The 108,413-nt window shown below is 46.7% G+C and overlaps 4 protein-coding genes, 1 long non-coding RNA gene and 1 other non-coding gene across 18 annotated transcripts; 4 read left to right on the forward strand and 2 right to left on the reverse strand.

Moving 5' to 3' along the window:
- The first annotated feature begins 10,113 nt into the window (after positions 1-10,113).
- Positions 10,114-20,180, forward strand: Psmd4 (proteasome 26S subunit ubiquitin receptor, non-ATPase 4). 2 transcript variants are annotated; one of them, XM_021158389.3, is made up of 10 exons: positions 10,114-10,256; positions 16,153-16,293; positions 16,973-17,087; positions 17,581-17,667; positions 17,882-17,950; positions 18,110-18,325; positions 18,849-18,966; positions 19,106-19,237; positions 19,324-19,388; positions 19,883-20,180. In XM_021158389.3, exons 1-10 carry the CDS (start codon positions 10,231-10,233, stop codon positions 20,051-20,053), a joined length of 1,140 nt encoding a protein of 379 aa, XP_021014048.1. In that variant the 5' UTR covers positions 10,114-10,230; the 3' UTR covers positions 20,054-20,180. The 2 variants fall into 2 exon arrangements, with proteins under 2 accessions (XP_021014048.1, XP_021014049.1); XM_021158390.3 differs by having other exon boundaries at positions 18,849-18,957.
- Positions 20,181-26,077: 5,897 nt separating this feature from the next.
- LOC115030837 (U6 spliceosomal RNA) lies at positions 26,078-26,186 on the forward strand. Its single transcript, XR_003836397.1, has one exon. It is a non-coding gene; the product is annotated as a U6 spliceosomal RNA (small nuclear RNA).
- A 13,258-nt stretch (positions 26,187-39,444) lies between these two features.
- Znf687 (zinc finger protein 687) lies at positions 39,445-48,115 on the forward strand. 4 transcript variants are annotated; one of them, XM_021158573.3, is made up of 10 exons: positions 39,445-39,624; positions 41,010-41,105; positions 42,469-44,600; positions 44,725-44,903; positions 45,429-45,605; positions 45,710-45,872; positions 46,030-46,362; positions 46,455-46,567; positions 46,734-46,875; positions 46,981-48,115. In XM_021158573.3, the coding sequence occupies exons 3-10, from the start codon at positions 42,486-42,488 to the stop codon at positions 47,470-47,472; spliced, it is 3,714 nt and encodes a 1,237-aa protein (XP_021014232.1). In that variant the 5' UTR covers positions 39,445-39,624; positions 41,010-41,105; positions 42,469-42,485; the 3' UTR covers positions 47,473-48,115. The 4 variants fall into 4 exon arrangements, with proteins under 4 accessions (XP_021014232.1, XP_021014236.1, XP_021014233.1 ...); XM_021158574.3 differs by lacking the exon at positions 39,445-39,624 and adding an exon at positions 39,665-39,835; XM_021158577.3 differs by lacking the exon at positions 41,010-41,105.
- A 208-nt stretch (positions 48,116-48,323) lies between these two features.
- Pi4kb (phosphatidylinositol 4-kinase beta) lies at positions 48,324-80,836 on the reverse strand. Of its 4 annotated transcripts, none has more exons than XM_021158580.3 (12): positions 80,583-80,836; positions 70,738-71,674; positions 66,212-66,256; positions 62,154-62,381; positions 61,122-61,349; positions 59,375-59,484; positions 58,634-58,738; positions 58,342-58,465; positions 56,218-56,483; positions 50,565-50,697; positions 50,177-50,297; positions 48,324-49,177 (listed from the first exon to the last, which is right to left on the reverse strand). In XM_021158580.3, exons 2-12 carry the CDS (start codon positions 71,644-71,646, stop codon positions 48,996-48,998), a joined length of 2,451 nt encoding a protein of 816 aa, XP_021014239.1. In that variant the 5' UTR covers positions 71,647-71,674; positions 80,583-80,836; the 3' UTR covers positions 48,324-48,995. The 4 variants fall into 4 exon arrangements, with proteins under 4 accessions (XP_021014239.1, XP_085691806.1, XP_021014240.1 ...); XM_085835680.1 differs by lacking the exon at positions 80,583-80,836 and adding an exon at positions 73,540-74,441; XM_021158581.3 differs by lacking the exon at positions 66,212-66,256.
- Positions 80,631-85,264, forward strand: LOC147005520 (uncharacterized). Its single transcript, XR_015046697.1, has 3 exons — positions 80,631-80,831; positions 81,391-81,551; positions 84,974-85,264. It is a non-coding gene; the product is annotated as an uncharacterized LOC147005520 (long non-coding RNA).
- Positions 85,265-94,721: 9,457 nt separating this feature from the next.
- Positions 94,722-101,901, reverse strand: Rfx5 (regulatory factor X5). 6 transcript variants are annotated; one of them, XM_021159045.3, is made up of 10 exons: positions 101,828-101,901; positions 100,891-101,022; positions 100,656-100,689; positions 100,213-100,295; positions 99,650-99,769; positions 99,435-99,554; positions 99,239-99,320; positions 98,744-98,945; positions 98,151-98,254; positions 94,722-97,786 (listed from the first exon to the last, which is right to left on the reverse strand). In XM_021159045.3, exons 2-10 carry the CDS (start codon positions 101,001-101,003, stop codon positions 96,713-96,715), a joined length of 1,932 nt encoding a protein of 643 aa, XP_021014704.1. In that variant the 5' UTR covers positions 101,004-101,022; positions 101,828-101,901; the 3' UTR covers positions 94,722-96,712. The 6 variants fall into 6 exon arrangements, with proteins under 6 accessions (XP_021014704.1, XP_029331370.1, XP_029331371.1 ...); XM_029475510.2 differs by having other exon boundaries at positions 101,769-101,901; XM_029475511.2 differs by having other exon boundaries at positions 101,839-101,889.
- Between the last annotated feature and the right edge of the window lie 6,512 nt (positions 101,902-108,413).

Consider the following 108,413-nt stretch of genomic DNA (forward strand, 5'->3'; position numbering starts at 1 on the left):
TCTACAAAGTGAGTCCCAGGACAGCCAGGGCTACACAGAGAAACCGTGTCTCAAAAAAAATTAAAAAAGAAAAAATAAATAAAAACAAAAACAAACCCAGGACCATCAGAGCTGGCCCATCACTCCCTAGATAAGCAAGCATCCCACAGGCTTGCTCCCAGTCTGATTATTATGGAGGTGTTTTCTTAATTAAGGCTCCCTCCTCTCTGCCGACACTAGCTTGTGTAGAGTTGACATCAAACTAGCCAGGACGGGTTTTATTCTTTAAAAAGTATGTATTTTTATTATTTTAAATTGTGTGTGTGTGTGTGTGTGTGTGTGTGTGTGAGAGAGAGAGATCTGGGTGTGTGCACATGAGCGCACGTGCCCCCAGAGGCCAGAAGCATCCGATCTCCCTCGATCTGGAGCTACAGCAGCTTGTGAGTGCTGATGTGGGTGCTTGAAACTGAGCTCTGGTCCTCTTAGGCAGCAGTACCCACACCTAACCATCTGTCTTAGCCAGTGTAGTATTGCTGGGAAGAGACCACGTGACTTTGCAACTGTTAGAAAGACTCTAATTGGGTCTGGCTTACAGTATCAGAGGTTTAGTCCATTGTCATTATGGTGGGGAGCAGAATGGCATGCAGGTATTCCATCATGGCATTGGAGAGGTATCTGAGAGTTCAGTATCTGAACCCACAGGCAGCAGAGGGAGCGAGCCACTGGGCTTGGGTTTTTGAAAACCTTAAAGGCCACACTAATCTTTTCAAATAGCACCACTCCCTGATGACTGAGTATTCAAATCTATGAGAGGGGGGGGGCATTCTCATTCAAACCGCCATACCATCTCTCCAGCCCCCCCCCACACTTTTGTTTGTTTGTTTGTTTGTTTTTTGTTTTTCGAGACAGGGTTTCTCTGTGTAGCCCTGACTGTCCTGGAACTCACTCTGTAGACCAGGCTGCCCTAGAACTCAGAAACCCACCTGCCTCTGCCTCACAAGTGTTGGGATTAAAGATAGCACCACCACTCTTAACTTTCACAAAGCCTTGTTTTGTGGCAGCTTTGTCTGTGCTGTCACATTCCTTAATAGATGACCCATGGTGTTGGCACCTCCAAGATTCTGAAGTCTCCACTGTAGCTCAGGCTTCACTTTCATAATTTCATGGACTTGAAGAGACCCCCAACCCTGTCATGGGTTGCCTGACCTCAGAGACTCTGTGTGTGTGTGTGTGTGTGTGTGTAGCACTTGAGTGGATGTTGGGACACAACTTGGGAGAGTCATTTTATCCTTTTACCTTGTGGGTCCCGGGGATTGAATTTACTTAGGTCGTTGGGCTGGACAGCATATACTTTTACCTGCTAAACTATTTTGCCAGCCCAATTTTACATCCTCCATCCTTTCAAAAACGGTATCAGAAAAGCCAGGTGTGCTGTTACACGCCTTCAATCCCAGCATTGGGGAAGCAGACCCTTTCCTAATGTCCTAGGGCAGGGCAGGAGGCTTCCCCTTAGTAACTACAGTTTCTTTCCAGCACTAGCTTTGCCTGCATGTTTGAGCTATTCTTCTTAACAAAAAGCCCTGTCACAGATTGAATGTCTTTCCTCTGTGATGGTGCCTGTTAACTGTCATTCTGGAGGAATCTCGAGTCACAGGGATCGGGCTGTTCCAGTCGGGGTTTCTATTGCTATGATGAAACACCAGGACCAGAGCAGTTTGAGGAGAAACGGGTTTATATTTGGCTTACACTTCCACCCCACTGTTCATCATTGAAGGAAGTTAGGACAGGAACCTGGAGGCATGACGCAGAGGCCATGGAGGGGTGTTGCTTACTGGCTTGCTCCTCATGGCTTTCTCAGTCTCCCTTTTTATAGACCCCAGGACCATCAGCCCAGGGATGGCACCACCCATAATGAGCTGGAGCTCTCTCCCATCAATCACTAATAAGAAAATGCCCTATAGTGGGAATGTATGGAAACATTTTCTCAATTAAGCGTTCCTCCTTTCAGAGGACTCTAGCTTGTGTCAAGATGACATAGGCTCTGAGCATGGCTGGAGGGGATGGGAGATGTGTGTAGAGGTCAGAGGAGTTGAGAGTAGCTTCTCTCCTAAGACCTTATTTTGAGGCATGGTTCTTCTTGCTGTTCCTGCTACACTGTGTACTCAGGCTAGCTGGCCCACAGATTTCCAGGCGATTCTTCTCTTAGTCTGCCATTTCACCATGGAAGTGCTGGGATTACAGATGCATGCTGGGATTATAGATCCATCTGGTCTACAGAGTAAGTTCAGGACAGCCAGAGCTACATAGTGAGACCCTGTCTGGAAGCATCGACAATGGCTAACATGAACCCTTCATTGAGTTGCTTCTGTATTTTAGCACAGCAACAAGGAAGAAACTAAGACACCTGCCAGGACATCTCCCCTACCAAACTCAATAGTTTAAAACTTAGTCCCTCTCTCAGGACACAGCAGAATGCATCGAGATTACATCACATAATTACATAGATTACACAGCGGAAACCCAACCTAAACAGCCCTGCTTTCCTATGTACCTGCTTGAGCCAGCCCTCCACAGTCCACACTTCTCTCAGCCTTCTGATGTTCCCAGTCTCCTGCCAGTGTGTCTCACTAAGCTCTGCTTCCAGCATGGAAAGGTTTCCCTTAGCCCAGTGCTCCAAATTCTTCTGCGGTTTTTCCAAACAGCAGCTCTGTGGTAAACCTGACCACGTGGTGAATGTAGAAGAGTTTGGAACGCTGGGCTAGGGAAGCTGTTGAGTGTTTTGGGGAGAGCATAAATGGACCATCCTTTGGGGGAATTTGGAAGGTAAGAAAGCAGATAGAAATAGATAGTGCATTCTTTTAATCCCAACACTTGGAGGCAGAGGCATACAGATTTCTGAGTTCCAGGACAGCCAGGGCTACACAGAGAAACCCTGTCTTGAATCCCCCCCCCAAAAAAAAGAAAACAGATAGTGCATTCCAGGCTATGAAGTTGCAAAGGATTAGGAACAAGGGTAGGGCCATTCCTGTGGTGTTTTGGTCGTAGTCTGGCTTCACTCTGCCTGTGTTGTGACAAACTGAAGGTGGATGGGAAGATGTGACTGGTTTGTGTGGCATGGGAGGTTTCAGGGCAGGAGAGGGTTCACACTGGTGCTGAGGAAGTAGGTCTCCCATGCTGCCTCGGGATCCTGGGAAGCCTTCTGAAGACCAAACCCAACTCATGAGAGACTCCATCTGTGGGTCCTTCCTAATGTATTTAAAGGAAGACTCTTGGGTCTGGAGGTGATCAGTGGGTGAGAGCACTTGCTTTCTTACGGAAGACCTGAGTTTTGTTCTCAGCACACACACCCACTTGTAACGCCAACTCTCCTGACCCTGGAGGCGCCTGCACACATGCGGCGAGCACACACATAAATAAAAATAAATCTTCTTCAAAATCTGGAGCCGAATGCGATTCATTGCCTCTTGACAGCAGCTGCATAAGGAAGTGTTTCCCAAGGTCAGGATCCTGCTGTAATTAAGGGGCAGGCACAAGGGCTGACGTCAGCATGGGTGATGTCATCTGCTCGGTACTGACTGGTTCACAAGGTAGGGCTTAGGTAGACATAAAGAGCAGTCCAGGCAGAATCCCTGCAGAGAAGCTCTGAGGGGCTGTTATGTCGTCCTGTGAGGAGGGTAAAGCTCCAGGTGTAAGGGGAAGCCCAGTATACTGGGAATGGCCATGTGTGAAGTCTGTCAAGGAGGGCTGGAGCTCTGGAGTGAAACAGTCTAAAGAGAAGCTGCGTTGATGCAGGTGGAGAGGTGGAAAGATGGGGCTGCCAAGCCTCTGGAGCCCAGCTGATGACATCACAAGCTCCAGATGCCCCACTTGGGGCTGTAGCATTTGGTGGTTTTCCTGCTGGAATTAGGAGATGTGAGCCTTTTTGTTGTTTCAAAACAGGGTCTTTGTTTGTTTGTTTGTTTGTTTTGAGACAGGATCTCTCTACATAGTCCTGGCTGTTGGGGAATTCACTGTGTAGATCAAGCCAGTCTTGAATTTACGGAAATCCACCTTCCTCTGCCTCCCAAGTCATAGGATTCACCTGGCCTGAGACAAAGTCTTTTTATGTATCCCTGGCTGGCCTGGTTTCAAACTCAGGAGATCCACCTTCCTTTAACTCCTGTGTGCATTAGAGACATGTACTACTATGTCTGGCCTGAGACTTTTAATTTTTTAATTTTTGAGACAGGGTTTTCTGTGTAGCCCTGGCTGTCCTGAATCTCACTCTATACACAAGGCTGGCCTCCAAGTGCTAGGATCAAAGGCATGCACTACCACTTTTACTGAGACTTAACTTTTTTTTTTTAGATTTATTTATTATTATATCTAAGTACACTGTAGCTGTCTTCAGATATACCAGAAGAAGGAATCAGATCTCATTACAGTTGGTTGTGAGCCACCACGTGATTGATGGGATTTGAACTCAGGACCTTTGAAAGAGCAGTCAATGCTCTTAACCACTGAGTCACCTCTCCAGCCCGAGACTTAACTTTTAAAGTGTTGAAACCTGTTAATGACAATGGGAACTTTTAAAATTGGACCAAAGCCGGGCGTGGTGGCGCAGGCCTTTAATCCCAGCACTCGGGAGGCAGAGGCAGGCGGATTTCTGAGTTCGAGGCCAGCCTGGTCTACAAAGTGAGTGCCAGGACAGCCAGGGCTACACAGAGAAACCCTGTCTCAAAAAACAAAAATAAATAAATAAATAAATAAATAAATAAATAAAATTGGACCAAGTGTTTTTTTTGTTTGGTTGGTTGGTTGGTTGGTTGGTTTTTCGAGACAGGGTTTTTCTGTGTATCGCTGGCTGTCCTGGAACTTATTTTGTAGACCAGGCTGGCCTCGAACTCAGAAATCCGCCTGCCTCTTCCACCCAAGTGCTGGGATCAAAGGCGTGTGCCACCACCGCCCGGCCCAAGTGTACTTTTTAATGATAAGGTGCCCAGGAGCTTGCGGAGACAATTAGATATGGTTTTACTTAATGTACTTTTATGTGTCAGGCTGACAATGGGTGGAGTTGTGATGTGTGGGGAGCCAGATGGATTTAGAACCTTCCCAGAGGCCCTGATGAAAGGACAAAGGACTCGCTACTTCGGTGTCCTTGTCCAGGAACTGACTTGGCAAGTACAGTTTAGGGCTGGAGCCAGTGTCTCATAGGAGTCAAGGTTGTGGTTTCTGGAGACAAGGAGAGATGCCAGTCTTCTCCTTGGGCTGGGACTCGGGCAGCTGTGTCGGAGGTATCCTGTGTTATTTTCCAACTTTGTTGCAATTTGTTCTCTGCTGACCTTGGCTGTTTCCCCTCCCCACCCCGTTCCCCTCAACCAATCTATGATGCTCATTCTTTATTCTTCTTTACAGGGTTTCACTGTGTGGCTCTGACTGCCCCGGAACTCACTCTGTAGACCAGGCTGGCCTCGAACTCAGAAATCCACCTGCCTCTGCCTCCTGGTGATGCTGTGCTTCTTAGTAAACTTGCTTCCCATCAGCCCTCAGTGTGCGTGGGCAAGACCTCCTGGTCCCAGCCACTGCTTTGTTGTCTTTACTTCTTGTCTTATTTCTCATCCTGACCTCCCACTTCACACCTCACCATTTGGGACCCTTATTCCTTTAACGATCCTCTTGGGATCCTTTTAATTGTCAGCTTGACATAACCTAGAACTCCGCGGGAGAAGGATCTCTGAAAATGTCTGAGTGTGAGGAATTATCTTTTTTTCTGTTTGTTTGTTTTGTTTTTCAAGACAGGGTTTCTATGTATTGCCATGGCTGTCCTGGAACTTGCTCTGTAGACCAGGCTGGTCTCAAACTCAGAGATTCACCTGCATCTGCCCACCCCGCCAAGTGCTAGGATTAGATGTGGAGTCACCACTATACAGCAAGGGATTATTTTAATTACATTGATTGATGTTGGGGGACCCACCCACTGTGGGTAGGACCATTCCCTGGGCTTGGGGTCCTGAACTGTATAAGTATGCAAGTATATAAACATGTAAGGTGCGAGCAGAACTGGCATGTGAGTTAAGTTAACTTACTGCTCTTTTCACTTGACTATGATGGATTTGGCATAACTAGCTGCTTCAAGCTCCTAGTACCTTAATGGCCTGGAACCTAGAACTGTGAGTCAAATAAACCCTTCTCCATTAAGGTCCTTCTGTCAGGGTATTTTATCACAGAAAAAGCGCCAATCTAATCATTACAACGTTACTGAAAGGCTAGCAAGAGAGCTCGGGAGGTGAAGCCACTTGCCACCACAATTGAAACCTGGTGGAAGGGAACTTCACACAAGTTGTCTTTTGGGGGCTGGAGAGAGGGCTCGGTGGTTAAGAGCACCTATTGCTGTTCCAGAGGTCCCGAGTTCAATTCCCAGCAACCACATGGTGGCTCACAACCATCTGTAATGGGATCTGATGCCCTCTTCTGGTGTGTCTGAAGACAGCTATGTACTCACATAAAATAAATAAATAAATCTTTAAAAAAACAAAAAAGGTTGTCTTTTGACCTCCACAACATATGTACTTGGACAGCTGCATGGATATGGTACACACATCTATACCCAAGCGCATGTGTGTGCACATACACACACACACACACACAAAATAAATACATCTTCACAAATAAATAGGGGCTGGACAAATGGCTCCATGGTTCAGAGTACTTGCTGCTCACGTAGAAGACCCAGGCTTGGTCCCCAGCACTCTATGGAACCCGAGAAGCGCCTGTAACTCCAGCTCCAAGGGAGCTGACACTGGTGTCTGAGGGTGCCTGGACCCACACGTGCATACTCTCACACAGCCAATACAGATAATTAAAGAAAATTAAAAGTTATTAAGGGCTGGGGAGATGGCTCAGTGGTTAGGAACACTGACTGTTCTTCTTAAAAGTCCTGAGTTCAGATCCCAGCAACCACATGGTGGCTCACAACCATCCGTAATGGGATCTGATGCCCTCTTCTGGTGTGTCTGAGGAATAAATAAATATTTTTTTAAAAAAGAAGTTATTAAAAAAAATACCTAAGGTTCTTGAGAATTGGCTCAAGATTAAGAGCACCTGTTGCTCTTGCAGAGAACCCAGGTTCTGTCCCCAGCATCCGTGTGGCTGTTCACAAGGGTCTGTAACTCCAGTCCCAGAGAATCTGATTCCCTCTGGACCTCTGCAGACACTGCATGCATGTAGTACATATAAGAAGGCAAAATACACATACATGTAAAATTATAAAATAAGCAAAGCCTTTAAAGACAGAAAAACTATACTCCTAAAAGTAGAACAAATAAAATCTATAAAGCATTAAAACCCTGGTCCTGGTTTCTAGTTCTTGCATAGATCTTGCAGCAAACTCAGAGATCGGCCTGCCTCTGTCTCTGAGTAATGGGATTAAAGGCCTTCACCACCATTGCCTGGCAGAACTTTGTGGGTTTTTTGGTAGTGTTGGGGTTTGTTTATTTTTACTAACGGTTGAAATTGGGGCCTTGGCTATGCTCAGCAAGCACTGACCACTGAGGCTCTCCTGAGGTACTCGTTCATTTTTTAAGTTCTTATTTTTTAAGGTGTCTGTGTGTACTGTGTATGTGTATGTTTCTCTCTATGTGTATATTGTATGTGTATATGTTTTTCTCTCTCTCTTTCTCTCTGTGTGTATGTGTAGGTGATTGTATGTGTAGATGTGTGTAGGTGTGTGTGTGTGTGTTTACTTGCATAACCAAGAGCTGGAATTGTAAGCAGCTGTTAGCCACCCCATGTGGATGGTGGGAACAGAATGCTGGTCCTCTACTAAAACAGGATGGACTCTTAACTATGAGACATCTTTTAAGCCCTTCTCAATCAGGTCAATGTCCACCCAAGTCAAGGTTAAAGGCCCACTCATCTATGGATGAAAAGAATCATTTGATCACCTCTGTTAAGCATTGCCTATTTAAACTTAATTAATAGGGGGGAGAGAGGTTGGAGACCTTGCTGTCGTAAGGGCAGGCCCTTCACTGCCTCCCACCCAAATAAAAAAGCCAACTGGCCTTGTACTAAAGAGCTGGTCTTACTCCCTTCTCACTGTTTCCCCTGCCTGTCACCCAAAATTGCGGAGGATTATCAGCTCAGTGTTATTCTAAATTTGTTTAGTTAAACTCAGCCAGGGGTCCAACGCCCTACTTAAAATGCAAACAGGTAGCTACCTATTCAGCACTAATTAGCATTATAAAGTCAGAGCCTATTCTGTTAAGTGGTTTACTAGGATAATAAAGACAGTCTTAGCCAAATACAGTTTACCATTAGAAAAGTTAGGGAATCCCACGGAAACAGGTTTTTTCTTTAGCCCTAAGAACTCATTGAACATAGATAATTTTTCTGCCTCAGGCCACCCCCTTTTTTTATTTTTGTTTTGTTAACTAATGGGAGGAAATGTGGCCTCCCTTCCCCCAGCCTGGAACCTGCCTGCTCAAGGGTGGAGCTACCGGCTCATTCGTCCTGCCACGCCTACTGTTGGAACCTGCCTTTGCTGCCTGGAGGCACACACGTGTTCGTCCTGCTACTGGACCCTGAGTTACTTGGCGGGAAGTTGGGTTCCCTCCCCCTTCCTTTATAACTGAGTGTCTGGAAATAGTAAAATTGAGCTTTGATCAAGATGTTGTCTTAGCTCCATTGTTTCTTCCGCCCCGTCTAGATTCCTCTCTTTTCAGCGAACTGCCATTCTCAGTTGAACCGTTCGTGCTGTGGACTGCGGGCAGGCCGCAACACCTTTTTATTTTTGAGACTTCTCTCACTAAATTTCCAAAATGACCGTGAATTTGTAATCATTCCATTATATAGGTGGGATCACAGGCAAGTGCCAACAGGTCTTCTTTTCTTTGACCCCCAGAAAAGGTCTTATTGCGTATAACCCTGGCTGCCCTGGAACTCATTATATAGATCAGGCTGGTCTAAAACCCACAGATGCCTGCCTCTGCCTCCCAGGGGTTGGTGTTAAAGGTTAATTAACAAACCAAAATAACTTTCTGGCTATCCTTTGTTCCTTGGGTGATTACATGGTGTTTACTACGGGCTGGAGAAATGACTCAGTGCTTACCAGTGCTCACTGTTCTTCCTAGAGGACCAGAGTTCGGTTCCCAGCACTCAAGACAGGCAGCTCACAGCTGCCTGGAACTCCAGTTCCAGATTTGATATTCTTTTCCAGCCTCTGCAGGGCCTGAATACACAAACACTTAAATTAAAAAAAAAAAAAGGGCTGGTGAGATGGCTCAGTGGGTAAGAGCACCCGACTGCTCTTCCGAAGGTCCAGAGTTCAAATCCCAGCAACCACATGGTGGCTCACAACCATCCGTAACAAGATCTGGCGCCCTCTTCTGGAGTGTCTGAAGACAGCTACAGTGTACTTACATATAATAAGTAAATAAATCTTTAAAAAACAAACAAACAAAAAAAAACAAAACAAAAAAAAAAGTTGGGTTTTTTTGTTTGTTTGTTTATTAATTGGTCAAAACTTTTCTGGATTCCTTCATCCTGTCAGACTCAATACTGGAGTTAGGAATTGCATAATTTTTATTTATTTATTTATTTTGTAGGCAGTAGATAGGTAAATCAAATTTGAGGATACAAGTGTTTGTAGCAGTTGCATAAACAGTGCAATGGAAAACAGGGAGTTAAAATGTGTTTAACGATGCTGACACACTTTTTAAGTGATTATGCTTGAACTGACATATCCACAGTAGTGTATGCACACATGAGTGTCATGTGTTCGAGGCAGTCTCACTATGTAGCTATGTTGCCCACGTTGGCCTGGAAATTGCAGTTTAGATCTTAGCATGAGTGTGCTCCTTGTAAACAGCACTGGGAGGTGAAGCAATAGAGTTTATTAGCCTGAGCTCCACAGCGAATTGCTGTCATCCTTTTTCAAACCGTAACAACAAAAACAAATCAAAAACCCAAATATGCAAAAGAAAGAGAGCAGAAGAGGGGGTAAATCACAGCTCTCCTGCCTCACACTGGAGTGTTGCTGCCTGGCGAGTGCAGAGAGCTTACAGCTGTTCCGGAAGCGGCTGCGAAGGTAGCCAACTCTATTGGATAAATAACCTTTCCATTTCTGTGGTGCCTACAAGTCCCAGAACACACCGCGGGGCGCGGAGGCGGGGCAGCATGAAGACTGAGTTCTTTGATTGGTGATGAGCACCAGGCCAATCGGAGGTGCTGTTGTTTGTCAGTCCCGGAGCCGGTCCGCAGAGGGAAGGAGGCAAGATGGTGTTGGAGAGCACTATGGTTTGGTGAGGAGCTTCGGACGTGGCTGGGGGGCGCGTCTGGGTTGTTGGTGCGCGTGGCGCCGAAACCCGAGGGCCTGGGGTGGGGACAGGGTCGCCGGGCGAGATGTGGCTTCGGGGCCCGCGGGAGACTGGCAGACGACTCCCTGAGTCATCCCGGCCCAGGAACGCAGGCCCGGGAACTCCGGTTCCCGTCCCTGAATTTCAGGTCTCCCATAAAGCAGAGGCCAACTGCCCCCTCCTCTCGCCTCCACGTTTTCCTTTTCTCTGTACTTTATCGCATGTAAACCTCACAACCGTATTCATGGAAAATAGTCCTTGTCTCATAATGAGTCGGAAGGGCTTTAGGGGATCCGCTGTAGTCACACAGCAAATTAAGTGGTCGTGATAAGCAGGATGAACTAGGTCTTACCAGGTTTATACTTGGGATGAGTACCTGTTAAGAGTTAGATTAGAAACTGAGGACAAGAAAAATAAATAGAAAGCTGAGAACATATTTTTTTTCTGGGCTACAAGAGGACTTTGTTTTTGTGTTTTCTGGGAATTGAATCCAGAGCATTGTGAGCGCTGGGAACATGCTCTACCAATGAGCTTCACCACACACCTGGATTGCATTTATTATTTGTCATCATTATTGTTTTAGATGGAGCTTTGACACTGTAGCTCAGACTGGCTTTGAAGTCTTTATTTGAGAAGATGCACAGGCTGGCCTTGAACTTGGAATGAGTATGTAGGATTATAAACTTGAGTCACTAGGCCCATGTTTTCATTTGGAGATTGGCTAGCACTGCCACCTAAATGCAGGATGGCTTAAGCTTGGTTTCCTGGACTTGGCGGGTGAGGCAGGGAGTTTTCATGATCAGGACTCCCTAGCAAGGTTCTCTCTCAAAATAAGACAACCAGGATGCCCAGTTAAATTTGAATTTCAAGCAAATCATGAGTGATTTTTAGTATGAAAGGGAATTTTAGGTGCAACCCAAATATTGCTCTTACAAGTTACTTGTTGGGGCCAGGTGTGGTGGCACACACCTGTAATCCCAGTACTTGGGCAGCAGAGGCAGGTGATCTCTTAGGGGTTGAGGCCAGCCTGGTCTACAGAGCAAGTTCTAGGACATGCAGAGAAGCCCTGTCTCAAAAGGTGGCAAAATAAAACCAAAACAACAACAAAATAGTTACTTGTTGAGGGTGGCGAGATGGTTGGGTGGGTAAGAGCACAGAGGTTGGTTCCAAGCACCGATGTTTGCTGCTGCCTTCTTGACAGGACCAGAAGATCAGTGACTTTGATCTCTGTAGGTGCGCACGCGCACAGCTAAAAACAATAAATATAAATCTCGAAAGTTACTCATTATTCACCTGAAATTAAAATTTAACTTTTAAGTCCTATATTTTTGTTTTCTAAGTTTGTTTTCACTTCCAGGATAGAGTATGTTAAAATAGAAGATGGATTTAGAATCCAAACAGTTCTCTGGCTCTCACTTACATTTTGCATATTGTTGGAGAATTGTAGTAACTTCTCTGTGTCTCAAAGTACAAGTAGGTAAGCCATATGTGATGGTGCTCTGTAAAGTATAGAGCTCTGTAGCGGCATGGTGTTTGGGGAGTCCTCAGAATTTAAGAGCTGTAAAGAGACATGTTGAGGAGAGGTCATTACAAAGTTGCTGAAGTAAGATCCCCGTGTTTGGGAAATAGACCAGAGTGAACCTTAACATAGATTGTTGTTATAAGGTGGGAGGAGTCACTGTAGAAAGAAATGACTGAAGAGCTTGAACTCTGTTCTGTACCCCAGTGAGAAGATTCTGAGGGTGATGACCTTTGTACAGACTGACACTGATTTAAGAATATTGATCTGGCCAGATGTGGTACACACCTGTTGAGAACACTGGATGGTTGAGACAGAAGGATCATGAGTTCAAGGCCAACTTGGAATGCATATTGAGATCCTGTTTCAAAAAAAAAAAAAAGCCAGCCATGGTGGTGCACGCCTTTAATCCCAGCACTCAAGATGCAGAGGCAGGCCTGGTCTACAGAGTGAGTTCCAGGACAGCCAGAGCTATACAGAGAAACCCTGCCTCGAAAAAACCAAAAACAACAACAAAAAACAAAAAAATTAGATAGATAGGACCTGAAACCTTAGCCGTCAGTGTAATTGCCACAGAATGAGACCCTCCTGTTTTCTTTTTGGTTTTTCGAGGCAGGGTTTCTCTGTGTAGCCCTGGCTGTCCTGGCACTCACTTTGTAGACCAGGTTGGCCTCGAACTCAGAAATCCGCCTGCCTCTGCCTCCCGAGTGCTGGGATCAAAGGCGTGCGCCACCACGCCCGGCTCCTGTTTTCTATCTATGAGGTGTCCTGGGTTTCCAGGCAACAGAGTTTTCTGTAGGGGCCTATTCTAAAATGCAAGTGTTTTGACTTTAGTTTTAATCTGCTGAGCCGGATTCTCTTGTTAGTTTTTTATGCATGGCATTGCATTTGGCCAGTAGGTAGGGAGTTCTAGAACTCGAGAACTCTGTGATTGTTATAAATAGATGTCAGCTAGCTTCTGATGTGCTGGTCCCTACCTGTAATCACAGCACTGAAGAGGTCGACTCAGGAAGATCAGTTCAGTGTGGTCTTCAGAAAGCTGTCTCTTTTCTTTTCTTTCTTTTTTTTCTTTTTTGGTTTTTTGGTCTTTCTTTCTTTCTTTCTTTCTTTCTTTCTTTCTTTCTTTCTTTCTTTCTTTCTTTCTTTCTTTCTTTCTTTCTTTCTTTCTTTCTTTCTTTCTTTTTTCTCGAGACAGGGTTTCTCTGTATAGCCCTGGCTGTCCTGGAACTCACTCGGTAGACTAGGCTGGCCTTGAACTCAGAAATCCGCCTGCCTCTACCTCCCAAGTGCTGGGATTAAAGGTGTGCACCACCACGCCCAGCTTAGAAAGCTGTTTCTAAGGGAGACTGAGTTTGAGGGCGAGGTTGGGAGGAGACAGAGTGACAGGATCTCAGTTTGTTGCCCTTAAATCCTGGTTTCAAGAAATCCTCTTTTGACTTCCCAAGTAGCTGAGCCACAGGTATGCCCTGTTGCCTGTCCTGTGTTGATGGATTAATTGATTTTGCAATATTGAGGATCAAGCCCAGGGCCTTGTTCAGGTTAGAAGCGCCCCAGCACAGGACTTCATCCCAGCAGTATTCAATGTTAAAATTATGATGTCATGAAAAGCTTGGGAAATACCTTAAGGTCAAGTGTTTCTGATTGGGGGATCCCATGGTGCTGAGGGAAAGCAAGTAACATTACCCCATTCATACCAAGCTGGAAACAGGGAAAGCTGGCCAGTGTGGTGTTTTGTTTGAAACAGGATCTTGCTATGTAGCCCTGCCAGGAATTTCCTGTAATCCTCCTGCCTCTGGAATAGGAGGATTAACATTGACAGTGTGGCTTTTTAAGGAACACATGCATAGGAGGTAAGGCACCTGTGGTCTTTCCACCAGTAACCACTCTCCTTCCCCAGTGATGGCGAGGACAGCACAGCTTCAGTGCTCATTGTCAGTTCCCTTTCCCTCCTACCCCCCACCCCCTTCGCCTTTCCTATTCTGACTGCTTTCCCCATCTTTATTTATTCGTTAGCCTTGCGTACAGTCCTTACACTTAGTAGCTGTTCCATCCAAACTGTGCTTGAAGCCTCTGGTTTTATATATGGACCTGCAGCTTTATTTGAAGTCTGAGAGGCTGCCACACCCTCCTGGAAGAGAAGTTGGATTTGTTTCAGGAAAGCAGAGCAGAGACACGGCCGGTGGACCAGCTGCATCTTGACATAGTTTGTTTACAGATGTGTGTTTGGGTCACCACTAAACCACTCTCTTGGAATGCTTCCTGTTTTGCTGTATGATCAAATCTCGGATATCATACATGTAATCTGTGTTCACCTTTGTAAGCGTTAGGTACTATGCTCAGTACTTTATATGCATGTAATTCTCAAGGCAACTCCGTGTAGAGAGTACAAGAAAAACGACACAGAATGTGGCGAGATAGCTCAGCTGGTAAAAGCGCTTGCCTTGTAAGTCTGATGACCTGTTCAGTTTCTGGAACCGTGGCAGGAGAGACCCAGTTCCCAAAAGCTGTCCTCTGACTTCTTTTTTTTTTTTTTGGGTTTTTCGAGACAGGGTTTCTCTGTGTAGCCCTGGCTGTCCTGGCACTCACTTTGTAGACCAGGCTGGCCTCGAACTCAGAAATCCGCCTGCCTCTGCCTCCCGAGTGCTGGGACTAAAGGCGTGCGCCACCACGCCCGGCTGTCCTCTGACTTCTATATGCAAGTGGCGGCAACATGTGCCCATATTTGTTCTGAGTTCCCAAGTGTAATAGAATAAAAAAGTGACCTTAGCCGGGCGTGGTGGCGCAGGCCTTTAATCCCAGCACTCGGGAGGCAGAGGCAGGCGGATTTCTGAGTTCGAGGCCAGCCTGGTCTACAAAGTGAGTTCCAGGACAGCCAGGGCTATACAGAGAAACCCTGTCTTGAAAAACCGGAAAAAAAAAAAAAAAAAGTGACCTTAGAGAAACATTCAATTTTCTTAGAATTAAAAACTTAACCAGGGGCTGGAGAGTGATGTTCAATGGTTGCTCTTACAGAGGGCACGGCTCTAATTCCCAGCATCTACGTGTTGTTTCAAATTGTCTGTAACTTCAGTCCCAGGGAATCCAACACCGTCTTCCGTAGGCAGTAGGTGAGCACATGGCACCATACATACAAGCAGACAGAACAGCCATACACACAAATGGATAGATTTAAAAGTAGGTGCAGACTCAGGAGGCAGAGGCAGGCAGATTTCTGAGTTCGAGGCCAACCTGGTCTACAGGGTGAGTTCCAGGACAGCCAGCGCTACACAGAGAAACCCTGTCTCGAAAAAACAAACAAAAAAAGTAGGTGCAGAATGGGAACCTGAGCTTGGGCCTCAGCTGATTGACATCCTGCTGCCTGATAATCCTGTTTCTGCTTTTTGAGTACATTACCCTTCCTTACTATTTTTTGATTCTATTTATTACCGGATAAAACTTTATAAGGTGGAAAGAAGTTACCTCTGAGCTAGATTTTCTTTGGAGTAGAATAAAGTGTCTTGTTTTGGGCACTGCTCCCTTTCCTTAGCACAAGTAGTGCCACTGGCTGCAAGAACTCTCCTAGACCTCAAGGGTCACCAAGAGTTGGTCTTCAACCAGGGATGTGGCTCAATGGTAGATGGTAGGTTGTGTGACCAAAAAAGGTGGGAAACCGAGAAGCTGGAGTTTATGTTTCATATTATGTAGAGTTTGGTTGGGGTTGGTTTTGTTGTTGTTGTTTTCTTTGAGATAGGGTCTCACATAGCTCAGGCTGGCCTCAAACTTACAATGTAGTTGAGGCTGTCCATGAATTCCAGATCCTCCTAGCTATATACATGGAGTTCCAGTATTACAGCTGTATGCTGCCTCACCTGTTTAAGATGGAAAGAATTCCTGGCTGGAGAGATGGCTCAGCAGTTAGAAACACTGACTGCTTTTTCAGAGGCTCTGAGTTCAATTCCCAGCAACCACATGGTTGGCTCACAACCATCTGTAATGGGATCTGATGCCCTCTTCTGGTGTGTCTGAAGAGAGCAATAGTGTACTCACATATATAAAATAAATCTTTTTTTTGTTTTTTGGTTTTTTTTTCGAGACAGAGTTTCTCTGTTTAGCCCTGGCTGTCCTGGAATTCATTCTGTAGACCAGGCTGGCCTTGGAACTCAGAAGTCCTTCCGTCTCTGCCTCCCAAGTATTGGGATTAAAGGTGTGCGCCACCACTGTGTTCCAAGAAGCCTGAGAGCCACCGCTGTACCACATGTGTTTGGCAGGAGGTGTAGAAGGGGTCCTCCATTATAGAGGATGTTTCAGGGCATCCTCCAGTGTCCTTTTCTCCTTATCTGACAGTGTGGACAACAGTGAGTACATGCGGAACGGAGACTTCCTTCCCACCCGACTGCAGGCCCAGCAGGATGCCGTCAACATTGTATGTCACTCAAAGACCCGAAGCAACCCTGAGAATAACGTGGGCCTGATCACACTGGCCAAGTACGTGGGACACAGTGGGGCTGTGAAGGTGGGTGGTGCTCCCATGTTGGGTTGCAGGTGACTGCCCTTTGGTTGGTAGCACAGGCTATGCTCATCCAGTCCTGTGTTCCATCTCCTTCAGGAGTAGGACCGCTTGCTGTGCTGGGGGAAGATGTCTTGATTTTGACTTTTTTTTTCACACCGGGTTTTCATGTAGTCCTGGCTAACTTCAAACTTGATATGTACCTTTGTTTTTTTAAGACTTAACTTTGTATTTTATGTATATAAATGTTTTGCCTACATGTATTATGTTTATGCACCATGGTCATGCATAATGCCCACAGAGGTCAGAAAAGGGGTTCACATCCTCTGGGACTGGAGTTAGAGCTGATTGTGAGCTGCCACGTGAGTGCTGGGTGAGTGCTCTTAACCACTGAACCATGTCTTCAGAAAAAAAGATTAAAGTTGCTTTTAAGGTCTCTAAACAAAAGATGGCACACACCTTTAGTCTCAGCACTCGGGAGGCAGAGACAATTGGATTTCTGAGTTTGAGGCTAGCCTGGTCTACATAGTGAATTTCAGGACAGCCAGAAGAGAGAAACCCTGTCTCTGAGGGAAAAAAGAAAGGAGACGATGAATGGGCATGGTTAGGAGGCACTTGTGTGGTCTGAACTCACTAAAATTCTTTGCTCACATCTAGTGACTGTGAGGTGCTGACCACACTCACCCCGGACACTGGCCGCATCCTCTCCAAGCTCCACACTGTCCAACCCAAAGGCAAGATCACCTTCTGCACTGGCATCCGCGTGGCCCATGTGAGTCCTGTTGGCTCCCTGCTGTCAGGGTCTATGATCCTTTCTCTCCAGAGCTGTGATCTAGTGCTGAATAGAGCAAGACGAGAGGACCTGGACCAGTGTTTCTCAGCCTTCAGTACAGTTCCTTGTGCTGTGATGACTCCCAGCCATAAAATTGTTTCGGTGCTACTCATAACTACAATTTTGCCTATTATTATGAATTATAAGGTTAATTTCTAATATGCTACCCTGTGAAACGGTCATCCAACCCCCTCCAAGGTGGGAACCGCTGATCTAGAGGGAGCTTACTCAGTATAGAAAGGATGGGGCAGGATGAGTGTGAGACTTGGTCTTACACTCTGGTCCACTGGAGGCACAACAGAAAGAAAAGGCATGTATCGAGTGAGCATTATGGTAGACTTGAGGTTCGTAGGTACTGTAAGGAGCAGGAAACGCAGACTGACTCAGGGACATGTGCTGCTGGGATTCATGGGAATTTCTTTTCCCTTCCAAGTTGGCTCTGAAGCACCGGCAGGGCAAGAATCACAAGATGCGCATCATCGCCTTTGTCGGTAGCCCTGTGGAGGACAACGAGAAGGATGTGAGTCCACAGTCAGCCTGCCAGGCAGAGCCTCCATTTGGAAGTGTCGTGAAGTACTTAGAACTGGGCAGAGGTGTTAGCATGTCGTCTGGGGAGGGTGGATGTGTGATGTCGGTGCTGGGGGCGCCTTTGGTAGGGTGCTGAGTTTCTGTGAGGCAGATCCAGTCCTCACCACAGAGCACCACTTTCCTGATCTCTCTCCCTTTCTTCATAGCTGGTGAAACTAGCTAAACGCCTTAAGAAAGAAAAAGTGAATGTTGACATCATCAATTTTGGGGAAGAGGTAAGTCAGGGTTGCAGGGCATAGGATTGATCCCATGTTATGAACACGGCCATCCTTTCCCAGAGTTGAGCTCTCTCGGGGACTCTGGAGATGGCTGCAGCCGTAGACTGAGAAGCAGTAAGTGAAGGAGGTGTCTGTCTTGTGCTCTCTACTCTGCAGGAGGTGAACACAGAGAAGCTGACAGCCTTTGTGAACACACTGAATGGCAAGGATGGAACTGGATCCCATCTAGTGACAGTGCCTCCTGGACCTAGCTTGGCTGATGCTCTCATCAGTTCTCCTATTCTGGCTGGTGAAGGCGGTGCCATGCTGGGTCTTGGTGCCAGTGACTTTGAGTTTGGAGTAGATCCCAGTGCTGATCCTGAATTGGCCCTGGTAAGCAAATGTTGACCCTGGGGTTCTGTTCTCTGTACAGATCCCCAGCTGATGGGACGAGACAGTCCTGAGCACTTCCATACCTCTGTTCTCTAAGGCCCTTTTCACTTCCTTGAAGGGCACTAATGCAAGACTCTAGTGTCTTCATTTTTCCCAATTAAACCCAGGCTCTGCCTTGCTTCTTCCATTTTCCCCTTAGGGCTTGTCAGTGTTACAGCTTCTTCCCCATGCGGCAAGCCAGAGGCGGTGCCACCCTATGCAGGACGCCACAGCATCGACTGTGGTGGTCCCCAGGACTTGATCTTGTCTTGCTTTTTTTTTTTCCTAAGGTGTATTTATTCATTATATGTAAGTATGCTGTAGCTCTCTTCAGACATCCCAGAAGAGGGCATCAGATCTCATTACAGAAGGTTTTGAGCTACCATGTAGTTGCTGGGATTTGAATTCAGGACCTTCAGAAGAGCAGCCAGCCCTCTTAACTGCTGAGCCATCTCTCTAGCCCCCTTGTCTTGCTCTTTACCAGGCCCTTCGTGTCTCTATGGAAGAGCAGCGGCAGCGGCAGGAGGAGGAGGCACGGCGGGCCGCTGCGGCCTCTGCAGCTGAGGCTGGAATTGCTACACCTGGGACTGAAGGTGAAAGAGGTGGATTCTGAACTCCTGGGCCTGAGGGTGCTAGCCATTTCAAGCTGTAGTGGGGAGGGCTGGGCTGGGCTTGGGGAGCAGTGTGGCCAGCCCTGTGGAATGTCTACTAGGTCTACCCTGGCCTTCTGTCCTTGCCCAGACTCGGATGACGCCCTACTGAAGATGACCATCAGCCAGCAGGAGTTTGGCCGTCCTGGGCTTCCAGACCTAAGCAGCATGACTGAGGAAGAGCAGATCGCCTACGCCATGCAGATGTCCCTGCAGGGAACAGGTGGGCCATGGCTTGGGTGGCAGGGCCTGAGCAGAGTGTGGGGTGAGGAGCTAGCACTGAGCGGACTGCTGCTCTCCTTTCCTCAGAGTTTAGCCAAGAATCAGCTGACATGGATGCCAGTTCAGCCATGGACACATCTGATCCAGTCAAGGTGAGGGCCAGCAGTGAGGCTCTGACCCAGCCAGGTCTGACATCCCCCTGCATTCAGATCTTTATCCTTTTGGGGCCAGGGCCTTTCCTCCCTGGCATTTCCTAAGAAAGGTCTTGGTGCAACAGAAGGAAACACTTAGAGGTGTTTTTATTTCCATTGTCCTGGAATTTTCTAGTGGGAGTGGCCTGTCATCTCCATCCCTAACAGTTCTGTGGGGCTCCTCCCAAGAGGGTCTGGGGGAAAGGAGTGCTGGTTCCTCCCCTCCCCCCCAAGAAAGCTGCTGTGGTAGTGTCTGGTTTCCTCTCTGAGCTCCGGTTAGCAGAGGTCTCCGGCTTCTGTGCTGCCAGGAACGCTCACCATTCATGGACATGGGTCTTGTTGGCTTGCCCCTCTCCTTCCTTAGCTGCACACAGGAGTGGGCAGCAGCATGTTGCTGTCCCTTACACTGTGTGCCCCCATCACTGCACTCCGATGCTCCGTGTGCCTTTTTTCAGGAGGAGGATGACTATGACGTCATGCAGGACCCGGAGTTCCTTCAGAGCGTCCTAGAGAACCTTCCAGGTGTGGATCCCAACAATGCAGCCATTCGAAGTGTCATGGGGGCTCTGGCCTCCCAGGCCACCAAGGATGGCAAGAATGACAAGAAAGAGGAAGAGAAGAAGTGAGACCGGAGGGAAGGGTAGCTGTGTCTGCCCAGGGGACTGTAAAGATGGGGTTGGATAGAGGCTTAGATGTGCTCTGCTGCCTTTACGATGGAATAAAGCTTGGCAAGTTTTCCCCTTTTGCTTCAAATAGTGATAGCTTTGCACACAGTGGAGGAGTGGGCCTGAAGGAATGTCCTCACCTTCTGCTCTGCATCTCCATCCCTGACAGTTCCTTGGGCTTTTTCTTTTTCATTAAGAGAAGCTTTATACCGGACAGTGGTGGCACACGCCTTTGATCCCAGCACTTGGGAGGCAGAGACAGGCAGGTTTCTGAGTTTGAGGCCAGCCTGGTCTACAGAGTGAGTTCCAGGACAGCCAGGGCTACACAGAGAAACCCTGTCTTGGGGGGGGAGGGGGGGGGAAGAGAGAAGCTTTGCTGAGGACCCACTCTTAAATCCTAAGGCCACTGAGATGAATCAAGGACAGCACCAGGGTCACGGTCTAGGGACAAGAACAGTCCATGTCTGATTCAAAGAATTATGTATGTATGTGTGTGTGTGTGTGTATGTATTTTTGAGACAGGGTCTCACTATGTAGCCTAGGCTGATCTATATTATGTATACTAAATTGACCTCAAACTTACAAAGACCCATTAGCCTCTGCCTCCGTATTGCTGGGAGTATGAACCACCATGCTGGCTCAAAAGAGAATTATGAGGGATCTGGCAAGATGGCTCAGTGGAAAAAGGCACTTGTCATGAAAAATCCTAAGAATTTTTTAGAAATTTTTGTGGTGGTACACTCCTTTAATCCCAGCACTTGGGAGGTAGAGGCAGGTGGGTCTCTGTGTGGGTCAAGGCAAGCTTGGTCTACAGAGCAAGTTCAGTACAGCCAGGGTTATACAGAGAAACCCTGTCTTGAACATTAAAAAAAATTACAAGTATTTTATATAGGTCTGCATGTATGTATGTCTGTGTTTTATGTGTATGTCTGGCATCCACAGAGGCCAGAAGATGGCACTGGATCCCCAGAACTGGAGTTAGAGACAGTTGTGAGCTGCCGCGTGAGTGCTGAGACTCAAACCTAGATCGTCTGGAAGAGCAGCCAGCTGAGCTCTTTCCGGTCTGTAGTGATAAGAATTTGATTCCCAGAGTCCACACAAAGCTGTAAGGAGGAGATGCCAGACTTGTCCTCTGGTCTCCACTTTAAATGCCATGGTGCACATGTGTCCCCTACCCCAGGCATAAATAGAATATCAAGTAAAAGTGAACCGTGAACAGTTACTAGAGGACAGGTGAAAAATAGACTCTGGTGACCTCCAAGTAGGTTCCTGAGTTGTTCCACAGTAGTTCTCTGAAAAAGTAAGGAAGAAACGGGTGTGTGCAGGCAGATGGAGACACCTTTAAGACCTGGGCAGCTCTTGGGCTGGTGTTTGGAGTGGCCCAGGACACCAAGGACATTATTATATAGACCTAGTTTCCTATGGAGACACAAAAGGTGAGTTATGGAATAGAATGCAGATTGCACACTACTTTCTCTTGAATTTTTGAGACGTGGTCTGTGTACCCCAGGTTGGTCTCACACTAGTGATGAGTCCCCTGCCTCAGCCGCCCCAGTGCTGGGACTGCATCACTGCCACATACGGTTTCCTTTGTCTCATGAAAGTATGACTAGTGCCTGACAGACAGGAAGCATGGAACCTGTATTTGCCCCAACTACAACAAAACAAGCACATGACGCTGCTTAGGCAGGAGCCGGAGGTCTCCAGCACCTTGTGCACCGGGCGAGCTAGTCTTTACTTCTCTCTCTGGCTTTTCTTCAGATGCTTGCAGTCTAGTCCAAGCTAAGCTATGTGTAAAACTCAGGGCAGTCCTGCAATAGCCTCCCAAGAACTAGGACTATGAGCTGGGTCCCCGGCATCAGTATTTATGTGTGTCACTTCTCTTCTATTTTTGTTTGTGAGCCTGCCCTTGAGCCATCACTGCAGCCCCCTCCCCCCATTGTCCTGCTATGTAACTCTGGAACTCACTATGTAGACTAGCTGAACTCAAATTCAGAGATCTGCTTGCCTCTGCCTCTCAAGTGCTGGGATTAGAAGGCGTGCATCGCTGTGCCTGACTTTATGTCTGCCTTTCTCAACTCAGAAAACAGTAGCCTGGCTTGCGTGGGTTTGCTTGTGGGTGGGGTGGCTGTGTCTATACAGTAACACAAACTTAAATGTTAAGAGAATTTATGAGACTATGCTCTCTCTCCCTACCTTGTGAGTTTTAGGGATTGAATTTAGGTTGTCACAGTATTAAGTTCTTTTGCCCACTGAGTCATCTTGCTGAGCCTTTTATTTAATAGTTTGTTTTTATGGCAGTGGGTGCTTTGCTGCATGTCTGTTTCACATTTGTGTGTCTGATGCCTGTGGAAGCCAGAAGAGGGCACCGGATTCCCTGAGACTGAGACGGTTGTGGGGTACCATGTGGGTTCTGGGAACTGAACCCAGGTTCTCTATAAGAACAGTCAGTGCTCTTAACCACTTAGCCATTTCTGCAGCCCAAAGGGTTTTTTGTTTTTTTTTTTTTTTGAAGTGGTATGTATATGTTTGACCAGCATGTAAGTGCACCATTTGCTTGCCTGATGCCATGGCAGCCAGAGAAGACAGCAGATTCCCTAGAACTGGCATTCCATGTGGTCCTAGCAATACTGGGAGGAGCCAAACCCAGGTTCTCTGCCGAAGTGGTTAAGTGTTCTTAACCACCGCTGCCACCTTCTACCTCTTACCAGCCCCGTGTTCTGAACCCGTTTTCTCACGCATGTCTTAAATAGTACCTACTATTATACTAGGTATTAGACTATTAAAATTCCATGTTAGAATTGTTTGATTGCTCTGTATGTTTGTGTGTGTGCATGTTCACATTCACACGCCCACATAGGCTTATATGGTGACTAGGGTGGACCCTTCCTCAATCCCTTCTCCCTTTATCTTTTTTTTTTTTTTTTAAGATTTATTTATTTATTATATGTAAGTACACTGTAGCTGTCTTCAGACACTCCAGAAGAGGGCTCCAGATCTCATTATGGATGGTTGTGAGCCACCATGTGGTTGCTGGGATTTGAACTCAGAACCTCTGGAAGAGCAGTCAGTGCTCTTAACCGCTGAGCCATCTCTCCAGTTCCCCCTTCTCCCCTTATCTTTTGAGATGAGTGTATCTCATGGGATCTGGCCCTTGCCGGTTTGTAGACTGGCTGGTCAGTAGCTGCAGAGGTGCTCTTGTCTCACCAGTGGGATTACAGGCGTGATGCCCTATCTTGCTTTAACATGGATGTTAGGGTCAAACTCAGGTCCTCATGCTTATGTGACAAGCACTTCGACAACCTGACTCCTGCTAGAGCATCTCGTGCTGGGCTGTGTCTCCAGCCGTGCTTGGTTCATTTCCAGACGGGTCACATTTATGCAGAACAGGCTGGCCTCCAGCTTAAAGGAATATTGCCTGTGCCTCTAACAAGTGCTGGATTAATGATCTTTCCATATAATAGGAAATGCTTATTAAGGGAGGACCTCTAGGAAAACACAGATTAAGCCATAAAACCAGCATCAAGTTCAGTGCAAGTTTTGGAATCGTGTGTGTGTGTTCATGCATCCGTGCGTGCGTGCATGTGTGTATGGCAGTGGTGCAAATGTGGATGGAGCTCAGTAGTGATGTGTGTGTTGGTTTCCTCCTACCTGTGGGTCCCAGGAAAGGAGCCCAGGAGGTTGTACTTGTTGGCAGGTGCCTTTACCAGCTGAGTCATTTCAACCCTGCCCTGCAAAGATTAATTCTTTTCTGAGTTTAGTCACTTTATAGCTGGATTGTTTGTTTGAGATTGGGTCTCTGTGGATCTGGCTGGCCTTGAACTCTTTTAACCTTCCAAGTGTATGAGTCATCTGACTCTTGAAATCCCAAAAGTAACCTTTTTATGTACCTAGGAGCTATGAGAGAGACATAACCTCAGCCTTTTGAGACAGGGTTTCACTGTGTGTGGTCTTGGCTATCTGGTAATTCTGTAGACTAGCCTGGCCTTGAACTCACAGAGACATCAGGTCAGGGTAATGAGGCAGGGTTTGATGGTCCAAAAATTCATGTCATAAAGTCAGGGCAAGGAACTTACAAAGCCCTACTCGTCGTTGACCATCTATAGTATAGATTCTGTTAGCTGGGATCAGGAAGACATTTTGTTTAGTAATCACCGGTAAGGTGCTATGTTCCTATAAATAACTGTACTGTACTCAAATGTTCCTGTAAGCAACCCTGATGAGATTCACTGAGCACAACATAAACGGAAAAAAGGGAGAAAAGGCATGAGTAAGATGGAGCTTAATTGGGAAGAAGAAATGGATAATATAGTGTGTACAAAAACATAGTGATCCTGGGGGCGGGGGCTGGAAGAAGGGGTGCAGCGATCGATTGGGATGTGAGGTGAACGCAAAAGTGAAAGATCAGCTGACAGGAAGAATCTGGCGCTGTGAGATGATATGGCAACAGCAAAGAGGGTGAAGGGAAGCTTACTGATAGAAGACAGCAGGAAATGAGGACTGGCCAGATGGTTGTGCAGGCAGCATGGGTGTCAGCAACAGCTGTGCCATGCATCTGTTCTGTGTCAGCTGCTACCCACCAATAGGATGGTGGGAGGAACTCTAGGACTGAGTTTAGGAAAGGTAAACACTTTGGGAGGAATAGTGGTACACATCTTTAATTCCAGAACTTGGAGGCAGAAATGGTTGAATCTCTGAGTTTGTGGCCAGCCTGGTCTACAGAGCCAGTTCCAGAGTAGCCAGGACTACACAGAGATACCCTGTCCTGAAAAAAACAAAAGACAAAACAATCAACCAAAGTATACACTGCCACAGTGCTGCAATGAATGGCGGGGGTGGAGCCAGAGATGCACCGAAGTGCAGCTCCCAACTGGAACTCTCCAATAAAATGCCACTCCCAAAGCCCTTAGAAGGAGGCCCCCTAGCCAGAGCACATGCCTTTGATCCTGGCACCTGTGTGGGTAGAGAGAATTGAACCTGGATCCTCTGCAAGAACATCAAGTGCTCTAACCAACTGAGCCATCTCCAGCCTTTTGGTGACTTCCTTTCCCGTCACATGGCAACAGTCGACAATAAATCACAGGAGTCTGGTTGTTTTGTCTTTTGTTAGCATCGTCGCACCTGCCTTATAGCAGGGAAGCTCCTAGTACACCGTGTTTAAGCTCTGGACAGAAATAGATGCCACAAATAGTATCAGGGTCCAGATGATACGCTGCAAATGCCTAGATAACTTACTAGTCAGCATGCATGCATTTTAGGGAGAAGAATTTCATCCAATTTAGAGCTAATAGGCCAGGTGCCCTGGGGCTTGCCTTTAATCTCAGCACACAGGAGGCAGTGGCAGTGGATTTCGATTAGTCTAAGGACAGTCTGGTCTACACAGACCCTGCTTCAAAAAGAAAAGAAAGGGGTGGGGGAGAGGGAGTAAGCTCGACCACGTGCGTACAGTCATTGGATCTGCAGTAGGAAAGGATTCTCTGAATATGAGAAGGTTGTTCTCGAAGTGAGTTGGAGGCTGGAGCTACCAGGGGATGACTCTGTAGCCATTCAACAAATGGTGGAAATGTACTTTGGTCTCTAAGCTCATATGATATATGAACATTAATCCATAATAGCTCATAAACATAAGAAGATAACCAAAGCCTAGAGAAAAAAAAAAAGAAAACTTTCTGACTTTACATGGGACACAGTGCAAGTCTGTGATCCCAGCACCCAGTGTCTTGAGTTCTGAGATACATAGTGAGATCCTGTCTTGAAAACTAAAACAATAATAAAATAACATAGCATCTTTGTGTTGGCCAGGTGTGGTGGTGCCTCCAAGTGGGAGGCAGAAGCAGGCAGGTTTCTGTAAGTTTGAGGCCAGCCTGATCAATACAGAGTTCTAGGTCCGTAAGGGGTACATACATAGTGAGACTCTGTCGCAAAAATAAAAATAAATCCAAACCTTTGAGCTTCTTGGATAAACCTTAAAAACATTTTTGTCTGGTGCTCGCTTCGGCAGCACATATACTAAAATTGGAACACAATACAGAGTAGATTAGCATGGCCCCTGCGCAAGGATGACACGCAAATTCGTGAAGCGTTCCATATTTTTATTTGCAAAACACATGAAACTGAAGAAGAATGAAGACCGGGCTGGTGAGATGGCTCAGTGGTTAAGAGCACTGATTGCTCTTCTAAAGGTCCAGAGTTCAAATCCCAGCAACCACATGGTGGCTCACAACCATCCGTAACGAGATCTGGCGTCCTCTTCTGGAGTGTCTGAAGACAGCTACAGTGTACTTACATATAATGAATAAATAAATCTTTAAAAAAAAAAAAAAAAGAAGAACGAAGACCAAAATGTGGACACTTTGCCCCTTCTTAGAATTGGGCACAAAACACCCATGGTAGGAGTTACAGAGACAAAGTTTGGAGCTGAGACAAAAGGATGGACCATCTAGAGACTGCCATATCTGGGGATCCATCCCATAATCAGCCTCCAAACGATGACACCATTGCATACACTAGCAAGATTTTGCTGAAAGGACCCTGATATAGCTGTCTCTTGTGAGACTATGCCGGGACCTAGCAAACACATAAGTGGATGCTCACAGTCAGCTATTGGATGGATCACAGGGCCCCCAATGGAGGAGCTAGAGAAAGTACCCAAGGAGCTAAAGGGATCTGCAACCCTATAGGTGCAACATTATGAACTAATCAGTACTGCCCCCCACCCCCCACCCCAGCTCTTGACTCCAGCTGCATATGTATCAAAAGATGGCCTAATCGGCCAACACTGGAAAGAGAGGCCTATTGGACATGCAAACTTTATATGCCCCAGTACAGGGAACGCCAGGGCCAAAAAGTGGGAGTGGGGGGGGGAGGGTATGGGGGACTTTTGGGATAGCATTGGAAATGTAATTGAGGAAAATACCTAATAAAAATATTTTTAAAAAAACACATTTGTATGTACACTAAAGAAGTCAGACAAAGGCTGGAGAGTGGAGAGATGGCTCAGTGTTTAAGAGTTCTTCCAGAGTTCAAATCCCACCAACCACATGGTGGCTCACAAACACCTATAATGGGATCTGATGCCCTCATCTGTCATGCAGGCTTACATGCAAATAGAGCATCATATGTATGTATAAATCCAACAAAACAAAACATACATGAGATCTGAGCTAGGTCCCCTGTATGTACCTTATGGCATGATGTACTTTGGTGTTCTGGTAGGACTCCCAACAGTGGGAGTGAGCATGTCTCTGACTCTTTTGCCTGCTCCTGGAATCCTTTGCCTCCTACTGAGTTGTTACATGCAGGCTTCATGAAGATTTATGCCTAGTCTTATTGTATCTTGTTAGGCCACATTCAGTGGATATCCCTGGAAGGCCTGCTCTTTTTTAAAAGGAAGCAGAGATCTGGGTGAGAGGGGAGGAAAGGGGGGAAATTGCAACTGGGTGTAGTAAACGAGAGAAGAATAAAAGAAACAAAGGTCTGAAGTGGAAACTTAAGGGCTCTTTGGAAAGTAGGTTGGATGGTGTTTTTGCTGGGGCAAGCACATGAGGAAACATTTCATCAAAGCAGACACAGGTGAAAGGCTAAGGCAGACTGGTGAAGGAACATTTCGCTGAAGCAGGAGAGAGGATGTTCTGCTAAAGCAGGCACGTGAACAGACACATGGTGAAGGATTCTTTGCTAATGACACGCATGTATTGGTCCACCTTACATTGCATAGTTGAGCTGTATTTGCCAGGAAGCCATAGAGAGAAATGTAGGGCAATGGGCTATGCACAGACAGCCTGGTCTCCAGTTGAGCTGAGGTCTTGAACTCCGGTGGGACTGGATGGGTGGTAATTTCCACCTCTACATGGGATGGAAGGCGTTCCCTCATGTCTCCTGGACCCCTGGCTTCTGTCGAAGTTACTGCTCCCACAGCCCCCATAGGAGAGGTGTGTGACTATCAGTCATGTAGACAATGTCCCAAGCTTCTGGCCTTCTGGCTAGACTCCTCCCCACAGTTACCTAGCAACTGCAAGATAACACAGCCCACTATAAGAGGGGCTATTTGGCTCCTCCTCGATCTCTTAAGCTTTTACTTTCTTACTCTCTAGTTCTTTTTCTCTCTTTCCCTCCCCCCCCCCCTCCACATGGCCATGGCCAGTCTCTCTCTCCCTCTTTTACCTTCTCTCTTTCCCGTCTTTCTACAACAAAGCTCTAAAACCATAGACTGTCTCTGATCATAGAGGCCCCGACTAAGGACTCTCACCTGCGTGGAAACCACCCAGCGCCCCTCTTTCCCCGTGCTCTCTCTTCCCATATCTCCCATTCCACCCCAGGGACTCTATTCTGTTCTCAGCTCCTCCGTATCCAGCGTGGGATGCCAGAGACTGAGAACCTGGTACCAGGGCCTGCCCCTTGTCCACCACCTGCTGTGTGGAGTGAGTGGTTTAACACATCCAGATGCCCACCCGGGATTGCGTGGAAAGCGTCCAGCAGTCCTCCCGTGTCTGCCCACCCAGAGCACTGGAACTCTGGCAGGACTCAGGCTCTCTCCCTCCCTCCTCTTTCCCACACACCCACGGTCCGGCAGAGAAACACACCAAGAAACTTCTGGTGGTATGCTGAGCTTCTTGTCTTTTCCAAGGACTCAGGCTGATTGGATGCACGTGCTGAGACAAGAGCCATCCAGAGGCAAGGCACGTGGAGGACACAGGATGTTTGGAGGGTATAAATAGGACTCCATGGGGTGAAGGAGACAAGTGACAGCTTGGCTTGTTGGTACAGCTAGCTGTGCAACACTTTTGTAGGTCTCTTGTCTTGCTCTTCACTTCTGTGAGAGAGGCACAGCCTCTCCTGGTCTCTCCTGCTAACTCATGACAAGGCTGAAGCCTGGCTGTCTCTGCTAGGTCGTGTCACTGCTGTTGCTATCCTGACTGGACTGAACTGGACTGCTGGTGTATCTGTGAGGTGTTTGCAAATGGATTGAGCTGCCACTGCCTGCTGACCTGTGAACTCAACTGCTGACTTCCAAACAACACAGACAGGTGTTGTTGCAAAGAGCCTTTCTAGACAGGCCTGCGCCCCCTTCCCTGCCCCTGTATCATTTCTTTTCCATTACCTCTGGTGGGTGGTGGGTTACAAGAGAGGTTAAAGCATTTAAAAACCATCATTAAAAACAGGGTTTGAAAAAATTAAAGTTACAAAGGTCAGGCACAGGAGACCACATAAGTGTGACTCCAAAAAAATGTAACAGGTAGCCGGGCGTGGTGGCGCACGCCTTTAATCCCAGCACTCGGGAGGCAGAGGCAGGAGGATTTCTGAGTTCGAGGCCAGCCTGGTCTACAAAGTGAGCTCCAGGACAGCCAGGGCTATACAGAGAAACCCTGTCTCGAAAAAACCCAAAAAAAAAAAAAAACAAAAAAAAACAAACTGTAACAGGTAACCCAGGTGAAACACAGCTGATTGCCAGCTGCCTTCGATAGGATTTCCTTTAGGGGTGATGAAAATGTTTTAGGGGGCTGGAGAGATGGCTCAGCGGTTAAGAGCACTGACTGCTCTTCCAGAGGTCCTGAGTTCAAATCGCAGCAACTACATGGTGGCTCACAACCATGAGACCTGACACCCTCTTCTGGTGCGTCTGAAAACAGCTACAGTGTACTTATAATAATAAATAAATCTTAAAAAAATGTTTTAGAACTGGTAGGATGTAGTGTTTTTTTTTTTTAAAGATTTATTTATTTTATATGTATGTAAGTACACTGTAGCTGTCTTCAGACACTCCAGAGAGAGTCAGATCTCGTTACGGATGGTTGTGAGCCACCATGTGGTCGCTGGGATTTGAACTCCGGACCCTCGGAAGAGCAGTTGGGTGCTCTTACCCACTGAGCCATCTCTCCAGCCCAGGATGTAGTGTTTACACACAGTGTGAATATACTGAACATCACCCAATCATTTGCTTTATTATTTACTTATTTAAAGTGAGGTGTTTATTGTTTGAGTCTGACTTATATGTAGCCTAGGATGGCCTCGAACTTACTGCATAGTTAAGGGTCAACTTGAATTCCTGCTCCTCCTCCCTCTTCCCAAGTGCTGGAATTACCACCATGGTCTATTTATTTATTCATTTATTTATTTATTTAGGATCTCAGATAGACCCGGATGGCCTCAGATTTGCTATGTAGATCATGCTGCCTCTACTTCCTCAATGCTGGAATTGCAGGCATGTGCCACAGACCTGGCTCTTACAGTAAGGCACAGAGTGACAGAGTAGGGCATTCAACACCCTCTTCTGATATGCACACAGCTGCATACACTTGCACATCCACGATCACTTAGGCTACACATAACACACACACTTGCACATCCACGATCACTTATGCTACACATAACACACACACACACACACACACACACACACATAATGAATGACCAAAAAAATTCCCCTAAAATAGTTGGAAGGCAATGCACACAGGTTGAAAGAAGGCATCTGTAACTAGTACACTTTACAAAGGTCTTTTATTCAGAATACATTGTTAAAAACTGTTGCGGCCCGCCCGCGGTCCACAACACGAACGGTTCACTGAGAATGGCAGTTCAGGCTGAAAAGAGAGGAAACTAGTCGGGGCGGAAGAAACAATGGAGTCAAGACAACATTCTGATCAAGACTCAATTTAATATTTCCAGACACCCAGTTTATAAAGGAAGGGGGAGGGAACCCAATTTCCCGCCAAGTAACTCAGGGTCCAGTAGCAGGACGAACACGTGTGTGACTCCAGGCAGCAGAGGCAGGTTCCAGCAGTGGGCGTGGCAGGACGAATGAGCCGGTAGCTCCACCCTTGAGCAGGCAGGTTCCAGGCTGGGGGGAAGGGAGGCCACAAAAAACTGCTAGTGTGGAAGCACATCTGGTGAGCCAAAAACGTGAGGTATTCAAGGCCAATCTTTTCTATATATGAGAACCTGTCTGAAAACGAAACCCAAACCAAACCACCCATAACTAGTAAGAAAACAACAATAAAATAATGGGGGAAATGACTTGAAAAACACTTTGGAAAAGAAATTCAAACGGCCTACAGAAAGATCCAGGCGGTGGTATCACATGCCTTTCGTCCAGCACTCAGGAGGCGAGGCAGGTGGATCTCTGAGTTCAGGGCCAGCCTGGTCTACAGAGTAAGTTCTAGGACAGCCAGAGCTACACAGTAAGACCCTGCCTCTAATTAATTAATTAGTTAATTAAAATACAGGAAAAAGATCAATGAAAAGATGATTCACAAAACCTTAAAAATGTACATTTATTGATTTGTGTGGGTGTTTTAGTGACATATGTGGAGTCAGAAGATAACTTGTGGGAGGCAGTTCTCTCCCTAGGAAGTTCCATGGCTCAAACTGAGGCTCTTAGGCTTGGCAGCAAGCCTCTTTACTGCTGAACCATCTCTGGCCATTAACATAAGTTTTTAATCAAGAAAATGTAAATGGAATCACAATGAGATCTCCAAGATCTAAAGCTCGGAACCTGAGTGAAGATACCCAGTGCTGGGTGGACCCTGGAAGGCAAGGAGGACAACAGTGGAGGGAGTATATGGTGTGCTGAGGCTGAAGTGTATACCTGCTATGGCTCAGTTCTCTACCCAGAGAAAACCAATGTGTTTCTATCGCCTGGCAGTGGTGGCGGTGCACACCTTTAATCCCAGCACTTGGGAGGCATAGGCAGGCAGATTTCTGAGTTCGAGGCCAGCCTGGTCTACAAAGTGAATTCCAGGACAGCCAGGGCTACACAGAGAAACCCTGTCTCAAAAAACCAAAAAACCAAAAACCAAACCAAAGCAAACCAAAAAAGGTATCCAATGTTGCTTACTCATAAAATTAAAACATCTCACAGCAATAACAAATGACAAGGGCTGGTGAGATGGCTCAGTGGGTAAGAGCACCCGACTGCTCTTCCGAAGATCCAGAGTTCAAATCCCAGCAACCACATGGTGGCTCACAACCATCCGCAACGAGATCTGGCGCCCTCTTCTGGAATGTCTGAAGACAGCTATAGTGTACTTACATATAATAAATACATAAATCTTTAAAAAAAAACAAACAAACAAAAAAAAAAACAAATGACAAGTCCTTGTCAAGGAATTATTAGCTCTCACAAACAAAATGGCATAAGAGGGTATGATTCTTTATATAAAGCTCAAAATGGCAAACCAAACAGTGGTAACAGAATAGTGCTAATTACTGCCAGAGAGAACACACACTCACACACACATGCATGCAGGCGCGTGCACATGGGGGGAGGGCAGGCATACATGTCTACCTGTGGATTTCTAGTTCTTCTTCCTTGTCTTTGTGATGCTTGGTTTCAAACCCCAAGCAAGCACTCTACCACTGACTTTATGCCAACCCCAGTTTCTTCAACCACTGAGAGAGTGAAAGCAGGGAGAGAAGACACAGTGTCCTTACCACACTCCTGTGCTGGGCACGGATTTGTGAACTAGACCCAGTCTTCACTTTTTCCCCATCTTTTTTTTTTTTTTAAGGACAGGATCTTTTGTTTGTTTTGTTTTTGATACAACCTCTCTCTAAGTAGCCCTAGCTGAACTAGAACTTACTCTGCAGACCAGTCTGATCGTGAACTCACACAGCTCCACCTGTTTCTGTGTCATGAGAACCTGGCTGTCCCAGGACCTTTTAAAAATCCTCTTTCTGAGCCAGGTGGTAGAGGTGCATGCCACTGACCTCAGCTCTGGGAAGACAAGGCAGGTGGATTGCTGTGAGCTTGAGGCCAGCCTGATCTACAAAACAGTACAGCTAGGAGAGTATAGCCAGGGCTACATGGAGAAACCGTCTTGAAAAAGTCAAAACCAAACCAAACCACAACAAAAACAAATCATCTTTTTTTCTGCCATCTCAGTCTTCCCTCTGAAGGATAGTGTACTAACAACATACTTTATTAACATTCTCTTATTTTATTGGTGTTTGAGACAGGGCCTGATGTAGATAGATGGCCTCACATTTCCTGTGTAATTGAGCATGACTTTATCTTCTGCTCCTCTTCTCTACACCTTTGAAGACCTGGGTAAAACCCTTGAGCCACCATGCCAGCTTTTAGAGTGTTCTGAGGCGCAAACCCAGGGTTTCTTGAATGCTAGGCAAGCATTCTCCCTACCAAGTGAGCTACAATCCCAGTTTCAATTTTTTCATCTTAAAAAGTCCTTTTCTACCAGGTACAGTGGTGCATATCTGTCTATAATTTCTACATTTGGGAGGTAGAGACAGGAAGGATCAAGTCCAAGGCCAGTTTGGGCTTCATAGGGAAAGACCCTGCCTCAAACAAACAAACAAACAAGCAAACACACAAACACACACACCACCAAACTAGGCTCTGGAGAGATGACTCAGCAGTTAAGAGCACTGGCTGCTCTTCCAAAGGACCTGGGTTTTATTCCCATCACCTTGTGGCCCACAACCATCAGTAAGTCCAGTCCAAGGGGATGGGAGGCCTTCACCTGGCCTCCAGTGGCATATGTAGCACAGACATGCAGTACAAATCGATCATTCAGGCAAAACACCCATATATAAAAATATTAAAACAATTTCACGGGGCTGGTGAGATGGCTCAGTGGGTAAGAGCACCCGACTGCTCTTCCGAAGGTCCAGAGTTCAAATCCCAGCAACCACATGGTGGCTCACAACCACCTGTAATGAGATCTAATGCCCACTTCTGGTACGTCTGAAGACAGCTACAGTGTACTTACGTATAATAAATAAATAAATCTTAAAAAAAAAAGTTACACAAAACAAAATAAAAACATCTTTTTTGTTTGTTTTCTGGTGCTGGAGAGACAGCCCAGCAGTTGCATTGTTTACCACTTTCGCAGAAGACCTGAGTTTGGTTCCCAGCATCCATCTCACAACTGTCTGTAACTCTAGCTCTGTGGAATCCAACACTCTCTTCTGACCTAGGAGGGTACCTTTATACACAGTACACATAAACTTTTTTTTTTTAAAGATTTATTTATTTTTATTATATGTAAGTACACTGCAGCTGTCTCAGACACTCCAGAAGAGGGAGTCAGATCTCGTTACGGATGGTTGTGAGCCACCATGTGGTTGCTGGGATTTGAACCTTGGACCTTCAGAAGAGCAGTCGGGTGCTCTTACCCACTGAGCCATCTCACCAGCCCCATAAACAACTTTTTAAAGTTATATTTTGGGCTGAGGATATAGCTCAGTGGTAAAGTGCTTTTCTAATCTGTGAGGCTATGCTCACTTTCCAGCAATGCAAACAATCCCATCTCCTCCAAAGCTGCTTCCTCATTGCTCTCTTATTGGTACCCACTCTCTCCTTTAACTAGTCAATGTTCTGATTTGCTTTCTTCCTCCTCCATTCTTTTTCTCTTTTTTTTTTAAAGATTTTATTTATTTATTATATGTAAGTACACTGTAGCTGTCTTCAGACACTCCAGAAGAGGGCGCCAGATCTCGTTACGGATGGTTGTGAGCCACCATGTAGTTGCTGGGATTTGAACTCAGGACCTTCAGAAGAGCAGTCGGGTGCTCTTACCCAGTGAGCCATCTCGCCAGCCCCCTCCTCCATTCTTAAAAAAGTGTGTGTGTGTGTGTGTGTGTGTGTGTGTGTGTGTGTGTGTGTGTGTAAGCACCCATGTGTCCCACAGAGCAGTGTGGTCAGAGAACTCTCGGTTGATTATCTCCTGCCACCTTGTGGGATTGTGGGATCCATCAGAGACAGGGTCTGATTATGTAGCCCTGGCTGACAGTCCTGGGTCTCACTCCATCCATCAGTCTGGCTCTGCCTCACAAATGCTAGGTGAAAGGATACCATACCTGGCATCTCCTCCAATCTTACGAACTCATTCTATAAAAGCTTTGTCCCATCAATGCACCATGTGTTCTCGTCAAGACTCCTGATGAGCTCTGTTTTCTTTACCCCACAAGGTCACGTCTCCCATTACGAATGTGGGTGGGACCTGTCAGCGCATCATTCTCCTTCCCTCCTAGGAACAGGAAATTTGGTTGTGAGGTTTCAGAATTCCGCCTCGCTCCTAGAATTCTCTTCTTGCCACCGTGAACACTTGGACTTGCCCTGGATGATGCCCAGACTTTTCCCTCCTCCAATCTTCGCACACACCCAAGATCCTCTTCATAACTGCCTTCATCTTTGGGGACAAGGTGTTTCTGGAACTCACTTCTGATCCTGATGCAGCCTATTCCATGTACTGGGAATATAGGGATCTATAACTTTTCTCTGCTCTCATTTCTTCTTGTGGTGTAGGAGAATTGGAGCTCGAGAATTAGACCTGTTTAGGAAGGCTTCGTCACTGAGCTATGGCCCCAGATCAATCTGTCTCTGGGAAGACTCTTTTTTTTTTTTTTTTTTTGGTTTTTTGAGACAGGGTTTCTCTGTGTAGCCCTGGCTGTCCTGGAACTCACTTTGTAGACCAGGCTGGCCTCGAACTCAGAAATCCGCCTGCCTCTGCCTCCCGAGTGCTGGGATTAAAGGCGTGCACCACCAAGCCCGGTGGAAGACTCTTTTAAAAATTTATTATTTTTGAGGTTTTGTGTGTGTGTTGTAAGAGAAGGGCAGAAGAGAGTGCTGGAACACTTGGAAAACTGGAGTTATAGTCAGTTGTAAACTGCCATGTAGGTGCTGGGAATCAAACCGGGGTCCTCTACAAAGCAGCAAGTGACCTTAACAACAGATCCATCTTTCCAGCTGTTTTTCTTAAACTTAGAGACCGCCTCTCGCTGGATAGCCCGGGTTGGACTAAAACTTGTGGTCTTTTGGCCTCAGCCTTCCAGTGCTAGGTTTACAGGCACATGCCACCACATCCATCTTTCCTTCTTCTCCTTTTATTTATCTACTTACTTACTTATTTTTGTGTAGCTCTGGCTGTCTTGGAAACCAGCTGCCTGTCGTCTCCTGAGTGCACCACCGCATCCGGTAGGCAGGAAAGGCCTTTTGAACAGCCTTCAGCTCACCCGTGAGCTGGCTTCCCCTCCTATCTGCTAACCCCTGTTCCACACTTCCAGCTAAGAACCCTCTGTACCTCCTTCCTGAATGTTCTTGACCCAGATAGCTGAGAAATCAGTCAGCTCTTCAGGGACCACCTAATAGCAATCTTATCAGAAAAGCCTTATTCACCCATCCTATGTACAGCTACAACCCTCACACACTTCTTGTTGTACTTCCCTGCTTTGAAATTTAGTTTTTGAATTTAAAAATGTCCCTGGTTTTGAAAAATTTCCCAGCCAAAAATAGTGCTTAACTCACAGATGGTGCTTATTAAATATTACCTGAATTAAAATATTTTTCCTCATACTCCCCTCATTTGGTCAGGGTGTCTCACTTGCATAGGCTGGTCTGTGTGGTGGTTTGAATGAATTGTCCCCCACAGCCTTAGGTACTTGAATTCAACTGATGGAGATATTTAGGAGTCTCAGGAAGTGTGTTCTTGCTAGATGATGTATGTCACCAGGGTAGGCTTTGAGGTTTAAAGACTCACACCTTTCCCAGTTTCCTCTCTGATTTTGCTTTCAGTTCAAGATGTGAGCTCTCTGGGCTGGCCAGATGGCTCAGTGGTTAAAAGCACTGACTACTCTTCTGAAGGTCCTGAGTTCAAATCCCAGAAACCACATGGTGGCTCACAACCACCCATAATGAGATCTGATGCCCTCTTCAGGTGTGTCAGAAGACAGCTACAGTGTACCCATGTATAATAATAAATCTTTGGGCCGCATGAGCAGGGACTGAGCAAGCAGAGTTGACCGGAGCGAGCAGAAGTCCTAAAATTCAATTCCCAACAACCACATGAAGGCTCACAACCATCTATACAGCTATAGTGTACCCATATACATAAAATAAATCAATCAATCTTAAAAAAAATGTAGAAGTCTGCCACCCACTGGAACTGTAAGCCCAAGGTAAACCCTCTCTAAGTTGTCACGGTCATGGTGTTTTTAACACAGCAATAGAAAAGTAACTAGTACATTTTTGAACTTGCTATGTACCTGAGACTGGTCTTGAACTCTTGCTCCTTCTGCCTCCACCTCCCAGGTGTTAGGATTACAAGATTTCTTCCACTACATCTAGTTTGAAAAATATTTCTTAAATGACTAGTACATCTAATTGAAGAACAAATTTCTATACAGAATTCTCTTGGCAAGGGAATCTGTAATTCACCACTTACTCTTTTGAATTCTCAAAATTTTAACTTCACTGCTTCTGACTTTGTGTAAATCAGTTAATCTAGCCTGCCTGTGCTTGTTTCCTTCTCTATAAAATGACCACACTAATACTTTCCTCTAGAGTTGTAAGGATTAATGAGTCAACATAAAGTTCTAATCGCAATACATGTATAGAATAGTAATTATTAAACCTATAGAAAGACCCAGAGGAGAATATGGGAATGGAATACATTCAGTAGGGTTTTTTCTCCCTTGTTGTACTCAAGAGTTTTATGTACTCCGGGTGGAAATCAGACTCCCTATGGAGCCAAAAGTAGCTTTGAACTTGGTACTCCTGCTGCCACCTTCTAAGTGCTGAGATTATGAGCATAAGACCCTGGCCCAAGTTTCTAAAATATAATCTACCAACGGAGCCACAGCCTCAGCTCTCCAGTAAAGAACTCTCGTTATTCAGAAAGAGTTCTGTGAGCTGCAGCACCTCAGAGAAATATGGCAGATGAGGCGAAGGTAGGGGCTGCATTTATCCCGTTTGCTATCGCTTTATAAATAGCACTCTGCCTTCTAAGCTTTTCATGCTCACAAAAATAATCTTGGCAGGTGGATATTATAGTTACCATTTTATTCATGAGACAATAGGTTTAGGGAGGTTAAACGATTTGTCTGATGTCAACATGTGGAATGTGGTGGTTCCAAGATTCCTCCTATACATAAGCCCGAACTTTTTGGATCCAATGCTATGGGGGTCCAAGGGCAGGTAACAGAGCCTTCTTTTAAAAGCTTTACCCAAACCTGGGCCTGATGGCGCAACAGTGTAGCCCTAGTTACTAGGCAGGCAGGACAACTTAGTGGAAACCCTGTCCCAAAAAGTGATAGGGTATAGAGTAGCTTCAGTGTTACGAGTGCACCTGCCAAGTGTGTGCGACTCCCAATGTCCAATAATCAGTATCGCCAAAACAAAAAGACTCGCCAAGCTGCTATGTCGGTGGGCTGCTTGCTTGGGCTGGGTGAAGCACTAGGTTCCACTCCGAACACTGCAAAAAGAGAAAATAAAACAGAAATTTAAAAACCCTTGTCATTTGAAACGGCTGCGGTCGCGGTGGGCGGCGGCGGTGGCGCGCGGCCAGGGTAGAGTGCGCGCCAGGTGGCACACTGGGTCTGCAGATGGATCCAGCAAAAACCTGAGCCAGCGCAGGTGGGCGAGTGTCAAGGCAATTCGTCTCCCTGGCGACTCCGCCCCTTTTCCCGCCTCCAAGGGGGTGGGACAGCAAAGCGCGGGAAAGCTCAACGGGAACAGTAATGCCAGCTCCCGTCAGGGGCGGGGGAAAAGGAGCTCTCTTAAATGGGAAATAGATCTGGGCTCCCTCCTTCTCTCGCGTAAGAAGCCTATCAGCATACTACCTTAAGCTCTCCTTGGTTGTTGCCCAGGCCACGCCAGCACTTCCCAACGTCACCTCCCCCACTTCCGGTCGCAGCGTGTCCCAGGTCTCAGGTCTCGGTGGTTCCGGTTTCTTTTACACTCGGAATCCCAAAGTCTGTCCGGCTCTCCCGCAGAGGGAGGGGCTGTGCGTCGTGCGTACGGCCAGAAGCAGGCGGACGCCAGAACCGCATCCATCCGGATTATAAAGCAGTTTAGACTGCGGGGAACCCCAGGCAATGGTCACCCCGATGACGTAATGTTTGGGGGTGGCACCCCATTTTGTGATCCCCAGCACCGCATCCGTTCGAGCGCGGCTTAGCCTGAGGAAACGGCACAAACACTTAAAACACCCAGGTTCCACACGGAGCCGACGAGGTTCCCCTAGACGCGCCGCCATACAGCTAGAGCTCCTAAGTTTGCAGACGTGAGGCACAGTGTCCAGCTTCGAGCGACCAATGGAGAGAGGATGGCCACGCTTCTGAGCTAGCTAGTCACCCCTCGCAACCCAAAGCGGAGACTAAGGCTGGCTTCTTCCTAAGCGACAGCGGCGACGGCCAATGGCTTTCGGGCTGCTCAGACAGGGCAGGTGGACTCCGAAGCAGCCAATGGGGAGAGGCTTCTCCACAGGGCCCAGGCCCTTTGTCCAATAGCGATGAGAAGACTATGAGGGAACAGTTCCGAGCGGGGTATGGAGGGCCAATCCCGTACGGGACTGGGTGGGGTTCACAGTTGAATGACAGGTCCACTAGCCAATGGCGAGTATGAAAGCGGGCAGCCCGGACTAGGGACACGGAGGGAGCTGAGGGAGAGGGGAGGCCGAAGCGGAGAGAAGCAGGAAGTAGCGGCGGCCGCGGGGAGGGCGGCGGCGGTGGCAGCGGCGGTGGCGGCTGGAACCGGGAGGAGGCCGTAAGGGTCTCAGCCCGCACCAGGATCGGAACAAGTAAGCACGCTCGCGGCAAATACCCGCCCCTGGCTCCGCCCCCCGGGGGGGCGGGTAAATACCCCTGCCCCTCCCCCACTTGGTCAACTATACCCCCTTCTCCGTGCCGCCGCCCCCTGGGGCGGCTGCTGGCCTGGCCGGGTCGCCGCCTTCTTCTTCGAGGACCACCGGTGGGAACTCAAGTTTGCTGGAAGCACGGCCCCCTAGCCTGGTAACGTGGGAGGGGGTTCCTGGACCCCTAAGTCCTGGCGCTCTTAGACTGAGAGGCAGTCAGAGTGCGGCCGGGGGACTCGAGGCTGCGGGATGTCGCGACCTAAAATGGTGTCCGTGCCGGGCGGTGGGGGCGGGGGAATTGGGCCCAGCAGGAGAGGAGCCTGCATCCCGACCGGGTGCTGGTCAGCGTCCGGGCCCAGGCAGGACTCAGGCTAGCGCCTCGATCCTGGTGCGCGCCTAGCAATCACTCGGGTCTGGGGAGAGCTTCTGGGGGTCGGAGCCGGGGCAAGCTGCCGGGCGCGCAGAGATGAAGGGGACCAGGTTCGAGTCCGGACTGACCTGGCTGCAGAGCTTAGAATCACGTAGGGACCGCCCCCTCTTGTGTCTCCACTCCCCTCGCGCCACTCCCCACTGCCGGGGAGTCCTGGCCCCCGAAGTGCAGCGCCGCAGATCCTAAGGGCCTGGCCTCGCCGAGGCCCTCCCTTGAGTTCTTAGCCGGTGAAAGTGAAAGAAGCACCACTCGCCTCAGTTTACCCTTCAGTTTTTTAATGTACTTCTTGTCCCCTACCGGAAACCCCGGACTTACTTTCCGCGCCAGTCCCTGGCAGATGGCAGGGACTTAAATGCCGCCCGCTACCCAGCTTGGCCGCAACCTAATCGCCCCCGGCCGTGCTCTGGCCCCTTCCTTTTGCTCTGCGCTGTAGGCCTTGGGCAAAGGGCAATGGAGCCCCCACCCGACCGGTGTCTGTTCACCCTCTTCTTGTTAAGCCCCCTTTGCTTTTGGAGAACAGAGGGGGAAAATAGGTAGGGAGATGGCAGCTCCACAGGCCTGGCGGCTGAGTGGAGGATCTTCATTGGCCTTAAGCCTCTGTGTTTGGCCCACTGTCTGCTCCAGGTGGCTATCGGATGACCTCCAAGTCACTCGCACGCCAGAGGGAGGTGGTTGGGAGAGGTAGGTTCGCAGGTGTTTTCTTAGTCCCCATTGGTTTGTACTCCACCGACCCACCCTGCTGGGAGCTTGAGTGGGAAGGTAGCCCAGGCTTCCCGACCCAGGAGAACTGAGGGACCTAGAGATTCATCTGGGTTAAAACTAAGGGCTTTGTTCAAACCCAGAATGTGCAGAATTAAATATAGGGGTAATGTACAAGGAGGACTACCCTTTCTTCCTCTAGTTGGTACCCTTGTCCCCCACCCCCACCTTGGTCCGGGCAATGCCAGCCGCCACCTGCTGGGACTATCTCCAGTTACAGTCTGAAGGCTGGAAAGAGGTGAGAGAATTGGCCCTGGGAAATGGCTTGCATCCTGGGCAGGGAATGTATAAAGGGGAGCGAATTTGTCCCTTTGTTGAGTCTTCCTAGATACAGAATTACTTATGGTTAAGAACAGATAGAGGATAGAGTTTGGGTCTCCTACAGTCTCTAAGCTGGCCTTGTTGTTGCTTTAGTGACACATAAGTCTTTTGGGAATACCCCCTCCTTCAATCCTCCCTGGGCCAGATTAAGGTTGGGGGAGACTTCTAGGCTACTGTTACCCAAGAAGGTGGAGTTTGAGTTGGAGGGTAGACTGTGTGAGGAGCTTAGAGCAGAAATGTCAGTGGAAAGGAGGAGCTTTCTCCTAGTGTGGAAGCTATGCTGGACCAGCTTGTGCCCTGGAGTCTTAACCCTGAGAGAGCAAGGTGGAGGAAGGAGGAGGGAGGGCACTCTGGGGAAGGTGAGCAAGCCGCAGGTGTTTGTGACAGGAGAGGACTCAGCCAGGGCCCTTGTGACTATGCCCCCCTCCACCTCTTTCTGTGTCTTATTCTTTCTACCTTGAATCTGTTTCTCCGTGCTCACCCTGCTAGGGCTTTGGGTGCCAGGAGGAGCTCCAGATCTTTCACATATGGCTTTAGCTGACCTCTGACTCTTAGCTCTGGCCCTAGCCCTAGGTGGCCCTAGGTGGCCTCCTTCCCAGTGCAGCCCGCTCCTGCTTGACTTCATGTCCTAATTTGGCCCAGCTGCATTAGTAAATTGTATTCTGTGTTTGACACTCACACATATAATTTTATGTTTGTGGAAGAACTTTGATAAATGGGTTACTTGTCCACTCTTTGAACAGCGAAAGTAAGGCAATGAAGTAACTTGCTTGAAGGACAGTGATAAAGCTAAAGGCAGAGCAAGTTAAGTTTTAGCTGCTCCTGTGTGTAAATGGCCTTTCAGATCTCTGTGGACCCCCAATTCATATTTCATGAATAATACTGATCCCATACTGACGCAAGCCCTGAAACTCAGAGCAGTATGGCTGCCATCCTCCTTGATATTCTGTTGGTTAATTGGTTCTGTGTGAGGCACAGGAACAGTTTATCTGGTTTCAACGGAGATGATCTCTGAGAACCTTCAGCTTCTCTTTTCTTTGTATTTCTAAGAATCTCTTTCTAGTTTTCTCTGGCAGTACCTAGTGTTTTCCCACTAACCTGATTTTAGGGTTTGGCACACTGAATACTTCAAGCAGCTCTCTAGGATTCACAATATGGTGGAGATGTACCAAGTCGGAGGGATAAATACAGAGGGATAAATACAGAGTACTGAGAAGGGGGGGGTTCAGGGTCTAGATATGGGGATCCCAATTTCTCTTTACTCTTACTGTTTTCATTAGGTCTGGGACCTGTCACTATGGGGGACATGAAGACCCCTGATTTTGATGACCTCCTTGCTGCTTTTGACATCCCTGACATTGATGCAAATGAAGCCATTCACTCTGGGCCAGAAGAAAATGAGGGACCAGGAGGCCAAGGGAAGCCAGAACCCAGTGTAGGAGGAGATTCTAAAGACAGAGAAGCAGCAGCAGCTGCTGAGAATGACCCTGAGAGTCCAGCTGAGGCCTCTGATCATGGCCTTCCACAACCACCGGATACTTCTACAGTCAGCGTCATTGTCAAGAACACAGTGTGTCCAGAGCAGTCTGAGAGCCTAACTGGGGATTCAGGAGAGGAAGAGACCAAGGCTGGGGGTATAACTAAGGAAGGACCTGTGGGGTCTTGTCTGATGCAGAATGGGTTTGGGGGTCCTGAACCATCTCTCTCAGAAACCCCCCATTCTTCAGCACCTGCCAGTGGGAATGCCTGGAAAGACAAAGCTGTGGAAGGCAAAACATGCTTGGACCTCTTTGCTCATTTTGGGTCTGAACCAGGAGACCACCCAGATCCCCTACCTCCGGAACCTTCCCAACCTCGGGGTGGTGACATGGCCCCACCTCCTTTCTCCACTCCTTTTGAACTGGCCTCAGAAAATGGCTCAACCCTGCTTCCTCCTGTTTCACTCTTGCCTCAAGGGGCCTTGAAACAGGAAAGCTGCAGCCCTCACCATTCCCAGAGCCTAACCCAGAGAGGCCCAGGAGCCAGCCCAGAGACAGCAGGCATCCCTGCCAGTGTCTCTCCCCCGCAGGTGGCTGGGGTGTCCTTCAAGCAGTCTCCAGGACACCAGAGCCCTCCTGCTTCCCCTGTCAAAGCACCCAGCTGTAAACCCCTGAAGGAAGAAGATGAGGGAACAGTGGACAAGTCTCCCCCAAGAAGTCCCCAGAGTCCCTCTAGTGGAGCTGAGGCTGCAGATGAGGACAGCAATGATTCCCCTACCTCCTCCAGCTCTTCTAGGCCCCTCAAGGTGCGGATCAAGACTATTAAAACATCCTGTGGGAATATCACAAGAACTGTAACCCGGGTCCCCTCAGAACCTGATCCTCCTGCCCCTTTGGCCGAGGGGGCCTTCCTGGCCGAGGCTAGCTTCCTGAAACTGTCCCCTGTAACTCCAACCCCTGAGGGTCCAAAGGTGGTGAGTGTCCAATTGGGTGATGGCACAAGGCTGAAAGGTACAGTGCTGCCTGTGGCCACCATCCAGAATGCCAGCACTGCCATGCTCATGGCAGCCAGTGTGGCCCGCAAAGCTGTGGTTCTACCAGGGGGGAATGCCACCAGCCCCAAGACTATGACAAAGAGTGTGTTAGGTCTGGTGCCCCAAACTCTGCCCAAGGCTGAGGTACGGACAGGGTTTAGCCTTGGGGGGCAGAAGGTAAATGGTGCCTCAGTGGTGATGGTACAGCCTTCTAAGTCTGCTACTGGGCCAGGCACAGCAGGTGGCTCGGTGATCTCCCGAACCCAGTCCAGTCTGGTAGAGGCCTTCAACAAGATCCTCAACAGCAAGAACCTGCTGCCTGCTTATAGACCAAACCTGAGTCCGCCAGCTGAGGCTGGTCTGGCCCTGCCTCCAACAGGCTACCGCTGCCTTGAGTGTGGAGATGCCTTCTCACTGGAGAAGAGCCTGGCACGGCACTATGATCGAAGGAGCATGCGTATAGAGGTCACCTGTAACCACTGTGCCCGTCGCCTGGTTTTCTTCAACAAGTGTAGCCTGCTTCTGCATGCCCGTGAGCACAAGGACAAGGGGCTTGTCATGCAGTGCTCACATTTGGTCATGAGGCCTGTAGCCCTTGACCAGATGGTAGGGCAGCCAGACATCACACCCTTGCTGCCTGTGGCTGTCCCACCTGTTCCTGGACCTTTGGCCTTGCCTGTTTTGGGCAAGGGGGAGGGGGCTGTCACTTCCTCTACCATCACTACAGTTGCCACTGAAGCTCCTGTGCTGCCACTCCCGACAGAGCCTCCTGCTCCCCCTACTGCCTCTGTTTACACGTGCTTTCGCTGTCTGGAGTGCAAAGAGCAGTGCCGGGACAAGGCTGGCATGGCAGCCCATTTCCAGCAGCTGGGCCCTCCTGCACTCGGGTCTACCAGCAATGTGAGTTGTTTCTCATTTTCCTTCTCTGGGGGGAAGGGACAGCCAGATTCTATGGAGGTGAAAATTCAAAGTAATAGGGTACAGGGCACCCCTCATTAATTGACCTTGTTTAACCTCTTGACAGGTGTGTCCGTCCTGCCCCATGATGCTCCCCAATCGCTGCAGCTTCAGTGCCCACCAGCGCACACATAAGAATCGACCCCCCCATGTGTGTCCCGAGTGTGGGGGTAACTTCCTACAAGCTAATTTTCAGACCCATCTTCGAGAGGCCTGTCTGCATTTCTCTCGCCGTGTAGGATACAGGTGCCTCATGCTCAACTCCTCATTAGAGCTTTAGGATCTGTTTGTTAGCAGTAATTTTTTTTAAAGATTTATTTATTTATTTAATGTGAGTACACTGTAGTTGTCTTTAGACACACCAGAAGAAGGCATCAGATCTCATTACAGATGGTTGTGAGCCACCATGTGATTGCTGGGGACCTCCAGAAGAGCAGTCGGTGCTCTTGACCACTAAGCCATCTTTCCAGCCCAGCAGTAATCTTTTTAGATGGCTTCTCAAAGAGAACCATCATTTTTTCCTATTGTGTTGACATACCCTATCCCTCCTGCTATCAAGTATGCATTATGGGAACAGTGGAGAGCAGGGTCCCAGGTGGAATCCCAGCTCTGCCTTCTCAGACCTCTCTTGGGGACTGAGCCTCCTTCCTTCCTCTGTCTTGCTCATGCTCCTTTGTTGATTTTCTTTTGACATTTTCCTTGTCTTCAAGAACAAGAGTGGTGCTTGAGATGCCCCTACCTCACTGTCGAATCTCCTATTTCCTCTCCAAGGTGCCCTAGCTGTGCAGTGGTGTTTGGGGGTGTGAACTCCATCAAGTCCCACATCCAGGCATCACACTGCGAAGTTTTCCACAAGTGCCCCATCTGCCCCATGGCCTTCAAGTCTGCACCCAGCGCCCATGCCCACCTCTACTCCCAGCATCCAAGCTTCCTCACCCAGCAAGCCAAGTGAGACCTGGGGAGGGAGCCTGGTGGTGAGGTAGATTGGTGAAGAGGTGGAGGGTGGTGGACTGCTATCACCCATGTTTATACTGACCCTTCTGCCCCCACAGGCTGATCTATAAGTGTGCCATGTGTGATACGGTCTTCACTCACAAACCCCTCCTCTCCTCACACTTCGACCAGCACTTACTGCCCCAGCGTGTCAGTGTCTTTAAGTGCCCGTCTTGTCCTCTGCTTTTTGCCCAAAAAAGAACCATGCTGGAGCATCTCAAGGTACAGGAGGAACAAAGGCTAGGGAATGGCTACTGGCTAGCTGTGCTGACCTAACCTGGGTCAGAGAACCCTCTGGCAGTGGGGAGCAGGGGTGAAGTGAGGACTTTGGCAAAGCCAGGCTCTCCTCCACCTAGCCATCTTCCCTGTCTTCTTATAGAACACTCACCAGTCTGGACGTGTCGGGGAAGAGGCAATTGGGAAAGGGGCTGGAGGTGCCCTTTTGACCCCCAAGACTGAGCCTGAGGAGCTGGCTGTGTCTCAGGCAGAGGCAGCCCCTGCTACTGAGGAATCTTCCTCATCTTCTGAAGAGGAGCTGCCCAGCTCCCCTGAGCCTCCCCGACCAACCAAAAGAGCCCGACGAGGAGAACTGGGAAACAAAGGCATCAAAGGTGGGGGTGGGGGGCCTGGGGGCTGGACTTGTGGCCTTTGTCACTCTTGGTGTCCTGAGCGTGACGAGTATGTGACTCACATGAAGAAGGAGCATGGTAAGGTGAGCTGGGTTTTACTTTGGGAAAGGTGGGACTGGAGAGTAGCCTTGGGGTTGACCTGAGTGACTGAAAGTTTCCACCCTTTGCTTTCTAGTCAGTGAAAAAGTTCCCCTGTCGCCTGTGTGAGCGCTCCTTTTGCTCTGCCCCAAGCCTGAGGCGCCATGTCAGGGTCAACCATGAGGGAATCAAGCGAGTTTACCCATGCAGGTAACCCTTACTCATTCCCTCGCAGAGTACCTGGCCACCTGTCTCTTTGAGGGATCTGAAGCTTGAGGCCACCTTCTGCTGTGGTAGCCTTCCTTCTCTCAAGAGCTATGGGTCTTGGTCTTTGCATGTGCCTCTGGTGCCATCTTGCCCACTTTACCTCTGCTAGGTATTGTACAGAGGGAAAGCGCACCTTCAGTAGTCGCCTGATCCTGGAGAAGCATGTCCAGGTCCGGCATGGCTTGCCTCTTGGGACGCAGTCTTCTGGCCGAGGAGGCTCCCTGGCTCGAGGCTCTGGTGGCAGAGCCCAGGTAAGAAAAGGCCTTCCTTATGTCATGGGATTGAGAAACTAGTGAGACCTTGGTCTCAGGAAACCAGGGTGATGGTGAGGCCCGGTGTCTTCCACTTTTCTCCAGGGGCCAGGACGGAAACGCCGCCAGTCTTCTGACTCATGCAGTGAGGAGCCTGACAGTACAACACCACCAGCCAAGTCCCTGAGGGGTGGCCCTGGGTCAGGAGGCCACGGTCCTCTGCGCTATAGAAGCAGTGGCTCAGCAGAACAGAGCCTTGTGGGGTTGAGGGTGGATGGTGGCACTCAGCAGTGCCTTGACTGTGGCTTGTGCTTTGCTTCCCCTGGCTCCCTGAGCCGCCACAGGTTCATTAGCCACAAGAAGAGAAGGGCTGGGGGTAAAGCCAGTGTCCTGGGGCTGGGGGATGGGGAAGAAGAAGCTCCTCCTTTACGCTCTGACCCAGAGGGTGGAGACTCACCTTTGCCTGCTCCTGGAGGCCCTCTGACTTGTAAGGTCTGTGGCAAGAGCTGTGATAGCCCTCTAAACCTCAAGACCCATTTCCGCACGCATGGCATGGCATTCATCAGGGCCCGGCAGGGAGGCAGTGGGGACAACTAGGTCCCTGGCCTCAGACTGACCAGGCCTCTTCCCTGGGACTTGGGTTTCACTGCTGCTGTCACCTCCCTGGGCTGGGAGTTTAACATTTACTTCTTTCTCTATCCCTGAGGGACAGGCTTTTGAGGATTCTAGTGACTTGCACCTCCTTCCCTCTAGGGTTTGGCCCCTAGGTTCTACTTAAGTGGGCCTTCTTTTTCCTTTCTGAATCCAACACTAATGCTCCTGCTGCAGACTCCCAGTAACTGTGGGGGGAGGGGGGAGGGGACCTTGGCAAGCCTGCTAGACAGGCATAGGGATGGACTGAAGGATGTACAGGGTCTAGCTTCTACCCCTCTACTAGAGTTCTTCAGGCACAGACCAGTATTTCTTCTTCTGGGCTGGGTTCTGCCCTAGTATCCCTTCCTCCAACACTCATTGGCACTAACACCCCCCACCCCAATCCCTGCAGTGCCTTCCATTTGTCTTTTCCCCCAGAAATTTAGGGGTGGGGGGGTTGGTGGGGATGAGTCCTGTCAAGTAGGTTCCAGGGAGAAGAGAGGACAGGCTCTCAGGAATCCTTTATTCTTGTAGTAGTAATACTAACAGTGGGAGAAACAGGAGGGAGAAAACCAGACCATTAAAACTGCTTGTGGTTTAATCCCCATTCAGGCTTTTCTTTTTATGTGAGTTGGATAATGTGTACTCATAGGGAGGGGGCGAGTCAGAACTGGGGAAGCCCTTCTCAGGGAAGAGGCAGTATTGACAAAGACAGATGGAAAAAGCAATCTTCCTTCATCTTGTGTGTTTGGTGCCTTTTGTATGCTGGACTTAACCCTTTCCAAGCACTCCTCCCCCAGAAGCAACAAGACAGATGGCTAACTAAGGACTTTATTTCAAACAAAAATTTAAAAAAAAAAAAAAAAAAAAGAGAGAGAGCTATTTCCCTGGATGTGAGGAAAGGATCAGGGTAAGAAATTTCCCCATGGCTAAGCCAGTACCCTCAATACATCAGAGGGTTGTGTCAGTTCTCCCTTCCTTACCCCCATGATGGGGACCTCAACAAGTGCAGGACCCACTTGTCGGGAATGTGGGCCAAGGGGTCAGCCCCCAAGAGGGAACTGAGTTAGGCAGCAGCATGGCCAAACATAGGATTAAGTCCTAAGTACCAAGAACCTACTCCTCCCAGTTTGCTGGGACCCAGGGAAATTAAAGATGGTTTGTAGAAAACCTCTGAGACCCCGGGGGAAGAAGACCCCAGTCCTCCTCCTGTTCATCACCTCTGTTCTCTGGAGGGCAGTGAGGCCTGGGGTCTGTCAGGTGGTAATACTGACACAGCAAGAGGTGGGGAAGCCCCAGCAAGTCTGGACCCCGAGGTTGGCTCTCCTACCCTCTGGCAAGCTCTCATGGTTACCACATGATCCTTTGTATTTCTTGCCTTCCATTTCCCTTGGGTAGGTGGGGTTTTGTGATTTGGGTTTTCTTAGGCAAGGGTCCTTCTAAGGAGGATGCCTTCAGTCCCACCACGTCTAGGCCTGAAAATGGTGTCACATGATGCCATTGGTGAGGTACTGGAAGCCATCGTAGAGTTTGGTGGTGATGGACCTCATGCTGCCGTCCACCATCTGCTCCACCAGCAGCTGCAGCTGCTCCTCAGTCATGCTCATGTGGAACCTCTCTTTGAGGTTGCGAATGGTGCTGGAGCCATGGAAGCAAGGAAGCTGAGAACCTGGGGGAAAACAGTGGAAATTAAGGGTCATGGACAATTAGGAAGGCAGGCCAGTAGTTAGTGGCCACAAGGAAAAGAGCTAGAGTACCCCTTCCCTCCCCACCACTGGGATCCTTGATGGTACCGCGCAATTTTGCTTGTGCAGAGAAAAGCAATCAGGAAGCCTTGTTTTTAGTCCGTCCTCAGTCCTCATCCCATACTTAGTTCCTCTGTAGGAGGAGTATGTGGGCATGATAGGAAAAGGCAAGCCAGCCCACAACTTCCCCCAGTAAGCATTGGAGAGATGTCTTAGGGCCCAGAGGGAAGGCTGGGAAGAAGCTCTGGGAATGGGCCCTGCACTTATCTGGTTGCAGGCCTCTGCCTATGCTAGATCAGACACTCACAGATGACCTGGGCCACCGTCACCACGGGGCCAGACAGAGATGCTCCCGAGCAACGACGGCAACCTGTGGGGTAGGGGCAAGGATGGGGAGGAGGAGACTGGCAGCTTAGGTAGGGTAAATATCTGGGGTGGGGGGATAGAAGGGGCCCAGAGGAACTGGAAGAGGAGGGAGTCCTGTGCAAAAAAAAACTGAGGGACCAAGGAAGAGGCAAAGTGAAAGAAAAGAGAGACAGGAAAAATCAGAGCAGCAGAGGTTAGTAGGAAGTGGTGGTGGCCGAGGTCAGGGCAGTCAGGCCAAGTATGATGGGAGGAGTGAGTAGAAATAGCAGAGAAGGAAGAAGACTGAGAAATACAATTGAATGGGAGAATGTGGAAAGCCAGGAGGCTGAAAGTGGCTGTTTTCCCATGAGGATACCTAAGAGCTTTCTACTGTTCCTTTTCTCCTGCCCCACCCCCAAAACCAGTTCTGCCAGGGTGAAGAATGTTTTAAAGGGGAAATGGAGACCCCTTGAGAAATGTTCCCCCACCTAAGTCTTGAGGTGGAGTCAACTTCCTAAAAGTTGTAAGTGCAGGCAACCCAACCTGAGGCCCCAGGCCAGGGCCCTCCTGAGCCACACCTTGCTGCATGATCTCCACAATCTGTACCACCTTGTCCATGTGCTTCCGAGCAGCAATCAGCCCTTGCAGCATGAGCATCTTGTAGTAGTTGAACATATCACCGTTCAGGCCACCCATTACCTAGAAGCAAGGAGAGTGACTTGTGTGCACAGAGGAATTCTGGTGGGTCCTTTCCCTGAGGCCTCAGAGCTTCCTCTCTTAAGGTAATCATGGTAAATTTCCTTATCACTATCTCCACATTTTCTTTCATAAGCTCGCTCCCAGGCAATCCTGCCTCGTCTTGACTTACTGCCATTTCTGTTCTGTTCCTAATTTGGGGGAGCCCATCAGCTCCTCTCAGAGGAAGAACACAGTTACCCTTGGAAGCACTTCTCTTTTTTGACTCACATCCACAAATTCTGTGGTCAGCTTAAAGGCTGATGTCTCGAAGCCCAGGTTTCGGGGTGAGCTGGAAAGGATGAAGCCAAAGTCGATGTGGATGATGTGACCTTCTGCGTCCAGAAGGATGTTCCCGTTGTGCCTAAGGAAGAGGCAACAGTAAGTGTGGCTTAGGCTGGATCTCAAGCTACAATACTGGCCTCTTCATACCGAACAGGGGAGGCCCCAGCCATGTTTCCTGTTGCTTACAAGTCTGGGTCAATTTCCTAGGATCTAAAACTAGTAACAAAAGGAAGTTAGGAAACTATGAAGAATGACTGGGGTATAAAATTCAGTTATTACCAGCTTAATAAAAATAGTTTTAAGATGATCAAAAGGCTGAGGACGGTAGAGTGGTTGCCTATAACACTCTTTTCTAGCTTTGTTCCCTAACACAACATGAACTGAGTGTGAATAATGTCACATGCCTATAACTCTAGCACCTGGGAGGCAGCAGCTGGAAGATCCTAAACTGAGGGTCAGTCTCAAATACAGAGGCCAGACTGACGCATGCTATTTTCTCCCGAATTGTACTTCTAGTACTCAGACTTGACTCTGACTTAAGTAGCAAGCACACAGATAAGAAGAAAAGGTCTCTGAGGCTCCAGCAGCTAGCTGTCTGAATGAGGGAAGGCCCTCATTCAGACTCAGTTGAGATAGATAGGGTCTCACTATGCAGCCTCAGTTGGTCTGATACGCATATATAGTACCAAATTGACCTCAAACTCAGTCACCTGCCTCTACCTCCTGCGTGTTGGGATTATTTTAATTCTTAATCAGTCCATGGCAGAACCAAAGTCCCATCAGTACAGAGCAACAATTAGTTTATGTGGGTCAACACAGGTGTATTTGTGTGTGGAGGCCAGAGGTCAATGTAAGGCATTGTTTCTGGTAGCCTTTTTTTTTTTTTTTTTTTTTTTTTTAAATTGGGATCCCTAGGGCAGCTTGCACAAGAAATCCTTTGGTTTCTGCTTCCCCATCTGGTATTAAAGTGTGCCATCACACCAGGATTTTTTGTTTTTTGTTTTTTGTTTTTCTCTGTATAGCCCTGGCTGTCTTAGAACTCACTTTGTAGACCAGGCTGGCCTTAAACTCAGAAATCCGTCTGCCTCTGCCTCCCAAGCGCCGGGATTAAAGGCGTGCGCCACCATGCCTGGCCACACCAGGATTTTTATGCAGGTTCTGGGGATTGAACTCAGGTACTCATGATTTTATGTATGGTAATAACTTTATGAACTCAAGTTATTTACTTAGCCTCTCCACTTCCCTAAAGATATGCTGTACCCTAGCCCAAGTCTGCCTCCGTCTCCCAAGTGCTAAATCATATGAATGAGCCATCATGTTGCTGAAAAAAACTTTAAAACTGTGAGGGCAAATGACTTACATAAAAAAGCCTTAGGAATGGTATACTACAGGCCAGCTGTCGGGAAAATGAGTTAGTGGAAGATACCTCAGGTCTTTGTGATTCCCACATTAATGTCAGTAGGAAGAACAATTAGCATGCTAAGCATGTGAGGTCTGACCTATTCAGCATGACCAGTCTTTTTGCTATCAATAGAAGCTTTGTTAGGCCAAGCATTCATGCCCCAGCTGAAGGCTACCTCTAAGTTGGTCAGACTGACTGAAAGAGGAGAGGTAGAGAGAAAGAAAGAGAGCAAGACCCACCTGAGTTGTGGGAGAGCGCTAACAATGTAGCAGCACCCACACAATCCTAGATGTCTAGACCCAGGGAGAACAGGTGACTCCACCCCCACCCCAATGTTTCAAAGCCGGTGAGAGGCAGTTTCTGCCCTTCTGTTAACTATCTGGGCAGGCCTAGCTTCTACCTAGTAAGCTGCCTTGGGACTCCTTTTGACATGAGGGTTTTGTTTTGTTTTTTTCGAGACAGGGTTTCTCTGTATAGCCCTGGCTGTCCTGGAACTCACTCTGTAGACCAGGCTGGCCTCAAACTCAGAAATCCGCCTGCCTCTGCCTCCTGAGTGCTGGGATCAAAGGCGTGCACCACCATGCCTGGCTTGTTTTGTTTTTAATTGTCCTAATTTACTGTTCTCTGATTCATCTTAACAGTGACTTTTTTGGATAAGGTTTTAAAAATGTATTTATATTTCACCTTTTAAAACTCAGAACATGACAAATTCCACTTACTGGACATTCATACTATTAGAAATCCCTGAAGTACATTTAATAAAAAGAGGTAAGTCTCTTGGTCAAACAGTGGACATGCTCTTTTCAGTTCCCCCAAGTGACAGTTGTGTCAAATTTTGCTCCAGACTTCTATTAAGATCTTATTGCCGGGGGCTGGAGAGATGGCTCAGTGGGTAAGAGCACCCGACTTCTCTTCCAAAGGTCCAGAGTTCAAATCCCAGCAACCACATGGTGGCTCACAACCATCTCATAACAAGATATGACTCCCTCTTCTGGAGTGTCTGAAGACAGCTACAGTGTACTTACATATAAAAAAATAAATAAATCTTTAAAAAAAAAAAAATTGAAGCCGGGCGTGATGGCGCACGCCTTTAATCCCAGCACTCGGGAGGCAGAGGCAGGCGGATTTCTGAGTTCGAGGCCAGCCTGGTCTACAAAGTGAGTTTCAGGACAGCCAGAGCTATACAGAGAAACCCTGTCTCGAAAAACCAAAAAAAAAAAAAAAAAAAAAAATCTTATTGCCAGGATACCACCAGCGTGAACATTTTCCAGAAATAAGAGTGAGTGAAGAATTGAATCTTAACACTGGATCCATCCAAGTGATAATACATAAAAATTATTTTGGCCTAAACGGGTCCCTACCTTTGTTGAGCTAACTTTTCCTTGATAGGCTGAGAGACCCACAACAGTGCAGTACCTCTTTGTAGCCTCAGCTATGGATGAAAGAAACTTATATTCTCAAACTAGACATGTGACACACAAATCCATATGCGTGTGCTGAGGTTTTGTTATTGATATGCTTAATTTTTAAAAGTTTTTGAGACAGTCTCACGTACCCCAAGCTGTCCTGGAACACATGAGGATGACCTTGAACTTGTGGTTTGTCTCCCAAGTGTGTGCCACTGTGTGTGGTTTTCTGGAGTACTGGAGACTGAACTCTGGGCTTTGTGTATTCTAGGTGAACTCCCTACCAACCAAGCTTCATCCTCAACCGTTCCCATACCACCCCTTTTGAAAAGCAGTTTTGGGGAGATGGCTGAACAGTAAAGAGTACTGGCTGTCCTTCCATAGAACCAAGGTTTGGTTGCCAGCACCCACATGGTGGCTCACTGTGACTCCAGTTCCAGGGCAGCTGACACTCTTTGGCCTTTGTAGGAATAAGGCATGCACATAGTCTATAAACATACATGCAGGCAAAATACATAATATTAAAATGCAGTAAAAAATAAGCTCTGGGAAATTCTATTAAAGAAAAAATTTGAATGGTTTACTCTTTCTGAGCCTGTTTTATCAGGTTTGTATTAATGTCTCAGTGGTTAAGAGTACTGACTGCTCTTCTAAGAGAACCCAGGTCCATTCCCAGCACCCATAAGGCAGCTCACAACTTTTAACCCAAATCCAGTGGACCTGCGCACCAATGCACAGAAAAATTACAGCCGGGCGTGGTGTGCACGCCTTTGATCCCAGCACTCGGGAGGCAGAGGCAGGCGGATTTCTGAGTTTGAGGCCAGCCTGATATACAGAGTGAGTTCCAGGACAGCCATGGCTATACAGAGAAACCCTGTCTCGAAAAAACAAAACAAAAAATTTAAAAAGTCACCAGATTAATTACAGTGCACACTCTAGTGTATTCTACACTATGCCTAATTTGGTGTTATTGCTACTATAATGATAGGCAACAGTTTTGGCCAATATGGCACACTCCTCTATTTCAGGCTTACTTAAAATTAAAGCAGGACAGTTAAGAGGATGGCTGATTTTGCTTTGTGTAATCATGTTGAATGTGTGATTTTTATAGCAAGTTGAAGCCTAGACCTAGTTGATCAACACCAACAACTTTCTTTTATTTGTGGCTACCTCTTATGAGATGGTTTTCAGTTATCTTTTTTATTTTTTATTTTATTTTGAGATAGAAGCTCATGTGGTCCAGGCCTCAAATTCCCCACATAGCTAGGATGATCTGGAACTCCCTGCAGCTACCACCCAGTGAGAGACTACAGGCTGTCATGCCTGTTTATGTGGTAATAGGGATCAAATCCAGAGCACTGTGCATTCTAAAGCAAAGCAGTCTTCAAACTTGACCTACATCACCAACTCAAATCTATTACGTTATTAGGAATAGTTAGTTTATCAGGGGCTGGAGAAATGGTTCAGTGGTCAAGAGCACTGGTTATTCTTCTAGAGAAAGAGGACCTGGGTTCAATTCCCAGCATCCACACAGTGGCTAACAACTATCTGTAACTCTACTCCAAAGGGATCTGATGATCTCTGGCTCTACTGGGCACTTTATGCTGGCTGTGCACAGACATACATGCTGGTAAAACATTCATACATTAAAAAAAAAAATATATATATATATAAATGGTTATCAGCTCTCTGCTTTGCCAAAGGAACAGACTTTCATCTTCCAAACATTTTTGTTTTTGTTTTTTGAGACAGGGTTTCTCTGTATATCCCTGGCTGTCCTGGAACTCACTTTGTAGACCAGGCTGGCCTCGAACTCAGAAATCCGCCTGCCTCTGCTGGGATTAAAGGCGTGTACCACCACGCCCAGCTTCCAAACATTTTCTTTTTGGTGGTTTTATTTACTTTTATCTTTACATACCTGTTTCTGAACTGAAAGTGCTGAGGTCTAACTAGCGCCAGCTTTCCTGTAACACAAGTTCTAGAGCATCCAATGCCCTTTCTGGCCTCCACTGGCAGGTATATATACAGGGAAAATATCCAAACACACACACACAAAGTTTAGGAAATCATGGAGTGAGGAAAATGAGTGCATGACTGGGAATTTCAAGCTTATCTCTATGGAATCCCTCATCCATTTCCTTTTTCGCTTTTGGTCACCGACAATATTACCAGGGTCTATTATCTCTTGCTTTCTTGCTAAGGACCCAGTCACACCAACCCTCTTCCTCAGCACCGTATGGCATCTGCATAGACCAGAACACATCATTCCTATTCTGCAAAATAAAATTCTCCCTGAGTGTGGTGGCAAAGGCCTTCAATCCCAACACTCAGGAGGCAGAGGCAGGAAGAACTCTGTGAATTCAAAACCACCCTGGTCTACATATCAAGGTCCACCCTGGTCTACATATCATGGTCCAGGACAGCCAGGGTCACATAGAAGACCCTGCCTCCAAAACCACCCCCGCCCCGCAGACTCTTCAGCCTCACATCACTGCCTGCTATCAAAGTTTTGATCCTAATGGAACATTTCCTTGTCTTTGCCTCACAACTTCATCTGTCCTCATTCTCCTTTATTCTTTCTGCCCTACTCACTCAAATGGTCACCCCTCTAAATCCTCAGTTTCCTTCCTCACTTCCTCTAGCATTTGTCCAGCACAGTTTTCCTCTTTGGCTTACTGTCACACAAACAAAATCTTCTCTAAAAATATGTTGTTCACCAGCTGAGAACTGTATGTGAAGGGATAGAGAAGAGCCTTCTGAAAGATTAGGATGAAGGGCACAAGTCACTTACCTGTCCTTGACTTGCAATAGGTAGCAGACCAAGCAGTAGCCAGCACAACTTTGCACAAAATTGCGCTGGGCACTGAGGAATGCCTCAGTGGTATAACTGCCATGTTCCTGTAGGAAGTAATCGAGCAAGGAGAGCTGTGACTGTTTCTTCACCTGGTGGATGGACACAGCGTTGACTACTGGTTCAATCATGCCACTGTCAGCTGAAATCACAAGAATCTTATATGGCTTGATCCAAAGAGGCACTCGCTCCTGTTCCCAAATGGACTGTGAAGAGACACAAAGGTATTGAGAGCGGCTCATCTTTCTCCAAACTAGAGAATAAAATTTTCTTCTCAACCTCTTTCCCTTAGTGTCGTGGACTGAAGGACATGAAATAAGACTTACTGACCTTCTAAGAACCTGGAAGTTGTCTGTTTGAGACAGACTCATATAGGCTAACCTTGAATGCCTGACCCTGTCTCCACATGGTCTAGGATTGTAGGTGTACACAACCACAAAGAAAAGAACCAGGAAGTTTAAAAGGAATTTCAGGGCCTGGCAAAGGGCAGAAACTACACACAGAAGTAGGAAAAAGGTAGAGAGGAAATTTATCACCTGAGTAGGGACTATTAATATAAGTGAATAATAAAAAGATGGGATTTTAGGGGCAGAGAAAGCTACTTTAGAAAATGAAAATACTATTGGATGTGGTGGCATAAGCCTATATTCCCAGCAGCTGGAAGGCAGAGGCAGGAGGATCACAAGTTTGAGGTCAACCTTGATTACAGTAGAGTCATAGGTCAGCCTGAGTTACATGAGACCCTATCTTAAAACAAGGGCTAGAGAGATGGCTCAGAGGCTAAGAGCACTGACTGCTCTTCCAAAGGTCCAATTCCCAGCAACCACATGGTGGCTCACAACCATCTGTAATAGGATCTGATGCCCTCTTCTTGTCTGCCTGAAAGACAGCGACTGTACACATATACATAAATCAATATTTAAAACAAACAAAACCAAAATGAAAGTACTTAAGCCATATGTCACATACTGCTTATAATCCTCATATTTGGGAAGCTGAGGCAGCAGTAATGAACACAAGAATAGTAGTGACACTGGCTGAGAGTGGAGAGGGTACAAGCAAGTTCCATTTGGCTACAAGTGAGATCCTTTCTAAAAACAACCAAAACCAAAATCAAGAGAAAGTTAGTTCAAGCTACCTCTATCCCTCAAAAAACCTACAAATATTATAGAGAATTGGATTGAATAGGTGAAGCCTCTTGGAGGTCACCAACCCAGGTGATCAGTATCTCAACATAGGATAGCCAGGTACATTGGTGCACATCTGTAATTCTAGTATTCACACTGATGCATGAATTCATGGCCAGCCTAGACTGCTTAATGAGTTCCAGGTAAACCTGAACTATAGTGACCCTGTCTCAAAGCAAGGGCTGGAGAAATGGCTCAGGAGCTAAGAGTCTCCTGTTCTTGATGGAGATTTGGGTTCAGTTCCTAGCACCTATCAGGTTTCTTACAACTAACTCCAGTTCCAGGAGGATCTGACACCCTGTTCTGACCTCCATGGCCACTGTACACATGTGCTGTGCAGACAAGCATACCAGGAAACCATCCATACACATAAATGAAAGTAAATGTTTTTCAAAACACAAAACTAAACCCAAATACTTGAGCACAGTGTAAATCCATCCATCCCAAATCATTTGGGAGGTTCTGATTTAAAGGACAAATCCAAAGTGCGGCTGTACATGGTACACGCACATCATCCTAGCCTTGGGAGGTGAAGGCAGGGGGATCAAGAGTACAAGCCCATATTTGACCATAACTGACTCAAGGCCAGCCTGAATTACAAAATCCTAACTGAAATCACACCCATCAAAAAATGACATTCAGTGATGAGAACAGGGCAAATGCAGTTCCAGAAACAACAGACAGATGTCCCCATAGAGCTGTTCTTCTCTGGAGAAAGGCAAACCAGTTTCATTTTCATCTTCCCATTCAGACCGGGGTAGGAAGCAGGTGCCCAGCAGAGCTCCCTGGAGTTGCACTGAGAGCCTTTCCTTTCAACACCCCTTTCTCTGTGTGTTTCGTTTTCTTTCTTTGCTGCTCTGTGCTTCCATTTCTTTACCTGCAGTTGTTTCAACACCTGGAAAGCCAGCAGCTCCTGGCGAAGGTCATCTCCACACTTGACAATGACTGAAAGGAGTCGCCAATTGGGAAGATGGCCATATGGGGAACCTTCTCTGATCCTCCTGTGAAGAAAGAAGTCACAGGATGATGCCAGGGTGAGGACTCAGACCACAGAGGAAGCCTGATGGAGTGTTTACAGGTAGAAAGGCAATGGGAGAGGTGAGCACCTGAAGATGCCTTGGAATATGAGGGAGGTACTGAGACCACTGTCTACCCTCTACCCTCCTCACCGCACTTTCTCCTGCCAAGGCTCTTTGAGGGCAACTGCAGAAGGGTCTTCAGGGTCTCGTTTGAAGGCTGTAGGAGTGTGAGCCAGCTGTTCTGAAAGGCGCCGTCTAGCAGGAAGAAAATACACAATTTACTTGGAAGAGTTATCTCAAAGCTGCATGCATGCTTTGCCCACTTTCCCTTGCCACAGTTCCTAGATTCCTGGCAGATTCTTGGCTGGGAAAGCCACAGAAGCAAGGATAATCAATGGTACAGTTTTGCTAACTTGGTAGTTTGTGATCATGTTAAAATGCAGAGAGCCTTGTATTCCTTATTCCTCTATTCCAATATTGATTCAGAATGGGTATGACTCCAGAATCTGCATGTATAACAAGATTTCCTCTCTGCCTTCAAAGGAAGGACTCCACTTGGGGGGTCTCACTTTGATGACTGGTTTTGCGTTTCTTTTTTGTGGTACCAAGAACTGAACCCATGGTCTTTCACATGCTAGTCAAGTGCAACTTGGAGAAACTCAAATGCCCTTTGGGGCATTTTCTTCTTTTTGGAACTCTCTTAAAATGTCATTTCTTTTTGTAGTAGCTCAAGCAATGTCTCAGCTGCACCTTCAGGGCCTCAAGTACTGAACAAGGACAGAATAAGGAGATAAAGGAGAGAGACATAAAGCTGACAGCTAGTAACCAGATACAGGACAAAGAGGCAGAATGAAGAAGATGAAGATGAAGGACGATGTGATTGGGCCATACCGGATGTCCCCTGCTGCAATGAACACAGGCTCCTTACTCTCCTGGCTGGTGATGCTGTCCACCGAGAACTGGGAGATGTTGTCACAGCTGTTGGTGTGCACTTCAGGGAGCTGGGAAGAGCAGGTCAGAAATGCTAAACACAGATCTCCCTCTTGCTCTCTGCTCACTTGCCACTAACTACCTATGGCATGGTGGCCTATCACTCCACTCCAGCCTTCTCCCAAAGCCACCATGGTTCCATATCACTGTGGCCTTGAGCCATAGATCCCATAGCAGTGTTCTCAAAGTGTGAACTCAGAATTCATGGAAAAGCATAGGAAGTGCAGATTCTCAGTTCTGACCATCAGCCCAAATTAGAACTACTGGGAATGAAATCTAGAAGCTGCATTTTTGTGAACTTTCTAGAATATTCCCAACATTCTCTAAGAATGGTCTCAAACTCCTGCTTTCCCAGCCTCCATGTCAGTGCAGGGACTACAGGTGGACCACCATACCCAGACGATTTCTTTTGGCTAAATCTCCACCTAATCTCCTCACTCTTATCTATAAAATATTCTGCCAGGCCCCAATAAGTCTCTGTCCTTCCTTTTACAAAGTACTCTCAATTACACCTGCCATCTAATACACAGTAACGTATGTATCTTCATTTTTCTTCTTCCAGCCCCACAGTGCCACTTGAGTTTATTTTCATAGCTAACAGGGCTGAGTGAGTGCACTGCTTGTCAGGGCCGTGCCAGCCTCTCTAGCCTCACTCACTCATCACTGCTCCTCACCTCACACTACGCATCAGCACATATTAGTTTCTTTTCATTCCTATCATGGCCATGTTGCATTTCCTTTTCCTCAGTCTGAATGGTCTGAATGGTCTTTGTTCTGCTAACTAAACCGTGCTTCCAGCCTCAGCAGGAAGATCACTTTCTCCAGGAAATCCTTTGATTCCGATGCGGAGTCTGGAGTAAGCACTCTCTCCACCTTTAGGCACTTCCAGAATGTCTCATGCTCCCTGTTACAGCACAGATTACACCAGACTAGAACTGCCAGCTGTCTGCTCTGATTCTGTTAGCACATAAACTCTTACAAGTATAAGCCAAGGCTCATTTATTAGCATACAGTACTCAGTACCCTGAAACTGGAGTTTCTGACAGTGGTGAGCTACTGCAGAGGTGCTGGGAAAGGAACACAGTTCTCTGTTAAGAGCAGCCAGTGCTCTTAACCCTGGGTCATGTCTCCAGCCCTTTATATATTTGACTGACTATATGAATGTGTGGCTTGTCAGTCTCTGCTGTCCTCCATCAACTTTCTTTTTCTTTTTCTTTTTTTTTTTTTTTTGTTTTTTCGAGACAGGGTTTCTCTTTTATAGCTCTGGCTGTCCTGGAGCTCACTTTGTAGACCAGGCTGGCCTCGAACTCAGAAATCCGCCTGCCTCTGCCTCCCGAGTGCTGGGATTAAAGGCGTGCGCCACCACGCCCGGCTCTCCATCAACTTTCTATAGCAGGTGTTCCTTGAGTATTTTATTAGTTTCCCCTAGGTTCTCCTTACATTCAACCTGAACTCCTGCTGTAAGAGGAGCTTGAACCTACTCCAACCAGCTGCTCAGAGCTTTCCCTTCTCATACCCCTTACTGTGTACAATATTCATACAAATTTGTGCCTCGCTCTGTTAACAGGTGTGTTAGTTCACATGTATTAAAAGCTCCTAGGGAACAGGGGCTGTGCCCCCCCGGACTATCTCCTTGGAGATCCCTCACCTCCACTTGCAGCTCGCCTATATCATCCACTGACCAGGCTTCATCATCATTGTCATAATTGGGCACAGTGCTGAAGCTGCCAGCTCGCTGCTCATGAGTGATACCACATTCAGGCAGGTTCTCTACAGACCGTGTACTCCGAATTCGGTTTTCAGGAATCCGGGCAGGAACACTAGTTGTGTCAAAGTTTTCACATTCGAGAACTTCCACGTAGATCAGGTAGGGAGCCTGGGTGAGAAGAGAGAGCATTTGCCACTACCTCCCTATCTAAGTTCTACTGACAGTTCTCTCTGTTCCAACCTTCATCAGCAGTCCATTATGACTATGGGCAACATGCACAGGTAGGAGCTTGTATTACATCTGGGTAAAGGGTGTACATGCCTCTGAGCTTATCATCAGGGCTTCAGAAGGCACATGTGCAACTGGGAAAAACTGTTCCCACTATCAATGACAGCCTTCCAGAGAGGCCTAGAAGCTCTGTGGGTTCATGCTAAGGTCAGGGCCCAGGAAAGCAGACACACAAACTGGATAAAGTGAGATGTATGTCAAGGAAAATCCTCCTTTTCAATACTTCCTCTGAGAGAATATGAACCATGAGGACCGTCACATCACTCCAGTACACAGACAACATAGTATGAGTTGGGAGTATTTCTTTCCTTTCTGCCCTCTCTGATCAAAAAGTCTTACAAACTTTTTTCTTTCATATATGGTGGTTATGCCTGGATAAGCTAAAAGTTAGAGAAGGGCTGGAGGCCCTACCAAAAGGAGGGCAAGGAGTATGTGAAAAGCCACTTGCCCTCAATTTGGCACAAGGTAAATTGAAATTATTAGGCTACTTTGGTCCATAAAAACAAGACTCAAGAAGTTGGGCAGGAGGGTCCTTGGGTTCTCAGCATCACAAGAGCAATGAGTCACTGTTAGCACATGCACCATAAACTAAAAAGGTCTCTAACATACCAGCAAGGAACAATGCCTGAGAAATCATGAAAATGCAGTCAGGTGAGGGGAAAGGTCTGGGTTATAGCCACTTACCTTATCCTTGGAATTGAGAACAACAGCTTGTGTGTGGGGCACACGGACCACGTGGTGGTCAAAGCCAGCTGTGGGCAGCCAGACTCGGGCAGGAAGCTTATGGTTGAGCAGGGAAAGCTCTGAGATCAGCCTTTGTGTTTTTTGCTCTTTAGTGGGGAGCGTGGCCAGCCGTTTGCCGATTGCCATCAAAGACTTGATGAATTCTCGCTCAGGGGCCAGCCGGACAGGCTACAGAGGGTTGGGATTAAACCAAAGATGGTAAAGGAAACATTGAAAAAAGTGGACTATCCCTCTTATTTCCTTCTGGCTAGGCCCCTAGTATATAAAGAACCACAGAGCTACCTTTGGCCATTATAGGAGTTTCCATCCTACTTTTCTTAGCTTGAATTGGGAAGAACACATCCCCTTTCTGAAGGCTTCCTGGGGACTCAAGATGACCTGAACTCAGCCTACTGGGACAGAATCCTTTGCTTGGACTTGAGTTCTCAAAAATTACCCCAAGCCTTTTAGTACAGGCAAGGGGACAAGGTCTCAAAAAGCCATCCAGGACCTCAGACAGAAGAGTTCATCCCACTGGGCCCTCAGGCTGGATCTGTGCTGAGGGGCTCTGCCAGGGTAAGGGGCCTAAATCAGTATTTTCCCCTTCAAAGACGGAAGATGGTCTTCATCCCAAGACTTGTGTTGTTCTCCATGGCACACACCCCAGCCATCCCACATCCTTGTAAGGGCTAAGTGCACATGCAGGGGAAGGAGAGAGAGGATGAGCAGACTATTCTTGAGGGCATACTCCAGGGAAGAGAAAAGCAGGTGAAGGGTGCTTTGCATAGGTGTGTGGAGAAAGCAATAGTTCCTTTTAGCTCTTGCTGGCCCTTCTAAAAGCTTGTCTCTAGCAATTCCTCCTGGGGTTCTTCTCTTCCTCTGCCTCTCAGAGACTAGGCTTCCCATTTGAGTTCCCTGTGGTAAGCTTGGTTCCTCCTGTCAGGTATTACAGCAGTTCCCAGAAAGGCCAAAGTCAAGACTGGAGACTAGGGCTGGTGAGATGGCTCAGTGGGTAAGAGCATCCGATTGCTCTTCCGAAGGTCCGGAGTTCAAATCCCAGCAACCACATGGTGGCTCACAACCATCCGTAACGAGATCTGACTCCCTCTTCTGGAGTGTCTGAAGACAGCTACAGTGTACTTACATATAATAAATAAATAAATCTTTAAAAAAAAAAAAAAAAAAAAGACTGGAGACTAAGGTAGGGTAGGGAGAAAGATGGACTCAGACATGAGGAAAAGCTCTATTAGTCTAAGCCTGTCTATGACAGGGACCCTTTACCAAGACAGCCACTAAGCTGGACAGCATGGTGTACACCTATAATCCTAGTACCTTAAAAGGCAAGGCAAGGAAGATCACAAGTTGGAGGCCAGCCTGGGCTATATAGCAAGAACCTGACTCAAACAAACAAAACCCCCATACCCTAGGCATGGTGACCCACATTCTACCACTTGGGAGGCTGACACAGGAGGATTGCCACAAATTCCAAGCCACCGTGGATTAGTGATTGATTACTGGTCAGCCAATACTACTTACCAAAACCCTACCTCAAAACCAAACCAAAGGTATTTACTACACAGCTCCATATCTCATCATGTCTCCTCAGTTATATACAACAACCTCCTCTTCTTTATGCTCTTCTTTTTGAAATAAAAATCAGGATTTTCTCTCCCTCTCTCTCCTCCCTGTCTCTCTCTTTATTTGTGAGAGGGTCTTGCTATGTAGCCCTGACTGGGTTGGGGCTAGTCACTATGTAGACTAGGCTGGCCTTCAACTCACAGGACTCCTCCTACCTCTACCTTCTCAGTACTGGGATTAAAGCTGTGAGCCACTACACCACGCTTGCTTATTTTTCTCATTTAGAGTTTTTACCCTTAATGCTCATTATTAAAAAAAAGAAAAAAAAAAGGAGAACTTTTTTTCTTTTTCTTTTTTTTTTTTGAGATTAAGAACAAACTTTATTCAAGACTTCTGTTAATGAAAAAAATTACTTTGAGAACTTTATACATGAGTATATAGTCTATGGCTTCTACCTTCCCAAATCCCTCCCTTTTCAAATCATGATCTCTTCTATGATAAATACCATTTTTTAAAAAGTATATTTATTCAGAGTTTGGACACACTGGGAGCAGAAAGACCCAGCTTTTTCCTCACCTTTTTGTAATAGTTTACAATATTATAGAAAAGATGAAACTACTAGGCTTGGAAAGTTTTTATTTTTGAGACAAGGTCTCACTGTGTAGCTCTGACTGGCTTAGCTGTCAAACTCACAGAAATCTGCCTGCCTCTGCCTCTGTATGTGCTGGGATTAAAGGCACATACCACCACACCTGGCTAACTTTTTAAGAAACTATTTATGTGTATGGGTGTTTGCCTACATGTATGTCTATTACCATGTGTGTGCAGTGCCCATGGAGATGAGAGCATCAATTCTCTGAGACTGGAGTTACACGTGGTTATAAACCATTATGTGGTTACTGGGAATCAAACCCAGGTCCTCTGCAAGAGCAATCAGTGCTTAAACCCCTGAGCCATCCCTCCAGCCCCTTACTCTTTGTTTTTATATAGATCGTACTAAGTCCAATTAGTGCTGTGCATATGCACAAGTGTTTAAGGCTGACCAGGTAGAATTGGGAAACCTATTGTGGGGCTCATTCCAGAGAAAACTGATTCTACCTCCCCCAGCAGCTACTGACTACCTAGAGCTCTTCATCTAGGGGCAGGGCCTAGTTTTTCCCACCCAGAACCGTCTTTTGAGCACTGAGCAATATCATGTTCATCTGTACATGCAGAATAGAGTCAGGGTGCAAAGAAACCTCACAGCCTCTACTCTGTGATGGGGGTAAGTGGGCAGGCTTAAAGCCCTGCACAGTAGTGAGGAAGGGAAGCTGTAAGGACAGCCCTTAAAGAGAAAGAGAAAATAAGATGGAACTGGACTTCAAAGATCTCTAGAAATATCCTAGGGGCTTTAAAAGAATGAGGCTCTGGGTTCCCTCCCAGAAAGAGAGAGGGATGGGGGTGGGATAGAGCTAAAGACTCATGCCTTTATCTTGATCCCAGAATCCATCCACTCAGGTGGCAAAGGGTCACTGTTCCAAGGGCCCTCCACCCCAACCAATTCATAGTCATCTCATGTAAAAAAGGCAGGATTCTTTTCCATTCTCAAATTAGCCTTTCTGTTGTAGTCCCCTGTTACCTAGCCATACTGGATATGACCCTAGGCCTCCAAAAAAAAGGCTCTGCCACACGGGAGGAGAAGGGATCATGATTAAAAGAGGATCAGCACAGGAACTAGAAAACAGAGTGGGTAGACAAGGAATAAAAGTTAAATTTATATATATATATAAATCATCCAAACTCCCAGAGGGTCCAGCATTTCCTCTCACGTCTTTGCCCAGGAACAAGGTCCAAGACCCTGTAACAGGACTGGAGGGTCATGGGTTAGTCCAGAGAGAAGAAGAAGAGAGAACAGGGATTAAGGGACATCCTGGGCAGTGAACTGGGGAATGGGAAGAACTCAAACCTGAAAGAAAGGAAGTTAAAAAAGGAAAACCAGTTGTGGGAAGGTAAAACTTTCCCTCAGGCCAATTCCTGTTTGTTTTTGGAGTTGGCTCAGCCAGCACAGGGTCTAACATTTAGAAAACTGAATAAATATTTGATGGGCTGATGGTAGAAGCCATAGGGAAAGGGTTCTTGGTGGGAGAAATGGGATACTGGAGGTTTCTGCCAAGTAGTCCTTGGCTCTAATCCAGGAGTAAATTCTACCTCTCCCAGCTGTTTGCTCCAAAGACCCTAAGCAGCACAACATTCCAGCTGCGGTCTGTGAGCAAAGGATCAGCTGAGCCTGTCAGGGCACTAGCAAAGCTCTGAGGGAATGCCTCCAGGTCTGAAAGCCTGTCAGGGAGATACTAATCTCTGGGAATCAAAGGGGTCTTCATTGGTCATAGAAGACACGGGACGGAGAGGAAATGCGGCCACGTGTGGAGCCTGCCACCCAGTCCCAGCCTGGCCCCACTTACGGAACTGAATGAATTATCAACACTCTCGGTGCTGGAGGAGAGCTCCTGGGAAAGGGCCAGAGGGCAAGGGGAAAAAAGGGTGGGGTTGGGGGGAGGGAAAGAGACAAAGGCAAAGAATTTAGCTCCAACTTGGTTCATAACTGCTTCTCTTGTGCAGCTATATCTGCTTTAGTGAAAGACAGTCAGCCTGAAACTGCCAGTTGCCCAGAGTCAGACATCTGTGGGATGTTGGAAGGCCAGCTCAGACCTTGAGATCAAAAGCTGAAGGCCAAGGCAACTCTGTTTTCTGTTTTATCTCCTGTTCTTACCTGAACAAATCTTCCTTTTAGATCAAAACCTAGAGCTGGGTTCCCAGTGCAGTATCTGCCTGGCCAAGGCTCACTTCTTTCATACCACTCATTCACATGCCTTCAACCAACCCCGTCCTCGAGGGGACAACCAAAAACTGCAAGACCCCTGTGGTACAAAGTCGATGTTCTTGTAGCTTCTTGGTAATCTCAGGAAGAGCTAAACTTTCAGGTGTACATATCTCCTCTCAGTCAGTCCTGTGATCACCCTAGGAAGCCTAATCCCAACCTTGAACCTGTGTGACAAAGGGCATCCCAAACCCATGAACCTGAAAGCTGTGGGCTGGATGCTCAAAAAAATGCATCAGTCTTATCTCTTTCAAACCTTCTTAGGCTTACTGTCAGGCTATTGCACATGACACTAAATATATTATATTTTTTGATGTATGTTGGACAATTAGATCCTAACTAAATCCACCTGAGAAAGCTAATTAGCAGGGCAGTGGCAATCTTGATTCCAGCCCAAAGTTTAGATCCCAATAATCTAAATATCACCCCAGCTGAGGGCAGTAACACATGCTTGTAATCTCAGTACTTACAAGGCTGAGGCAGGCGGATCAAGAGCTCAAGGCTAGCCCAGGCTACATACTGAGTCTTTCTTAGAAAACAAATAAAAAATTACAAAATAAACAACATCCCTCCCCTGTGCTAGCTGGTATCTGGGAACAAAGTGAGGGACAGCTCCTTCAGTAATCGTGGAGTAGCACTCATGGACTGGGCCATCCATCCTGGATTCTATACACTATATCCTACCGTGGCAGGCAGCAGGAACAGGAGCAAGAGGGAGGGGTCTGGACTAAAGCAAAGTCTTGAGAATCCCTAGAGCAAGAAGGCAGTGGCCATTGCACTCTATTCTATAGCTAGCATTTCAAGCCTCTGCTTAATTCAATTCTATGACTGAAGTTCTTGATAAAGGCACTACATTTGGGTTTTCCTCTAAGAATTTAGGCAGAAGATCATTTGCAGGGTGTAGTCACACTTGGAAACACCCTGCTAAGGCTACAACTCTTCTACTTTGGGTAGAAGTGGGAAGGAAAGAGGCAGTGAAGATGTCAGAATCTGTTATAATCTGCTGGTCCAATTTCTATACTTATGCTAGTTGCAGAAGAATAAAGGCAGAAAATTGGCCTAGCTGATCCTCTCCCAGACAGGCCCCAGTGGGCTCATTAATGTCCATGGCAGACAGTAGGGTCTCATGATCTGTTCTCCTCCTACTCCCTGGGCCTGAGTCACTTGTACTGAGTCAGCTTCAGGGAGTGAAGCTGAAGCCAGGAGCTGACATCACACCCTTATCAGGCTGGAAAGGCTTCCAGTGTGACATGCAGCAGATGTCTCTGTACAAAGGTTACAGTCCTGAAAAGACAAAGCTAATCTCTTTGGAGTGTCATTATATAGGAGAGGGTGTGATTGAGGGTTGGTTCCTAAATCACTCTCTGATTCCTGTGCCACCTTGCCAACTCTATGGCAAAATAGTTATAATTTGGCTACAAATAGGAAGGAAAATTGAGGCTAAGAACTGCTTTTTTTTTGGGGGGGGGGTTGGGTGTGTATGTGAGTCTGTAGGGAACATAAAGGAATCCTCATAAGAACATGGAAACTTCTGTGAGATCTGGCCAATGAAGAAGAGTTTTGTATGGAGACTCCAGGAAGAAAGTAGCCCCCATTGGGCCTCTTCTCTCCCAGAGCCCCCATTGGGCCTCTTCTCTCCTGGAGCCCCCATTTCACTCTTCTGGAGCTCCTCCATAGTGGGAGAAGCACGGGATTAACCAGAAGCCGCAAGGACAACCGAGACTGGGAGCCAGTATCAGGGCACACCCAGGAATTCTCCTTTACAATGTCTTGCTTGGGCTTTAGAAAAATGTGTAGTTCATTTTAGTAAGGCACGTGCATACTTAATGCTTCCGTAAAGTTTTCAATCAAGATATACACTAACTAGATCCTTATATTGGAGCTAAAACTTTGTTAAACTTTATCAGTTCCTAGTCCAAGAACAGTATTTTATCCTCCATCCTTTTGCACACTGTACAGGGAAACAGCTAGTTGTTTAGTGAATGTTTCATATAATGGAGGAAGAAAGGAAAACCATTTCCCTTGGTACCTCAAGCACAAAGGCGTTAGTTGGCATATCATCAAAATATCGAAAGGGACTGGCAGAAATTCCTATGCTGAAGTCTCCATGCCTAGAAGCCTAGTGGTATTTATGTTTATTTCCCAAGGAGCCTCAGTGGAGTTAAGTGTTTCACTTAACTCCAGCATCAGATAACCCAGAAGGGCCTCAGGAAGTGCGATCTTTTTCCTTTTCTGGATCTAGTAACCCAAGAGGAGCCAGGTGGGGAAGAAAGGCAACTGGAGAACCCACCCTAGAGATTTAAACACTCATAGAATACCTGCCTCTCAGAGCCATCCATAATCCTGCAGCAGAAGTTAGATGCATAGAAGAGGGACCCCAGACCAGCACAGGGTAAGAGAGACCCTAAGGCTTCTGCTTTTCTGGTCCTAAGATGCAGACTAAAAAATAGATACAGGGAAAAGTCAAGCCAGACAGGAGGTACCAGTGAACCCCTCCCAGAAGCACACTCACTCTGACCAGCTCTGACCTTCATGAGACAGCTTCCCGAGAAGCTCAAGCCCTTTAGGACCTCGGTTCCATCAAGGTCTGGATTCTTCTTGCTTTGCAGCGACCTCCCTTTCTAGACCCTGGACTCTGCTGCCAAACTAAACAGAAATGGAAACAGTCTGACCTAGCTCCCAGAATGGCTTGGGCTTTGTCTGTACATGAACGTGGAAGTGTAGGCTGTCACATCCTGGGCTCTTCTTCTCCAATGACCTCTTAGAGGTGGGATCTGGGGAAGCAGATGCTGAGAAATAACCTAGGCAGCTCAGCAGTGACTATGAGCACAAGCTATGAACTGGCTCCTGGTCTAACAGTCACTACTGAGTGGCCTTAGTAGTCATTTAATAGTCTCTAAGCCTATTCCTCATGGGTAAAATCACACCACTTAAAGTTGTTGTGAGGATTCCTCGTACATCTGGCATGCTGCCCAGCATATCAATGGCCAATAAATGCTGGCACATTTAGTTTTAGTATCATTAAAATATCATAATAAAATACATTTCCAGGGTGAACAGGCTCTGAATTTCTCTTGCCTACTGCATTTCCTTTCTCTACCCACTGACATCCCTCTACTTGAAAGAAACTCTACTGTATTAACTATGTGGGTGGTTTACACCACACACAGTCAGATGCCAGGACATGGGCATATACATTCCAATGGTGCAAAGTCTTCATTTTTTTAATCCCTTCTTTCCTAGGCTTGGCTGGCAACCAGGACTAGAGCCTACCAACAGTGAGCCAGAGATGAGGACTGAAGCACAGCTGTCGGGGACATCAGAGCACTTGGCTACTCACTGAGTACTTTTCCCACTCTTTCTAGATGTATAGTGGAGGGTGGCACTAAGCTACTGACTGCTTACCTCCTGCTCCGTATCACAGGTTAGGTACTCTGCTGCTGCCCAACTTTCTTTTTTCAGCTTCATCTCATCAAGTAGGCATTAGATTTACTTTGCCAAGGCTATTTCTCTCTCCCCCTTTTATATTTCTCAAAGGAAGGCAGGCTGTTACATTCTGCTGAGGCCCTATTGGTAGAGAATAAATCTATGCTAACAAAAAGTAGGATCTTTGGGGAGTGAGAGAAAAGAATGATGATGAGGAGTGGCCAGGAGAAGCAGCTGGTGTTCTAGTTAGCATCTTCTCTCTCCCAGCACATAGAAAGAGCACAGCTCCTTTTCCTTCCCTGTGGTGGCTGCTATGATCTCAGCGAGGCCAGGTCTCAAGCAGGGTGCACCAGGTCTGTGTCACAGTTCTTAGTATGTGGTTAATGGAATGACAATGCCATTTAGTGAAATCAACCCTGGACAAAGTCAAGAGTATCAGCCTTGCCATTAGTTAGATGACCTAAGATAAGTCACTTTATCTCTCTAGTCTCTGAATTTTTCCTGTGTAAAATGAGGCCAGTGGAATACATGAATTTTAAGGTCTTTTTCCATTCTAACATTCCATGTTTCTATAAGTGAAATGAACAGAGGAAAGGACAGAAAGTAGAGTAACCCCCATATAAGACATCCTGTCTTCATGTAACGCTCAGACACCTTGCCCATCTGTCCCTCCCCCAAGTTTACCTCATCCTCATTCTCCACTTTAGGGTTGCTGGCTGTTCGTTTCAGGTTGCTGCTGAGACTTATGCTGGCCGTAGCATCTGACTTAGAACGCTGGTGAGTCCTTTTAGAGGGAGACAGCCCTGTGTCAGGGGCTGGGCTTAATGTCGGCAGCTCCCTCTTTCGGTGAGCTGGCTTCAGCTCATCTGAGAGGATTAGCTTCCGTAACTTGGTCCCTCGGGAGTGTCGTTGAGTGGAAATGTGCATGTCTGAAGAGTAGGCCCCAAGCAACAGGGCACACTGGAGGGAAAAGTTGATGCTCTGGCGACAGCGGTGGACTATGTAGGGCTTAATGGCATCGCCCACATCCTCATCCATGTGGATATACATGTTAAGCAACTGGGGCAAATAGAAGTCCACATCCTCATTGCGAAAGTAGAAGAGCCGGTTGCCAATGTAGGCTTGCACTCCAGGCTCCTTGGAGTTATACAAGTATGAAATGGCCATAGAGATGTCAAATAGTTTTGACTCAAACAGCCTCAGGAGCCAAGACTGTTTGGCTGAATTGTTCTGTCGTCGGCGTCTTGCTCCTTTGGCTGTGCCAGAGGCCACAGCAGCCCCCATCTCATCTTCTTCCTCCCTGATCTGGGCAGGTGGATCATCTAGGCAACGGATTTCATTGTCCACACCATCCCCATTAACCAACTCCAGGGGGGTGCCTTTGCTAGAGATGGCTACACCTCCATGCAAAAGCTTGACTTTCTCCAGTACCTCCTGGCAGGCCTTCTGGGCTACCTCAGGGTCAATCACTGACAGTTCCCCGACCCCCTCCGTGATGACGCTTAGTAGGGAGCCCCCATTATTCCCTGATGGGTTAGGAGTAGGCTCAGAAGTTGGCTTCAGGGTGGCAGGCTCCACTACCATGTCTCCCATGGCTACAGCCAGACTTCGAGCTTCCAAGCTAGAGGAAGGAGGGAGAAAAGAACAGAAAGGGACACATACACACACTGGTTAGTGGTATCATCTTCAGGTCTTCCCTTTATCATGAAGCCTGTTCAAGCAATTCCTCCTTCAACATCAGATGAAGTCATCTCAATAGAAATCTGTCTTCACTACCTCCCACTACTGATCATTGTGTTTGTATGTATTCACAGTACCCTTGGTTCTTCGCTTGTATGTGAAAAGGCTGTTTTACATGTGGCATGTTAAAACAGCCTGACACATTTTTCAGGATACCCCAGTATCAACTCAAGTCTTACTCTCTCTTTTCTTTAACTCTAAATACTTTTTTTTTTTTTTGGTTTTTCAAGACAGGGTTTCTCTGTGTAGCCCTGGCTGTCCTGGAACTCACTTTGTAGACCAGGCTGGCCTCGAACTCAGAAATCCGCCTGCCTCTGCCTCCTGAGTGCTGGAATTAAAGGTGTGCACCACCACGCCCGGCTCTTAAATACTTTTTTTCTTGCTCTCCTGTGTCACCTTCAAATGCTCATGGTGATACTTTCCTTTTCTTATTTAAGCTGTATCTCCTTATTCATAACATGTATCACACACCAGTCCTCTGCCTCTCCCCCAATTTAGTATCAAAGCTGTTACTGTCTTCTGAGTCTTACTCTATAGCCCGGGCTGTTCTTAAACTTGTAGCAATTCTCCTGCCTCAGCCTTCCAAGTACTGGAATTTCAGGCACCAGCTACCACTCTATGCTTTGGTTATAGATACTTTCCTTTTCAGACTCAAAGAATCCAGGGAATAAGATCAGCAAGTACAATAGTAGGCTTCGCTTAGTAGAAAGCATCTCTAAAACAGTCACCCAGCCGTCATCAACCTTGCAGAAGCTGCCCTTCTTCTTCACATCTGGCTTCCTAACACCATACCCAAGCTCTACGCTTATAAGCCACACAAATGTAAACACACCATGTATCTTTCTCTTGGCTTCCTCAGCTGCAAACTGAGGGAAAAGTCCTTACTTTACATTGCTGCTATACAGAAAACAAGCTGATGTGGATTAAAGGACTTAACACAGCTCTGGCACACAGTAGTACTCTAGTATTCAACAATGCTAGCTGACTTGTAACCCCATGAAAGGTTAGTAAGCCACGTGTGCATATATCCTCTGGCTCTATAAGGGATGTGAACTGCATTAGTAACCATTGCCATTTTAAACTCTTGAGAAAATTATGACCACCTTTCCCTACCCCTAACTGCTTTCCCCACTGTCACTGTCACATAAAAGCTCTAGAAACTGAAACGGTTCTAAGGTGACAAAAAGAAATCAGGACTCTGGATGAACTTGTAGTAATAGTCAGAGAATGCTGCTGATAAAAGCCACTGCCTCTAAGAGTAGCCTTCAGAGTGTAACCAAACCAGATCAGGACAATCAGCAAAAAGCAGGAGGGAATTTCAAAGTGATCCAGATCGGGAAAATAAGTCTAGAATATTTTATCTGGTGATCCTGGCTTCAGAATCTGGCATAACCATCAGTAAACTCAGAGTCCTCGTCCCAAACAAGCAAAGAGCATCTAATGCACACTTCAAAGAAGGGGAGGCTTTTGTAGAACTGGAGAGTACGTCATTTCTAAGTGCTAGTGACATTTTCCTTTGTCCTAGGGAGGCGGGCTATCTATACTTTGGATGGGTAGAAAAAGGGTGTTCAGTATATGATTTTCTGGTCACTCTGAGGAATTTTTATTCATCCCCCTGCCCCAAGATAGGGGTCTCTGTGAATTTCCAGCTGGCCTTGAACTCACTATTCAGCAGGGAATGGTCTTAAACGTCTGAACTTCTTCCTGCCTTTACTTCCCAATCCCTAGGGTTAGAGGCACATTTACCTGTTTATGCAGTGACAGGGACTGAATCCAGGCTTCGTGTGTGCTAGGCATGCACTCTACCAAGCTGCACTTCCAGCTGCAGATGCCCTGCTTCCTCCCACCATCCTTCCATGGCATTCATCTGACCAGTATCACATAGTCCAGTTTCCTGCCACTCCAGCAGTCAGGACCAAAGCGGTGCAGAAAGAAACTTTTCTACTCTCAGATACCAACAAAAAGAGACACTTTAGTTCATCTTCCTCCCAACTGTCAAGCAGGAAATGTATCTCCGCACTTCCTGATGAAGTGCTTCCTATCAGTAGGTAAGAAGGTGGTGTTCCTTCACTACACTCTCCCAGAGTCGGGCAGTGCTTCTGAGCAGCAGAACCAGGATGGCTGCCTTTGTGCATCTGCCTGTAACTGTGACTGTAGATTGCACAGGAATAACAAAGAAGCTTTAATCGCTCATTGCTGTGCCTCTGTAGGGCACCTCATGATCTTTATTTCAACTGGAACTTCTACCTTCTAGACCTTCTGGCCTCAACCAATCCCATTCAGCTAACTCTTTCTCAGTGTCTATATGCTTAGCTCCTCCTTTTCATGGTTTCTCTTCCAGAGAGTTCTAAATTACAAAGCTCCTAAAAGTCTGCTTTTCAAAACCATAAAGGGGGACTGATACCGGGTGCAGAACGGTAACCCCAGAGAGTCAAGAGGCAGGAGGGTCAGAGCACAAAGTCATCCTCAGCTACACAGGAAAGTTCAAGGCCCAGGCTGCAGGCATCATCTAAAAACAAACACACATACATTGTAAAGGGATTGTGAGAGTATAAGCTTACGAGTGGACTGCTTGCCTAACGTGTACAAAGCCCTGTGTTTGATCCCCAGCACCATTAAAATAAAACCAACCAACCAGGCAGTGGTGGCGCACACCTTTGATCCCAGCACTCAGGAGGCAGAAGCAGGCGGATTTCTGAGTTCGAGGCCAGCCTGCTCTACAGAGTGAGTTCCAGGACAGCCAGGGCTACATTGAGAAACCCTGTTTCGAAAAACAAAAACAAAAAAACCCAACCACCCCCAAAACTTCCAAGTGAAATGAAGTTCTGTCATTCTCAAACACAAGAGTTCTTAGATTGTCACCAGGAAATTCACTTTTCCTGTTCCAAATAATTGAAATTGTGTTTATTATTGACTCCAGGAAGACAGGTAAAGACACCATCACCCTTATATCCCACGGGCAAAAGAAGACAATTTCCCAAGGCTCAGCAAGGACCCCATATCACAGTATTCAGAGTACTTCTATAGTGCACAGACCCTCTCACCTGTCCAAGAAACCAGATGATATCAACATGTGCAGAAAAGCTGGGCATAGGGCAGGTAAGGGAGGCTCAGTGGGTAGGAACGCTTGCCGTGTGTGCAAGCTTGGTGGCCCGAGTGCCATCCTTTGACCATAAGGCAGGAGAGAATCAACCAAGTCAGCAAAGTCATCTTCTCACCTCCACATGCATGGGGTAGCATGTGTGTTATTGTGTGAGCATGCACATGGACACACACACAAACAAATGATACATGAAATTTCAGAAAAAGCAAGGCATGGTGGTATGTGCCTGTAATGTCAGCACTTGGGTAGTAGAGGCAGGAGGAACTATTGTCAAAACAAAATTAAACCCAAAACCAAAATCCAAAAAAAAAAAATTTAAAAATTTAACAATAACGCCCCCCCCCCCAAAGTAGGGCAGATAAGCCCAACTTCTCTTTTATACAAGCATCTCTACTACTAGGTACCACCTGGTTCTTGGGGACTCAGGGACTGCCAGTAACAGAGGATTATAGGAAGGATAGGATCAGATCATATTGGCAAATGAGACAACAGAATAGGGACTGAGTAGACCTCTACAAGCTCAAGGATCTGAGTCTGATCCCCAGAACCCATGGCAAAAAAAGCCTAACATGAGGCATGGTAGCACACACTTGCGATCTCAGTGCTGGGGAACAGACAGGCAGAACCCTAGCATTTATCAGCCAGCCAGGCTATCCTACTTAGCCAGCTGCAAGGGAAGGAGCGCCTGTCTTTTTTTTTTTTTTTTTTTTGGTTTTTTCGAGACAGGGTTTCTCTGTGTAGCCCTGGGTGTCCTGGAACTCACTCTGTAGAGCAGGCTGGCCTCGAACTCAGAAATCCACCTGTCTCTTCCTCCCAAATGCTGGGATTAAAGGTATGCGCCACCACTGCCCTGCTTTTTTTTTTTTTTTTTTTTAAGTTGTTAGTCAGCATCTGATGAACAATACCTGAACTTGTCTTCTGCCTTCCACATGCATGTGCACACAAATAAACACATATGGGCAGAGACATATACACACAGTAAGAGAATTAAAGAGTTACTTCAAAATCTAAGTCAAATATGGTGTTCAACATCAACTTCTTCATCTTTAAGTAAATAAAAGCCAACCATGGAATACTATTTTGAAGTAAAAGGATTAAAATGCAGAAATAAAAAAGGGAGAAAAAACAAAGTCTTTCATTTATCACTCTTCCTCCTACAAGCTGTAGCATCCACAGCTGAGGCACTAACTCTCCTTCAGATAGACTGCAAGGAAAAAGAAGAGGCCTCCTGTCTGAGCCTAGCAGCCTGAGATGGAGGCTGGGGAAAGATCAGAGCTTAAAATGTTGTCAGCTGGACCCCACAGAACTGGGAGAGGAAGGCATGAGAAATAATCTTAAATCAACTTCATGGGATTTAGAGTTACCATGGAAACAAACCTGTGTGCATGTCTGTGAGGAATTTTCTAGATTTGGTTAACTGAGGTGGGAAGATCCATAGGTGGCACCACTCCATAGGTCAGGGCCCCAGAGTTAATCAAGAGGAGGCAGCAAGGTGAGCGCGCTAACATTCCTGCCTCCCTCTCTGTTTTCACTGCAGATACAACCAGCTGCCTCACACGCAAAACACTATGCTTTACCCACTGTGCTGGACTATAACCTCAAACTGGGAGCCAAGTCAATTCTCCTTAAGTTGCTTTTGACAGGTGTTATGTGATAGCAATGAGAAAAATAACTAATACAATAGAGAAAGTCTAAGTATCAGGGTGGATCCAGGTTACACTAGTACAGAACTGCTTCTGAAGAGGAAGAGAAAGTGGCCACAATGTGTTTTATGGGCCTGATCAGTTATGTCTACAGAGGTCTTTGCAGGGAATACTACCTCTTAACCAGGCTCTCTGCTTCAGAACACCTTAAAACTTCTGTTTGCGAGAGGAGTGGAAAAACAAAAAAACAAAAACCAAAAAATCTCTGCTTGCACAGAATTTAATGAAAAGGGTCTTTATGAAAAGGCTTACTGGACCGGCCTCTCAGGAAAGATGGTACCGAGACCCAAATTAATACCCTTACCCAATTACTATTATTGCTCCTATTGCTTCTTCAGTCTTTTTCCTTGCATGATAAATATGAACCGCTCCATACCAATCCTGGTGGCCTAAAAAGCTCCCAAATTTTCATAGACTAGCTTTTAAGGATCATCTGATCTACTGTTCTTCTTACAAACAGCCAGGTCACCTCAATTTCCCTTCCTTTCAAGGATCCTTTGAAATGGATCAGAAGTGGAAACAAGATAAAGGAGCCAATATCTTACTGTATGAGGTGGGTAGTAAAGGAAAATCAGCAAAAGCTCATGGGAAAGAGGGCCAGGGGTAGTATACTGAGGGCCGAGTGCAGCAGTGGGTGATTTACCTAACACGAGCACCACTCTGGGTTCAATCCCAGCAAACCCTACTCCAAATTAATAAAAAGAAAGGCTCAGGTTCATTAGCCTAAGCTACGTAAGTGTCAGGTTGAAAAACAAAATAATGTCATAATTACCTAAACAAGTATGAATCTTCTACAATCAAACCCTCTTCCACAAAGGGTCAAGAAACAGTCACAAGCACTGAAGTGAAGCTATGGAAATAAGCTTTAGACAGAAGCTTAAACTGAGATAATTAAGTGGTGAGCTCTGATCTGCAGGGTGTGAACACAGGTGAAGGGAAAGGGACTGTGAGTTTGATCATAAATCCCTATAACACTACTGAATGTTGCCAAGTGTGTGCACTCCTTTAACAGTAGTTTTTAAAGATATGCCATTCTTCAAAAGGGACTCTATCATCCTAGGCTGCTTGTTCTGCTGCTACGAAGTTCCTTACTGGGGCTGGAGATGGTTCAATGATTATGACCACTGCCTGCTCTTCTGGAGGACCTGGGTTCAATTCCCAGCTCACATGTGGCTTACAACCATCTTTAACCCCAGATCCAGAGGAACAGACATCTTTTTCTGGTCTCTGCAAACAACAGGCACATATGGGGTGCATGGCAGGCAAACAGCCATGCACACGAAATACATTTTTTTCTTAAAAAAAACAAGTTCCTTTCCATATTTGAAGGTATAGCACAAAGCTTCAAGGACTCATTTTCCCCCTTTTAACTTAATAGTAAAGGAAGAATGACATCTCCATTTTATCCTGTAGAAACTCTGGATTGAGCAGTCTAGCAAGCTCAAGCCCCACCAGGAACCAAGTATGTTTGTTCAAGGTCTCAAAGGATGGTGGCATCAGGGAAGAGGGCATTCTCAACCACAGCATTGGGGGAAGGGCAGTGGTCTTACAGCAGTTAGGTCAATATTGACCAAGCTGAGAACTCTGTGCAAGGCCATGCAACAGGTATAAGCAGATTCCAACCAGACAGCCCAAGCCTGCTCCAGGAGCCCATGATAGTCTGACAAATGGTAAAGACAGCAACCTGCATTGCTCACCTTTTTCTGAACTCGTCCTTATTTGAGTCCCAATGTGCTTAGACTAGGCCTTCTCTTTTCCCATGCCAATTACTGAAAGGATCCTTCTAAAGCTCTTACCCAAACCAAAGCAGCTCCACTTGCTATATGAGTGTTCAGCAAACATGTTCCCATACAGTGTGGACCCAGATGAGAAGCAAGGAAAACCAGGGGGCTTCTCCCATAAGTGGGGATCATTAGTAGACTGCACTCCAAGTAATTTCAGGGTAAGGAGAAGTGGAACAAGATAGTATATTTTCAAACCTGACCAGACGTAGAGTTGGAAGATGGAGCACCAGTGCCTTCTTTATTATCTCAGGCCAAGAAAGATGTGGAAGACAATTTTTTTTTTTTTTTTTTTTTTTTTTTTGGTTTTTCGAGACAGGGTTTCTCTGTATATTCCTGGCTGTCCTGGAACTCACTCTGTAGACCAGGCTGGCCTCAAACTCAGAAATCCGCCTGCCTCTGCCTCCCAAGTGCTAGGATTAAGGTGTGCGCCACCACCGCCTGGCTATCAAGGTTCTTTTATAAAGACCTTTCTACAAACACACTTTCTGACCACAGAATGTGGAGTTATGGGTCAGGTACAGAAAAAAAGGGCACAGATGGTCAACAACTTAATGTAGTGGAAGAAAGAAAGAGTTGAGAAGCAGCAGGCCAAGCAAGAGCTTGTATTTCAAACTGACTTTGTACTCATGGCCAGAGACCAGAGAGATCAAAATATCAAAATAAAAGAGAATTCTCAAGATGGCAAAGCCACTAGCAATAAATACCTCTCACCTGACAGCCTGTAGTGTTTTATAAATTAAAAAAGTACAATTCTTCCCCAACAGGCATCCTGTTATTAGCCTATTACAGCACTGGTGCTTGCAGAATGGGCCATTTTCTCAAAAGACCATCCTAGAGTTCAAGTGAGGAAGTTACAAGCTGAACCAAGGGGCCCTGACTCTGAGTATACATCTCTTTACACTGTCTTATATATGTTCCTTTTCCCAATCAGCCCCAACCCCAGGCACACACACACACAAACACAACTTCACCTTAGGTCCAAATACTTATGAAACAAACCAACAATAGTCCACTAAGCTTCAGTCAGGAAAGTAATGGTTCCCCTTAGGTCTAGACAGGAGTAGGAGATTCTGTGATCTAACAGAAATCCCAAAATAATCTAAAGCAAAATTTCTCACAACTTCATTCAGTTTCCATGCTCAGTTTCTGAGCATCTTTCTTAGTGGTTGCTCTTAAACACTCAACAAAATGTAATCTGATTGATAAAGACTTCTTTAAAAGTTGCTTCATCCTTCAGAAACACATCTGTCCAGAAAAGCTTGAGACAACTGTGGCTCCCCATCCTCTCACATCTTCTTAGTTCAAGCTTTAGCTGATCTGAAATCATATGTGGAGATAAAGGACATGATAGAGAATACTTAAAGACCACAGGGAAAACAGAGCCGAGGGAGACAAACATCAGCTGAATCCTGGAGAGAGGTGTCAAAAGTTGGAAATCACTATCCGTAGGGGTGTTCATGGCAGAGCTTTCTCCTACGGGAAGCCCTCCAGAGGGCTGGAGATTGAGAAAGGGGAAAGAGAAGCCAAAGACAGCCTCAGGTATCATCAGGCACCCTAGAGAGGGGTTGAGGACTAAGGTCAAAGTGGATGGTATCTGGGTATGATGACAGTAGTCTGAGATCCTTTAAGAAGAAGGGAATAGGCAATTCTTGGAAGTCAGGAGCTGGGGGAGTGGGTTATGGTGAGGTCATGGAATTGGAAGCAGAAGAGAGGGATACAATCTGTAGCTGAGAGAAATGAGAACTCCGTGCTGAGATTGCACAGACTCGGAAGAGTGGGGCAAAATAGGAAAAGGGATAAAGGCGGAGTCCATAGAAAAGGCTTGTGAGCAGAAACACAAACGGCGAGGAAGGCAAACATGGATGATGATGTAGAAGGGGTCAAATGTGGAAAAGGTTCACGACTTAGGAAGATAGTTACGGAACAGAGGCAACAGAGGTACGAAGTGTGTGTCCTGCTGGTGGGGAGGTGGAATCCACGGGGCAGAGGGAGGGGCTAAACTGAAGAGGAAGCCAGAAAGCAGAGAAGACTACCCCGGGCCCGAGAGCAAAGGGTGAAGGACCTCGGGGTGCAGCTGCCACCAGGGGGGCAGTTTTGTAGCCGAACCCAGGTCGCGGTAGGCTGGGCGGGACAGGGTGGCAGAAGGACCCCCCCACACACACACAGGCAAAGGCGACTCACGGGGGAGGAACCGCTTACCTCCGGGGGACCCTCGCGGAGGGGGTGCAGGCGGTCGGGGTCGGACTGCCGACACCGCCGCCTCAGCAGCAGCGGCCGCTCCCGGGTTCCATTGGCCGCCTGCGCTTCCCTGACAGCGGCCGCGGCGGCTGCACCAGGCCCCGGCTGCGGGGCTGCCCGCGGCGCCGCCTGAAGGGGCCTTCACGCTACCTCAAGTTGGACCGGACCCCACTAGCAGGACAAAATAACAATTCCTTGGCGGGTTCCGATGTAAGAGTCCCCTGGGCCCGAGCCTTTCTTCCGGGGGATTGCTTTCCTGCTTCCCGGTGTCAGGACACTACCGATGCCATAGTAATCTGAGTCCAGTGAGCTGCCCGACTCACGCCTGTTCAGAAAGGAAAAGGGGGCGGGGAAGAGCTTTTGGAAGCTAGGGAAGGAGCGGGGAGGGGGTGGGGGCAGGGAGGAGGGGCTTACGAGGGAAGGCGGGCCCTGTGTTTGAGGGCGGACCTAAAAGATCAGCCTTACTAAGGAAGCCGAGAGGGAAGTAGCGTGGGTAGGATCAGTGGAGGGACGTGGAGGTACCGATATTTTATGTACTTCCAAAAGTGTATGAACATGCAAGTTATATATAAACTATTCATTTGCGTAAACCACTGAGTTACCGTAACTGCCACCAGTGGCTTTTTTCTCCCTCTCCTATCCTACGGGATTCCTTTCGTAAGTCAGCCGGTGGGACCCATGCAGGAGGTCCAGAAAACAGACAAGAAAGAGAAGGGACGAAGAAAGGAGTACAATCACCTTCATTTCCCTCTTCCTACTCATCTTTAAGGATGATGCCATGAGTTTGCCCCTATAGCTTCAGGAATGGCCCAGCCCAACCGCCTCAATCTTTCACTGTTTCGCACCATCACTCTGGGACAAGGTGCTGCTTCCAAGGTCACCCCAGCTGCTAAGGCCTTAAAAGAGGCTGGACAAGCCAGGTTAGGAAAGGTGAGTGAAATGACAAAAGTTTGGACTTATTCCTTTTCCAAAGGCTACAAAATCATGTGAGACAGGCCTCATAGATCCCCCACAATCACTGTCCCAACGCTTTTCCTGAGACTTTTCTTAGTATCTTAGGCCCCTTGTAAGGGTAGGTTTGTTTTTTTTTTCAAGACAGGGTTTCTCTGTGTAGTCCTGGCTGTCCTGGAACTCACTGTGTAGAACAAGCTGGCCTTGAACTTAGAAATCTGTCGGCCTCTGCTTCCCAAGTGCTAGGCCTAAAGACGTGCGCCACCACTGCCGGGTGGGTAGGTTCTTAATATTCTACAGGAAGCTGGTTGAGCCTAGCTCTTGGGTGACATCTTCATTGCACTTATAAGCTGATTTGAGATCTTTGTTTCCTTTTTTTCCCCCTTTCTTCTCTAGCTTCCTTCCCATCCCCTTTCCCTTTTTAGAGACAGTTATTTTTCCCAGGCTGCTTGTGATATTCCTTGGCTCAAGCCACTGGCCTGTGGAGCATGTGGGAATATATCCACATGCCCCCAAGCTGGACTAACCCATAGCTTCTGTATAATAATATTGACAATATTATTATAGTACTACATTAACAACAGTAGTATCTGATGTAATAACATTTTCTAAGGTTTGGGGGGTTGGGAAAATCAAGAAAGTATGGGTTACAGTACTACATGTCTGTTATTGAAACAGACAAATGATGAGTGAACCATGCCCCTGCTTCCGTATTTAACTGGGAGGCAGAAAAAAAGCTAAAGCTGAAGACAGGGCTGAGAATTTGGCTCAGTGGTTTAGAACTGTTGCTCTTGCAGAGGAGCCCGGTTCACTCCCAGGGGGTCCAATGCCATCTTCTGACCTCTGTGGGTACCAGATACATACACACACGACAGAAAAACATTCATAGAGGTAAGATTGAGATTTTTATTTTTTTATTTATTTTGAAGCTATAGCTTGAAATGCCTGCATAAAATCTGCAGCAGGCACAGAAGTAGAACAAATGGAGTTCTTGTTTGCTGGAGGCAAGGGGCAGACCTTTGTTAAATCTGCACAGAAGGCCTGGTTGCATAGTATATGGTGGACAGTGGAAGACTTCTTGTGAATAATGCAAGGCAGAACCTAGTATCCAGTGGGATAAAAGGGAAAGAACATTCTGAGAGGGAAGAAGACAATGTGTGCTGAATAATAGAAATGGGAATCTTTTAGATCATCAGGACAGGGCAAACAGATAAACTAGGCTGGGGTGGGGGGTGGTGGTGATGGAAGATAAGCAAAGAAGAGCGACAGGGTGCCAAAGAGAGTTTCACTCTGTCCCTGTGGTCTCGGCTAGGCGATCCCCATTTCACTTGACAGGACCCACAGTTCTTGGCTAGCTTCCAACCAGCTGTATCAAGAGGTGGTGGCCTTGCGGTAGCCTAGAGTTTAAAATGTTACAGGTTCCTCCAAGACCTGGGATTCCATGGCGCTGCAAAAGTAGGCTTTGTTTATTTGGAGACAAGATCTCTCTCTACATTGCCCTGGCTGTCCTGGAACTCACTATGTAGACCAGGCTGGCCTCAAACTCAGAGATTCCACTGTCTCTGCCTCCCAAGTGTTGGGATTAAAGGCATGCGCCACCAGAGCCCAGCCAATGGTAATTCTTAATCACATGAGGCCATTCCCTCATTTACATACCAACATAGAATTAAATCATAGGTAAGTAAAAAGTCTACTTCAAAATTTCTGGCGGTGGTGGTGCACACCTTTAATCCCAGCACTTGGGAGGCAGAGGCAGGAGGATTTCTGAGTTCGAGGCCAGCCTGGTCTACAGAATGAGTCCAGGACAGCCAGGGCTACACAGAGAAATCCTGTGAGCTCAGTTGTAAATGTCTTTGCATTTGTGGCTCTGTCTTCCTGCTTTTATCTGGAGAGTCTGGGTGTTTGGTTTACTCATTACTACATACATCGCAGCTTTGTTTCTGCCTGTATTTTGACATTGTCATTTGTTTCTGCTGTGTTCATGATTGAATCTAGAGCCTTATGCATGCTGAGCAAGTGCTATTCCACTGGGCCCTATCCCAGCCCTGCTCCCTTTTGTGATCTAGGTTTTCAGTAAGTTGCCCAGGCAGGTTCTCAAACTGCAACCCTGTCTCAGCCTCCCAAGTAGCTAGGATTAGAGGCCTAATTTTTTTCTAGACTAGCTCCTAAGGAAGTGGTCCTCAACCTTCCTAATGCTTTGACCCTTTAATATAGTTCCTCATGTTGTGGTAACTCCAACCATAAAATTATTTCGTTGTTACTTCATAACTAATTCTGCTACTGTAATGAGTCGCAGTGTAAGTATTTTTGGAGACAGAGGTTTGCCAAAGGGGTCAAGACCCCCAGGTTGAGAACTGCCACCCTATAGGAAGGGAAAGATTTACCTTTGCATTCTAAGTATCCAAAGTTTTTATACCACAGGGAAAAAAATTCACATATGTTGATACAGCAGTCAGCCTGAGTTCAGAGCAGATATGAGAATTTAGTGGGACATAAGGAAGATTTACGAAGTTGTAAAACAATGTGATTATTTCACTGATGTCTTATTTGGTAAAGTGTACTTTTTAAAAGTGAATACATTTAAATTTTTTGGTTTTTCGAGAGAGGGTTTCTCTGTGTAGCCCTGGCTGTCCTGGAACTCACTCTGTAGACCAGGCTGGCCTCGAACTCAGAAATCCGCCTGCCTCTGCCTCCCAAGTGCTGGGATTAAAGGCGTGCGCCACCACGCCCGGCTACATTTAAATTTTTAAATTCGTAGGTTTAACTAATTTTTCTACATTCCTATTTGCCTTTTTTAAAAGCCTTAGTCCTTTTGTTTTATTTGGAAAAAAACCAAAACCAAAAACAAACAAACAAAAATCCCCAAGATTTTGGCTGGGCATGGTGGCCTCCCAGCAAAGGCAGACAGATCTTTGTGAGTTCAAGTCTAGCCTGGTCTACATAGGTAGTTCCAGGATAGGCAGAGTTCCATAAAGAGACCCTGTCTCAAACAAAACAGGATCTCACTCTGTAACCTAGCCTGGCCTCAAATCTGAGCTCTTCCTCCCTCAGCCTCGGAGTGAGGGACTTACAGGAAGGCTGCTTGGCTTCTCCTTGGTATCCTTAAGTGTCAGATCATAAAGCCATTAAAAGCATAGAGAATTATATTCCAATCTGATTTCCAAATAACTCAACCGTGACAAGTATATTCAACTCTGAAGCATATTATTTGTACTATTGTTTAAATTCCTCTTTTTGTGTGTGTACCAGTGCATGTGTTTGCTGGTATATACACACATGTGCTGTGGAGACCAGAGGACACATTTTGGTCGTGTTCCCTCAGGTGCCATCCACTTTGGGTTTTGTTATTGCTGTGTTTTCCGGTTTGTTTTTCTCTCACTGACCTGGAATTCACTGAATAGGCTGTGCTGCTGTCCAGTAAACCCCAGGACTCTCCTCGTCTTTGCTTCCTCGCTGTTAGCGTTGTAAGGAACACCACCGCACCTGGCTTTTAACTGCGGATTTTGGAACTGGAGAGATGGATCAGTGGTTAAGAGTACTCAATGCCGGCTGGTGAGATGGCTCAGTGGGTAAGAGCACCCGACTGTTTTTCCGAAGGTCGGAAGTTCAAATCCCAGCAACCACATGGTGGCTCACAACCACCCATAATGAGATCTGACTCCCTCTTCTGGAGTGTCTGAAGACAGCTACAGTGTACTTACATGTAATAAATAAATCTTTAAAAAAAAAAAAAAAGAGTGCTCAATGCTCTTGTGAAGGACCCAGGTTCAATTCCCAGTATCCACAGAGTAGCACACAACCACCTATGACCCTAGTGGCAGGGGATCTGATGCCCCCTTCCTGCCTCCTCAGGCACTGGGTACACATGGTGTACATAAATACATGCAGACAAAACATTCACTTTATACCACAATCACTGAAAACATATGAGCATATCTAGTTGAAATAAAAGCTTCAACCTCTTGGTACAGGCCTTTTATCCCAGTACTTGGGAGGCAGAGGCAGGCAGATTTCTGAGTTCGAGGCCAGCCTGGTCTACAGAGTGAGTTCCAGGACAGCCAGGGCTACACAGAGAAACCCTGTCTCGAAAAACAAAACAAACAAACAAAAAAACTCATAATCCCTCCGTGTACAACACTCTCATAGTTTTGGGCTTATTTTGTTTCCCTTTTAGAAACAATATTTTAAGTTCTGCTAAACTGATTTCACAATGCAGTAATGGGTTACAATATAAGCTTTGAAAAAACTAGACTGAATAAGTCATATGGTGAACCTGAGCCATCGATGGCTCAGCAATTAAGAGTGCAGGTGACTCTTGGAAAGGACGTGGGTTCGATTCCCAGCACCCACATAGCAGTTCACAAGTCTCTACAGCTCCAGTGTCAGGCAATTCAATGCCTTCTGGCTCCTGCAGGCAACAGGCATGCACACTGTGCACAGCCAGACAGACAGGCCCAACATCTATATATACAAAATAATAATCAAAAAACCATATGGTAAGGTGAGACGGCTCAGTGGCAAAATGCTTGCTGTTCTTGAGAGAACCAATGTTCTGTTCCTCACACTGACTTCAGGTGTCAGGTGGTTCAAAACCACCTGTACATTCAGCGCCAAGGGAAATCTGACACCTTTTTCTTACATCCATGGTCACGTGGACACACACACACACATATATATACATATATATATATAAAAGAGAGATGAAAAATAAAAGTCATATGGCAAGTGATAAAACTAAGATTGGCATTCATCATCTTTCCAGTAAACATCTCATCTTTACTCAGTGAACACTGTGTGTGTGTTTGAGACAGGGTCTTGCTAGCTGGCGAAACTCACTATGTAGACCATGCTGGCCTCAAACTGTAGAGGCCTGCCTGCTTCTCCCTCCCAAGAGCTAGGATTAAAGATTTTATCACCATATGTGCTACATTATCTATCAATCAGTTTTTTTGAGACAGGATCTGTGTAAGTCCTGGGACTCACTTGGTAGCATTAGTTTTTTCGGTGTTTTGTTTTTTGAGTATAATTCCTATACTGATTTACAGAGTGGGTAGCTTTCCCTTCACTTTTGTGGTATTGGGGCAGAAACCTAAGCTTATGCATGCCACACAAATGCTCCACCACAAGCTCTATTTCTAGCCCTACCCTCCACATTTTTTTTCCTTTTTTAAAAAAAGATTTATTTACTTTATGTCTATGAGTACACTGTAGCTCTCTTCAGACACACCAGCAGAGGGCATAAGATCCCATTACAGATGGTTGTGAGCTACCATGTGGTTGCTGGGAATTGAACTCAGGACCTTTGGAAGAGCAGTCAGTGCTCTTAAATCCCGAGCCATCTTTCCAGCCCCATCCTCCACTCTTAAGAGATATTGCTGCTCAGCCCTAAATGGAATGTTTCTATTGTATCTCTTCCCTCAGGGCTCAGGGCTCTGCAGAAGACAGGGCAGAAAGATTTTAAGAGCCAGAGGTGGTGAATGACTTAGGAATGAGTGTTTTCCAAGGCAGATTGCACAAATAAACTCAACAGAGCTGGTGACAGCTTGCATGAGACCTGCTAAAGCCAGAGGCAATCCCAGCGTGGAGGTGGGGAGGTGGGCACAAAGGCTCACTCCTAACCAAGAAGCTCTTCCCATATGACAGCTGCTGGGAGAGGAAGAATCAGGTTTTTCAATGGAGTGACGTATATCCAACCACACTCCGGGGCAGGCCCCAGTCTCAGGAGTAGTCAGTCAAAACAAATTGGACTCCATGTGTCTTTTGTTTAAGGAAGAAAGAACATGACAACATGACGTTGCTTGGGGAGCAAGGTGAGGGAGGGTGTGAGAGGAGTTGAGGAGGACAAACAATATATTGTATGAAATTCTCAAAGGATAACAAAAACATTATTTAGAAAAAAGGTAAAAGAAATACCATACAGTCAGTGAGATGGTCCAGCGGGCAGAGGCACCTAACACCAAGGCTGATGATGTGTGACTCTTGGGACCCGCATAGTGAAAGGAAAGAACTGATGTCCCCAAGTTGTCCTCTGACCTGTACTCAACCACTATCGTTTGCAGGTACAAACACTAAGTAAAATACAATTTTAAAAATACTGTGGCTTAGTGGCACACCCCTTCAGTCTCCACTCAGGAGGCAGAGGCAGGCAGATCTCTGTGAATTTGAGAAACAAAAGACACATGGAGTCCAATTTGTTTTGACTGACTGACTACTCCTGAAACTAGGGCCTGCCCCGGAGTGTGGTTGGATATATGTCACTCCACTGAAAAACCTGATTCTTCCTCTCCCAGCAGCTGTCATTTGGGAAGAGCCTGGTCAACCTAAGGAGTTCCATGTTAGACAGAGCTACACAGTGAGACCTCATCTTTAAAAGAAAAGAAAGGAAAAGAAGAGAAAAGAAAAGAAAAAGAATGGAAACCATCGATTCATCCATTTATTTAAAATGCTTAGCTTTGCCTGCTCCCTTTTCTGTTCCAAAAAATTTGAACTAAAAATTTGAGCCTGGCCAGGCGTGGTGGTGCACGCCTTTGATCCCAGCACTCGGGAGGCAGAGGCAGGCAGATTTCTGAGTTCAAGGCCAGCCTGGTCTACAAAGTGAGTTCCAGGACAGCCAGGGCTACACAGAGAAACCCTGTCTCGAAAAAACAACAGACGACAGACAGAGGAACAGCATGTTTGCAGGTGAACTAGACTGCAGAAGCACTGTATGAGAAACACCTGAGCTCAGTCAAATGCTTGCAAACAAAGCACTGAGTTCAGTCCCCAGGTTGGCACACACCTGCAACCCCTGCAGCTGGGGAGCTGGAGACAGATGGATCCTGAGGCTTGCTCTCCAGCCCATCTAACTGGATCGGTCAGCTCCAGGTTCACAGAAAGACCTCATAAACTAATAAGTTTAAGCCAGTAAATTATTTCCCACCTGCTCAGAAACCCTAGTTATACTCAGTGGCCACACTGAAAAAGATGCCGTGCGTAGAGACTTACTGAGAGAGGTTCCACAGAGGGTGCTGAGGAAGAGGGGGGAATGAGGGTGTGTGACAATGACTAACACTAATTGTATCAATGCATTGAATTGCCAACAAAAAAAATAAGATGCAGAGAATTAGTAACACACCGACTTGACATGCACACATACACATGCATATTCGTGCAGACACAAACCAAGTACCAAGACAAGGGCTGAGAATATCGCTGAGTGGTAGAACCCTGCACAGGCCCTGGGTTCTACCCTCATCACACACACCCCGGCCACTTAAGACACACACGGCATCAATGCAATTAATACATTACATACATCCTAATACAATTTGGTATGAATTTGCCTTAATTTCTACATAAAGTTAATAATTAGCCACAAAAATAATAGAGTCATTTATTTGTGACCATGGACTAGACATGCTGGCTTGGTCTTGGTTTAATGGAATGAAGTCTAAAGTGAGAAAAGCCCCTGAAGGAAGTATTGGAGTAGGAATTAGGAGTCTGGAATTATTGTAAAGGAGAAATTGAGAGTAACAGGAGCTAGTTGGGTCTCTTCCCCAAATCTTAAGTCTTTTACATAATAAACTGAAGACTGCTTCAACATTGAAGTGTCACTTGTTTTATGTCTCGTATTTTGTATGCAAGATATATTCTTGTTCACATGTAGGTGTGCAGATGTGTGTGTGCATGTGAGGAAAGGTCAGAAGTAAACTTTGAGTGTCTTCCCTGGTTGCTTTCCTTATCTCTTGTGAAGGTAGTCTAGTTGAACCAGGTGTTCATCGATCCAGCAAGGCTGCCAGTGAGCTTCAGGGATCCTCCTGTCTGAGCCCTACTCCCCCAGCAATGAGACTGGAGGCATGCTACACTGCCTGGCTTTTAGGTGGATGCTGGGGATCTAAACTCGGGCTTTCATGATTGTACAGTGGACACTTGAGAGCCATCTCTCCAGCCCCAAGATACATTTGAAAATAGGATAGACAAAGCTATTTTAAACACATGCAAATCAGGCTACTAAGATGGTTCAGTGGGCAAGGGCACAGACGACTTTAGTTTATGTTCCTCTTATGGTTTCACCATGCTGTACTTCCATGCACAAGCTTGCTTCTCCTGGAATGTGGTCCTTGCTATCACCTCTTCACCTTAAAGGCTTCATTAGCTGGAGCCTACTTGCCCTCTCCATGCTGCCTTCCCAGGGTGCTCAGCCCTGCTGTCCCTGTGTCTTCAGATAGGAGCTTGGTTTCTGGTTCCTATAAGCCTCATTCTGTCCTTGCTTTGTGAGTTAGAATCATCCTGCTGCCTCCTGCTTACCTGTTTTAGGAAGTCACCTCTGATTCCTGTCTGGTCTATATGCTGTTCCTGGGGCTTTGGTGGCTCTGTGCCTAGTACTCAGAAAACTGACACTCTGCTGTCAACATAGTTACCTGTCAGTCTTCCCAACAGAATGTCTGAAGACAGAGACCAAATGAACCAGCTTTGTAAGTGCCTAGTGCTTCAAGAGACAAGGGGAAACACCAGAATCATTTTCATGGACATAACTTCTGACAGCACACCCAAGATCAAGAGCTTTCTCACCAAAAGACAGCTAGATTCTGGATCTGTGACAGCTATCATATAATTGTTAGCATGTTGCCAAGAGGGCTGGAGAGATGGCTCAGTGGTTAAGAGCACTGACTGCTCTTCCAAAGGTCCTGAGTTCAAATTCCAGCAACCACATGGTGGCTCATAACCACCTGTAATGACATCTGACGTCCTCTTCTGGGGTGTCTGAAGACAGCTACAGTGTACTTACATAGAATAAATAAATAAAAAAATTTTAAAGTACAGAAGAACATTCAAGAAGGAAATAGATGATATCATGCTGAAAGCTACATAAAAGATGAACAGCATGTAGGGAACTAGGTTCCCTGGGGACAGTGTCCAAATCAGCGTGGTGAACAGTCAAAACCAGAGGCCTCTTTGAAGACTGGGACGCCTGGTTAAGTCTGGACTTCCCCTCACTTGAACCCTGGGCCCCCCATGTGATGGCACTCTGTACCCCCAAGTTACCGCCTACTAACTCTGGGCTCTCAGCAGGGTCAGCTTGTCTCTGGGCTGGATGTACGCTCTGACTCCTGGCAGAAGCCAATAGGGAAGTATCTCAAATTTAGGCTCTAAAGCTTTTTGTAGAGTGACAAAATATGCAAAATATGTCAAAATACCGAAGTACAAAATACCCAAGTAAATGAGCTACCATAGACAGGAGGTATCATAGACCATGGCAGATTGAGATACTGAAGTTAAGGCCGGGTGTGGTGGCACACGCCTTTAATCCCAGCACTCAGGAGGCAGAAGCAGGCAGATTTCTGAGTTCAAGGCCAGCCTGGTCTACAGAGTGAGTTCCAGGACAGCCAGGGCTATACAGAGAAACCCTGTCTCAGAAAACCAAAAACAACAACAGCAACCAAAAAAATTTCAGATTATTCCATCTCTTAAAACTTAAATTGTGTGTGTGTGTGTGTGAGTGCGTGCAAGTACATAGTCTAGAGGTGTTGGATCCCCCCGGAACTAGAATTTAGGTAGTTGTGAGCCACTGAAGTGGGTGCTGGGAACTGAACTTACTGCTGAACCATCTCTGTCCCCTATGCACTCCCCCTACATCCACCCCTAACCCTTGCTTGGTGTGTATTTGAGACAGGGCCTCACATAGCTCTGGCTAGCCTAAAATTCACCACACAGCTGATGCTGGCTCTTCTGATCTTCCTGCTTTACCTCCCAAGGGTGGGATTATAGGCCTGTACCCATACCTGATTTTGTTTGGTTAGTTTTCTGAAATGGTGTCACACTTGCAGTCTAGGCTAACCTGGAACTTATAGCCCAGGTTGTCCTCAACCTTGTAATCCACCTGTCTCAGCCTACCAAGTGCTGGAATTACAGGCATGAAGGCACCATACCCTGCTTCACAGACATATTATTTGAACATTAATTATAAAGTTAAAAATCTGCATCAAAAAGGATAAATGTAAATTTCTGGACATTTGGAAATTTATAAAACTTTTTAAATAACTCAGAGTGCTAGGGCCATAGCCTAATGGTAGTTTATTCATTCACAAAGTCCTGGGGTTATAGCCTAGAGGTAGAACGTTCATAAAGTACTAAGTTTGATCACCCCTACCACATACACAAGAAAACAAGTCATAAAGGGAGCTTTGGAGATGGCAAAGAGTGCTTATGTGTCAGGCTCGGTGGGCATTCAGGCTAACCTGTCATCCCAGCATATAGGAGGCTAGATCTGGGATTCCCAGACTAGCTCAAAACTTGGAACTCGGGGCTAGAGAGATGGCTCAGCGGGTAAAAGCACCGACTGCTCTTCCAAAGGTCCTGAGTTCAAATTCCAGCAACCACATGGTGGCTCACAACCATCTGTAACGAGATCTGACGCCCTCTTCTGGAATATCTGAAGACAGCTACAGTCTACTTAGATATAACAATAAATAAATCTTAAAAAAAAAAAAATTTGGAACTCAGCCGGGCGTGGTGGCACACGCCTTTAATCCCAGCACTCAGGAGGCAGAGGCAGGCAGATTTCTGAGTTCAAGGCCAGCCTGGTCTACAAAGTGAGTTCCAGGACAGCCAGGGCTACACAGAGAAACCCTGTCTCGGAAAAAAAACCCAAAAACCAAACAACAACAACAACAACAAAGATGCTCTTCCTTGATATGTAGGGTAGGGGCTATTCAGGAAGATGTCTAACGTCAAGCTTAGCTCTTTATAGGTATGTGCACACATGCACACACACAAATTCATGAAAGTAATTTGAATGTTTTAAAAATTAATAGTGAAAACATTGTATGGCATAGAAAACCTCATCGATTGTGGAAAGTGGAGTTTTGAAACAGTTGAATTTGTGACATAGTCATATAATCCCAGCACTTTTGAAGCTAAGGAAGGAGGACCACAAGTTAGTGGCTGGTCTGGACTACTGTGACTTCCTAGGTCATCCTGAGATATATACTATACCATACACATCTCAAAACAAAACAACTCCTCCCCCCACCCAAAAAAAAAAAAAAACCTGAGTCTGTTCCTGAGAGCTTTGCATGCTTGCCTACCACATGACCCTGGCCCCAGCTAGGGGTGGAGGTTTATAATGCAGAAGGAAGCCTGAAGCCAGGTATAATGGGTCTCACCTATAATTTCAGCACTCAGGAAGCTAATGATAGAAGACTGCCTTGAGTCCTCTTTAAAAAAAACAAAAACAAAAACATTGTTGCGGATAGCTCTGTGGCTATTTGTAATTTGTTGCTAATTCCATTCTCCTGTGAGGGGCTGTGAACAAGAAATGAGTCAGCACTCTGGGAACCTTCTTCCTCGCCTTAATTTGTAAAGTAAAGGCTAGAGCTGGTGACTGGGCAGATAAAAGGGGTGGATCATGGGATGGGGTAGATCTGCCCAATCTAGGCACACAGCTTGTATTCATATTGTGTTCTCATTGCCGGCCGCCCGGGCATATTTGGGTTGGAGAATTACTGCAACAAAACAACAACAAAGAAACCAAGTCAAATCCAAACAAAAAGACAACCTGTAGTTATAACGAGCTCTAGATTATAAAAGGGACAGGGTGGACGGAAGAGATGGCTTGGTGGTTAAGGCAACTGGCTGCTCTTCCAGAGGACTCAGGTGTTCAATTCCCAAGCACCAATGTGGCAGTTCACAACTGTCTGTAACTCTAGTTCCAGGGCATCTGACATGCTCACACCAATGCACAAAGTAAAATAAAACAAAGTAAAGTACACACATACAGAAAGGGACAGTGTATGTAGCTAGCATTCAGGAATCTCTGGGATCCAGTCCCAGCACTGCGTAAGTGAGGCATGGTGGGCATGTCATTTTAGCACTTGGAAAGTAGAGGCAGGCAGATCCAAAGTTCAAAGTGATCTTCAGCTACTCAGTGATGTTGAGGCAGCCTGGGATACAAAAACCAAAACTAGTCTTAAAAAAAAAAAAAAAAAAAAAAAAGACCTGGGCGGTGGTGATGCACGCCTTTAATTCCAGCACTTGGGAGGCAGAGGCAGGTGGATTTCTGAGTTCGAGGCCAGCCTGGTCTACAGAGTGAGTTCCAGGACAGCCAGAGCTACACAGAGAAACCCTGTCTCGAAAAATCAAAAAAAAAAAAAAAAAAAAAAAAAAAAACCCAAACAAACAAAAACAAAACAAAACAAAAGACCTGGGCGGTGGTGATGCTGCCTTTAATCCCAGCACTTGGGAGGCAGAGGCAGGCAGATTTCTGAGTTCGAGGCCAGCCTGGTACAGAGTGAGTTCCAGGACAGCCAGGGCTACACAGAGAAACCCTGTCTCGAAAAATCCAAAAAAAACCCCAAACAAACAAAAGCAAAACAAAACAAAACAAAAGACCTGGGCGGTGGTGATGCATGCCTTTAATCCCAGCACTTGGGAGGCAGAGGCAGGCGGATTTCTGAGTTCGAGGCCAGCCTGGCCTACAGAGTGAGTTCCAGGACAGCTAGGACTACACAGAGAAACCCTGTCTTGAAAAACAAAAACAAAAACAAACAAACAAAAAAGATACTAACTATATGGAACATAAAATCAGACCTTTACAAAAGTAGGAAACAATATGGACGCTTCACGATATTGAAATAATCAGAGGCTCAACAAAGCTCACAGTAGTAGCATCTGCTGATTCATAACTAAACTTTTTGGTAGAGTTGACTCAGGAGGGGAAGGATGACACAGTAAGTAGCGGAAATGAAAAGAAAAAGAGAACACATGAGCTTCATGTTTGAAAGAACGGAGTGCTGATGGCACACACCTTCATGCTAGCACTCTGGAGGCAGAGGCCAGCCTGATCTACACAGTGAGTTCCAGACCAAACAGGGACATCCAGTGAGATTCTATCTTTAAAGAAAGGAAAGAGAAAGGACATGAAATGCATACTAACCTGGAAAAACGACTCAGGAGCCCAAATAGTATATATAGTTATTAAATAACTTGAACTAGTAGTTAATATTATGCCTACAAAGAGCACACAGTGGTGCATTCCTTTAGTCTCAGCACTCGGGAGGCAGAGGCAGCCTGGTCTACATAGTGAGTTCCAGGGCAGCAAAGCTACCTAACAGACCCTGTCTTGAAACAAAACAAAACAAAACAAATTATGTCCACAAAGAAACATAAGGCTCAGATGGCTTTATAGGTGAGTTTTTATCAAACATTCAAGAACAGTTCATTTCTATATGATGTAAACTCTTCCATAAAGTAAGACAAGAGGCAACAGTCCCCAGCTCAGAGGGTACACAGACCAAAAGGACCATCCAGGACCATCTTAGAAACCTCTTTAGAAATCTTACTAAAAACAAAGGCACTCATATACAAGAATGTTCATAGCAGCATTGTGTATAATAACAGAAGCCTGCCGACAGCCCAAGTGTTACTCAGTAGGTGAGTGGCTAAGTTGCTTGATGGGGTATTATACAGATGCAGAGGAACAAGTCATAGCAATCACAACAGAGGAGTCGGAGAAACAATGGGTAAGTGCAAAAAAGCAAACCTCAAGCAACACAGGACAACATTTTTGTAAAGCTAAAAATACAAGCAATACAAAATTATACATTCCTAAAGAATATATACACACATGGCCAAGATATATAAACAAATGATTAATGACCATAAAATTAAAGACAGTGGTTACCTCTAGGAAGAGGCCGGGCAAGGGGGAAAAAACTAATACTTTCAATGTATAAATTGAATGATGGGTCATAGGTATTCATTGCATTTCATAATTTATAGTACATATTTCTTTATAGATATAAAAGATTACTTATAATTAAAAAAAAACTGTTCTCATGGAAATAAATGGACAAATGGGTGGTATCTCCCTGAAAGAAAATCTATTTCTTGGGAATAAAACCAAGATTCCCTGACAAGAAGCTATCCTGTGGGGAGGACGGAGTAGGTCCTTGATTAACATGGGCTAGTTTCCTGCTGTTCCCAAGGATACATCTGGAGTGTCTGCATCCTTCCTGCTGGTGCTCCCAGACTCGCAGCATCTGTTAATCCAGCCTAAGCCCACAGTCCTGGCTAGGTCCTGACACGTGTGACAAGTGCATGACATCTGGTGGATGCAGAATGAATGTAATGTAATGAAATGACTTGGTGGGGGGGGGGCATTCATATCCTCTGAGAAGGTGGCACTAGATTGGGAGGTAGGAAACATGGCTGCGGAGAAAGTTTAAGATTCAGACCCTAAAAGGAGCTTGTTCTGGGAGACAGAGGTGCGAAAGCTGTCCTGTAAGAATTAAGAGACTAAAGAGAATGGCTTCCTTCTCTGTCCTTCTGAGGCTACAATGAGATAAGAGAGGGAGACGCACGGAGGGTTCCGGGGACAGGCAGCAGCAGTCCAGCTCATCCCAGCCTAGCAAGCTAAACCGCACCCAGCAGTCATGAGCTGCTCCCCAGCAACAATTCCATCCTCCACCCAAGTCTCCATCTGGGGAACCTGGGACTGTGAGAAGGCGGACTCCACCCTTTTCCAAAGGTGGTCCACGATGTGTAGAGACACATTTGCATAAACATCTTCCTGGCCACACTAGCTGGCCAAGGGTGGAAGTGACCTGGGCTGGTTAATCATGGTAAATCTTTGGGCTTTTGCTAGGATTCCTGTCACAATGATAGATACCCTTTCTTTCTGCTTAGATATAATGGTCAAACAGAAGCCTGGGAGTGTTGGCGGCTGTGAAGTGGTCCAAACTAAGGATGGTTTTACATTATGTGAAGCAGAACAGAGTGCAATCAGATCAAGCCTCACCTGCAGCCAGGACTGCCTCTTGATTCTGCAACTTCAGCTGATAAACTGCTTTTATCTTTAATGAGTTTTGAGTTAAGTTCCCTATGATTAGAAGTCAGAATATCCCTAACCTACTTACCCTATCTCCTAGGAGAGCACAGGGATATAGGTGGGAAGTCATTACAGATTTGCTGTTTGTATTAAAGCCATGGTACTGAGCTAGAAAGGCCTGAAGCAGCCACGAGGCACAAAGCAAGCCAGGCCTCTGGGTTCCCTGGGGGGAAGACTAGCTGGATGAGAGCAGGCTCAGTGAAGGGCCTCTGCCAGGCAGCAGGCAGAGCTCACATGAACATGGCCACTCTTCCCCCACAGACCTGTCTGTCTATCATGGGGGTGAGGCTTTGGGGTCTTTATGCTCATGGGTTAGGGAACTTTGAAGTACACGACCCTTTAACCCTTTGTTGCCCTGTGTTGCAGCATCAGCCTCTCCCTTTACCAACTGAAGAGCCTCTTTTTGAATTCTGCCCTTGATAACACTCACTTTTGAAGTGACAGGAGGAATTTTATCTTCTGCTTCTTTGGCTTCCTGGGAACTCAAGCTCCTTTCTCCTTTGGAAACAGCACCATCTTGCTGACCTTGCACAAGCACCGTTTCCCGCTCAGCCTCACCCACTGGCCCTGGTCTTTCTGGTCTCCCAATGAAGTTGTTTTCTCTTTTTGAGCCCCATGTCTCCCAGAGTAACCTTGGGGATCGGGGAGAGTTCACAATAGCTGCAGACTTCTCAGGAGTAGTGTTTCTTTCCCCACTCCCTCCTGGCTTCTTTCGAGGGCGTCCTCGCTTCCTTTTTGCTTCACTTACTGTATCCTGTGTTTCGTGCTTCATTTCTTTAACTGGTGGGTCCTGCCCACTGGCCTCACTCAGAGGCACTTCAGCTGTCCTTTTGATACCCTTGTCATGAGGTCTTGGATCACTACTTATGCCTACCTCCCTGTTCTCTGCACCTCGAGGCAGAATGGGTGCTCTAGGTGGAACTCGCCCAGGCCCAAGCCCTAGGCCAGCCCCAAGCCCAGCTCCAAGCCCGGGTCCTGGTCCAGCTCCAAGCCCAGGCCCTAACCCAGGCCCAAGCCCAGGCCCTGGCCCAAACCTAGGCCCAAGGCCAGGCCCAGGCCCAGCCCCTGACAAAGTAGGAACAGGTGGTAAGATCATGTTGATGATGGGCACAGCTGTCTGGGGCCCTCCAACCCTAGTGGGTAGAGGCAGTGTAGCTACTTTCAGAGTGCCTGAAATGGGTGTGATAAGTGATCGTGGTGCTCTTGGAAGCAGCACAGGCAGTCGGGCCACAAGAGCATTAACTTGCGGCTTACTGGCTGCTGGAACTGAGCTGTCAATTACACTCTTCTTCCGTTCTGCACGCCCTGGAAGGTCTGTCCCAGCTCGGGCTTCTTGCTCTTTAGGAGGCTAAAATGCAAACAGAGCCACAGTAAGGTATAAAGACTATAAATTCAGAGGCTGGAGAAATGGCTCAGGGGTTAGGAGAATTTGTTGTTCCTGCAGAGGATCCCAGCACCCATATGGCAGCTGGCTCACAATAGTAACTCTAGTCCCAGGGGATCTAAAGGCTTCTCCCCTTGGACACCAGGCATACATGGTCCACATACATGCACACAGGCAAAACGTTCATCCACGGAAAATAAATCTAAAAAAAACTAATAAAATAAAAAAGAAGACTGAGCACAGGAAGAAAGGGAGAAGTGAAGATGTAGGAGGGTCACTGCCAGGAGGGTCCATTAAGACCCCCAGCCCTGGGCACCAGAGACCTTACCTGGGCCGGTCTCTCTGGTTTCTTGGGGCCTCCCCCTTCCAGGTTTTCTACGACATTCTTGGACTTACATGATGACCGTTCTCGAGGGGCTCTTTCATCCTCTTCTGCAGAGGGACCAGAAATGATAATAAAGTAAGGGTGAGGAGGGAGCCAGGGAAGAGAGTGACATGAGTTTTTTACCTGTCTAACTGTCAGATAAAAAACAGGCACGGTGGTGTGCTTGTCTATCCTCAATCCCAGTACTGGGGAGCTGACGACAGGGAAATCCCTGGTGATCTGGCCTGCTATCCTAGTCTCAGGTCCCAGTGAGGATCCTGAGGAGTGACAGTAGTGGATAGCCTCTGGCCTGCACACCTGTCCATCCACACAGAAAGGATCACTAGGAACAGAAAGCAATCAAAGGTGTGTCTGCCCTTGTATTCTGGAAGGCCTAGAGAACCAACCGTGACAGACTCAGCATGTGGTGTTGGGAGGCTCAGGTGGGAGGACTGCTTGAGCCCAGGAGTTACAGTCTATCCTGGGCAACATAGTGAGACCCTGTGTACATCTCCAGAAAGAAAAACTAAAGAAAACTAATAGAGCAGGTCACCCACCAGCAAGACCCCCGGCCTTAAGCACGTGAGCATGTGCCGACCGGGCAGAGATGAGATGCTGCTGCAGGAGGTAGCGGGCGACCTGAACGATGGAACTGAAGGACCGCTTCAGGATCCGCTCTGCCCAGTCACAAGTCAGGGCGCAGGCTGCTTCTACCAGTTCATCCCGAGGTGCTGGGCTTACTTCTGGGCCCATTTCTGGCTGGAGTAGAGAGAAACATGCTCATTCAGATTATGAACTAAAGTATTTGTCTCTCGACTCTACTACTGACTAAAGCAGAGACCAGACTGAGGACAGCAGTAGCTTGCAGTCCTATCCATTTGAGACTCAGAAACTCCAATTCTCTTTCTCCCATGCTTCCCCGACAGGGAAGGCAGAAGGGCCCTCAGAAGCAATGTCTGAGTGACTCTGGTTTTCCCAGCCGTTAAAACAAGTCCTAAAAGCCTCTGTCTTTTACCTGGAATGGAAAATGAGCATTGGAAGGTCATACTTACACTTTCAGATCCCTTCAAGTCTAGTCCAGGCAATGGTGGCATCGATACCAAGGTCTTCCTTCGAATGCCACTGTAGCAATATCTGATCCACGTTAAGGAACAGCCAAAAGTTAAGTCCTGTAGGCAGGTCAGGCTGCTTGTATATGGTTCCTTTCCTGCCCAGGTCCTCCAGTCCTAATCTCTGGGTCAAGGATACTTGGACTGGCCCCGGCCACCGAGTCTTCGGGCCTTGATGTCAGGGAAGATCTCTCTAATGATTTTACCGAAGTTGGCTGTGCTGAGCGGGCGGCAACAGGCGAGGCTCTCGCAGTACTTTCTGAGTGAGCAGAAGGGAGAGTGACAAGGTATTCAGAGAGGGCAACTGGTGGATTCAAGGGGCACACTCCAGCAAGTTGCGCCTTCTGTACGCACCGATAGGCATCATAGACGCTCTGCTTTGGCAGGCAGGTGTCCATGTGCTCTTCCAGGTGATTGCGGATCCACCTATAGGCATACATATACTCCTCATTGCTGAGCAGACTTGGCTCTGAGCTGTAAGACAAGCCAAAGGGGCAAGCATGGCTTTGATGGTGCCAGATCGAATCAGTTTGTCCCAGGTCCACCTTTCCCTGATAAATCGAGCAAAAGGCCTCACTTCTTGATAAAGGTTCTGAGCTATGCATCTCCTACTTCTTCTTTATAACTTTTTAAAAAAGATTCTCATTTGTTATGAGTGTTGTGCCTGCATATGTGCATGTGCACGACACGGAGGTCAGAGAGTGGTGTCGGATTTCCAGAAACTGAGAGTTATGGATGGTTGTGAGCCACCATGTGGGTACTGGGAACACAACCCGGGTCCTCTGCCAAGGGCAGCCAGTGTGCTTAACCCCTGAGCCATCCCTCCAGCCTCCTCATCCTCATCTCCTACTTTTTGACTCAATACAGCGAGACTCAAAATCAGAACCTGTGACATATAAACACTACCACCAAAGTACCTCTTCTCGCCAACGCTGGGCCCCGATGGGAGCTGAAGGTAGAGGTATAGCTTGTCATTGTCCGAGAATTTCTGTACTTCTTGCTGAGGCAGAAGGGAACAGAGGTGGAGAAATGAAGCCACGGGTCCAGTGAATGATCTTCTGAGCTCGACCATACCAGCTGACTCCATGTCAGGTTGTCAGGGTGAAAGGGGACCTAAGAAATGACTTGAGGTTGGGTGCTCACTGTGCTGGCAACCTTATGGGCTTGTCATGGAGAGAATGGGAGAAAGGGCAAGGGACTGGGTCTGACTTCATCTCCTACATAGGTCACAGAAGGATAAAGAATGATCCTCACACGTGGACAGCACCGCCTCGCCCCCATGAACCGTTATTCTCTCACATCAACATCACCCTTACCCTTCGGTGATGGCACCTGTATTGTCCCTTCCCAGCATGCTTACCAGAATTCCCTCTACTTTGTTCTGCACGGCCTTGCTGTGGAGAAGAAGAGAAAGCTGGAGGTCACAAGGTTTCCCCATCCCTTTGTCTGACTGCTAGAGACAGAAAAAGGACCAAACAGCTACAGACCACAGACCTCAGCCTGCTCTGAAAGACTTGCCTGAGGGAGGAGTGCAGGGTAACAAGGATCTACAGCTGGGTCTGGAACAGGGTTTGGAGACAGAGACAGTTACTTACGAAATGGTACCTCGGAGCCTTTGGAGAAGGGTGGTAGGTTCCCCAGCGTCAGCACCAGCTTGGGGCCTTGCCCCAGTCTTGGGGCTCTTAGCATCAGGTTTCTCTTCTGCCATCCCAGCATGAGGGCTACAGCTGAGAGGAGATCAACGAGGATTTAACTACCCTTTCTCCTAGAGACCTCCAAGGCAATCCTCCTGTCTCTACCCAGAAACACAAACAGAAGCAAAGCTTCCTCCAGTGGTTTTCCTCGCCACTTGCCTTCTCTAAAATTAGAATTATTCCGTTACTTTATCAGGCCCTTGTATACCCAAAGAGATCTCTGACATCTCCATTCTATATGTCCCACCTTTTGAAGTCTCCCAAATCTGGAAAACTGTTATGGGAAGGGATGGGGTGGAGAAATCCACGTTAAAAGAAATCTTACAATTTCTTCCAGTGCTGCAACACCACCCCCCAGCTCCCCCCTCCTCCCCAAACACCTATAACGACAAGCCAAAGTTCTCCGGTCTTCTAATAGACTCCTCGCCATTGATTTTGCCTGGAAGGTCGGAAAGGGATACAAACATACTCGGCCTTTCCAGGTTTGAAAAAAACTGGGCCCAAGTTCTCATTACTGAGTCTCGCCACGGCTTCCCCCGCTGCCCCCCTCGCCGCGGCGCGGACCCTACGTCATCCCACGACATCCCACTCCAAAGCGTCCCCACTCCCCTCGGGCCCCTCCACCCCAACCCCAGGTGCTGGCCCCGCAGGGGCTAGGTCTCCGAACTCAGGGGGCTGGGCGCAGGAAACCCTGCGGGGAACAGGGTCCCAGATTCGGGCACGTGCGCAGGGGCAAGGAGCTGGTCCTGCTAGCTCCCGAGTGCTGTTGCCCCTCCTACCTCGGAACCGTCGCCTTCCAGCACGGACATTAGATAGGGGAGAGAGAAAGAGAAACTACCCTGTGGCTACCTCAGCTCCTGCCCAGCCCCACGGTGCCCGGCCGGCGGGCTCGTGCGTTGCTTTTATTTTTCCTTTTTCTGAATGGTTGTGCCAGCCGCGATCTGCCTGGATACACTCACGGCCTGCTCTGTGATTGGCCGTTGCTGCCTCCAAGACGAAGGCAGTGAAAGTCTGCCTGGTAACAGAATATGATTGGTCGAGAGGGGAGGGAAAATCCAAAGTTAGTCTTATTTGAGTCAAGAGGGGGAAGTCCAGGTTGGTTTCGGTTAAAACTGGGGTCGGTTAGGTCTGCGGGCCCGGAAAGAGTTCTGTTCTTAAAGGGACCGCAGGATGAGAGCCCGGGCGCTTGGCTGCTTCTGGAGCATCTGGTCTTTTGCCCTGTGATCCTGTGCGTTGTAAGATCAGCAAGAAGAAGATAAGGGATCGACCGCGGGCTTTACTTGGGAATATCTACGTAGATGCCCTCTAGGATCCAAGAACCACAGACGGGAGTTACAGGGAAAGTGATTGGCTAGTTGTAGCTGGGGAATAAGGTGAGTTAAAAATGTAAAAAGGTTTGATTAAAAAAAAAAAAAGCCAAACAACTCCATTACTGGGGCGTCGATAAGGACGTGGAGAGCAAGAATCTATAAAACCAAGTTACTTTGGTTGTGAGAACCAAATTTCTTAGGTTTCAGGAACTCTGTTTAAACAAAATTGGGGAGCTTTACAAAATGGAATGGCCACAGATAGCTACCATGTTTGATTGTTGCCTTTGGTTGTCAGAGCTGTCCGAAATAATCAGTAGGTGATGTTTTTACATTTTTGCTAGAAAATGATGTCTACTGATGGAAATTCGTTTTAAAGTCCTGTAACTTAAAAAAAAAAAAACAAAAAACCAAGTTGAACCATTAGTCCTTCCCTCTTTGCTTACCCATCCATGTGGCTAACAGCCTCTAGGATTGCAGGCTTCCCCTCATTCCACAAAGAATCTGCAAATCCTTAGCAGCTATACCACATTAAGAGAAAATGGTTTTTTCTCTGTTGTTAGCTGTGGTATCGCCATTTTATAAAGTGCCTCCGTTTTAGTTAAGCCACGACAAACTCCCCCAGAACCAAAGCTAATGCCAACTCTTTTTCCAGATTCCTTCTCACCCCACCCCTCCTACCCTAGTAAACCACAAGAGATGTTTATTGGTTGCTTGACCCTGTCTGCCTGGCTACCCATAGCAACTGCTGACACAAAAGGAAATGGTATGGCCCTTCCACTTTAGACACTTGGCCCCACCCCCTCTGCAGGTATGCTCTAGAATAAAGCCTGTCTGTTGAGCCTCTCTAGTCCTTTTCTCCTTGCCCACCTTTGCCTGTTCATGTTTCCGTTTCCTGGGTGTACTTCATCTCCTTCCTAGGGGGGCACACTCCTGGAGTTCCCTGCTTGGTGAACACTGGAATTTTGGTCAAGTGGAGGAAAAAGGAATTTAGTCCTGTGATAACTTTTCCCTTCAGGTGCTTAACCCTCTTTGTTAAGATTTGTTGAAATCATGATGAAAAATGCACGGGCAAGCTTTTGTACCTCTCTCAAGTGTTCGTGGTCCCTGGGTCAATAGTCTTGTCACGGCAGAGATGTGACACCCAAGTCATATTTCCAGTTCTGACTGGTGTGCTTTTGTAAAGGAGGGGGAAAGATGGAGGTGCTCGTGGTCTGTCTCCACACCCGGACTGAGACCCCCATTTCCCCTACTGTGGGAAGTGGACATGAATCTTTTCTTTGGAAGAGGTAATGAGTTCAAACAAGTTCTCTTTAAAGGAATTGGTAAAGAAAGATGCCATTGGGCAGACACCCTCCAGTCAGTCTTTTCCTAGAGATAATATGCTCAAGGTTGCTCTCTGAGTTAAAGTCATTTCCTGTGCTAAGAGTCACACTTTGCTAATACTGTGCTACTTGAGGGTACCCAACCAAGACCATGAGGCAGCCTTCTGACCACGCAGAACGAGGCACAGGACCTCTAGGTTGGCAGCCTGGGCTGTATAAGCAAGGGACCCAAAGTTGGGTAGGGAGTAAGCCAGGAAGCACCTCTCCTCTGTGGTTCCTGCCTCTGCTCCTGCTGGAGCTTGAAGTGGAAACTTTTAGGGGTTCTTTGGAAAGTCAGTTGTGTTGGATGGTGTTTTGCTGGGGCAAACACGTGGAGTGTTTTCTTGAAGTGGACACAGGTGAAGACTAAGAAAAACTTGTGAAGGAACGTTTCACTGAAGCAGGCACAAGAGAAAGAGAGAGGACGTTCTGCTAAAGTGAGCACATGAAAGGACACGTGATGAAGGATTCTTTGCTAACAACATGCATGTATTGGTCTGCCTTACATTGTCCATTTGAGCTCCATTTGTCTGGATTCCGGGGGCTCAGGCTGATTGGATGCACGTGCTGAGGCAAGGCACGGGGAGGACACGTGATGTTTGGAGGGCATAAATAGGACTCCAGAGAGTGATGGAGACAGAGCTTGGCTGGCTGGTACAGCTAGCTGTGCAATGCTTGTGGGTTTCGCATCTTCAATGATCTTTGCTTCCCTGAGAAGCACAGGCAAGAACTTCTTCTGGTGTTCCTCCTGGTTCCTCTTGCTGACTCCAGCCAAGGCTGAGACCTGACTGTCTCTGATTGGTCGAGTCACCCAGCTCTACCAAATTGGATTGCTGGTGTATTCATGAAGTGTTTGCAAGTGTACTGAGCTGCCGCTGCCTCCTAACCTGTGAACCGAACTGCTGATTTCCAGAGGACACGACTGGAGTTGCTCCTAAGAACCTTTTTAAAACAGATCCACTCCCACCCCCACCCCCCATTCTTTCTCTTCCACTACCTCTGGTGAGTGGTAGGCTAAAAGGAAGGGTAAAGCATTTAAGAACCATCATTAAAATTAGGATTTGAAAAAACTCAAAGTTACAGAAGCACCTGCCCTGACTTCCCTCAGTGATAGATAGTTGCCTAGAGGTGAAAGATGAAATAAATGTTTTTCCTCTCCCGGTGCCTTAGGTCAGACTGTTCTATCACTGCAGCAGCAAACAAGCTAGAACATGGGGTTGTTTTCTTGAGACTCCAGGCCCATTTTAAACACAACCACTAGCATCTGTTGGTCCTGGGGAAACCAAGAATTGTGGAATTTGGGGGAGCAGGGAGATGAGGCTGTACTAGGAAGGCTTTCTAGTCATATAGAGAATGCATTTCTAGTCATATAGAGAATGCATTTCTAGTCATATAGAGAATGCATTTCTAGTCATATAGAGAATGTATTTCTAGTCATATAGAGAATGTATTTCTTTGGTTTTTCACTCTGCCTTCCAGTGTTCTTAGTTTTGGGGTGGGTGGAGGCTAGACATTTTACTAAGCTTAGTGGATACATTTTGAGAAGTTTATTAGTCCAGAGATCAGATAGAAAGTTAAGGCAATTGGCCTAAGGGCCTAAGCTCAAGAGAATTTTGGTGACACAATTTTCACAACTGTGATTTTTGTTTGTCTTTTTCTTTCTTTTCAAATACATTGTTTCACTCCAGTCAGGTTTGACTTCATAATCACCATGTACCCATGTTCATCCTGAACTCATTGCAATCCTCCTACCATAGTCTTCTGGGTGTTGGGCTTATAGGCCATGAGTCCCCATGCTCCAGAACTGACTAGAATTCTAGTCTGCCAAGGCCATGCACTCCTTAAGATGACTGTGGCTTCTTCAGGGAACTGGAGCTCACACATCTTCATGGTGTTTTTATTTTATTGTATTTTCTAATCTTATGAACTTTATTATTTAAAAAACTTGCAAATTATCAAAACGACCATGAACCAAAATTATTCAACACAGAAGCTGTAAAGATTCACATTAATTTTGGTTTTTTTTTTTTTTTTTGGTTCTTGAGACAGGGTTTCTCTGTGTAGCCATGGCTCTCCTGGAACTCACTCTGTAGACCAGGCTGGCCTCGAACCCAGAAATCCACCTGCCTCTGCTTCCCAAGTGCTGGGATTAAAGCCTTATGCCACCACCGCCCTTTCAGTATCATATATATTTTATTCACTCATCCACCACCCAAACCAAATTAGAATTAGAACTAGAAAATCAATTATCTTTGTACCCTCTTATAACTTGTGACTATTACCTGCCTTCAGTCTCATCCCCTGATACTTGGCCTTTTTTCTTCCTTTTTTTCCACGTTATACTGAATGTATATTCCTTTACATTTGTGCATTTGTCATCAGCTAGACTCTGGATATGAGAGAGAACATGTAGATTTTTTTTTCTTTCTGAGATTGTCACCTCACCTAATATTCTGCAGTTGGAGTCCATTTTCCTGCAGTTTCCTAACTTCCCTTTTTCTTTAAAACCGAGTAGTTTCCACACCACATCCTCATCGTCCACTCACTGTTGACAGGTGAGTTGATTCCAACTCTTCACAATACTGCAGCAATAAACATGAGCATGCAAACATCTCTATGGTAAGGTACAGAGTTCTCTGGGGATGTGCCCAGGAGTGAAATTGCTGCGTCATGTGGTAGTTCTGTTTGTCTTCTTTGTCAAATATTAATTGAAAAAAGTCAGGCCGGGCGTGGTGGCGCACGCCTTTAATCCCAGCACTCGGGAGGCAGAGGCAGGCGGATTTCTGAGTTCGAGGCCAGCCTGGTCTATAAAGTGAGTTCCAGGACAGCCAGGGCTATACAGAGAAACCCTGTCTCAAAAAACCAAAAAAAAAAAGAAAAAAAAAAAAAAAAAAAAGAAAAAAGTCTTGTCGTTTTATTTGTAGGTTCTCTATTCTGTTCCATTGGTCTACTGCCTATTTCCTGCCAGGACCAGGCTGTCTTTGTCACTATCGCTCTATGGTATAATTTGAGGTCGGGTGTCATAATACCTCCAGCAGGGTTGTACTCCCTGGGACTGCTTTCTTTTTTGTTTTGTCTTTCCAGACAGGGTTTCTCTGTGTAGCCCTGTCTGTCCTGGAACTCACTTTGTAGACCAGGCTGGCCTCGAACTCAGAAATCCGCCTGCCTCTGCCTCCCGAGTGCTGGGATTAAAGGCGTGCGCCACCACGCCCGGCTTTTTTTTTTTTTTTTTAAGTTAGTAAGATAAGCAACTTTTAGCTAATCTAACAAGAAGAAAGAAGAGACACAATAAAATCAGAGGTCAAAGGGTGTCACTACAATGGACTCCAATGAAATTCAGAACATCATTAGAAATTACTGTGAAAGATTAAACTCTGAAAAGCTGCATAACTCAGAAGAAATAAAAGGTGTTCTCAACTCACATTATCTACTAAGATTAAGCCCTGTAATAAAATTATCACATCCTACAAACATTGAGATGGAAGCTGTTTATAAAAGCCTTTCCTTTAAGGGCAGTGGTGGGGCGTGCCTCTTTTACCCAGCACTCCTAAGTCAGAGGCAGGCAGATTTCCGAGTTCAAGGCCAGCTTAGTCTGCATAATGAGTTCCAGGACAGCCAAGGCTACACATAGAAGGTTAGAAGGTGAAGTCGGGGGGTGGGGGGTGACGGAGGATGCCTTTAGTCCCAGCATGCAGGAGGCAAAAGCAAGCAGAACTGTGAGTTTGAGGTCCAGCCTGGCATACAGAGTGAGTTCTAGGACAAACAGGGCTTCATGAAGAGACCCTGTCTCAAAAAACAAACAAAAATACAAGGTGAAGGAACACTACTAACTCCATTCTTTGAAGTCAGTGTTACCAAAGCCAGGAACTGCAAAATAGAGACTGCATAGTTTTCTGAGGCTCGTTCTCCTATCCCTGTCTTTCTCCGGAGCCCCATTGAAATCTAGAGGTGGGGCTGGTGAGATGGCTCAGTGGGTAAGAGCACCCGACTGCTCTTCCGAAGGTCCAGAGTTCAAATCCCAGCAACCACATGGTGGCTCACAACCATCCGTAACGAGATCTGGCGCCCTCTTCTGGAGTGTCTGAAGACAGCTACAGTGTACTTACATATAATAAATAAATAAATCTTTAAAAAAAAAAAAAGAAAAAAAAACTACATTAAAAAAAAAGAAATCTAGAGGTGTCATCAGCTTATCTTAATTTTTCTATCAAGGATATTTTAGGTGGTATTGTGTAATTTCTGTTGCATCTAGATGTTGCGATGCATATATGCTCTGGTTATCCTTTTATTATTCAAAAATGTTATTCTTTTATTTGGAGACAAGTCTTGCATAGCCCAAGTTAACCTAGAACTCTATGCCTTCTCCTGATCTTCCTTTCTGCATCACCCAAGTGGCAGGATTACAGTCATATGCCACCATGAATGGCATACTTTCTGATCTTTCTCTGTCATTTTAAAAAATATTCATTTATTTTATGTATAAAAGCACACTATTGCTCTCTTCAGACACACCAGGAGAGGGCATCAAATCCCGTTACAGATGGTTGTGGGTCTCTCTCTCTCTCTCTCTCTCTTTCTCTCTCTCGTTTTTTGTTTTTTCAAGACAGGGTTTCTCTGTAGTCCTGGCTGTCCTGGAACTTACTCTGTAGACCAGGCTGGTCTCGAACTCAGAAATCTGCCTGCCTCTGCCTCCCAAATGCTGGCCAAACTACTGTTAAGTGGGCAGCTACAACAGCTCGAGGCAGAAAGATCC

The sequence above is a fragment of the Mus caroli genome, unplaced genomic scaffold (assembly GCF_978045245.1).
Source record: "Mus caroli unplaced genomic scaffold, Mus_caroli_1 scaffold_3, whole genome shotgun sequence".
Classification (NCBI taxonomy): domain Eukaryota; kingdom Metazoa; phylum Chordata; class Mammalia; order Rodentia; family Muridae; genus Mus; species Mus caroli.

Bases quoted from the DNA above. Each gene is read 5' to 3' on its own strand.
- Psmd4 (XM_021158389.3), top strand. From the start codon at position 10,231: ATGGTGTTGGAGAGCACTATGGTTTG. The intron at 16,294-16,972 runs GTACGTGGGACA...GCTCACATCTAG, and splicing joins GGCCTGATCACACTGGCCAA to TGACTGTGAGGTGCTGACCA. The intron at 18,326-18,848 runs GTAAGCAAATGT...GCTCTTTACCAG, and splicing joins CTGATCCTGAATTGGCCCTG to GCCCTTCGTGTCTCTATGGA.
- Rfx5 (XM_021159045.3), bottom strand. From the start codon at position 101,003: ATGGCAGAAGAGAAACCTGATGCTAAGAGCCCCAAGACTGGGGCAAGG. The intron at 99,770-100,212 runs GTACTTTGGTGG...CTTGTCTTACAG, and splicing joins CCCAGCGTTGGCGAGAAGAG to CTCAGAGCCAAGTCTGCTCA. The intron at 99,321-99,434 runs GTATCCTTGACC...AACGTGGATCAG, and splicing joins GGTGGCCGGGGCCAGTCCAA to ATATTGCTACAGTGGCATTC.
- Znf687 (XM_021158573.3), top strand. From the start codon at position 42,486: ATGGGGGACATGAAGACCCCTGATTTTGATGACCTCCTTGCTGCTTTT. The intron at 46,568-46,733 runs GTAACCCTTACT...TACCTCTGCTAG, and splicing joins AAGCGAGTTTACCCATGCAG to GTATTGTACAGAGGGAAAGC. The intron at 46,876-46,980 runs GTAAGAAAAGGC...ACTTTTCTCCAG, and splicing joins GCTCTGGTGGCAGAGCCCAG to GGGCCAGGACGGAAACGCCG.
- Pi4kb (XM_021158580.3), bottom strand. From the start codon at position 71,646: ATGGGAGACATGGTAGTGGAGCCTGCCACCCTGAAGCCAACTTCTGAG. The intron at 58,466-58,633 runs GTGAGGAGGGTA...CTTTCTTCACAG, and splicing joins CCTTGGCAGGAGAAAGTGCG to GAGGATCAGAGAAGGTTCCC. The intron at 50,298-50,564 runs GTGAGTCAAAAA...CCTTGCTTCTAG, and splicing joins TGACCACAGAATTTGTGGAT to GTAATGGGTGGCCTGAACGG.